Source organism: Martes martes (genome assembly GCF_963455335.1).
Source record: "Martes martes genome assembly, chromosome: 12".
NCBI classification, from domain to species: Eukaryota; Metazoa; Chordata; class Mammalia; order Carnivora; family Mustelidae; genus Martes; species Martes martes.
This window is the reverse complement of record NC_137900.1, coordinates 2,741,451-2,884,982: the sequence shown is the minus strand read 5'-3', so window position 1 is coordinate 2,884,982 and position 143,532 is coordinate 2,741,451. Positions and strand designations below refer to the sequence as shown.

General features: G+C 50.3%; 1 protein-coding gene and 1 pseudogene across 2 annotated transcripts; one reads left to right on the top strand and one right to left on the bottom strand.

Annotated features, from left to right (window-relative positions):
- Nucleotides 1-5,112: 5,112 nt before the first annotated feature.
- Nucleotides 5,113-12,416, top strand: NXNL2 (nucleoredoxin like 2; the record flags this gene model as incomplete). The annotated part of the gene is made up of 2 exons (XM_080819353.1): nucleotides 5,113-5,414; nucleotides 12,248-12,416. The coding sequence occupies 2 exons, from the start codon at nucleotides 5,113-5,115 to the stop codon at nucleotides 12,414-12,416; spliced, it is 471 nt and encodes a 156-aa protein (XP_080675479.1).
- Nucleotides 12,417-39,536: 27,120 nt separating this feature from the next.
- Nucleotides 39,537-93,553, bottom strand: LOC308352961 (non-selective voltage-gated ion channel VDAC1-like; annotated as a pseudogene). The gene is made up of 4 exons: nucleotides 93,470-93,553; nucleotides 78,653-78,851; nucleotides 78,372-78,449; nucleotides 39,537-40,162 (listed from the first exon to the last, which is right to left on the bottom strand). The product of its transcript is annotated as a non-selective voltage-gated ion channel VDAC1-like (transcript).
- Between the last annotated feature and the right edge of the window lie 49,979 nt (nucleotides 93,554-143,532).

Here is a 143,532-nt window from a genome sequence, read left to right as displayed (position 1 = left end):
CTGTTCCAGCAACTGTCCTTCAACACGTCTATTTTGAGTTGAATTGTGTCCCTCCAACAAAGATATGTTGGCATCCTGACCCCCAGAACCTCAGAATTATTTGGAAATAGGGTTGTTGCCGAGTTGGGAGCGAGGCCGTTTCGTGGGTGTGGACTCCTGCAGTCTGGGGGGCCCCACCTTGAGCTTGGGCCTCAGTGCTCTGCAGTCACCATTTTGAGGTTCTTCATAATTTTATCTTTGAACCTGTCTTTGGTATGTGAAGTCTTGACAGGCCCTTGGCTCATGCATGGTCCCACCTCCCACTGCCTGATGCCTCCTGGGGATGGGTTCCAGAATGCTCCATCCTCTTGGTGTCCCTCGTGTCCAGCTCCACCTGGCCTCCTGTCCCTACCACCAGGGTGTTTGGTGCAGAGGGTCACCTTGGAACGTGTGAAACTGGTGGTGTCTCAGGGTGGACGCGGTGGTGGGAGAACAGCTGGCAGGACAGGAACCCAGCAGTGGTGGGGCTGCTCATCGGCCAATTTACAGGGCAGGACCCCCCGGCCGGGGTCAAGGTCGATGTTCACCCTGTGCCCAGCACAACGGGACATTCAGCAGCCAACAAGATGCCATGACAGGCCAAGGCAAGAGAGCCGTGGAAAAAGGGAAAAAGCTTGTGTACTGTAGCACCTCCTCTAGCCCCAAGTTTTCATTTTGTGCAGCCCACGAGCTGCTGTGGCTGTCCCTGCTTGGGAGCCACGGAGAGCCACGGAGAGCCACGGAGAGATGCCTCAAATGCAGAACTGATGCGTGGGTCCGTCAGCTGCAGCCTGAGGCCATTTCTGGTGGCTTCGAGTGGGGGAGGCAACCTCAGGAAGACACAGGTGTCCGGGAGGTGGTCCTGCTCCCCGGGGGAGGGTGGTCCAGCCGCCAGACCTCACGCCCTGCATGCGGGGTCAACCGGGCTGCTCCTGCGGGGATGGGAGCAGGTGTGTGAACCTGGATTCCACAGCCCTTGGCATGGGCACCCCCCAGCCTGGCGCAGCCCGCGGCTCACCAGGAGCGTTTCTGAGGACAGTTTGGCGGGATGTGGGATATGGGGGGGTACGTTCAAGAGAGGAAGTGAGACTGTACCATGGGTAGCATGGAGCTTGGGTCTCCCATGATGACGTTCCTTTCAGTCCTGGCAAACAAGCTCTTCTGTCCTTGTTGACCCCCTGCCTCCACCGCCAGTACCATCACCCTGTCCTGGGCTTTACTGTTGGCCGGGATGCCCACAGGGCTGCTCTTTGCCCACACATCTTATTTCTCCTTCCGAGGGCCCTGGAGCCTGGGATCTCTCACACATGGGACCCTTAAACATTTAGGCTAAGGGATCTGTCGTGCTGTGCCTTCCCCCAAAGCACTGTGTGTGGGCTGAGCCTTGTCCCCAAATCCACATGCTGAAGCCCTAATGCCCGGTGGGACTGTCTCTGGAAATAGGGTTTCTAGGAGGTAATTATGCGTGAACAAGGTCCTGAGCTGGTAGGACGTAGCTTTATAAGAAGAGGAGGAGAGCTCTCTCTGCCATGTGGGGACACAGAGAGAAGGTGGCAGCCCAGAAGCCACCCAGAACTTCACTCTCAGACTTGCAGCATCCAGGGCTGTGAGATACAAGTTCTGCTGTCCCTGTCTGTGTGGCTTCGTTCTGGCAGCCGGAGGGGACTGCACACACTGCCACTTTCTCTCTGTGCTTCAGACCATCGGCGGGGGCAACACAGGTGCTTCTAGAATCATCTGAAGCATCCCTGGGAAGCCGCTGGTGGGGCCAGGGAGCACTTCCTCAGCCCGAAGCCACCGTTTTGACCAAGTCTAAACATGAAGGTATCCGTGGGAAGCCAGGCCCCGGGGGGTGACTTGACCATGGCCCCAGTGTGTCACTGAGAAAGCCAGACTTCTCTTCCTCACTTGGGCATCATCTCCCTGCAAGGGGCTCAACCACTATTTTGAAAGTGAGTCATGAAGACCTCATGATATCATTCCCTAGGAACAAATATTTAAATACGGGAAGATAAATAACTCCAGTGTGACTATTGAAAGCCAGGAAATTCAGGGTGTAATATTTGCACACCAGGATGTCTAATTTGTTTGCTATGCTGATCAGAACAGAAAAAGTTTCCATGAGAACATTTGTGCATTCATAAGCAGTGGTAGAAATACACGAACCGGGGTGCCTGGGTGGCTCAGTGGGTTGAAGCCTCTGCCTTCGGCTCAGGTCATGATCCCGGGGTCCTGGGATCGAGCCCCACATCGGGCTCTCTGCTCAGCGGGAAGCCTGCTTCCTCCTCTCTCTCTCTGTCTGCCTCTCTGCCTACTTGTGATCTCTGTCAAATAAATAAATAAAATCTAAAAAAAAAAAATACACGAACCATTATGTGTGCATCTTGTAGTGAAAAGAAAAAGTCCGTTTCATGTCAAGTGGGCTGGGGTCCTGTTTTCTTCCTGTGTCCCTCCGCGGTGTAGCATCCAAAGGCATGGTGGAGAAGAGGCGCTCTGGCTGGGCTTCCCACAGATGCTCGCTCAGAAAGAGGAAGTGAGACTATACCATGGGTAGCACGGACACATGTCTGTGGTGCAGAGCAGCCTCATTCAGAAGTGTGGGGAGCTTGCATGCTGACCACGGAAGGGCAGAGCCGTGGTCGTGCTATAGTGTCTCTCCGGGGAAGCTTTGAAGACACGTGTGCCAGCCAGCCAGTGTCAGTTGGCAGTGCTCTGGTTAAAGGCTCTGGGCAGATTTTATTCCGTACTGCTGTGGTGGGGGATGGAGCTGAGCTCAACTCTGAACACAGGCAGAGTTGGGGTTTACCACCAAGGGAGAGGGTGGGGTGGGGTCTGTGGATGGAAAGCCACTAAGAGGAGACCCCAAGGGCAGGGGATTGTTGCCGAAGGTAAGCCAGGGTGATCAGTTCAAGGATGCAGGACTGGCTTAACAGGTAGGGGACAGGGAGGGTCGGGGGACCCGCGAGGCAAGAGGAGGACTCAGGAGAGTCTGATCGTTGGACAGGAGGACATGTAGAAGAGACTGCTTCAGTTTGGGTGAGGACTGGATGATAGGGCAGAATAGAGGTCACAGACTGTTCAGAGTGGTGGCAGAGTGGAGGGAGAGGGCGCTGGCGGTGGGGGGGTGGGGCGAGCCAAGAAGGCCCTCATGCGGCTGTTCACAAGCATCAGGAGTGGGAGCAGTGCCCAGCATGGCCGTGGTTATCTAGGGCACATAAAGCTGATTAGCAGATGCCCGGAAGGAAGTCCAGTATGAACTGACCTGAAGCGTCCCAGCTGGGATTAGGGGTGCCTAATCCTGGTTCCGGGACTCCATGTGTGGCTGTTCCTGCGTTAGATGGGGGAAGGTGTGTAGGAGACTGGGTTCCAGCAGAGGTGGGGGTGGGGGGGGTGGGGCTGTGCCTCCTTCTGCCTCTCATGGCCCTGTAGCCCCCTCCCACCTTAAGGAGTGGCCAGTGGGATGGGGTGGTGGGTCAATGACACAGGTTCACGTGGCAGGAGGGGCCCTTGAAGACTGGTGGAGCCGGTGAATGAGCTGGACTGGACTGGTGTCCCTTGCTGGCCCCAGAACTTCTTGAGGGCAGGTCCTCTCCACACATACACACACATAGAGCAGCCACAGGAGGGTCCCCAGGGGAGAAAGGGTGTTCCCCCAGATCGCCCCTCCCTGGAAGAATGCCCAGGCTTCACCAGGGTCTCAGGAAGGGTTCCACAGCAGGACGCAGTCTTTATACAAATACCTGCAAATTTCCCCCGTAGGAGGGTGTCACTAAAAGAAAGGTCCTTTATTTTCACCACTGAGATAAAAGGAAAAAAGCCCAAACAGGTCAAAATAGTCTCGATGACATTTAGAATTTAGGGGCAGGGACGCCTGGGTGGCTCAGTCGGTTGGGCGGCTGCCTTCGGCTCGGGTCGTGATCCCAGCGTCCTGGGATTGAGTCCCGCATCTGGCTCCTTGCTTGGCGGGGAGCCTGCTTCACCTTCTGCCTCTGCTTGCCACTCTGTCTGCCTGTGCACTCTCTCACTCTGACTAATAAATAAATAAAATCTTAAAAAAAAAAAAAAGAATTTAGGGGCATTCCATTCTGCCTGAGTTTTGACAAAAGTCAGACCTCCACGAGCAAGGGCCCCCTCAACCATTTTTCTCCGGGTGGCCTCTAAGTTACCCAGGTGCGCTGCTTGGAGGGGCATGGGTCCGACAGAACCTCATCGGGCTGGGATCCCGCCCTTACTTACATGTTTGATGTTTTGTGCATCGTGAAGTTTTTGCATTGATAATTTTAAGTTTTAAAGTACCGTCGTAGACTGTGACTTATTTTGATCACTGAGTTTTTTTGGCACTAAATCCTTTCAATCTGCCGCCTGCCAGAGTGTCTTCACCTTCCGCTTCCCTGCCCTTGCCCAGGCAGGAGCTGAAATTACTTTGCTCCTGCCGGGATCCCCAGGGCCTCCAGCGTGCCTGGTACATTAATACTGTCACTTCTTGAGTCAACGGTGCTTGGGGCAGGAGCATGAGGTGTGGGGGGCGCAAGGAGTGGGGATCGGGGCGCAGGGGAGTGCAGGCCAGTCGCGGTGCAGAAGGGACAGTGGAGGAGGGGAGCAGAGATGGAGGGCTGGGGCCGTTCCGGGAGGGGGCGACTGTGAAGCCTTGTGGAGGCACTGTGTGAGGAGGGTCTGGGAGGAGAGCAAGCAGAGATCCCCCGAGGGTGTGGAGGGCGGAGGCGCCGGGGCGGGCCAGGCAGCTCCGCCTCCTGGAGGCAGGAGCCGCTGCAGACACCGCAGCCTCTGGGTTGCGGGCGTCTGTGAGTTTCCCTTCTTCCCCCAGCGCGCACACCCCTGCCCCAGCGAGAGGCTGAGGCCGAGGCCGGGTGGAAGAGCAGGTGGGTCCCCAGGTCCCCGCAGGGCACGGCTGCCCCGCCCCCCGCAGGGATCTTCCGGCCGCAGGTGTCCGCCCTCACAGGTGTCTGTCCCGTGCAGGTGTCCCTCCTGTGCAAACGTCCGTCCGGTGCAGGTGGCCGTCCCACGTAACAGTCTGTGCCTCGCGCTCACTGCCGCTCCCCACCTCCCGCAGGTGTCCCCCACCCCAACTCAGCCATGGTGGACGTCCTGGGCGGCCGGTGCCTGCTGACCCGCGACGGTGCGTGGGTGGAGGCCGAGGCTGCGCTGCAGAACAAGGTGGTGGCTCTGTACTTCGCCGCGGGCCGGTGCGCGTCCAGCCGCGACTTCGCGCCGCTGCTCCGCCGCTTCTACGCCGAGCTGGTGGCGGAGGCACGGCCTCCCGCCCCCTTGGAGGTGGTGTTCGTGTCCGCGGACCGCAGCGAGCAGGAGATGCTGGACTTCATGCGCGAGCAGCACGGGGCCTGGCTGGCGCTGCCCTTCTACGACCCCCTCCGGCAGTGAGTGGGTCGGGGCTGGGTAGCCCTGTGGGGCTCGTCCCCTACCGCGCGCGCAGGCCTCTCCCCTGTCCCGTCCCTAGTGCTCGCTGCTCCAGCCACCCAGCGGCTCCAGAGGGGCTGCCGCCTCTCCCGGGGCTTGGGGAACCTTGCCGTGTCCCCCTTGCGGGGCCAGGCTGCTGTGGCTGCTGCCGGATCGAGTCCTCCCTCAGAAGGGCTCGCGGCTTGGGGGGGAGTGTGGAAGCGGGAGAGGGAGCCTCAGGAGGCTTAGGTCAGAGCTGGGGACACTGTGGGTGCTGCCATGGTCAGTGGCCCTCGGGGGTGGGGGGCAGCAGGGTCGCCAAGGCTGAAGGAACGCTCTCCCTGCCGGCCTGGGTGCAGTCTGACTGTGATTTCCAAACTGTAGAAAGAACCAAGCCTCTGGACTCCAGCAGAGTTAATGACAGAGGCCAAGAAAATTCACCAAGGAGAGGAGGGAAACAGTGGGAGGGGGTGAGGAGGGGGGACCTGAGGTGAGGAGGGAGGATAGAGAAGGTGGGAGGACAGAGAAAGTCGGATGGAGGAGGTAGGGAGGAGGGGGTGGTAGGAGGAAGGACAGAGAAGGTGGAAGAGAGGAGGGAGGACAGAGAAAGTGGGAGGAAGGAGGTGGTGGGGGAGGACGAAGAAGGCAGGAGGGAGCACGGTGCGGCTCTCAGCGGGGCTGGCAGAGGGGAGTGAGTAGGACACTGATTGTCCGTTGAGGTCTGTGCTATGGCAACAGCCTCCAGACTTGGGTGTACATTGCTCCTCGCAACTGTGTTACCGCAGCATCCCTGTAACAGATGTGGAGTGAGTCTCTGGGTGTGTTTTCCAGGGCCACGCTGCTTTTCTCTGGGGGCTGTTAGTCAGTATGGTGTAACACCCACCTGCCTCCCGTCCCCCTTAACATACGGGGTGGGTGATTGTGAGGACGTGAGTCTCAAGCCTCCCAGGGGGATGCCTCACTCCGGGAAGGTCTGACTGATGGTTGGGGTACGTGACAGTGAAAGTAAGCCTGAGTGGGGTTGTAGCGAGGATGGGTCTCAGGGATTTACCTGGCAAAAGATGTGTTACTGGGTCTCTTCTAGTGGTAGTTGTGAAATGGCTCTGACCTGCGTAGCACTCAAGTCACTTGCAGCTTTTGAGCGAACACACTCAGTTTGGAAAGTGACAGTGTGACCATATGGGTAGTCGGGCAGAGCTGGGGGTCTGGGCAGAGCCTGCTCTGGGGTTTTTTGAGTGGTGATGGAGGCAAGGCATTCACTGCCCAGTGTAATGGTGTTCCTGTGTCTCATTTGTGAGTTTGGAGCTGTGGTGGTGGTCGTGTGCCCCATTTCACAGATGTGCTGCCAAGGCACCGAGGGGGCCTGTGCTCCTCGCTCTGGAACCTGACTTTATGCCCTGGTGCTTCCTTTCCTCTTTCTCTCCCCTCCAAGGGGTTCCAGGGGACCACGAGCCTCAGCCCCTCTGCTCAGCCTCGCCTGGGGAGGGCCTGGCCGGGTTCCTCCTGGTTCTCCTGGGATGTGGTCACAGCCCCCGAGATCCACTGCCTGCAGCCGAGCAGTTCAGGGCCCGGGCGGCCAGCCTGGTCTCTGGAAGAAGCCGGCCTCAGTTTTCCTTCTGTGAGGTTAGCTCCTTGTCCTTCCACTTCCCAGATGGGACCTCAGTAGCGCTCCTTGCAATTTCTGTGGTAGGAAGTGGGCTGTTCCATGGGAATGTTTGGAGCTGCACCCCGAGTTCTGCTCATTCCAGCCTGAATACACAGAATCAGATCACAAGCAACATGGAAGTAGCCCGCACAGGGACGTCTGCAGGCAGCCTTTGGGGAAGTTTCTGGAGGTGTGTGAACACGGCACACTGCGTGGTGCCTGGGGAGGTGGGACCAGGAAAGGAGTCACCTGGGCCCCATTCGGTTGGTCATGGTCAGGGACCCTGGGCTGTCTTCCCTAGTGGCCACCCACTGTGACTGCTGACCTATTGAGTCCAGGATGAGGAGGAGAACTCAGCAGAGAGCCCCCACGGGGGTTCCCTGGGCATGGCCAGTGGCCCGGATGGCTGCTGGGTGACCACAGCCCTCCTGCCTGGGCACACACTTGCTTACTGACATCCCCGCAGCTGGTGCCTCTGAGCAGCCTGAGTGTGGGGATGACGCCATGTCCCGTCTTCCTGCCCTTTGTTACCGGCCAAGGGCCCAAGCCTCAAATTCTGCGTCTGCCAGCAGGAAGTCCTGTCTTCCACCGTCACATGCAAAACCCACTCCATGGCGATTTTCATGGAAGTTATGATCGCTCTGGAACTTCAGCAGGCCCCCAGTCTGCTCTGGCCTCGACTGCCCCCACCATGGCCCCGGTGGATGGATGCATCGGCGTCCAGGCTGACAGGTCTGCGTTGGACGGAGAAGACAGTTGGCTGTGGCTTCGTGTCTTGGGTAGAGAATGGCCCCATTAGAGCTGTCCCCTTGGTGGGGTCCAGTGGGTGCCGCTGCTAAGCTTCTCAACAAGCTTTGTGTTCCAGCTCCCCCGGCCTCCTGACCCAGTACGTCCCTGTCAGGTGCTGATTCTGCTGAGTCTGGTTTTCTCCTCCTTGCTACTTCCCTCACTTAGGCCCTGGACCACTGGCATAGTCTCACTCATCCCCTCTGCCTCAGTGTCCACATCTGATGAACTCTTGTTGTGGAACCTGCCTCCTCTCGTCAAAGGCAGTCTGGTCCCACCGGGGCTACCCCTGCTCTCTGGGGCTCAGTCCATGTTTTGTCTGCCCCACACTCACCTGTTGCCCCCTTTGCACCTGTGTTCCCGCCAGACTGGACGGCTGGTGTTTCAGAACACCGCGTACCGTTCCCACGTCCAGAGCTTGCCCAGGTGCTGCAGCCACCTGACCCTGGAGCCCCCTTCCCCGCTGGCAGCCCCTCCCTGTGCCCCGGGGATGCTGCCCCCTGTGAGGAGTGCCTCCACAGTCTCTAAGCTTGGGGGAGACCCTGTTCAGTGCTTGCTGCCTGTGGGCTGTGTCTCCGGTGGGTGGCTGGAGCAACTGGAGAGATTTGCTGGCCCACAGTCTGCCGGGGGCCAAGATGGGAAGAGGCTGGACCTGGGGTTGCTATGGCAACCTGGAAGGGGTCGTGCCAGGGAGGAGGAGTTTGGTGTGTGTTTGGTGAAGGGAGGGATCCGGGACTGCAACAGCGCCCAGTGCCCAGGGCTGGGAGGAACTCGGATGCCCCCGGACAGTCACAGTGCTCCGAGTTCTCATACCTGCGATGTGCGCGGCTACGGGGCTCTCCTTTCCAAGGCACAGCCTGTTTGCTGGGACACAGTGGAGATGCTTATGAGCCTCTCCGGGCAGCTCCAAGGTTACGGTTGTCCCCAGGTGGAGGCTGCCAGGGCGGGGATTTGAGGGCCCAGAAGGCTGACTCTGAAGATATTCTGGAGCAAATGTCTATTCCAGACTCCACCTCACTCCCCTAAGCCCAGCTTGCCTTGTGCCCCCACCAGTGGTGTCAGAGCTGGTTTTATGTTGCGAGGGATGAGAACACAGCAACAGCTCAAACCTTAAACAGCGAAGGTTGTTGATCGGCTTAACTTCAACACTCCGAAGCCAGGAGCCAGTGTTGAAGAGTAGGGAGGCCAGTGAGGACAGTTTCCTCGGCTTTCTGCCATGTGTGCTCTGTGCTCAGGCTGCCCCCAGTGGCCACCGGGCAAATCCAGTCCCTCCTCGAGGGATCAGAAGGGCTGCTGCGTCTCAGGCTGCACACCCTCACACCTTCTCTTTCCTGGCACACACGCAAGTGCTCTGCGGACCCTCACGGGTTCTGAGTCTGCTAGGTACCCATCCCGGGGCTGGTGGGCAGAGCCATTGGACAGTAGACCAGCTACAACTGGCTGGGGCTCCCCATCAGTAACAGCTAGTGTTTTTTGAGCATTTATGTGCTGATCCCTTAGTGGTGCTGTATGTCTGTTTACCATCTCACCCTCCCAATAACCCAGGCAGGAGGGTTCTGTTTTTCCCATGGTGTAGGGGAGGACTCCGGGGTGTAGGGAGACTGGCTAGCTTGCCCCTGTGCCTCAGCTAGTTGATGCCAGGAAGTGCAGGGCTGCAGATGGCGGGCAGCAAGCCACAGGCTCTACCACCCAGACTGTCAAGGGCACGGTTCTCAGCTTCCCTCCTTGGGCTGACTGGATGGCGGGTGGTGGGGGGGATGCAGGAGACTGGCAGGCCTGAACCCCTGGAGGATTGCGGGCTCCACCCCCACCAGCAGGGGCAGGAGACTCTCCCTGCTGAGGCAGCTGCTGCTGGTCGGGGGACCCCATGCCCAGAGCCCCACTTTTGCCGACCAGCTCGTCCACGGTGGGGCCTGGATCAGGAGCAGCCGCCACACGGGGAACCTGGCAGGGTTGTGGGTGCAGAGTCAGGAATGTGTGTGGGCTCTGCCAGGAGAGGCCCTCACCACCCTCTAGGACACCCCAGGGACCCCTGGCCTTGGGGGTAAGCCCCATCGGGACCATAGTGAGACGGTGGGCATGCTGCCCACAGCAGAGGCCCAGACAGAACCTATCAGCTCCGGCAGCAGGACAGAGCCTCTCATGGGCCACTGCCATTTGCTGCAGCCGTTACAACAAGGGCTACCGGGAGGTTCCTCTTTTCTTCATGTTTGTTTTATGCTTTGGGGAAAGCTAATTTGTTAGGCATTTCAAATTTCTGGGGTTGTACAGGATTCTGAAAACACTGGGGGGGACTTCCCCCCCCTTTCCTGGGTCACACCCTGCACTCCCCCTCCACACCCGCCCCCCCCCCCCCCCCCACTGCCCCAAGTTGCCAGAATTGCCGGCTGGTGAGCAAGGCCTGGGCTTGTCCCCTGGTTGGTGTCTCTCCGCATCTGTGCCTTGCGTTTTTTAGGCCTGGTGTCTGTCAGTAATAACCACGCATGTGTGGTAGCGGACTTGTTTCTCTCAGACATTTGTGACTCCTCACGTGAGTAACTAGGGGACACCGTGCAAACCGGCTTCTAGAAGCTGCTGGAGGGGTAGCCAGGCCAGTGTGGGGTTTCTTGGGGAACCTGCAGTCTGGGCAGCGGTGGGATGTTGCAGGAGTGAGCGTGCCCACCCGCGGACCTCCACGGGCAGGTGGAGTCCACCGTGGGCCGGGACTGGCCACCACCAGACTCCCAGTGCTCCCCTGTCTTCCTTTCTCCGTCGGCTGGTCCTGGCAGAGCCCTGCCCCCTGCTTCTTCCCTGGAGCCAGGTCCGGTTTGTCTGTCTGTGACTTCTGTGCTGGGCGTGCCTTTCCCAGCATCTGCCGCGGTGGCACTGGGCGTGCTTCTCGGATCAAACACATGGTTCGTCTACACAGAGACTTGTTCAGAAAAGAGTGTTTAAGACTACAGCTTAACGTGTCTAATGGTGTCTGCAGCTGGGGGTCCAGAGAATATTCTGCATTGTTCTCTTCTACCGGGGTTGTGGTCTGAGCTGCTGTTTTATGGGTAGCATACCGTTATTTAGTTTTAAAACTCATTCTAAAAATTATTTCGTTTGGTTTCCAATTTCCAATTAGCACAATTTCTGTGTGCTATTGATTATTTGAAACTTATTTATTTTTTAACGATTTTTTAATACGTTTGAGAGAGGATGAGCATGAGCAGGTGGAGGGGCAGAGGGAGGAGCAGGTGGAGGGGCAGAGGGAGAAGCAGGCTCCCTGCTGAGCGGGGAGCCTGACGAGGGTCTTGATCCTGGGACCCTGAGATCATGACCTGAGCCGAAGGTGGATGCTCAGCCCGAGCCACCCAGGTGTCTCTGATTATTTGAAATGTGTTAAGATCCCTTTGTGGCTGAGAGCATGCTGGTTTTGTCACTGTCTTGTGGATGTTTGAAAATGAGGCCATCTCTTTTGGGTGGAGACGGATACATTTTTTCCTGCTTGATTTAGGCTTGTGTTTGTTTGATCTGGGAGCCGGAAGGCAGCAGAAAGGCCGTGGTGGAGGTTATCACCGGGAGATGTGGCACAGGAGGCTCTCATGTGCATCTTTCCTTCCACGCAGACCACAGTCCTGAGGGGGCAGATCAGGGAGATCAGTTACTGTTTGTGGGAGCCCTGAGCGGGCTGGCCTGGGAAGTGGGGAGTGATTTCTCTCAGCCGCCCTGTCTTGAGGATAGTAATCCTGGGGAAGGTTACAGGGAAGAATCAAGAAGGTGGACGCTCCTTCCCATAAATGAGCACAAATAATTTGTAAAAAGGTCTCACAGGGCTGCATTTACAGGAAACAGAGCCAAGAAATGTGTCATAACGTTGGTCAGCCTGTCCTCGAGTTTGCTGGGCAGAAAGTCTCACACGGCTTTGTGTTGGTCTAGAGCTCACGGAGTGTTCACTTGGACTGCCGTGTGCCCCCGATATTTTTCCGCTTCTTGAATGTAGGAGGGATATACATTGATTGGGGTGTCTGTGGTTTTAGAATTGCACTGTCCAGTATGGTTGACACCTGCCACGTGTGACTACTGAAATTTAAATTAGCCGAGATGAAAAAATTGTTTTCTCAGACCTGCAGCACCGTTCAGCTGCTCCGAGGTCCCACACAGCTGTGGGTTGGAGCAGCTCAGGTCTGGAGTCCCTCCTTCCCTTCCGATGCTCCTCTAGGATAGCACTGGCTTAGGACAGCCTGGCAGCAGGGAGAGCAGGTGCAGAGGGCACGGGGGAGGGCGCGCCTGCAGGCTGGGGCAGAGGCTTAGCAGCGTCCGCAGCCCTCGGGGAGGCCCTGGTCCCCTCACAGGTGCCCGTGGGAACCTGTGCGGCCCCTGCTGACCCTACCCTCCCCACCCTCTTCTCTCCCGCAGTGAGCTGAGGACCAGGTACCACATCTCAGTCACCCCCAGGCTGGTGGTTGTGAAACCAAGCGGGGAGGTCATCACCAACAAGGGGAGGAAGCAGGTCCGAGAGCGGGGGCTGGCCTGCTTCCAGAGCTGGGTGGCGGCCGCCAACATCTTTCAGAATTTCTCCGGATGATATGGGGGTCTCCAGGCCCGGGCAGGTGTGCAAGCACGGGAGAAGGGGAGCTGGCTGGTTTCCAGGCTCTGCCTACCCTGGGGGAACTCATGTCAGAGCAGGGGTGCAAACACTGCCCCGAAAGAGTGCTCTCCGGCAGCCTGTGAGGAGTTACTGTGATTATTAGCATAGCTTTCTCAGCGGGAGCTTGAGCTTGAACAGGCGCATGTGGAGCTCCTGGAAACGTGTATTTATACCCACTCTTCAGATGAGATGATATATTTATTGATACATCATCTGGAGCTCTGTTTATGTTGGTGACTTGCTCTCACCCCTGCATTTATTGCCGAAGTTTGCGGAAGCCACATGCTTTAATAAAGAAACCTATTTCCACCGGAGGCCCTGATCTCCTTCTTCCTCGCGGCAAACCAAGTGCGCTTGCAAGGAGGGAGGAGTGCTGTGGGAACACTGTTCTCAAATGCTTGGTTCTGTGTTTCCAAGTCCTTGAGCTTTTCCAGGCTATGTCTGCATCTTCAAGATCCGATGCGCATCTCTGAGAAGCTGCTGGTAGATCCGGGAAGCCGAGGCCCACACGCTATCTTTGCAAAGAAGAGGAGGAGGTGGTCTGTCTGGGGTTCCTCGCCAGCTCCTGCCTCCCCTTGTGCTCGTGCAGCTGGGATCCAGAAATACCGGGTCCCCTCTGACCCAGTTCCCCCCTGCTCCCTGGCCGGAACCCTCGGCTGAGGGTTTGCGGCATGGCTGTCCCTCAGAGGGCACCACACAGACACACCACACACTAAACACACACCACAGGACACACACACACACACACACTGCACAGATACACATGATACAAACAACACATGCACACAGCACACACGCTAAGTATGTTCTCTGAGTCCCTTTCCACCTCCCTCCTCCGTAGCCTTCTGCTCTGGGTCCATGGATACACAGAAAGTGTGTAGTGTGTCTGTCTGTCAGGATAGTTTTTTTTTTTTTTAAAGATTTTATTTATTGGAGAGACATAGACAGAGGGACAGGGAGCACAAACGGGGGAGGGGTGGTGGGAGAGGGAGAAGCAGACTCCCTGGTGGGCGAGGAGCCCAATGGGGGACTGGATCCCAGGACCTGAGATCATGACCTGAGCCGAAGGCAGATGCTGAACCCACTGAGCCACCCAGGCATCCCAGGACAGTAACAGGAGTTTAATATCTTTTTTCTGTGTCATTTCTATTAATCTGAGTTCTTTCCCTCCTTGTTTATTGAGGACTCCAGGGCACCCTGGTGGGTTTGGGGGATTAAGTAGAAGCCCATCGGTTTTCAAAGATTGAAGGGACCCTGTGGGGTTGGTGAGACCACAGTGGGGTTGGGCTCTGAACTCCCCTCTAGAGTGGTCTTGCTGGTTCATTTTGAAGGTGACCCCTCCTGCACTGGCCACCCCTTCCCCCCCCCCCCCCACGCCTTGGCCCACTGTAGGCAGAGGCCTGGCCACGGCTCCTCTGGGCGCCCTGGGTACAGTCCTCTGATTCACGTGGGCTCCCGTGCTCCAGTCCTGTCTTTGGCATGAGAGGCCTCACAGCCACCTCTGGATGCAGGTGTGGAGGGTGTCCCTGGGGCGGGTCTGATGACTCCGACTGTGGGCCGTGGTCCTTGGTGCTGGCACCAGCTCGCATGGCTGTGGTCCTTGGGGTCGGCACTACCTGCTCCCACTAGGCCTCCCAGCATGTCCTACTGTTGTTCGCTCTTGCGTTTCCCCAAATTTAAAACCCCTGTTCTGATTTCACTCTGTGAGGCTGTGCAGTTGCATGTGGTCAAATGGCGGGTTTGCTTGAGCGGCGAGAAGTTCATTTGCAGTGTGCAATACCACAGGGAAGTTTCCTTTTTTAAATTTTTATTTATTTATTTATTTATTTATTTATTTATTTATTTTATTTGTTTATTTGACAGGCAGAGATCACAAGTAGGCAGAGAGGCAGGCGGAGAGAGAGGTGGAAGCAGGCTCCCTGCTGAGCAGAGAGCCCAATGCGGGGCTCAATCCCAGGACCCTGGGATCATGACCTGAGCCGAAAGCAGAGGCTTTAACCCACTGAGCCACCCAGGTGCCCCTCAAATTTTTATTTACTTTAGTGAACCGACCAAGTGCTGTGTGAGCCTCCTTTTCTGTCTTGAATGGCATCTCTCATCTTGCCAAGGCCCCCAGTTGTGTCTGCATGTTTTCTGTGACCTCTGCGTCTGCCTGACATGGTTGTGGAGGAGGAATGTGGCTCAAGACTGTCCCTGCTCGCCGAGGGTGTGGTAGCAAGTCACCCTGGATAAATCTGGATGTGGGTTAGAATCCTGGACCACATCTCTCTGCCCCACAGGGAAGCTCCCTGCAGCCACGGGCTCAGTCCTGCCTTCAGAGAACAGCAGTGGGTAGATAGTAGGATTTCCACTGGTTACCTGCCTCCTGAGACTCCACCTGCTTCTCCCCAAATACAGCTCCAGAATCACTCTGTCTCTCGCAGTTCCTCACATCCGGCGTGTTTAGTGTCTGGGTTTAGTCTGCCAGGCTCCCTGGTCCTCCTGATGCTGCATCCCGGACATGGGGCCTGGCTTTCCTGGAAGAGTCACCCTAACCCACTGCCTGAAAGAAAGCCCCAGTGGGACAGGACCAGGGGATGGGGTGGACTTGTCCATGGAGCAGGTGCTTAGGGAAAGAAGTGTCGTGAGACTTATGGACGACAGGGGCCAGGAAGAACATTTTTCCCGGCTATGGCAAAGCTCTTTGCTGCTGCCGGGTTTTGTAAGACTCTCTGCGGGGTCCCTCTCTCCTCCTCCCCCTCCCAGCTTCAGAAGGAACCCGGTACCCGCAGGCGTGGGGGGCTCCCCTTCCAGTGGGCATGGGGGCGCTCCAGGGTTTCTGCTGCGGAGCTCTCGGCCGGAGGGCCTGCTGCCTCAGGCTTCGGGGGCTGCTCTAACAGCGCGGTTGGTTAAATGCACACACGAACACAAGCGGCCTGTGCAGTCGGAGCTCATCCCGAAGTGCAGAATCGATGGGTTGGAGAGGTTCTCTCCTGCATCCCTGCCCACCGTCCGCTGGGGCAGGAGCCTTCCCCGTGGCCATGAGCCTCCCGCACTCAGGTGCTCTCTGCACACTCTGCCTCTGGTTGCCCGCCTGCCTCCCCCAGGGCTTTAAAGGCCCAGAGGGTCAGTGCAGGACCCCGAGGGTTGGAAGGAACAGGCCATGGGGAGGAGGGACCGCTCTGGGGCTGTGTCAGGAAAGCCCGCCGAGTCTGGATGATCAATAGAACTTGTATGACTCGGGTTTACATAAGAAGTGGCTTTTTCTGTGACAGGACTAGTGGACAGGTGACTACCAGAGCAGACAGTTGACCCAGACACACAGGGACTCCTGCCCGTGTTGTCCACGGAGCGCCCATGGGGACGGGAAGGGGCAGCAGGGACCCACAGAAGCGCCAGCAGGCTGAGCAGGGCCCCCGGGCTTCCAGGCCGCCAGCCGACGCCCACCCCTTGGTCAGGGCAGCCACGTGGGCAGGCCTGTTCCCACAGAGCGCGTTCTGAGCGCTGAGAACATACAACACGCGCAGGCTGAGGGCTTCCTGTTTGGGGCAGCATGGGTTCGAACTGGCCCCCTGCCTGTCACTTGGATGGCCACCACGGTCCCTGTCTGGGCTCCAGGTGTCCACTCCTCACCTCCCAGAATGTGCAGTCCACACAGCAGCAAGGTCTGTCCTTCATGTGAAAATCTGGTCATGTTGTGTTCCTACTTCCCAGTGCCTCAGACTGCGGCCAGGTCTTCCTGGGACCGCCCTCCCATTTATCGGGGTCCGCTCGCTCCTCTCAGACAAACCCCCCGTCCTTCCTCCCCATGAGTGTCCTGGCCACCTTCTCACCATGCTCGCGCTGCCTACGTGGCTCCTCAGAGGCTCCTTCCCTGACCCTCCTATGCGGACGGCACCCCTCTCCTCCTGTGCATCACTGGCGTGGACAGCCGTCTCCGGGTTTCCATCTGTCTCTCTAGCTGTCTGTCAGTCATTCATCATGTCTATCATCTGTCACATTGTTCTAGTGTGTTTGTGTGATATCCATCATCCATCCAACTATCTATCCATCCATCCATCGTATCTATCTACATCTTTCTCCCTAACCAGCAAGTAACTACTTTGAGAGCAGAAACTGCATTCATATCTGGTTCATAGAACCGGTATGTACTCGATGCTGCATGACTACTTGTCGACTGAATTCCAAGATTCTATTTATTTATGTATTCATTTACTTGGCGAGAGAGAGTGCACAAGTATGAGCTGGGGAAGGGGAAGGAAAGGATCTCAAGCAGACTCATCACTGAGCGCAGAGCCGACCTGGGGCTCAATCCCATGACCCTGAGCCAAAATCAAGAGTCAGACACTCAACCAATGGAGCCCCCCAGGCGCCCCTGACTTCCTGGATTCTAAAGTCTCCTGAGCATGACTGTGGGTGGCCCCGTAGAGTACTGTGTCTGGCTGCAGATCAGTGGGCTCGATGCGGATCTTGAACCGTTGCTGTGTTGAGCGCCCGTGTCCAGGTGACTCCTAGCATCTCTGTTGGAACACAAGGAATTTGTGCATGAATTGGTTAAGAGTGAAGGAGATATAGGTCTCTCCCTTTCTGAGGTGCGTGTGGGGAATAACCTTTCTCTGCCAGTTGGTCAGGGCAGTGGCTGCGCTTCGACAGCTCAGGCATCTCTAGTCCGGGCGACAGCACAGTGGAGCCCTCTTGAGGCCAAGCGCACCTGCTGCTTCCCTGGGCATCTGCCGGCGTGAGTCTGGGGGGGGCGGTGCCCACGCTCCCTCTGGGCTCATGGCAGCCTTGCCTCCTGATCCTGAGCACTGAGCCTGCCTACAGGCTCCCTGTCTGAGTCCAGCCCCGCCTTAGGGGCCGCCACTTCCTGTGTGGCCACAGGTGGCCCCTGTCACGCCAGGCTAGGCCCCCCAGCCAGGGGAACCTAGGAAATGTCGGGAAGGTGCCAGGTGCATGGAAATGCACATCCAGCCCATGGTGACGCGGCTCCTGCCCGGAGGAGCTGAGTGTTTGGCGATGTTTCGTTGTAACTAATTTATATCCCATCAAGTGGCCACCTGTGGCTCACAGCTGCACCTGGGACTGTGTCAGTGACGGCACACTCAGCTGCCCAGACTCCGTCCCCTGGCTGGCCCTAGTGGACAGCTGGTACCATGATGCTGGCTCTGAGCGGTACTGTGGCTGGTCCGAGGACCCGGACAGCCTTCCGGCCCTGTTCTCTCTGTGTGCTTGCACGTACTCGGTCTTCCCGGCCTCACACGGCAAGCACTCTCGTTTAGCATGTTGGTAGCTAATCTTCCCTGGCTTTGTCTTAATTTTCAGAATTCTCTTGGGTATTCTCCAGTATGTAGTTTTTCCACAACAAGCTAGACATCGAGACCCCGTTTGGAGGAGAAGCTGCTGAGATCCGTGCGTTCTCGGTCTCTCCCCCAGCTGCCCTGTGGGGTTGTTCCTCTTCCCGTGTGTTTGGTGCTATTGCCTTTGTAAAGAGCATGCTTTCCTCGCTTTTTCTCCCTGTAACTGGTTTCTGTTTATAGAAAAGAGGCCCCTTCAGCACGTGGATCAGTCCTCAGCCAGTGTGTTGCTTTTCCCCCAGTGCTCAGTGCACACAGGGGCACCAGCTTCCAGCAATGGCCCCATTGCCTCCTTCGTTTGGATTTGCTTCTCTTGTGCTCTTCTCTCTCCTTAAATGGACTTGTAGCCACAGCGGGGACATGGTGAGAATGTGTCTGGTTTTTCACCGTCATGTTTGATGTTTTTTGGTTTAAGGTATCCTTTTTTATCGTAAGAAGAAAATATCCACTTATGGTAAGTGTTTTTAAAATTCAATCAGGAATGAATACTGAATTTTTTTTTTTTTTAAGTAGGCTCCACACCCAGCAGGGAGCCCATTGCAGGGCTTGAACTCAGGACTGTGAGATCGAGACCTGAACCGAGATCAAGTCAGACACCTAGCCTACTGAGCCACCCAGGCACCCCTGCGGAACTTTTTTTTAAAATGCCATTTTAGCTTCTCTGCAGACGATGATGTGGTTTTTCTTCTTGGACTTATTCACCCTGTGAATTTGGTGACTTAGATGTACACTTTGAACTATCCTTGCCTTCCTAAGGGATGGATCCTACTTCGCCGTTTCTTATTCTTATTTTAATGAGGTTTAGAATTAAGTTTGTTAATGTTTTTGGAGGCTGTTTGCAGAGATACTTGTCTGTAACACTGCTCATTTGGTGTTGTTTTCTCAGCGCTATCTGCTTTTGTAGACTTGGGTGCCCACCCAGGTCATTGTCCACTCGCTCGTCTGGTGTGTGCTGGGTGGTCTTACATAGGGTGGAACTCTGGGCTTTGCTTGTGCTTCTCAAGATGTGTTTTTCTTTTGGCAAATAGGGAATATGGAGCCATGCTCCCCAGGGTTCAGTCTTTTGTTTATAAATAAACTCCCGTGTGCGTCTTCACCTGTAAATGTGTAGAAATGCCATGCACTCATCTGTAAGCTAGATACTACACCTTTCTCGTCGGCCATTGGGAGAGCAGACAGATTACACACACACACACTCACAAATGTCTAAGACCAGCATCCAGCACACTGTAAACTGTATGTAAGTGCTCTTGTTACAATTAATACTCTTGCTCATTTGCTAATGACCCAGAATGCCAGGTTTAGCTGGCAGAGCCCAGTTGCAGCTTAATGGCCCCAGATGGTTGGAGCTCGAACTGCCGGTGTGTGGAGGGACCCCTGCGTGTGGGCAGGAGCACTAGGGCCTGCAGGTAGGACAGCCTTACACACTGATGAAGTAGCTGGCGGGCTCAGCACCTGCCTTCTCTTGGTTGGTTGAAGCCCTGTTTCCATGTGTGAAAGCTGTATGTTTTCTGGGAGTGGATATCACATCTGACTGGAGACCACGTCCCCTGCTGCTGGTGAGGTCCCACAGTGAGGAATGCAGGCACCCTCATGGGGGTGAGCATTCGGACAAATTGATGTGTCTGCACAGACTTTTCCCTGAGTGTGGGTAGGGGTGTCGTGAGACAGGAGACTGGTAAACCCGTCCTGCTGACAGTATGAACTGGACCTGTGGACGGGAACCATTAAGGCTGCCCGAGCCCTCACGGGTTGTTAATTCCAAATGGTATGGGTTAGACACTGGAGCACTGGTGTGGACAAATCCTCTGTATGGTACATAGCCTAATGTGGGGTGTAGACGAGCCTCATGATGGAAGCCTGTGAGTACCATCCACTGGCTTCTACTGGGACTCTGGACTGGAGAGTTTTCATCCAAGGGGCACTGACTAGCTTGCTGTCAGACTGTGATTGAAAATGCCATCACGACCGAAGGACATATAATAATCTTGAGTCTGAAATACCCACAACATCTGTGGTAAGGTCTGAGCCACACTCCCATGGAGAGGTCAGTGCCCGTGAGACTTGGAAGTGTTGTGTCTATAGACAGGTGGTTGTGTTTGGTTGTACAACCACTTGTTTGTAGACAACCACTTGTACATACACACTGAGGAGGACTGAAAATGTATGTCCACGGAAATACACGTGCACAAATGCCTATTGTGGCACTGTTCATAAATATTCATGATTCGTAAATAAATATTCATAAATGTTTGAAGCCTGGAAACATGCCAAAGGCTATCAACTGACAAACAGATGCACGAAATGTGGTCCATTAAAACTGTGCCGTCACCCACAGCAGAGGGATGGACGCACGGGCGCACGCCATAGCGTGGATCCTTGGAAAGACCCTTGCATTGACCCACATTGAGATGGGTCAGTAGCTTGTCTGTGAGGCTGTCATTGTCCCCATCCTCTGTGTAATGAGGGTGCGTACCAACACTCACCTCTGAACGTGCTACTTGGGACATCTGACACTGGGTCTCCCTGGCCTGCCGCAGCCTTGTCCTCATCCTTGTGAAGAAGCTTCCGTCCTCAGGCCCTGCCGGCAGGGAGGGGACACGTGCAGCTGAAGAGCAGGGGGGAAAGGAGGCTGATGCACGACTGGGCTCGCCACCAGTACCCGATTAACAAGCTCCAGGAGGGGGGAGCTCAGGCAATCAACGCAAATAGAACCACTCTTTTCTGGTCCTAAGAGTGAATGCAGATGATTTTTTCTTTTTTAAGATTTTTATTTATTTATTTGAGAGAGCACAAACCAGAGGGGCAGAGGGAGAGGGAGAGAGAAACTCAAGCTGAGTCTGCGCTGAGGGGAGAGGCCGACGTGGGGCTTGATCTTATGACCCAGAGATCATGACCTGGGCAGACACCAAGAGTCAGATGCCCAACCGACCGAGCCACCCGGTGCCCTGAGTGCAGGGATTTAAGGGAAGTGACCGTTTGTTTGTGGAGGCATTGTTGGAAGATCTGCAGAAACATATTTCAAGTGAACTTCCTTGAGCGCAGCACCTGGTGACTTAGAAGCTTTTCTCCATGGTTGGGAGGTAGCTGGCGCCAGGGAACGCTGGCCCGCGGGGAGCAGCGGTGTTTGACGAGTGTCCTTATGGGAGGCCCTGGCTGCTTCTGTTACCCTCTCCTCCCCAGGGCCCCTTGTGCGTGCTCACTCAGTGGTTTTCCGTCCCTCACCTGGGCTCTGGAAGGGTATTTGAGTTGAAGCTGGTTTTGCGCCTTGCTACCCCTGGCCACGTCTTTGTAAAGAGAAGCAAAATTTTGTGTGGGGAAGGGGAGGCTGTTCTTACGTGGGATCTGCACAGTTAGTGTTTGCTGCAAAGTTCAGAGGAGTAAAACACCACCTTGTTTTCTTCAGCTTACAAGTCCAAGAACTGGTTGGGCCAACATGGTGGCCTCTGCCAGGCTGTCCCATTGTGCCATGGCCAGTGGGCGGAAGGCAGCTGGGCATATGGCTTTTGTCCCCAGCAGGCACACCTGGCCTCTTTCTCATGGGGATTTGGGGATTCCAGGCAGGTGCAGCTCTGTTCAGGTCTCTGCTCAAGTCACGTTCGCTATCTTCCCTCCTGCAGTTCTGCCCAAAGTCCTGTGGGGGAAGCCACCTGAGGGTGTGAGCACGAGGAGGCCGTGTTTGCAAGCTGTCTGCCCTGGGGGAGAGACAAAAGCCACTGCTGATGTGGCTTTAAGCACCAAATTTTTAATAAAATAATGAGAAAGCCAGTCCTCTTCATTTTATCAGTCTGTGTTAAATAGCTCTATCCTTTCTCAGATAAGTCCACATCAGAAATACGTCCCAGTGCGCCAGCAAAGGTCCCATTGACAAGCTAGTTTCGGAAGCTTTTCTGAGCCAGACGTTCTACTTACAGTTTAGATGAAGCTGAGATTCTGTCATTGTTTTGGAAAACGGTCAGTTCTGTGCAATTATTCTATCACGGGGATTTTCTCCCCTGAGAAGCCGTGTTAACATTCTTTTGAACCCCGGCAGATCTTTCTGGTCACAGACAGTTTTCTGCAGTAAACGTGTTTATTCTCACTGCTGGGATTTCATTTCTCGGGCTCCTGAAGCACAAGTTCCCCAGGTATGTCCTGCTCACGTGCACGAGCACAGTCCACCCCGGCTACGTGTCTGGGAACAGTGGGAGAAGGCGTTTCCCAGCACCAGGGAGGAAAGTAAAAAACAGTGCTGCCCCTGACAGGGCTCCTCTGTGGGTCTGAGTAGGCCTGCCCTGCCCCTCCCTGCAGGGTTTAGCTCCAGCCTCCCTCTCTGTCTTCCCAACCCTACCTCTGCAATCCCCACAGGTACACGTTGGCTTGGTCGTTACTGGAAATATTTATTTATTAAAATGAATAAATATTAATGTAAAACATGCTCATAGTCAAAAGCGCTAAATATAACTGAAAGTCTCACAGTGACAATAATGGAAATGAATTTTTTTTTTAAAGATTTTATTTATTTATTTGACAGACGGAGATCACAAGTAGGCAGAGAGGCAGGCAGAGAGAGAGGAGGAAGCAGGCTCCCTGCTGAGCAGAGAGCCGGATGCGGGACTCGATCCCAGGACCCTGGGATCATGACCTGAGCCGTAAGCAGAGGCTTTAACCCACTAAGCCACCCAGGTTCCCTAATGGAAATGAATTCTAATTTTGGACAAAAAACCCCCATGCTCTGGTCCCTGGAACATGAGCCACCTTCAGAAATGCGCTTCACAAATGGGATTTAAAACTGCCCACAGGCAGGGAACAGCCCCCTTGGTTGCTAACAGAAACTGCAAGTTTATTTTCTCCCAAGACACTATTTCTGGTGTCTTTTGCTCATCCCAGGCAGACAGGCCTCTCTGTGCGCAGATGAGGGTGGCCAGCCCTGGTTCAGTCCGGGGTGTGGGTCGGGGTCCAGGCCTCCGCGTCCCCACGTGTGTGTGTGTGCTCACGCATGTGTATGTTGGGGGGAGGGGGCCCTGTCCCCAGATCTCCCGTGAGGGTGGGCGCTCTGGTCCCCCTGTCCTGGGTTGTGCATCTCTGGTCCCCGCCAGTAGGGGGGGCAGGTGCTCCAAGAAAGTTGGTGCACAGCGTCCCCAGGGACCCAGGGAAGGCCGGTCACACTTAACACAATGCTGTATGTCAGTTCTATCTCAATAGAACCGGAAAGAAAGGAAAGCTGTGCTCTACTGATGGGCGTTACTGGGGTTATTCACACAATGCTACTGCTGTCCCAACTAACCCACCAGCCAACCACCCTGCATTCTGACCCTGACGGTCTGCCAGGCACTTGCTAAGCATCTGTAAGCAGTAACGGGGTGGCAGTGTCCTCCAAGTGTGGGGAACTGAATGCATGGATGGGGACGTCATGGTTCCCGTGAGGACTGTGTCCCAAGGCCAGCATGGAGCTTGGGGCAGTCCTTGCCCCGGACCCAGCTTCTCCAAAGGGACCACACTGTTTCTACCACGGGTTAGGCGTCAGTGCCTGCTCCTGGGAGCTCGGGCTCCTCATGACTCACTGTCCCCTCCAGCTGCTGTGATCCCTGCTATTTCATTAAGAAAATGTTCAGACATAAAGAGACATTGGGGCGCCTGGGTGGTTCAGTCATTTGAGTGTCTGACTCTTGGTTTTGGCTCAGGTTGTGATTTCAGGGCTGTGAAACTGAGCTCCGTGTCAGGCTCTGCACTCAGGATGGAGTCTGCTTCTCTCTGTCCCTCTGTTCCTCTTCCCACTCGTACTCTCTCTCAAGTAAATAAATAAACAAATAAATAAATAAATAAAATCTTAAAAAACCCCAAACCATACAGAGACATTGAGAGTGGACACCCAGGTGCCTGCCCCTGGATTCTAGGAAAATGTCCAATTTTCATGTGTGTGTTGGGGGGGGTGGTTTGCCATCCGTCTTTGTCTTGATCTGTTTCACATTGTTATTAACTAAACTTCATACTTTTTTGGGTTCTTAAATTTCAATTGTTGTAAAATACCCATAGAATAAATTTACCATGTTAATCACTTCTGAGCGTACGACTCAGTGGTGTTGAGTACGTTCACTTTTTGGTGACATCATCGCCACCAGCGGTGCCCAGAACTTTTCCTCCTTCCTCCCCTGCAATTTTATGCCTGTGGAACAATGGCCAAATCCTCCCTCCCCTAAAGGCCACCGTTTCTGCTTACTTTCTCTACGACTCTGACAGCTCCCAGTGCCTCATCTGGGTGGAAAAATGTAGGATTTCTCCCCCCGTGGCTGGCGTCTTCCTATTAGCATCATGCCCGGCATCCACATTGTGGTGCGTGTCTGAACTTCCTTCCTTTCTGAGGCTGGGTAATTTTCTCTGGCATAGGTGTACCTGGTTTCATCTTTTGATGCACAGACCTCAGAGCGGTGAGGACACAGTTCCCTTCCTTATGGGCCATGTTTGGTTCTCTGTCACGGCTGCAATGGGAACCTGTACGATGACCGACTGTGATGTGTTGAAATTAACCCCAGAAAGGCCCCAAAGGGGCCTTCTTAGTTTGTTGTTGATGGGGCCAAGTTGTGACCTTTACATTAAAAAAAAAATTAGGAACCCGGTGAAGATCCCGCAGGTTGGGGACATCTAGTGGCAAGGCTGCAAATATGGTGGCCGGGCAGCAGGGTTCCGTCTCTGACCTCACCGGGGTTCACACGCCCCGGTCTACATCTCCCCAGTGTCCAGCCCCGTGAGAACTGCTGTCCAGATGCGAGGTCCTGCAGAAACTTGGAGTGTGTTGGTCACATGCCCATGGTCTGCTTTGTTCTTCTATTATTGGTAACCTTCTGAATGGCCCCCAATGTCCTCCTGCCTTGTCTTTCTGATCTGAACTAGAGCATACAAGTGAGCAAGGGAGGCCTGTGTTTGTCCAATCCACGGGGTCCTCCTGGAATGGGGAGATGACACATTGCCATACCCCCCTCTGCAGAAATTGGTGGACATGGTGCCCAGGACATCATACCAAGGAAGCGGTTGGATTTGGACCCATCCGTCCATCCAGCTGGGCTGTGGGACAGGTGCTGCTGGACCTCACATCCTACTCTGGGGTCACCCTAGGGAAATGGGCCTCAGGCTGTGGAGAGTACTGTGTATACCAGGTGTGTGTCTATACAGCGTCCCCTAGGGACATCGCTATGCTGCCCTCCGGGCTCCCAATGGAAACCGGGAGGGAAGCCAGGATTAGAGATTGACTCCCAGGTCTCATCTGTGTGGATGCTGCAGCCCCCTTGAGCCACCCTGCATCCTGTGGGGCTCCCTCAAGTCATAGGGTTTCTCTGGTGACTGTTAGGAATGAGCTAGACAGTCAAGGGGTCAGGGCGGGGGTCCCCAACGAGGAAACACAGAGTCAGGACAGCGAAGAGCAAACAGCACTGCCATCCTGTTCTGAAGCTAGACAGGACCGCACTGACTTTCTGTTTTGTGGCCTTTGCAGAAATGACTTCTGCCAAACATCCTAAAATAAGACAAATGCTACTGTGGTAGCATTTGTCAGTATCATGGGCAAGAGGCAATTAAGATCTGAGCCCCCAGATGTCAGCAAAAGAAAAAGACCATCAGCTCGTGGACAGGAACCTATCAGGTAGACAGATACATGATGAAATCCTTGACTGGCACAACTTAGCATACCCTGATGGCTTAAGAAAGTTCCTCAAAGGAGCTCCTAAAACCCCTTACACTTAGCAATTCTGTGGGCAATGCACTGGGGCCTCCCTCCCTCGCCTGGCTGCCCAGTCAACCTTGCCCTGATGCCCACCACTCTCCGTCTGGTCCACCACTTCCTTCTTGGCAGCAGCGGGACCAAGAACCACGGATGATTTTAACTCAGGCCATTGTCTTCTACAATGGCCGTTGCCATTGCCTCTTTCTCTAATTCCTATGAAACTACAAGGCCCTTCAGCCACCAGTGGGAGGAATGGGCACCACCCTCAGCCCCATGCAATCACAGTTGGCGAGGGGCCGTATGGAAGAGGGAGGGATGTCACTGTTGGGGTGTCCGCATGCTGATGAGTCTTCTGGAAGGACTGTCCGGAGTACGCCATGGGGCCGGGTGTGCTGGCTGGCGGCCCTGAGGCAGGGGTGCTAGGAAAAGCAGCCGTGCCCCCAAGCATGGGGTCATGTCCTGTGGCGGGTCTCGGGGTCATGGCAAGGGTGGCACGGGTGGGAACACCAGGACAGTGTGCATTCTACAGACTGGCTTACGCTGTGCATTCCGAATCTGGGCCGAGTCTGAGCTGTAGCAGCAAGACGGGCTTGCCTGGTGGCTGCCAGGGGCAGAATCATGATGCCTGTGAGGCTGTGGGCACACGTGTGGCTCCAGGGAGGGCTGTGTGGGGCCCGGTCAGGCAGTCAGGCAGAGCAGGGAGTGCGGGGCCAGGGAACAAACAGCAAGTACGGGGCATGCTTGTGTGGTGCTGAGGAGCCCTGGGAGCCTGGGACCTTCGTATTCAGCTCATTCAGTGGCTGATGCAACACAGCGCGGGGGCTTTGGGGGAGACACAGGTGGACACCTGGGCCCCGGCTCCACTCTGAGCAGTGGCGTGTGGAGGACGGTGCCCCACGTAACTTGGCACCTGGGGGGCTCTTCCCTGTGCCATGTGACTCCCCAGCATGGGGGACACACAGGGAGACTCAGCTCTGAAAGGTGTTCTGGGGCCGGAAGGAGACAGTCATGATAAAAATGACCACTGGGCATCTTGGCTGAGCCGGTGGTCTGGCACGGGGGCTGATGTCCCCCCAGAGAGGGCTGTGCTGGTCTGTCTGGGCTCCGCAGGGGCGGGGGCATCTACCCCCCTTCCTAGGGAGACACCCACACCCTCTGCCTCTGTCGTCCTGACAGTCACTGACCAAGAGCCCAAGACAACCGGATTGGTGACACCTTCTGTTCTAGAGAGTCTGGATTTCTCAGGCTCGGGGCTGGATGGACGTGTGGTGGGGATGTAGGGACACGTTCCACCTACCTCTCCTCACATCTCGTTCAGCAATGGGAGTGGCTGGGGAAGAACGCACACACAAAAATGCAGAAGGTACAGAATGAACCCCCCAATTGACAAGCGAGGCCCTCAAGTCAGGGGCCTCCCCGCCCAAGGGAAAGGGGCTTTTCCAGCCTCGCTCGGGGGCACTGAGCTCAGGGAATAGAATGCTTGGAGCCTCGCGTGCTTTGCTGTCTTGTGGTTGGAGCCAGGGCGGAAGTGTAGGATTTCATAATGGTGGGCGCTTATTTTGTAAATGGGAAAATAGCACAAACACGTACTGTTTTCCTGGACAATTCTGAAAATACTTAGAGGTCCCTCTACCAGCAGGGGGCCCAAAACTCCAGGTTAGGAAGTCCCTAGGACGTGCCGAGGGCAGGAAAGCAGAATGCAGGAAGGAAACCACTGCCCAGGTCCCTTGTAGCTGACATCTGGCTTCTCCTAGGTTTCCTCCGATGTTTGTGCTCCCGAGGCCGTCCCCAAAGACGCTCCTCACGGGCTGTCTCCAAGAGCTGCGGATGACGCCGTGGAGCATGGTCTGCGGTGGGTACTCAGACTGTTCCCACCCGCTCCCACCTGCTTCCATCCACGGATGCTGTGGTGACATCTTTGTGCACGCGGTTCTGTCTCTTTCTCACTTGATTTCCCTTGTGTATATTCCCAGAAGTGTAATTATGACGTCAGGGGATTTCGGGAATTTTTTGTGGTTTTGGCACACAATGTTAAGTTCTGATTTTCAGACACCTGTTCCATCTACAATTCCAGCAGCAGCGGAGGGAGGGGTGGGCCTCGCATCCCGTCCTCGCCACCGCAGGGAGTCGGCACCTGCTGTATTCGCAGAGCATGCGTCTCTGATCACCGATGACTCATTTGCATGTCAAATGTCTTAAAGGGTCTGCCCCTTGTCCATATTTGGTTTATGTTACTTTTCTAGTTTTATTGGGGCGTCGTGGACACACAGGCGCTGGGTAAGTTGAAGGCAGACAGGAGGACGGCAGCTTGTGAGACTGTCAGCACCCATCATCTCATACAGCTATGGACATGTGTCTGTCCTTGTTATGAGAACTTTTAGAATCTTAGCAAATGTTTATTTTAGAGTGTGAGAGAGAGAGTGAGCACATGGGGATAGGGAGGAACAGAGGGAGAGAGAGAATTCTCAAGCAGACTCCCCACTGAGCACAGACCCCCAATGTGGGACTCAATCTCATGAGCCAGAGAACATGCACTGAGATGAAATCGAGAGTCAGATGCTTAACCAACTGAGCCACCCAGGTACCCCAACAAGTGCATCCCATAAATACTCTTTACTGGGCCCACAATTACTGCCTCTTGGCACCTATGAAAATAGCCCAGTGTCTCTCAATTCATGATGACAACTGTGTGGAAGACCCTGGACAACACTTTGTGCATGAAGTACCCGCAGACTATTGACTCAGACTCTCTCAGGCACCTGCCCCCAGGTGCTGTTCTAGAACACTCCTTTTACATGGAAGTCTGTGACCCACTGAGTTAATTTTTGCATATGGTGTGGGGTATGGATGAAAGTGGATATTTTCTACATATCAGTATTTAAATATTTCAGCACTGTTTGTTGAAAAAGACTGTCCTTTCTTCACTGAATTGCCTTCACATCTTTGTAAAGAATCAGTTGCCCATATTCATGTGGGTGTGTTTCTTGGTTCTCCTGTGTGTTCACTGACCTATTTTTCTAACTTGACATTAATTCCATGCTGTCTTGATTACTACAAGTAATAGAAAACTTGAGATCAGGTAAGTCTTGACCCTCCAATTTCATCTTTTTTCAAGTGTTTTTGGCCATTCTAGGTACTTTGTATTTCCATATAAATTTTAGAATCAGCTTGTCAATTTTGGCAACAAAACAAGCCTGTTTGGAGTTTGGTTGGACTTCCGTTTTATCTACATAACAGCTGGGAGAGAATCGACATCTTAGTAGCATCGAACCTTCTGATCCATGAACAAGACGTATCTCCCCATTTATTTAGGTATTCTTTAGGTTCTTTCATCAGTATTTCATGGTCATCAGTGTACAGGTCTTGCACAGTTTTGTCAGATTTATCCCTACGCATTTTATATTTTTTGATGCTATTATAAATGGTATTATCTTAATAATTTCAATTTCTGACTCTTTGTTGCTAGCATATAAAGGTAGAAATGACAGTTGTAATTGACCTCAAACCCTGCACACTTACTAAACTCCATTAGTTCTAGCAGATTTTTTGTAGATTCCATCAAGTTTTATGTATAGGATTGTGTCATCTGTGGACAAAACGATTTTAGTTTTCCTTTCCAGTATGATTGTTTTTATCTCTATTTCTTGCCACTCATGTCAGACAGAACTTCCAATGCAGTGTTGACTGGGTGTCCTGAGAACAGGCATCTGTGTCTCTTGATCTTGGGGAAAATGCACCCAGTTATTTCCACTGAGTGTTATGTTCGCTATAAGTTTTCTGTAGATGTTCTTTATCACGCTGAGGTTGCTCCTTTCCAATCCTAATTCTCAAAAGACTTTTTTTTTAAAAATCAGAAATAGATGTGAGATTTTATTGAGGGCTTTTCCTATATCTATTGAAATAATTACATAGTTTTCTTATTTTTAATATTTTATATCTTAAAGCTTATTACTATGTCCAATTGCATTGATTTTCAAGTGTTAAACCAACCTTGCATTCCTGGTAAACCCAACTTGATGATAATGTACTTTCCCTTTTGTACAATATTAGCTTTGATTTGCTAAAATTGTTTTTAGAATTTTTGCATCTACATTTATGTGGAATATCGATCTTCAGTTTGGTATTCCCTTAACGTCCTTATCTGGTTTTGGTACCAGGGTGTCTGGCCTCATAGAATAGGTTGGGATATATTCCCTCCTCTTTAATTTTCTGGAGTTTTCCTTTGTGGGAACAGTTTTATCTACAAGTTAAATGTCCTCACATGGGAGTGCCTTGGCCAACTTCATGAAATGGGCTCGTTTTCAAGATTTAAATTAATTAGCAAGCTAATGCAGAAGCCAGTCATCACATTCAGACATTCTGGGCAAACTCCAAAGATTCTGAGTCTCTGAACCTGCTTAGATAGAACAGCAAGTTTTATGTATCTTAACTATATGGCTTTTATTTATTTTAGTTCTATTAGGTTCTTTCTTCTTTTCATCTGAGTCATCAAATCTATTAGAATAAAGTTGCGCATAGTTTTTCTGTATTATCTTTTTAATATATGTGGATTCTGTGATGATGGCACTTCTAATTCCGAATATTGATGATCTGTGTCTTCTCCATCAAGTAATTAGGGATAAAGCCTTGTTTTGTTATTCCAGTGGTTCATTTAGGGTTAGGGGCGTACATACGAGGGTTTACTTTCAAGTGATGTTGTACCACAGTCATATGCTCCCGCTTCTCCCTCCCACCCTCTCTGGGGTTGTCACCAGACATTTCTAATATGTATGTTAGATATTGAAAAATCTATAGTTCTTATTTTTGTTGAAACAATTATCTTTTTAAAAGTTGAAGTAATATGAAGAACTCATACCTATGCATTCATGTAGTTACCATTTCTGGTGCTTTATTCCCTTGTTAGATCCTGGTCTCCCTCTGGCATCATTATCCATCTGTCTAAAAGATGTCCTATAACATTTCTTGAAGTATGGGTCTGCTGGTGAAGAATTCTGTCAGCATTTGTGAATCTGAAGTAGTTTGAATTTTGCATTTTTAAAATTAAAGGTTTTTTTTTTTTTCTGGATATTGACTTCTAGATTATTAGGTTTTTTCTCTCCAATATTTTGTTGATGTTATTCCACTGTTCACCAGTTGCATAGTTTTTGATGTGAAATTTGCTATCGTATGTACCATCTTCCCTCTGTACATACTGTTTTTTTCCCTCTCACTTAAAAAAAAATCTTATCTTCATCAATGGTTTTTGAACAGTTTGATTATGATGTAAGTTGGTGTCATTTTCTTCTTGTTTCTTGTGCTTAGACTTAATTGAATCTCGTGCATCTGTGCATATTTGTGAAATTTGGAAAATTTTGTTCATCATTTCTTCAAATTTTTTTCTCCCTTTCTCTCACTCCCTTCTGCTTTAGGCATTACAACTAAATGTATATTAGGTCTTATGAAGCTGTCCTCTAACTTACTGATTCTTTCTGATTTCCTTCTTTTTAAAAAAATCACTTTCCCCCAGGTTCAACTTGGATAATTTCTATTGCTGTGCTTCCACGTCACTAATCTTTTCCTCAGAAGTGTCTAATCTGCTGGTAGATTCATCTATTTTATTTTTTCCCAGAGACATTATAGTTTTCGCATCTAAAATTTGACTGGGTGTCTTTAAAAATATATCTTCCATGTCTATACTTAATTTTTTTAAAACTTACAGAACACATTTACACTGTTTTAACATTCCTTTCTGCAAATTCTCCCATCTGTTTCTGTTCTGGGTTGGTTTAACTGATTGGATTTTTCTCCTCATTCTTGGGTTATCTCTATGAGCTTCGTACGTACCTAATATTTTTTGGTTGAATGTCAGGCATTGTGAATTCTACCTTGTTGGGTGCTGGATATTTTTGTATTCTCATGAATATTCTCGAGCTTTGTTCTGGGACAGTTATATTTCATGGACTCAGTTTGATTCGTTCTAGTCTTTTAAGATTTGTGGTCTTAGCAGTGTTGTCTAGGGTGACTTATCCCCCAGTTCTGTGGCAGGATTTATCTGAGTGCCCCTACCTGTGAATGTATGATCTGCGGAAGCTTCAGGCCTGGCTGGTGGAGTCACATGGCAGTTCTGGGCTTGTGGGAGCACTGAGCGTGGTTCTTGCTAGCCTTCAATCTGGAACCAACCTTGGGGAGTGCCCTGCACACATGATGGACACTCAGGGAAACCCTCTGCAGGTCTCTGGAATTGCCTGTTGCTCTTCTCTCTCTCTGGTACCCTGTCTTGTGAACTGGAGCCACCTTTGTCTCCCTGGACTCTCAGCAATGTCTCTAGGAAACCCATAAGCTTCTTCTTCCTGGGACCATCTTCCCTGCCGCATGTCTGATAAGTCCCTCATGTCAGTCTTTGGAGGACTCACCTTATTGGTTTTCCACTTCTCAGGTACACTGGTCTTCATTACCTCATGTCCAAGGGAGAGAGGCTGAGTAACCTTCCTGAGAACACAGAATGTGTAAAAGGTGGAGCAATGCCAGACTCAGTTCTGTTTCAAGGACCCACTCTTGTAACCTCCACACCACAAAGCCAGTGAAAGGGCAAGTTTTGTTTTTTTTTTAAATTAGAGAATGTGAGCAGGAGGGTGGGGCAGGGACAGAGAGAGAAGGAGAGAGAATTTTAAGCAGGCTCCATACTCAGTGCGGAGCCTGATGCAGGACTTGACCTCACAACCTTGAGATTATGACCTGAGCCGAAATCAAGAGATGCTTAACTGACGGAGCCACCCAGGTGCCCCAAAAGGTCATTTTTAAGAGACGGATATTACAAGCACATTTCTGTATAAATCCTTGCCCTTGACCATGATTTTCAGCCTACCTGTGCCAACATGGAGCTCACCTTGAATTCTCACATACGGAACAAGAAATTGGATGAAGCAACAACATGTTTCATTGATATGAGTGGCTCCCCCAGGCAGCAGGAGGAATATGGTGGTGGGTCTGTGTGGGGAGAGCAGAATCAACCATTGCTGTGAAATCTTGGCCGGCAAGAGGCATGACCTCCATTCCAAGCCTGGAAAAGAACACAGCCCCAGTCTCCAGCTGTGCTCTGGACTGGGGTCTGGCTCAGAAGTTCAAAAGGCCTCATCCCATTCCTGAGGCTTTCTAATTACAGCCATTTTCATCTGAGTTCCATGGGAGAATGAGGCTCCAGGGGAGTCATTTGGAGGACTGTTTTCTCAATTTTCCTGAGTGCTCCACAGCTAGTGCCACTGTAGGAGGAGAGGAGATCCATTAATTAATGACATATGTTGGTGGCCATAGGGCAGTAGGCTCTATTCTGCTGGAATCCTTGTTGAGAAGGGGCCATGGAGGTTTCCAAGCTAACCTGGCTTGTGGTGGGAACACGCAGAGTGGGCTGGGGTCTCAGATCTGTCTGGCAAGAAACATTGAGCTGCATTTGAATGGTCTCAGACCTTGGAACTCAGTGAAGCAGCCTGGCCTCAGTCAGTCCAGGTTCGACGTGTCCCTCTCTTATCCTGCCCTTCTGGAATCCTGGGGCAGGATGCTCATCCAGGCAGGCAGAGAGCCCAGCACTGTCCGGGGAAGGTACATCTTCACCCTGGGATAGGTCAGGCTATGCTCGCTGGAATGCATATGTCAACCTTGTTTCATCCGACATGTGCCCACATCCCTTACCAAGCTCAAATGCAGTTACCATAAATGGGCAGGGAGCTCATTTTCCCTGGCCTCATCCCAAGACCAGGGCACTGAGTTCCCAAAGTCTAACTTGGCTCAAATATCTTTACCTACTAGGGTTATTTTTCTGCTGCTGTGATGGAATTTGCCATTTTCAACAGCTGTGAAAAATTCAGGATTTATTTCTCTCAGTGGGAAACACCACAGTGAGGTAGATGGTTACTGGAAACTGTTATTTGTCCATTGTATGGATCCTTAAACAAATGAGCATAGTTAATATTTTAAGGGGATTGATCTTCTACAGGATGCAGTCCATGGAGCAGATAGGTTTATAGGAATAGATATCTCTTGTCCATTTTAGTTCTGTATTTTTATAGCTTTGAGGCATAATACAAATGGACAAGGAGCCATAGCGGCAACCAAATATAGTTCCAGCAGTGGGGTTCATTACTGCCTCTGGAAGTAAATCATGGCTGATGTTCTGGGTTGAGTTTGCTCTGGGCATGTGAACTCACTCCATCAGATCTTGCCAGATGGAGACTCAGAGAGGAGTCACGGCAGAACATCTATAGAAGCTACACCTGCTCTTAGGTGTTTGTGTCCTTTTCAAGAAAGTGATGAATTCATCCTGGCTGCCTCAAGACAAAGCAGAGGGTTCATCCCTTGTTGATTTCTGGAGGGAAGCTCAACTGCTATGAAAATACATCCCCAGTTGCATCCGGATTTATAGAATTTTAGGACTAAGTTCTACTCCCCTCCCCCCACAAAATGTACCCTCTTCCCTTACCCCATTACATGTCACTCTGTATGGGATTATCAGCCAGGATTATTTGATGGCAAGAAACATTCACAATGACTCATCTTACTGATTGTTCTCTGACCTATAATGTTTATCAAAATACCAGAAAGGTTCAGGATTAGGGAATCTGGCTCAACCCCCTGACCCCAACCCCAACCTCTCAGTGTCACCACCACCTCCAGAAGAAGATAACACATATCCTTCAGAATGACTGAAAACACCCTGCTAATCAGGCCCTCAGGAAATAACTCTCCAAGATCCAGTCAGGTTGTTCCACCCTAAACAGGTTCTGCTCCAGGGAAAGGCTTTCTTGCCTCTAACAGAGTCCCTTGTGCCGACATTTGTATATTTTTATTTAATCTATTTTTTGAAGTTGAGGTATGATTGGCATAGCATCATATTGCTTTTAGGTGTGCAATGCAATAGTCGATATTTGTATATATTACTCTTTGCCAAGTGTAGGTATAGAATCACAGAGCACTGATGCTGCAAGAGGGCTCAGTGCACGGCTTTGTGACGTAGCAGGAGCAGAAGTATGGACCCAGTGAGGGCAAGTTCCCACAGATGGTTGGGAGCAGAGAGGCCTGGTCTCCTGGGCTCAAAAAACATTTCTTTTCACCATATGGAATTCATTTGAAGATACATTTAAATCCCTCCCTAGACTCCATTTCTCAAGTTGAAGATGATCTTTTAGCCTTTCCCAAAACTTCAGATATTTTCTTCCTATTTTCTCTGAGTTTTTTGTACACAGATTAAATTGTGCTGTGGAGACCATGCTGTTCTCAGAACAAGTGGCAGGCTCTACTGTTAGTATCTGGGATAATATTTTTATCCTTACAATCCATTAATAAAGCAAAAATATCTTTTGGGTTCTTAGGCAGTACGTGTCAGACAGTAATGTATACCCTGAGCATACAGGAACGAACACAATAGCCCACTTCAAGGGCCTTGGAGTTTGAGGGAGATGTTGATAGCTTAGGAGTTGATGAAGTATGAAGGAGGAGATGTGTGGGGGGCAGTTTGGGAGTGGGTTAGGGCCCAAGAAAGGGTGTCATCATGTCTGTGCAGCGTTAAGGGAAATTTTTACAAAAAGCGGGGTTTTTGCTGGCTTTGGAAGAAGGCAGTACTCGGTGGCTAAGTGGAGCAACCCATTTTTAGCTTTCCCTACTTTGGTGTTTAAGCACCATTTTTAGCCTTCCAATATTCAGCAATGTTTAAGCACCAAGGCAATGTGTTTGGCATAGTGTGTTTACCAAAGTAATGTGTTATATATGTGTGTGTGCACCTGTGTGCAGGCACAGGTGTATATGTGTGTCTTCAGTAACATTATTTGGAGTAACAAGATCACATTAATTTTGGAAGAATCACTTTGGTTGCAATGTGGAGACTCAATTGAAGGGAGAATAAAGAGGAAATCCATTTAGGCGACTAAAATAATAGTCCAGAAAGAAATGATGAAGATTTGGGCGAGGTAAGGGCCATATCAGGAGAATAATCCACAAGATTCAGTGGCCCCTTGGATACTGGGTTAAGTATGAGGGAGAGGGCAGCTGAGGCTTCCAGGATTGTGCTTTGGATGATGGGGTTGGACGGCTTAATAATAGGTTTGTAGTTCTTCTGTTACATGTATCAGGGAATGTGGGCAGAATAGGAGGTTTGCAGTGGAAAACGAGGAATCCAACGTCAGCTGTGTTGAACTTGAACAGCTTGGGAGTGTCCAGTTTGCATCATCCTGTGGGCAGAGAGACACATGACTCAGGAGAGCAGTGGGAAGCCCCAGATAGATAGCACGAGGGGTGGAGTGGAACCAAGGAGTGGCCGACTGGATCCAAGGAGACATTAGGGGGTGAGAACACAACACTTCTCCAAGGGTGGGCAAAGGCACTCATGGAAGAGAAGGAGAAATGCCTAGACAGGCGGGAGAACAAGAAGCACGTATGTGCTCAGGTTCTGTCTGGTGAGAGGTCTCTCCCTGGCTTGAAAGCTGATGGCCAGGATCTCTCTGTGCTCACACAGCCTTTCCTTGGCCATGTGTGGAAGGAGAGAGTTGAGGGGAGAGGGAGGTGGGTGGGGGAAAGGGAGGGTAAAGAAGAGAAGGAGGGTGAGGGAGAGAGGGAGGGTGAGAGGAAGGGGGCTGGGGGGAGAGAAGGTGGGGAAGGGGGAGAGGTGGGGGAGAGAGGGGTAGAAGGGAGAGAGAGGGAAAGAGGAGGAAGGTGGAGAGGAGAGGGAGGGAGAGTGGGGGAGGGGAGGAAGGGGTATTGGGGAGAGATGCATGGGGGGAGAGGGAAGTGGAGGGGGGAGGGGAGAGAGGGATAGAGGGAGTAGAGGAAGATCTGTCTTCCTATTTGTTTAAATTGAGTTATAATTGCCATACAGCCCTCTGTGAGTCTAAGGTGTGGAGGACACTAACCTGATGTCATCAGACTGTAATATGACTGCCGCTATGGCGTTAGCCAACACCTCTACTGTGTCTCATGGTTTCCATTTCTTCTAGTGAGGGAAGCAATTAAGATCTAATTCCTTATCAAGTTTAATTTTTGTAATAGTATTTTTGGGAGAGCCTGTAAACCCCTGTACTGTGTATTAATTACATCTTCAGGACTTACTTATCCAGACACTGCAAGTGTGCATCCTTGGACAACCTCTAAACGTTTCTGCCATTCCCCACCCCCAGCCTTTGTAACCACTCTTCCACTCTTTAGTATTTTCAAGTTCAGGGTTTTTTCAGATTCTGCATACAAGGAATAGCATACAGGATTTGTTTTTCTTTGTGTGACTTATCTCACTTAACATGATGTCCTCAGGACTCATCCGTGTTGTTGCAAATGGCAGGTTGTGATTTTCTCATGACTGAGCAGTATTCCACTGTGTGTGTTTATTTTCTTTATTCACCCGCTGATGGACACTTGACGTTGTTTCTGTATCTTGGCCATTGTGAATGATGCTGCCATAAACATGCGGGTGCAGATGTCTCTTTCATAACCTGTTGCCATTTCCTTTGGGTACATACCCACAACTGGATTGCTGGTAATTCTATTTTTAATTTCTTGAGGAACTTTCATACTGTTCTCTAAAGTGGCCAGACTGGTTTACAATCCAGGCAACAGTGAACAGGGTTCTCCTTTTTCCACATCCACACCAACACTTGTTATCTCTTGTTTTCTTGATAGCCGTTCTGATATGATATCACAATATTTGAGTGATATTGTGTTTGTTTTTTTTTAAAAGATATTTATTTATTTATTTGCCAGAGAGAGAGAGAGCACAAGCAGGGAGAGAAGCAGGCTCCCTGCTGAGCGAGGAGCCCGATGTGGGACTCGATCCCAGGACCCTAAGATCATGACCTGAGCCAAAGGCAGCTGCTTAACCAACTGAGCCACCCAGGTGTCCCAATATTGTGGTTTTGATAAAGAGTTCCCTGATGATGAGGGATGTTGGGCACCTTTTCGTGTATCTGTTGGCTGTCTGGATGTCTTCTTTGGAAAAATGTCTATTTACCTCCTCTGCTCATTGTTTAATTGGATTGTTGTGTTTTCTTGTTATTGAGTTGTAGGAGTTCTTTGTAAATTTTGGATCTTAGCCTCTCATCTATCTATACATGGCTTGCAAATATTCTCTCCCACTGTTTAGGTTATCATTTTATTTTGCTGTTTCTTTTGTAGAGCAGAAGCTTTGAAGTTTGATGTAGCCCCACTTAATGATTTAGTCCCTTGTTGTTTGTGCTTTTGGAGTTATATCAAAGAAGTCACTGCCAAGACCAGTGTCGAGGGGCTTTTGTCTAGAAGTTTTATGGTATTAGGTCTTCTGCTTAAGTCTCTGGTCCATTGTAAGTTAATGTTTGTGAGTGTTGTAATACAGGAGTTCAGTTTCATTTTTTCCATATAGTTTACCAGTTTTCCCAGCACGGTTTGTGGAAGAGACTGATCTTTTCCCATTGGATGTTCTTGGCCCCCTTTTCAAATACTAGCTAACCAGACATGCGGGGGCTGAATTTTGGGCTCTCTGTTCTGCTTCATTGTTCTACAGGTCTGTTTTTTGTGCCAGTACCATACTGTCTTAATTACTATTGCTTTGTAGTAGCGTGAAATCGGTAAGTGTGATACCTCCACCTTTTTTCTTTCTGTGATTGCTTTGGTTATTTGGGGTCTTTTGTGGTTTCATACAAATTTTAAGATTGTTTATTCTATTCCTGTGAAAAATGCTGCTACAATTTTGATAGGGAGAGCAATTAATTTATAACTAGCTTTGGGTAGCTTGGGCTTTTAATAATATTAATCTTCCAATCCATGAATCATTTGTTTGTGTCTTCTTCGATTTTGGTCAACCAAGTCATGTAGTTTTCATTGTACCGAAATTTCACTTCCTTAGTTAAATTTATTTCTAGGTGTTTTGTTGTTTGTATTGCTATTGTAAATGGGATGGTTTTATTTTTTTCAGTTGTATAGAAATGCAACTTGTTTCTGTGTATTGATTTCAAAGCCTACAGCTTTACTGAATTCATTGCTTAGATCTTACAGTTTTTTAGATGAGTCTGGGATTTTCTTTTTTTTTAATCGAGTCTGGGCTTTTCGATATACAAGATCACATCATTTGAAAATAATGCCAAATTTCTAGTTGGAATACCTTTTATTTCTTTGTTTTGCTTGATTGCTCTAGGTGGGACCTCTAGTACCATGTTGAGTAGGAGTGGTGAGAGTGACCATCCTGAGGCTCTCCCCTAGTTTCAATATTTTATCCGAGTTTTATTTTAAGTGATGATAATTCAAGCATTTGAAGGGGGAGGGTCTAATTCCAAACAAAAGGGAAGACTAAAAGGAACTCACTAAACTTGTAAAAAGCCAGCTGAGTGGCGATCACGCAACAGAAATCTGCTTTAGATCCCAAGAGTTGTCACCATGTGACTACAGTGACAGATAGTCTTTCCACCTTGCAGCTGGAGCTCTTGGCAGCTATGTCAGACTCTGGTGCAAGGGCAGCAGATCAATAAGAGAGAGAATTAAGTCCTGAGTCATGGCTTTCATTACGTCCACCCTCTCTACCCCAAATGGCACAGAGGAAACAGCTACTTTCCCTTTTTTCCCACTTTGAGGAGGATGAAGTAGGAGGTGGTGATGTAGGGTAGAAAGAGGTCATGAAGATTCTGTCTAAAAATTCCTTTCAGATGAGTTCGTGCACAGCATCAGACGATGAGCCTCTCCTTTTTCTGGGCAAGAAACCCAGTTTGAGTCTCAGAAAGCCACAATTTCATTCATTAACTCAGTATGGGTTTACAAAGTGCCTACGCGTTAGCAGCTTCCACTGGCAGCCGCTTCTCTTAAAAAGAAACCTGAGCTCTTTGGAGCAGTCACCAAGTTCCCCCCAAGACTACATGTGAAAGGATGTTTTTGGAATCGGATTCCTTAGGTACCTTTGTAACCTGTAAGCTAAATCATCTTTAACCTGGCCCTCTAACATGATGTTCGGCAAAACTGCATGCCGGACATTCAATATTAAAAGGGACACTAAGTTCCAAAGTTAGCTATGCTGCATAATAGTTTTAAACTGAACAGCCATCTGGCATTCATTTATGTTTGAAATTCCAGTCCCAGACCAGGCTGGCGTCCACCTGCATTGATGTTTTTGCTCCCTGGCAGAGCCGATGGCATCAGTTTGATACCTGGCTTTGGGATCTGAATATACCCTAGACCTATCAGGAGTTGTTCCCTTTGGCCAAGAAGCAGGTATCAGGGTCAGTCTGATACTTGGCTGCTATTCCAAAGCGAGTGTTACCATTTCCTACTGTCCCGTTGAGACTGACAGAGGTTTTCAGCTTCCTGTTCACTGTCTGGCAGAAGGAGCTGCTGAGCTCTGTCCTGTCGTTAATATTGATGCGAGGCTGGAATTCATCAGTCCTGTAGCCAACGGCAAAGTTGCTCTGGGTCACCTGGGACTTGTGGTCTCAAAATTCATCTTCTTGCCAGCCAGCCAGCCCCAGGAACTCAGCACACAGCACCCTGAATTGAAGCCCTGGTGATGTGATACTCTAGGCTGATATGCTTCTGCCTGTATCCTGCCTCAAATTTAGCATCTCCCACCCCACCACCCCCAGGATTAGGTGAGCCAGATGAGTCAAAGGTCATCTTCAGTCCATGTACAAGCTGATCTAACACAGTAATCTCGGTGCCTAGGCATGTGGTCGGGTTCCATTTCTCTGTAATAGTGTACAGATTGGTTTCCTGACTGTGTGAATTTTGTGAATTGTGTCTTTTGAGGAATTTGGTCCATTTATATAAGATATTAAATTTAGGGCTGGAGGGACGCCTGGGTGGCTCAGTCGGTTAAGTTGCTGCCTTCGGCTCAGGTCATGATCCCAGGGTCCTGGGATCGAGTCCCACATCGGGCTCCTTGCTCGGCAGGGAGCCTGCTTCTCCCTCTGCCTCTGCCTGCTCGTGCTCGCTCGCGCTCTCTCTCTCTGACAAATAAATAAATAATAAATAAAATCTTAAAAAAATAAATTTAGGGCTGGAGAGTTCTTTATGGTATTTCTTTGTTATAGTTTTCATGTCCATGGGATCTGTAGTGATGGCCCTTCTTTTATTTCTGATAATAGTAATTTGTGTCTTTTTTTTTTTTTTTTTAGTGATTTGGCTAGAGGTTTGTCAATTTTATTGGCCTTTTTAAAGTATTAGCTTTTTGTTTTGTTGATTTTCTTTAGTGATTGCCTCTGTCCAGTTTTATAAATTTATGCTCTAATTTTGTAATTCCTTTCCTTCTTATTACTTTGGATTTAATTTTCTCTTTTCTTTCCAGTTTTCTAAAGTGGAAGCTTAGGTGATTGATTTAGATATTTCTTCTTTTCTAGTGTAGCTTTCAAAAATATGAATTTCCCTCCAAACACTGTTTTCTCTGCAACCTATTGTAAATTGTGTAAGTTGTATTTTATTTAGTTGAAAATATGAAAAAATTTCTCTTAAGACTTCTCTGACCCATTTGCCATTTAGTGTATTTTTTTTTTAAAGATTTTATTTATTTATTTGACAGAGATCACAAATGGGCAGAGAGGCAGGCAGAGAGAGAGGAGGGGAAGCAGGCTCCCTGCTGAGCAGAGAGCCCGATGCGGGGCTCGATCCCAGGACCCTGGGATCACGACCTGAGCCAAACACAGAGGCTTTAACCCACTGAGCCACCCAGGCACCCCTAGTGTATGTTTTTTAATCACTGAGAATTTGGAGATTTTCCAGCTACCTTCTGTTACTGATTTCTAATTCATCCCATGATGAATGGCTGTCATCCCATTTACTTGCTCTGACATCTGTTTTTTTTTTTTATTTTTTATTTTTTTAGATTTTATTTATTTATGTGACAGACAGAGATCACAAGTAGGCAGAGAGACAGGCAGAGAGAGAGAAGGAAGGGGGCTCCCTGCAGAGCAGAGAGCCCGATGTGGGACTCGATCCCAGGACCCTGGGATCACGACCCAAGCCGAATGCAGAGGCCTCAACCCACCGAGCCACCCAGGCGCCCCAACTCTGACATCTGTTTTGTCTGAAATTAATATCACTACTCTAACTTCTTTTTTTAAAAAAATATTTATTTATTTTTCAGAGAGAGAAAGAGAGCAAGAGAGAGCGTAAGCAGGGGAATGATGGGCAGAGGGAGAAGCAGGCTCTCCATTGAGAAGGGACCCTGATGTGGGACTTGATCCTGGGACCCTGGGATCATGACCTGAACTGAAGGCGGATGCTTCACCGACTTAGCCACCCAGGCGCCTGCTACTCCAACTTTCTTTTGCTGAATGTTAACATGGTTTATCTTTATCTACCCCCTCACTTTTATTTATTTGTTTATTTATTTTTTGAGAGAAAGAGAGCACTTGCGCCAGGATGGAGAGAAACAGAGGGAGAGGGAGAGAGAATCTTAAGCAGGCTCCATGTCCAGTGTGGTACCCCACATGGGGCTCACTCTCACAACCCGGAGATCATGAACTGAGCTGAAATCAAGAGTCTGGTGCTTAATGTACTGAGCCACCCAGTACCCCAGGCCCCTCACTTTTATTTGATCTGTATCTTTGTATTTAGAGTGGGTTTCTTATAGCCAACATGTAGTTGGATCTTATTTTTAAAATCTGTCTGACAGTACTTTATTTGGTATATTTTGATCATGGATGTTTCAAAAGGTAATTTATATAGTTTGATTAACATTGGCCATATTTGTTTCTGTTTTAATTTGCTGCTTTGTTCTTTGTTCCTTTGTCTTCCACTCTTTTTCTGCATTCTGTGCTTTCTTTAAAGATTAATTTATTTTAGAGAGAGAGAGAAAGCACACAAGAAGGGGGAGGGGCGGAGAGAGAGAGAGAGAGAGAGAGAAAGAATCCTCAAGCAGACTCCCTGCTAAGCGTGGAGCCTCCTGTGGGGCTCAATCCCAGGATCCTGAGATCATGACCTGAGTGGAAATCAAGAGCCTGCCGCTCAACCAACTGAGCCACCCAGGTGCCCTTGCATTCTTTTTATTTATTTATTTATTTATTTATTTATTTATTTGTCAGAGAGAGAGAGAGGGAGAGAGAGGGAGCGAGCATAGGCAGAGGCAGAGGGAGAAGCAGGCTCCCTGCCAAGCAAGGAGCCTGATGTGGGACTTGATCCCAGGACGCTGGGATCATGACTTGAGCTGAAGGCAGCTGCTTAACCAACTGAGCCACCCAGGCATCCTGCATTCTTTGGTTTTAATCGAACATTTACTTATAGTAATTGCCTCTCTTTTAGAATATCAATTATACTTCTTTTATTACTTTTCTTAGTGGTTGCCCTTGAGTTTTCAATGCACATTTATAACTAATCCAAGTCTGCTCTTGAGGAACACTGTGCCATTTCATGAGTACTGCAAGTACCTTATGCAGAGTACTCCTACTTCCCCTCTTACCCTTTTCAACATCACTGGCACTCATTTCACTGAGTGGTAAACTACAGTCACCAAATTTATCATTGCTATTATTATTTTGAACAAACTGTTCTTTCTTTCATATCAAGAATAAGAAAAAGAAAAGATTTTATTTTTACCTTCATTTATTCTTTCTCTAACACTCTTCCTTACTTTATTTAAACCTGAGCTTCTGGCCTGTATTTTCCTTTTTGATGATCATCTTTTTTTTTTTTTTAAGATTTTTTATTTATTTGACACAGAGAGAGAGAGAGAGCATAAGCAGGCAGACAGGCAGGCAGAGAGAGAGGGGGAAGCAGGCTCCCACTGAGCAGAGAGCCCGATGTGGGGCTCCATCCCAGGACCCTGAGATCATGACCTGAGCCGAAGGCAGAGGCTTAACCCACTAAGCCACCCAGGCACCCCAATGATGATCATCTTTTAATGCCTCTTCAAGGCAGGTCTCTTGGTGCCAAATTCCCTTCAGTTTTGTTTATCTGAGGAGATTCTTATTTCTCCTTCAATTTTGAAGGATAAATTTGCTGAATACAGAATTCTAGGTTGGTGGTTTTGTTTTTTTTTTTAACATCCTAAATATTTTACTCTGCTCTCATACTTGCGTGGTTTCTGAAGAGAAGTCCTATGTAATGCTTTTTCTTTTTCTTTTCTTTTCTTTTTTAGATTTTATTTATTTATTTGGCAGAGAGAGAGATCACAAGTAGGCGGAGAGGCCGGCAGAGAGAGGGCGGGGAGCAGGCTTCCTGCCGAGCAGAGAGCCGGATGCGGGGCTTGATCCCAGGACCCTGAGATCATGACCTGAGCCGAAGGCAGAGGCTTTAACCCACTGAGCCACCCAGGCGACCCAACTTTTTCTTGTTTTTCTATGTTTAAGGTGTTCCCTCTACCTCCTCCTCTTTTTCCAATACTTCTTCTTTGTCTTTGATTTTCTACAGTTTGAATATGATATGCCCAGGCATAGATTTTTTTAAAGGTATATATCCTGCTTGTTGCTCTCTTAGCTGTCTGGATTTGTGTTTTGGTGTCTATGCTTAATTTTGCAAAATTCCCAGTCACCATGGCTTCTGTATTTTTTCTGTTCTTCATTTCTTTCTCTGTTTCTTCTCTTCTGACATTCCCACCATTGGCATGGTATACCTTTTGTAATTATCCCACAGATCTTGGATGGCTTGTCGCATCCTTGTTGTTATTTTTTTTGTCTGTTTGTGTCTCAGTTCTGGAATTTTCGATTGGCATTTATTCAAGTTTATTACTGTCTCTTCCTTTGTTAGCTACTCTGGTCTATTGATCACTAGTGAAAGACTTTAACTTTTGTTACAGTGTTATTTTGATTTCTGCTATTTAAAATAATTCTTTCTTACCGTTTTCATCTCTCTACTTTCATTGCCATCTGTTCTTGCATGTCATTCACCTTTTCCATGAGAGTGTTACACATATTAATCATGGTTTTAAACTCTTGGTCTGATAATTCCAACATCTCTTCCACATCTGAGTCTGGTTCTGATGCTTGCTCTGTCTCCTTAAACTATGTTTTGTCCCTTCACATGCCTTGTGATTTTTCTTTGCTGAAAGCTGGACACGTTGTACTGGGTGAAAGGAACTGAGGTAAATGGGTGTTTAGTGCAGCTTTATGTTTATCTGGCTAGGAGTCAGGCTGAGCCTACTGGCTCTGTTGGCCTTAGCTGTCAGAGGCTGATATTTCCTCTGGGATCCCTGTTGTCTCTCCCGTTTGTTTGGGTTTCCATAGAGACTTTTAAGAAAATGAAACCTGAAAGATGTAGTTCTTTCCCTTGTATTCCTCAGTTACTATGTAAGAGAAATATTTTATAATCCTATGATTAGAGCTCAGTCTTTTAGTGAGCTCCCCCATCCCCAAGGGCTTTGACCTTTCCAAGTGTTCCTTGGGTTTTTACCCCTTTAGATGAGACAGGCTAGAAGGAGCTGGATTGGGGTATTCCCCTTCCTCTGTGGAAGGCTAGAGCTAGCTGTGGTGGTGTGTTTTCATCCCACAGGGGATAGGCTTTGGAAAATCCCGTCAGTTAGACTCTAGTGAAATAATTTTTCTTGAGAGCTGGATGTGTAAATAATAGGTGCCCTGGTGTCCACAATAACCAAAATACAGAAAGAGCCCATATATCTATTGACAGATGAATGGAAAGGAAGATGTGGTGTATATGCAATGGAATATTACTCAGTCATCAAGAGAATGAAGTCTTGCCATTTGCAACGATGTGGGTGGAACTAAAGGGTATTATGCTAAGTGAAATAAGTCAGTCAGAGAAAGACAAATACCATATGATTTCACTCATATATGGAATTTAAGAAACAAAAAAGAGGAGCATATGAAGGAGAGGAAAAATGAAATAAGATAAAAACAAAGAGGAAGTGAAGAGACTCTTGACTCTAGGTAAAACTGAGGGATGCTAAAGGGGTGGTGGAGGAATGGGGTAACTGGGTGATGGACGTTAAGGAGGACACTTGATGTAATGAGCACTGGGTGTTAAATGCAACTGATGAATCACTAAATTCTGTCCCTGAAACTAATAATACAGTACATGTTAACTAAATTGAATTTAAGTAAAAACTTTTAAAAAAAGAACAGGTGGTTTGGGTGTATTTCAGAATTGCTATTTTCCCTTCACCCTGCCATAAGTATGAGATGATTTTTCTTCCTGTACTGTGAGAACCTGGCATGACTCCTGCCTGTTTCCAATTTTTTGAGCAGTGCTTTGGCCCATGACCTCAATGCTCTGATGGGCCTAAGAACAGCTGTTGATTTTCAGTTTCTTCTTGTGAGGATAGGAATGATAGCTTTCAGGTTTCTTCTATGCTGGATCAGAAACTGGAACTCTCCTCCAGTTCTGAAGGATAGTGTTGCTGGATACAGAATTCTTGCTTTTCGGTTTTTAAATTTTAGTACTTTGAGTACGTCATCTCACTATCTTCTGGCCTTTCTGTTTTCTGATTATATATCAGCTGTTGACCTTATTGAAGATGGTTTACATGTGATGAGTCAGTTTTCTCATGCTTCTGGATTCTCTGTCTCTGGCTTTCAGTTGTTGGATTATGATATATCTGGTGTGGTTGTCTTTTAATTTATCCTCTTAAGATTTTCTTGTGCTCCTTGGTCACCAGATCCATGTCTTTCATCAAATTTGGGAAATTTGCAGCCATTGTTTCTCTCAATAAATGTTCTACCTCTCTCTTTCTCCTCTCCTAGGAATCTCAGTAGACATATGTTGGTGTGTCTGATGGTGTCCCCAAATCCAAATATCTGAGGTTTTGTTAATTTGTATTCATTCTTCTATCTTTTCTCTTCCTCAGATTGGATAACCTTGATTGTCTGATCTTCAAATTCATGGATTATTTCTTTTGCCTGTTCAAATCTGCTATTGAACAATTTTATTGAATCTCCCATTTTAGTTATTGTATCAATTTTAGCTTCAGAATTTCCTGTTGGTTTCTTTTTATAATCTCTTTCTCTTTATTGATAGTCTCTATTTGATGGGCCATCCTTCCCATGCTCTAGTTTTTTCACACAGTGTTTCCTTTATCTCTTCAAGCATATTTAAAATCATTGATTTTATGCTATTAATAGTAAGTCCAATATCTGGACTTTTCAGTGAGTTCTTACTCATTGATTCTTGTCCCTCTGTGTACGGGCTGTACTTTCTTGTTCTTTGGCATGCCTTGTAACTTCTGTTGAAACCTTTACACTTTGTGTATTATCATGGGACAACATTGGATTCTTCCCCTTCCCCAGGATTTGTTGTTTTGCTTTTTGTTGTAGTAGTGGTTGTTTGTTTAGTGACTTTTCTTTTTTTTTTTTTTTTTAAGATTTATTTATTTATTTATTTGACAGACAGAGATCACAAGCAGGCAGAGAGGCAGGCAGAGAGAGAGGAAGGGAAGCAGGCTCCCCGCCAAGCAGAGAGCCCAACGCAGGGCTCAATCCCAGGACCCCGAGACTACGACCAGTGCTGAAGGCAGAGGCTTTAACCCACTGAGCCACCGAGGCACCCCTGTTTAGTGACTTTTCTGAACCAGTTTTGTAAAGTCTGTGTTCTTTGTCAGGTACGGCTGCTGAAGTCTCTCTGTTCCCTTAGCTCGGTGGTCCACTGATCATTCAGCAGGGATTCTTTAAATGACTGGGACCAAAAACCCTCGCAGTCTCTCCTGAGGGGCTCTGGGTTGGGGCATAGCTCCAACAATCAATGAGACGGTCCACAACTGTCCCTTAGCTTAACTTAGCTTTCAGAGAACCTCAAGGTCAGCCACAGATGAGACCTTAGGGTCTCTCCTGAGCCTTTACATAGCCCTGGGCATGCACGTGGCCTTCTAGATTCCCAGAAATATGTGGGATTTTTTCAAAGCCCTATTCCCCAGAGCTCCTCATTCCCAAGTCTTTCCACCCTCACCTTTTGGCCACTTTATTGTGATCTGTTTTCCACTACCTCATGTATCAGTGACTAAAACATTTGCCTGGAAAGGTTTTCAACAAATGGCCCCCAGATAGCAGTTTTATCATGAGGCCAAAAATCCAAACCTTTCGAGCCTGTCTTCCAGGGACCCTCCAGACAGATCAAATAATGGCAGTTCTTTGCAAATAAGGCCTAGTCTTTCCCCTTGGTGCGTGACCCAGGGATGTGGACTGTTACTTTAAAGGCTAACCCTCCTGAGGCCATGGGGGATGGTCTAGGGTAAGTTGAAATGCTGCTTATGGAGATTCCAGCATTTTTCTGGAACAAGTGCCCCCAGGTTACTGCATGGACTTGCATAGATTCCAGTGTTCCAAGGAGCTTTTTCTGCCTGGTTTTGTTGTTGTTGTTTCATTGTTTTTTTATGCAGATGTGGATTTTTGGAGGTCCTTACACTGACAGTTGTTCTCATCACTTATGAGTGAGTTTCTTAAGATCAAGTTCTGTATTTCATTTATCTAACTGCCGAGCAAACTTTTGGTCACAGGATAGATGTTTGCTACATATTTGTTGCATGTAATGCATGGATCAGTAGGAATTGAAAATGGAGACATTTGAGAAGCTTGGCCATGACTGGAAGTAGGTATGTGGTGCCTGGAGGGGGGATAGTTTGAGGGAGTCTGTTTTTTTTTTTTTTTTTTAATTGAACACATTTTTAGGATGTGGTGAGGAAACCGCTGGAGTGGGAAAAAATCTCTATTGCTACTTGATGTGTTCACCATCTTTGTTTTGGACAATGGTATGACTCTGGCCCTAAGTCAGTCCATGGTTCCCTTCATCCTGAGTGCTTGCTTTTCACATCTGTCTGCTCAGTGTCTCTACAGTAGATGTTTATGGGTAAATAGATTCTTTTTTACAGTGCTTTTTTTTTTTTTTTTTTTTTGACAGACAGAGATCACAAGTAGGCAGAGAGGCAGGCAGAGAGAGAGGAGGAAGCAGGCTCCCTGGTAGAGAGCCCGATGCGGAGTTCGATCCCAGGACCCTGGGATCATGACCTGAGCCAAAGGCAGAGGGTTAACCCACTGAGCCACCCAGGCGCCCCCCTTTTTTTAATTTATTTTTTTTAATGGTGCTTTTTTTTTTTTAAATTATTTATTTATTTATTTGAGAAAGAATGAGTGAGAGAGAGCATGAGAGAGGAGAAGATCAGAGGGAGAAGCAGACTCCCCAAAGAGCTGGGAGCCTGATGCGGGACTTGATCCCGGAAGTCTGGGATCATGACCTGAGCCGAAGGCAGTCGCTCAACCAACTGAGCCACCCAGGTGCCCTACAGTGCTTTTTTGAGACAAAATTCACATACCACAGAATTTTACTTGTTCTAAGTATATAGCCCCAGCGATTTCTAGTGTATTTATAGAGTTTTGCAACTGTCACCACTGTTACCCAATTTTAGAACATTTCCAGTACCTTAGAAGGGTCTCTTATGGCCGTGTACAGTCTTCCTCACCCCTCACCCCTAGTGTCTGGCAAGCATGGGTTCACTTTCTGTGCTCATGGACTTTAGGTTTTGTGCTCACTGAGGGAGTGTGGATCCATGTTCCCTCTCAGGCAGAGCTGAGACCCCCCGACCCACCCTGTGTGCTCCCACCACAAGCCAGGTTAGCTGGGAAACCTCAGTGGGCTCTTTTTTTTTTTTTTAAGATTTTATTTATTTATTTGACAGAGATCACAAGTAGGCAGAAAGGCAGGCAGGGTGCGGGGGGGCAGCAGGATCCCTGCTGAACAGAGAGCCCGATGCGGGGCTCGATCCCAGGACCCTGGGATCATGACCTGAGCTGAAGGCAGAGGCTTTAACCCACTGAGCCACCCAGGCATGCCCCCCCTCAGTGGGCTCTTCTTGACAAGGATACCTTCTAGAATAAAGCCCACTGACCTAAGGCAACTAACATATGCCATAAATTAGCTTATCTCAGGGTGCCTGGGTGACTCAGTTAAGTGTCCAACTCATCATTTCAGCTCAGGTCATGATGTCGGTGTTGTGAGATTGAGCCCAGCATTGGCTGTTTTGGGTGTGGAACCTGCTTAAGATTCTTTCTCTCCCTCTGCCCCCTCCCTGCTTCCCACCCCTCTCCCCCTGCTTGCACTCTCTCTCTCTCTCTAAAAAAAAAGAAAAAATTATATTATCTTGTCTCCTCCTACAGAGGCACTAGCTATGGAGCATTCTTGGAAAAACTGAAAAACAGCCCTTCAGATTACTTGTCTGTAGGCTAATTTCTTGTGGAATCCTGATTGAGAGAGCTTTAATGAGAAAGCATGGGGGACAGGATCAGGCCTTTGGAGACTTCTGAACCAGTCATTATTTTAACAGTTGATTACAAGCCACCTCTCCACGCCCAGGTACTCTGCGTCAGGTACCGTGTGGCGCTAAGGGTGCAGGATTCCTACCCTGGAGGAGCCCATAGCCTCTCAGGGTTGCCGATGACGGGCTTGCCCATGACGTTGTCCGACAGGAAAGTAGCAGATCCGCAGGTGGCAGGAGAGCTCTCCTTGGATGGCTCACTGGGAGGAGAGCTCTGTGGTCCTAGAAGATTAAGCAAGCTGGGAGGTAGCAGGCAGACATTGTCCCAATCTGTGCTCTTCTGGGGAAGAATGTTTTAAATTTCTCCCAACATATTTATTCGTGAAAGCCAAGGATCGGCATTTTATTAGGTGGGATATGTAGTGAGCTGGAAGGAGTCTGCTCTTCAGTGGTGTGGTCTTGCTCAGGAAGTGCACCTCCAGATGGTCTTGGACTCCTTGGTGAACCACCAGAAATACCAATTCATTTAATGAAACATACAAGTTAGGAATGTGTATTTGCATACCGTGAAGTAATCTCAAGCACATGTGAGAACACATTATGAAATACCAACAGTGCGTCCCATGGAACGTCCTGCTGTGTCTGGTTTTTCTAACCGTCATTTGCTATTCATTCATTCATTTTCTACCAGCTCTTGTTGGATAATTGGTACCAGGTTGCAGACTTTAGGAAGAACCTAGGGTAAAAGCCCCAAATTGGGAAAATTCTATCCAGTATTTGTGTATGCATACCAAGGGACAAAAAATTGTCACCATTTGGTTTTAGCAGTGGGATACCTCATTCAGGGCAGGGAGGGGGCAGGGTTTGAGAGCCACTCACTACAGGTCACTGCGGAGGACAGTGCGGGAGTTCTCAAATGGCAGAAGCCCTTCTTTATCAACACTGCCTGCTGGCCATTCCTGATCCTTTTCCGTGGGGAGCTGCATCCCAGCCCCTCGCTGCCTCACTCTGTGATGGGGAAACGGGGGGAACCCAGTCAGCTAAGAGTTCTAGACGCAGCTGGTGCACTGTTACCGGTGCCAGAGATAGATCTCTTTTGCTTTATTTTCCTTATCTGTAAGATAGAAATGATAATATTCCCTTGCTGATGTCTCAGTTTTTTTCCCCATGAAAATCAAGAAGTAAATATGGTAAATATAAAGAATAATTAATTGTTTTGCTTGGGAACTGTGTATTCATGATTCACTTTCTCCCTGGATGGATTCCCGCCGGCTGCCTCCAGGAGGGTCCCCGTGGCCCCACCTTGTGGGATTCACGCCCCGTGTGTCAGCCTCTCACCGTTGGACTGTCCTGTGTGTCTGGAGTGTGGAAGGGTGGTGCCATGCTACCCGAGATGAGGCTGTACGAGACACCAGCATGGCTCTGTCCTGCTGGCTCGCTCTGAGAAGCCGGCTGGCATGTCGCTGTCAGCCGTCCTGTGGAGCTTCCTACCTGCTGAGGCCTCTGGCCAGCAGCCATCTGACTGACGTCGAAGTGGCTGCTCCCAAGGAGCGGATGGTGCCGCCCTTCATGGCTTCAGAGGGCCGCAGCCCTGGTCACTGCTTTGCTGGAATCTACAGAGATCCGAAGCCAGAGAGACCCGGCTGCGTCGTTCCAAGCCTCCTGACTCTCAGAGACCACCTCACGAGTGGTCACCATCCTTGCTGGTCTCCTGCTCCGTTCTGGGGTAACTGTCATGCGGCATTAGGTAACGAATACCTTCCTCAAATAGAAAAGTGTATGGATTTGCCCACAGAACCCGTGCTGGTCACGCGGAGGGTACTCAGCTCAACCAACACTAGAAAACAAAAGTGAAAGCGAATGATGGAATGGCCGGAAGGTAGAACATAGACGTGCTCATGAAGGTTTATTCCCCACGGAGGCCATCTGTCCCGCACAAGTGCCCAGAACGATGCCATTGGTACCTCTTCACCAGCTTCCGTGACCCGCCAGCGATGTGTTTCCAGGTCTGACGGCCAGGGCTGTGGTTTCAGAGCAGCCTGCCGGAGGCTCTCCTGCACAGCGCGGCCCTGCAGGCGACCCTCTGGTCATGGCAGCCTTTGGGGGATAGGGGACACCAGGCGCCCAAACGTGTCCTGTCTTCCCAGACAGCCTCCCTCCACGCCTTCCTGTGTCTGTGCAGGCTCTTTGTCCCGCCGTCAGCCGGCGCTGGTGGCTGCCCTGCCGACCCCGAGGGGCTGACAAACAGGTGGCTATCCCGGGACTTGCAGCTGTTGCCGCTGGCCCAGGCAGCTGGCTCCATGTTGCTGTGGGACATGCGGCCGGCACAAAGCAGATACAAAGGCAGGACGGCAGAAGGGACACATGCTGAGCCCATGAGAGCAGATGAGGATGCTTGTCTGTCCTTGTCGCCTCTGGCCTCCTGGCGTGCCCATCCCACAGACTTCAGAGCCTCCCATCCGGGAGCTACACATGGAAGGTGGGCGGTAGCCAGCGTCCATGATGGGAGTTGGCGGGTGAGGGCCCCATGTGAGCTGCTGCCACCGGGGGTCCTGTGGGGCCATGACCAGAACCGTGCTGCACATGGGGCTTGCGGAGAGGTAGTCCAGGCTGGCTGTCGCCACCCTGCAAAGCCACCACACCTGCCCCCAAACGTGCACCACTCAGGCCTGGATGGATCGAACCCACTAAAGAACCACTTCGTTGTTACTTGTACTATAAGACCAGTAGTGGAAGGTTTGGTGTCAGCCCTCTTCTCTGTCAGTAAAAATTATGGAGGATCCCACAGATTTTTGTTTTTGCAGCTTATGGTTATAGATATTCATCATCCTAAAGATTAAGGAAATTGAAAACTATTAATTTATTTATAAATAAGACTAATAAACCATTACATGCTAGTATCAGTCACATCTTTTAAAAAAATAACTATATTTTCCAAAATTAAAAATATTTGATGAGAAGAGGGACACTGCTTTACATTCTCAGATATCTCTAATGCCTACCTATTAAGGTTCTTTAATAACTATTAAGATTCCCATTCTGCCTTCAGTCTGCTATGATACCACCCTGGGACCTCGGGAGAGCTCTACTGCACACAAAAAAGAAGAGAGAAAAAGGCAAATAGTCTCTCAGTGTTAATATGAGGAAAGCTTTGATTTCATGGAGTCTTTGGAAGGGGGCACCACAGGATCTGTGCGTAGAACTCGGCCCTGGAGCTGTGAGGACGGATTCAGAGCGGGCCAGCTCAACAAGGAACCTCACCAGGTTCTAAGGCCGGTTTCAACACATTCCCCAGATTGTCCACGTGGCCAGAGGAGTCCCAGGTGGGCAAAGTGACCTTGTTGTGGGCACTTAGAGATTTCGACAATTTCCACGCCCCAGCCGTCCCCTGCCGTGTTGCTGGGAGGACCCCAAATCCCATCACTGCACCGGCTGCCTGACTATCACGGAGGTTTCCACGTGCCTCCGCATATTTCACAGGCTATTTCTTTTTGAATTGATTATAAAGCAACACTTTTCTCCCAGGAAATATGAACGTATTTATCAAGAAGCGTACTGCTGCTCAAAATGATGATGTAAATTCCTATAACATCCTTTTTACAAAACAAAACCTTTATTTGGGAAAAGAATTCTCCAAAAGAGCCACATTTTCTTTTCACTCTGGTCCCCAGCCCAGTTTTTAGAAATATTTTGGAAAGGTGCTAATTTGTGATACCAACTGCTCAGACATTATCTGGACATAGGCACATTGTCACAGTCATTGCTCTGAAACTTTGTGGAATGAAGATAATAGCATGGCTAGTTTTTCTTAAAGTCAAGTGTCCAAATGGAACATGATTTTCTTTGCCACATGAGTCTTTTAAGTTATAAACACATTCTGTATCATGTCTTTTTGTGATTCTAAAACTGATGCCTATTTCTTGTACCCAAACTGGATAATGCAGGATATGAAAAGTTACCTGTAAGCTTACTACCCAAACACAGCATTGTAGTGAATGTCCTCTCCATCATTTTTTCTAAGCCTTTATATGCTTACAGTATCATGCATGCATTTACATCTGTAGGGCTTTCAAGCAAAATGGAGTGTTAATTCAATGTCTTGATAAACCTCAGGCATCCGTTCTGAGTGTCGCAGTGAGCTGAAATGTCCCCTTGCCCACCAGGTCTTCCCAGCAGGGAGCAGGAGGCACCTGGACACAAAATAGCTTTGAGTCCCCATAGTTAGTGAAGGGCACGGGGTGAGGAGAGGTGTGGGACATTAGGCGTTGTGGATTCTCAGTGCAGGGAGGAAAGACCCGTGCCCACTTCAGCTGTTCACAGAGGGGATGGCAGGGCTGGTCACCCAGCCTTGGAGAGGTGGTGGGTCTCGGAGGGCAGGAGTGGACAGGAAGGAGGGTTAGACAGAGGGAGCAGCCTGGCATGCATATGCATGGTGTGTGTAGTATGTATGTGTGTTATGTGGTATGCAGTGTATAGTGTGTGTGTGTGTGTGTGTGTGTGGTGTTTACTGTGTATAAATAGTGTATGTGTGTGTTTGTGGTATGTAGTATGTGTGTGCACGTGTGTGGTATGGCATGTAGTGTATGCATGTAGTACGTGCATGCATGTGGTATGTAGTATGTGTAGTGTGCTGTGTAGTGTGTGTAGTGTGTCATGTGTGGTGTGTGGTATGTAGTGTGTATGTGGTGTGTAGTGTGTGTGCATTCGTGTGGTGTGGTATGTAGCGTATGCATGTAGTGTGTGTATGCATGTGGTATGTAGTGTGTGTAGTGTGTTGGGTGTGGTTTTGTGGTGTCATATGTAGAGTGGGGGGGTATGTAGTGTGTGTAGTGTGTCAGATGGGGTATGTAATATGTAGTGTGCATGTATGTGTGCATGTATGTGGTATGTAGTGCACATGCACATGTGTGGCCTGTCATGTAGTGTATGCATGTAGCACGCGCATGCATATGATATGTAGTGTGTGTAGTGTGTTGGGTGTGTAGTGTGTGATGTGTATATAGTGTGTGTGCATGTATGCGGTGTGTAGTATGTCAGGTGTGGTATATGGTGTGCATGTATGTGTGCATGTATGTGGTATGCAGTGCATTGTGTGGCGTGTGGTGTGTGGTATGTAGTGTGTGTGTATAGTGTGTGTGTATGTGGTGTGTGCGTGTGGTGGGTGTACTGTGGGAATGGCTCGCGTGACCGTGGAGGAGGTTGGGAAGTCCCCTGACCTGCAGTGGGCATGCTGGAGACCCGGGAGCTGGGGCTGTGGGTCTGAGCCTGGAGCTCCAAGAGCCGGAGCCCAGAGATGCACATGCTGGTCCGGTGGCAGGAGAAGACTGTCCCCGCTCAGCAGCCAGCACAGGGGAGTTACTCCCCTTTCTGCCCTACCCAGGCCTCCATGGAAGTTGTTTTACTCAGGGTTCAGATTCAGGTGTGAATTGCCCAGAATTCTGTTTAACCACATATTGGGCCCATGAGATCCAGGCCAGTTGACATATAAGACTAGCCATCACACCCTAACAGTGAGACAGAGCCACTAGCCTGGAAACCAGAGCTTGTCCTTGTCTGCAGCTCCTGCAGACCCCCTGTCCTGGTCTAGAACTGGTATAAGGGACCCTGAGCCCATGTGGGGGCAGGAGGAGCACCACATGGGGGTAGGAGGAGCACCACCTGGAGAAGCACCACGAGGAGGAGGAGCACCAGGTGGGGGCAGGAGGAGGAGAACCACGAGGAGGAGGAGCATCATCTGGAGGAGGACCACCGTGTGGACTGGCACCTGGAGTGGAGACAGGCTGAGGAGGACAGTCCCAGCTCCCTGTGCCTCCAGATCAAATCCAAACTTCTTCCTGGGGCTCCCCCCACTCAGCAACTCCACTGGCCACACCTTTTCTTTTCATTTGTCAGTGGACAAACAAATTTGGTTTCTGTGTCTTGGATTGTGAATAATGCGGCAATGACCATGGGAATGCAAATATCTCTTCTAGGTCCTATTTTCATTTCCTGTGGATATGTATGCAGCATGGCATTTCTGGATCCTATCCTAGTTCTATTTTTCACTTTTTGAGAAGCCTCCATACTGTTTTCCAGAGTGGCTGGACCATTTTGCATTCCCTCCAACAGCATATGAGGATTCCCCTTTCTCCGCATCCTCACCAACACCTGTTGTTTCTTGTCTTTTTGATGATGGCTGTTCTGATAGGTGTGATATCTCACTGTGGCTTTGATTTGCATTTCTGTGAAGCTGAGTGATGGTGAACATCACTTCATGTGTCGTTGACCATCTGTACATCTTCTGTGGAAAAAATGACTATTCAGTACCTATTTTAAATGGGAGATTATATATGTACGTAGATTATATGAGATTATATATATATTATATATGGATATACACACACATATAGCAAAAGATATATATTTTGGTATTGAGTTATATTAATTTTTAAAATATTTCAGATATTAACCCCTTATTGGATATATGATTTGCAAATATCTTCTCCCATTCAGTGAGTTGCCTTTTCATTTTGTTGAGAGTTTCTTTTGCTGTGCAGAGCTTTTAAGTTTTGCATATTTTTATGTTCCTTTTGTATTTGGTGTCAAATCCAAAAAGCCATTGTCAAGAAATTTACCCCCTATATTTTCTTCTAGGACTTTTTATGGTGTTAGGTCTTATGTTCAAATATTTAGTCCATTTTACTGGATTTTTTTTTTACATATGATATAAATAGGGGTCTCATTCATTTGCATGTGGCTGTCCAGTTTCCCAAATACTATTTGCTGAAGAGACTGTCTTCCCCTCCTGTATATTTTGTCTCCTGTGTCATAGATTATTTGGCTGGATAGCATGGGTGTGTTTCTGGGCTCTCGATTCTGTTCCATTGGTCGGTGTTTGTTTTTATGCCAATACTAAACTGTTTCGATGACTTCAGTTGACTTCAGGCAGTGTGATGTGTTGCTCTTCTTTCTCAAGATGGCTTTGGCTGTTTGGGGGCTTTTGTGCTTCCATCTGTAGGCATTGCAGTCCTTATCCTGTGAGAAATAGTAATCCTTAAAGCAAGGATTGTTTTAAGCAACTCAGATTTTCAGGAAAAATCACTCTGGCTTCAAGGTGAAGAGCCCAGTGGGGCTTCAGAAGGGGAGTCAGGACACTGGGGTACGTTTCTGTGTGAGAGGTGAGCCTGGTTTGTGCTGGGGTCAGAGAGCATGGGGGAGAGGTGGCTTCCCTGAGCTGCTTGATATACACAGAGTCTGCACCCTGTTAGACCAATCACCAAGTTCATGTACGTCTGTCTCTCAGGGGAGTATTGTTTTCACAGACTGCATACATTTCTTATTGATGTGTTCATAAATAGAGTTTCTTCTCGGAATTCTGAGCGTTGCACACAGTGCCCTAGAAGGGAGGTTATTTATTAACTTGCTCCTGGCAAGGGTGTTAGCCGCTCTCTCCTGCCCAAGAATTCCCCTGAAACATGCAGGAATGAGAGCCCTAGCTCTGAGGCTCTGTTCAGTAGCTCTGGAATCAGCCCGAGGAGCTTTTCAAACAGGCCCCTCTGGACACAACCCCTAGCATTTCTGATTCAGCAAGTGTCGGGGAGAGCCTGAGCTTTCTCCTCTGTCGAGTCCCAGGGGCCACAGTGGGAGAAGCACGAGTCGGAGGGCATGGAGCCAAGAGGTGGACTTGGGGATGTGGTGCAAAGCACGGCCCACCCTGGTGCTGTGAGTCGGGCGCGTGTCTCACGGGGCCGTGCCCTGCTCTCCTCACCTGGATCTCGATGAGGAGCAGAATGAAGAATGTCCATGAAGCACCAGGACAGGCACACAGTGAATGTAGATGTGTTTCCGTGAGCAGGGAACTGCATCTTCCATTCCTGGAATGCACCACAGTTCCCAGGGTGGAGTGGGACAGATAGCACTTCTAGTTCATTCCTGGAAAACGCTAGTCAGATGCACAGCGGAGCTCTCCTGTCAAAGCCCGGGAGGGACCCCCAGCTCTGCTCCTCCTCCACCTCCTCAGTTTGGGTAAATTCCTGGAGGGACAGTGCACTAGGTAGTTGTCTCCCTCTCCCTGCCCTGCTGTTCCCCACCACCTTGGCACCATGCCTGTCCCCAGCCAGGGCGGCGTGCTGGGGACCTGCGGTTATAGGGGGCAGAGTGCCCACAAACCCGTGTCCGTCACTGACTGCTCTGGGGTTGCACAAGGCATGGGATTTCCGAAACGGATGGAAGATCCATGTCCGCTGGCAGCTGGTGACCTCAGAGAGAGTCATGATGTGTCAGGAGAAGGTGTGGGGAGGAGACAACCCGTGGGCGAGCCCGCCATCCGAGTGTTGGGTCCCCCCAGATTCTTTAGCAATAAACAATGCGTAGCTCATCCACACGTTCCACTTCTGAAATGTCCACGGATGAAGGTACGAGTGCTCTTTACCTGGAGCTTGCACATGGGAGTCCAGTAGTTTCCCAGAGTAACCCAAGGGATTGGAAGGCAGAGAAAATGGAAGCAGAAGGCACGTCTGCTTCTACTCGAGCCACACATCGGTCAACCTGCGGGAGCGGGTTGAGTCTGAGGAGGCAAGACACAGTCAGTCCAGGCCCCCAAAGAATGCTGAAACCCAGGCTGGAGGCCACGGGAGAGAAAGTGGGTTTAATAATCAGGAGGTCTTCTTGACCCTGAGCTTGAGCCTGGGGTAGGGCAAACATGCACCTTGACCCTGTCCTCTCTTTGGGTGATGTCGAAACATCACAGATCCTCTCTGGAGTGACCCTCAGCACACAATGGCCAACATTTGCCGAATTCACACGGCAGCAGCATCTTTAAAGCGTGACTGGGGTCTGACCTGGAGGAGTTGTGAGTCTTGCGTTTGGGGGTGTGCTGAGGCCGGTCCAGCAACAATTCGCCTCAACCCCAGAAGAGAAGCCCCTGGGAATTCGCACGTTGTTTGTTCATGTCTCCGTGTCGTGAGCCGGTCTGGGGGATGTCCCAGCCCGGGAGATGAATATGTTGTGTGCACAGATAAATGGGGTTCGTGGTCACTGTTGGACCCACAGACTGGAGCTTCTGGGTGGGGGGACTGACCCGGGATTTCCCTGGGAGCACAGGGCTGCAGCATGAGCACCCATGGGACTGCAGGTGGTCACAGGGCGTCCTGGACATTGATGCCCGGCCAGCGGACAGTCCCTCTTCTGGTCATCTCTGGCTATGGTTCATTTGTGTCCCAAAGGGCCATTCAGCTAGCAAACATTCACTGAACAGCCACTCTGAGCCAGAAGTGTGTAAATGCACAGAACATCTCTGTGAGCAAAAAAGCAAAAATGCCTACCCTCTCACGGGGACACGGGTAGTTATGATAAATGCAAGAATACAGATCACCATCACGTGCCATCAGGTTGTTCTGGATGCCAAGGTGGGAAAGAGTGGGGCGGGACTCTCTGGGTAGAACGTGCTGGGCAGGACGCACCACCAGGGGGCAGCCTCCTCCCAGCTAGACCATGCTCCTCCTCTGGGTGCTGGTTCCTAGTGCTGGGCTGGGGCATTTTGCCAAGGCTGGAGCCCAAGCTTGGTGTCTGTCCTGATATGTGTGTGTGTGTGGGGACAGCAGAGGGCCCTAGAAAGGGGAGTAGGAAGTGCAGACTCCTGCTTGACCGCCTGCCCCAGCCCTCAACAAGCAGCTCCCCGGCCTGGGAACCTGGATCTGAGGGCGACCCTGGGTGGGGCAGGCAAACCCACCTTCAAGGCCTAGCCTGTCCTTGGAAAGTGGGAGCCAGAAATAAACAACCGTTCTCTTACAAGTTTTTAAAACCATATCATCAGCTGCTCTTTCAAACTCCCCAAAGTTTGGGTAGTTAATAACAGAAACGTTAAGCATATTTAAACACATTTGGATACAGTTGAAGATCTGGAATCAAACTTTAAAAGTAAAGTAACTTTGAAATGAAGTTAAAGTCGGAACAATCAGAGAGGATCTTGTTGAGAAAAGTAGGTCCCCTGGCTGGGATGATGCTGGACATGTTGCCACCAAGAACGTTTCAAAGGAGGCGATTCGCAATGAGTTCCATTGATGGGCATTTAAGTAAGACACAGGCAAGGTTAATTGTTCCCATTCAAACAATGTCATTTCTCGTGCACGCCTGGCAAATGCTTTCCCTCGAAGTCTTCTTTTTCTGGTGGTGGTTGCCTTTGCTCTGCATGGCCTGGGCACCTCAACAGGACAGAGTTGCTTCTCCGTCCTATCAGTCCTCAGAGGGTGTTGATTGTTAACTTCCCTGGAGTCGGCTCTCTGTGCAACCCTATTTTCTTTAGCACACAAAGCAGTGCTAATTTTAAACGTTTGCAGAGTTGTTTCTCTAAGGAGAAACATGCTGGAAAGAAAATGAAAGTTTCGTGGAGTGAGATCACAGCAGCAACTGGGGGCTCGCGCAGCAGAAGTGTTATCTTATCCAGAACAGTCCCCAGACGTCCCGCTACGCAGAGGTGTCTTCACAAGTTTGGTGTGCTCTGGGGAGAGGGGCGTTTCTGAGGAATCAGCACAATGGGAACTTGCTGTTGTCTCATAAACCCAATGGGAAGTTACGTGTGCGTGCACAAACACACACACGTATTTAAATCCATGCATTAATGGATCACATCATAATGCTGCTTTTCAAACTTTCCCTTTTTGTTCTTTGCTTGTCGTTTCTGCTCGTCCCTTCTGAGACCCATCCCTGCGTCCTGCATGGGTGTGGCAACTGCGCGTGGCTGGCGGCTCTCAGCGCATGCATGCTGGTGCTCTCTGTTCTTCTTAGTCTTCTGTGAACCTGAATTTATTGGGTCCCCCCCTTTAAAAAGCATTTAATTGAGCTCCACCTTTGGTCACTGTGAATAATGCTTCAGTAAGTACTGGTGTCCTTGCATTTTAAAAAACACTGTTTTGGTTTTTTTTTTTTTTTTTTTAGAGCAGTTTTAAGTTTACAGCAAAACGAAGGAGAAGGTGCAGGGATTTCCCACTTACCTCCTGCCCACTCACAGCACCTACCACCAACATCCCCACCAGGTGGTGCATTTGTCACACTGAATGGATCTGTGTGGAGGCATTGTCATCTCCCAGGTACATGGCTCACATCAGGGTCATGCTTGCTAGTGTGCGTTCTGTGGGTTGGGACACACGTATGGTAACATGTACCTGGCCCTACAGCGCCATACAGCATAGATTCAGTGCCCCACCTGCTCGTCCCTCCCTCTCCCCAGCTCCTGGCCACCGCCGAGCTGTCTGCTGGCTCCAGGGTTTTGCCTGTTCCCGAATGTCAGAGCACTGAAATCATAGACGTCCTGTGTTTTTATTTCTATGGAGTTAATGAAAGGGGGATGTAGAAGTTTCAGTTTTCAATTTTCAGTTGCTCTTTGCTCATCTTTATCTGCTATAGATGTTGGAGAGGTAAAAACCTACCCAGGAAAGCTTCGCGGCTGGAATGGCCAATAGACTGAGTTGACGGAGGGGAAGGAGCCTTTGCTGAGGCTCTTCTGATATTACCTTCCTCCTGCCTGAAATGCAGCTGGTGCTGAGCCCGGCACAGAGTCAGGAGAGAGCCGGCTCTGTAAGTCAGCTGTTAGCTCAGCAAGTGTTAGTTGGGCACCTGCTGTGTTCTGTAGGTGCCCGAAGGACACAGAGACACAGACACAGATGGAGATGCTTGAGAACGAAGGGGCATGTGTGAGTGGTTTGGAGGACGGTGCCAGGTGCCACGAGGCTGTGATACAGCAGAGTGACCGTGGTCTCCGTCCAGCAGTGCTCACACAGGCCTACCGAGGACCTGGAATGGGAAGGGTGAAGCTTTCCAGGCACAAAGAGCACTGTGGGAGTTGGACAGGAGCTGGGCCTGTTTCTGGGGACGGAGAGAAGCCAGCACGGCTGACGGCCCCCGCTGGAGGCACGGGAGGGGCTGGGTCAGATGCGGCCTTGCTGCTCCTTCAAGGCTTTTGAACTTGGGGGTGAGGAATGGATGTTCGAGTTGATAGTTTCCTGATGTAGCTTCCCCCATCTTTAAGTTTATCGTAAAACAATGCAGAGATGACGATCACTTCACCTACTTTTTTCCAGATTTGCCTGATAATCGTTTTATTTATTTATTTATTTATTTATTATTTTTTTTTTTTAGATTTTATTTCTTTATTTGACAGACATAGATCACAAGTAGGCAGAGAGGCAGGCAGAGAGAGAGAGGGGAGGAAGCAGGCTCCCCGCTGAGCAGAGAGCCCGATGCGGGGCTCGATCCCAGGACCCTGGGATCATGACCTGAGCCGAAGGCAGAGGCTTTAACCCACTGAGCCACCCAGGCGCCCCTGATAATCGTTTTAGAATAAATTCTGGGAACGACTCAAAACAGATGCCTATTAAAGTTTCGCCATGTGTTCCCAAGCTGCCACCTCCAGCTGCGGTGGGGCAGACACGCCCCCAGTGGCGGGGCATTGCCTGGACCCCGTCGACCCCACGCGGCTGGTCTCTCAAGCACCCCCAGTCCAACGGGTGGCAAATAAGTTTTCATGATTTCTTGCACTCCTTTTACTGGGTGTGTGGCTCAATCTCTGTGATGCTACAACATCACGAAACCCCTGTTTCTCTTTAGAAGTTTATACTTTCCTAAAATGAGCTGTGGGATTGAATAATAGGGATAGAGAATGGATTTAGGCTTTCTGTCTTTTAAAAACACTGCTTCCTCTGGTCACCGCATGAATCGCTCCTCTCTGCAGATGTAAGATCCCCTTGGAGTGCTCTAGTCCTGCATTCAATGGGGACCTGGTGATGACACTGAAGAAGGCCAGTCGGGAAGGTGTCTTTAGACATGAGCCACGTGGTCGTTGGTCTCCTCGTAGGGGTACAGTGAGGAGCAGAGGACATGTGGAGAAACCCTGGCATGACACTCTCACTTTAAGAATGTTTCCACCAAAAGCTGCTGTTTCTTTCCTACTATTTGTTCTTGAGATATTTCTATGGGATCTATAAGCCAATGAGCCAGTAGGCCTCAATACACATTGTATTGTAGCACTGTGTTTTGAAAAGACAGTCACGTCATCAGCACAGGCAAGATGAAATAACAGGTGTGGGAAAATATGGTAACTCATAATAAATTCCGTGCATCTTTGCATGGTGTGGGGGAAGGTGAAGGCAGAATCACATCGTCCACCGTACTGTGGGCGCTTCCCCGGTGCCGCGCGCTGTGGGGTTGGCACCCGAGCGCACGTTCCCTCCCTGCAGGAATTCCCTATCACCCGCTGAGGTGGACCACACACTTTACCCTGTGGAAACCGGTCATAAACCTGGAAACTGGGAAACACTAATACGAATGCCCGGACAAGCCGGAGCTCTGATGCCTTGTGTATTCCTGATTCCCCTGTCTAGTTGCTCACAGCCATCCGAAGTACCAAGTGGTCAGTACAAACCCAAACCTTCGGGGTTTGCATATACCAACAAACAGCAGCAGGAGAAATAAGCAAGGTTTTTGAGAAGAATTCATTCCTTTTTCTCAAGAAGAGTGCTTCTGTTCTTTTGAGGGTTTCCAGAAAAACCATTGCCCCCGAAACAGTGTTCTTCAAATATTGAAATGAATGCTGACTGGATTGCATGGGATTTCCACGTGGGAGGAACTTGGGACCCATAAGGCATGTTTGTGCATGGCGAGTCCCACAGGCTCATGACCAAGGGCTCAGGAAACACTTCACCCTCCATGCTCTGAGCACCGAGAGGCGTGTGTAGGAGGACCACATCTGCACATGGGAGCTACTCACTGCGTTGATTTCTCCTGGGCCTGTCAGTTTGCCCATGGACCCAGGGAACTGATGAGGTTGTAGACGGATGAGTCTGGAAATATCTTCCGTGAAGCAGTTTCCTTTGGTTCCTTCGTTTTTGTTGTGCCTTGAAGGTGAATGAGGAAGTAGTCTGGCCACTGTGTTAGCCACACAAGGACCAGATATTCTTATTGTGGGGACCACGAGCAAGTGCAATTACATTTCCAAATACTTACCATGTCTTCACAGAAGCTACTTGTTCATTGGTGATCTTGGAAATACTTCTAATGCCTAGGGATAATAAGCTATCTCACCATGTGCTCCAGAAACTTAATTTTGCTGAAAATATGGGTTTTCAAAGACAAAAATACAGCGTACAAATTAAAAAATCATTTCTGGCCGGCTCCCAGTGCCCATTCACTGAAAAGGAGAGTTCAGATTCTCTTGGTTCCATTTCATGGATATGGCAGCAAGTTAACCATGCAAATCAATCCAAAGTAGTAGCTTTGTTTTGTTTCATTTGTAGCAAAGAGGAGAATGTAAATCAGAATTCTCCTGAGAAGCAGAACTGATAGAGTATATATAAATATTCCTTCCTTCTTTCTTTCCTCCCTTCTTTCCTTCATTTATTGTTTATGAAGAATTGACTTGTGTGATTATGGAAACTAAGTCCAAATCTACAGTAGGGGCCCAGCAGGCTGGAGACCCAGGGAAGCCAACGGTATAGATAAAATCTAAAGGCCATCTGTCTGCTGGAGACTTCCAACTTACTCAGGGGAATTTTTGGTTCTATTCATGCCCTCAACTGATTGGATGAGGCCCACCCACACTCAGGAGGGCAGAGTTAATGTCATCCAAAAGCACCAGTCCAGAAACACCTAGAATAATGATTAGCTAAGTATCTGGGCACCCCATGGCCTGGTCAGATTGACACATAAAATTAAACATCATGGAAAGGATGCCATATAAGCCTGGAAATGGGGGAGCAAAGGAAGATAGATTAAGTCTGAAGAAACCTCCATGTCTTTCTTGCATGAAACCCTCATGCCGTCAGAACCTCACACATGAGGGGGGCTGGCCAGTTGGAGGCAGTTCAGTTTGGGGCATTAAAGGAAATCTCTCAGGTGGATTGGAGAGCACGGGAGGTCAACCTTCTCCAGTTAATGCAGTTACTCAATTCTTTATTCTAGATTAAGGCATCGCTTTGGTTTGTCTTATCAATTCTGGAGAAAAAAGAGAAATCAGTAACTTTGGATTCCTTTTTCACTAATTTTGCTTTTCTCATTATTGTGTTAATATAGAAGTGATGGGAGTTTTTAGGAAAATATTCCATATAGCAGGTCCTGTAAAGAAATTAGTGATTATTACTAAACACCCTGAAGCCTGCATATCCCAGTGGGTGCCTTTCCTTCACATGGGTTCTCCAAGGGACACAGCACTTTCGCCAGAGCTGCTGGCAAGGCTCCCAGAGTACCTGGACCCTTTCAGGAATTACTTTCAGAATGTGCACGGATGGTCTGAGTGCTTCCCTGTTCCCCTTCATCCTGTAATATGAGTTTGAAGTTAGAAATAGTCGAGGCTTGGGTGCTTGGGTGGCTCAGTCAGTTAAGCCTCTGCCTTAGGCTCAGGTCATGATCTCAGGGTCCTGGGATCGAGTCCCACGGTCCTGGGATACTTCTCCCTCTGTCTGCTGCTCCCCCTGCTTGCGCTTTCTCTTTCTGTCAAGTAAATAAATAATCTTAAAAAAAAAAAAAAAAGAAACAGTCAAGACTTCATAATACCAAGCCTTATTAAGAAGGGTAGTCCTGAAGCTGGGTAAACACGTCGAAGTAAAACAAATAGACTAATGTTTCATCCTTGACCTATAAACTGGTCACAGAGTTAGACCCACGTGAGGACACTCTGCTTGGGGGGCGAGGAGCTCTGGAAGGTACGCAGCAGCTTCCATTTTATTGTGAGAACCTAGCAGAACATTTAAGGTCTGTGCTTCATCTAATGCGTCTGATGCCCAGTTTGAAAAACAGTTCTACCTGCTGAGCTCCGGGGGGGCGGGCGTAGTGTTTAGCGGCGGCCGCTTGTAACATCTCTGGGTGGAGACGGAACACCAAGGCCAGCCGTGGCGGAGTCCGGTGCGCGAGCCTTGAGTTCCCTGCGGCTCTGTTCCTGCTGAGTCTCTCCTTGGCTCCTGGAAGGGAGGGCTGGTCTGTGGGGAGACCTTTGTAGCCACCTGCAGATGAGGGGGGCCGGTGGGTCTCTAAATGTCCCAACCCACCTTCAACCCAAACAGCTTTCCTTTCATTTGTTTGATGTGTTTTGTATCGGAGGTCCGCATACAACTTTATTTGGGAAGAAAAAGCATATGCCAAATAAGAAGCAAAAATCCTAATTAAAAAGAAAACATAAAGCTTTGAAACCACTTGTGTAGTAGAAAAAGCTTGTGGTTTGAATCTGAAACCTGGGGCTGACTGATAAATTTTGAGATTTCGATCGAGAATAACAATTCTGAACCTGTTTCTGTAAAAATGGGCACATAGCATATAATTGCTATGAAAAGGAAAAATTGATGTGCATAAAATTCTTAGCATCATATGTGGTAGGAAAAGGTTGTACTAGTTAGGGCTCAGGCACAACTGCTGTAAAAATGAGACCCCAAAATGCAGTGCTTCACAAACCGCAGAATGGTGTTTCTCTCCAAGGGCAGAGCCCCCAGATGGGAAGGTTCCCAGTGGGTGTCCTTTCCCATTGAGGCCCCAGGATGCAGGCCCTGCTTCACTGCTGCCGCCAGCTCCCCTCAGGCCCTCCTGCGGTGGTTGGAGGCGGAGGCAGGAGGGGAGCAGGCCTGGAGCAGCTTCCTTCGTGGAGGACGTGTTGTGGGAGATTTGCCCCCTAACTCTTCTGCTCCAACTCTGTCCCGGGACCCCGCTCAGCTGCAAGGGAGGCAAATCCAGTCCCTGCTGAGACTGGGCCCACCGAGCACTGTGCTGGGAGGAGGGCTCTCCTACCAAGGGGAAGAAGCAGGAAAAGGTACAATCTCTGTATTTAGCAGCTGCTCTTCCCCCTCCGCAGAAGCATTCCAACATGGACACCTCTGAGTCCTTTTTAATATTTCATGGGAAAAGTGAAAACCAGACTACAAAGTACCAAAATGTTTTTTTTCCAAACCAGCAATAACCAATGACGAATGTAAAGACTCCACTATCTTCCTGGGGGAGGAACGTAAGAAACTCTAACTCAGGAAAAAGGCTGACAATGAAATGCAGAAATCATTGAGATCCCTGAAGAAGCATTTTGAGAAGGAATGTCTCCAAATTGCCAATAAACATATAAAATTGCTCAGCTTTGTTGGTCAGAGGGAAATGAAATTGTGATACCAGGGCTCACCTGCCACAGTGTCTCCACTGAAGGTCGCAGACGACTCGAAATGGGAGCACTTGCAGCTGGCAGGTATGTGGGCTCGTTCAAGGGCTCTGCAGGGCCGTTCAGTGGACTCTCTGGAGCGGGCACATTCGGAACTTATGACCCAGTTACTTGACTCCTCGATACACGTGTGTGTGTGTGTGTGTGTGTGTGTGTGTGTGTGTGTGTGTGTGTGTGTTTGCCGAGAGGCATGCGCAAAATGGTTCAAAGGAGCACTGTTCGTAACAGCCAGACTGGGAGCACCGAAAAGCCCAATGACAGTAAGATTTACCCATTTCCTACTGTGGAGTGACATCGGCAGTGAGACGAATGGGGGAGTCTTCCAGACTATTCTGAGTGGAAGAAATACAAAAGAGAGCAAACTATATGATTCTATGTCTGTGGAGTTTAAAAAGTCAAGACTGACTGGGGGGATTGGAAGGCAGGACAGCCGCCCCCCACCCAGGAGGGTGTGAGTGGGGAGGGGGCAGACAGGTGCTCTGGGATGCTGGTCACATGGGTGTGCTTCATTTGGACATCTGTGGAGCTGCACGCTCGGGACTCCTGGACTGTTTGGATGCATGCTGTGCTGGAGTGAAATGCATATTTTGGAAAGCGAATGAAATACATCCTGTCCATTAAAAGTGCTACGTGAAGCAACAGTAGGAGGGGAAGTCCTCTTGGAAACAGAATAAGCAAAATGAAAAGTTTGATAGGGGTTTTGGAAGGTAAGCCTGACGGAGCTCACAGAAAATACGACAGAAGACAGACTCAGAAATAAAAAAAAAAAGGGTAAGGAAACTAGGTAAGTAGATCAGGATGGGACATTTGGGATTGGCTGTTCAAGCAAGACAAAATGAATAACTTGAAAGGGGAGAAACTCCCAGAGAAGCAAGAGACACTCCAGGTTTGGGGGATGGCTGCCGGGTTGTTCAGATAACCATCTTGCTAAACACAACAAAAACGACATTTAGTTTAAAAAACAACAACAAAAAAACTCCTTAAGATATGGAAGAACAAAAGGGAGAGTGGAAGCCCACAGGCTAGTCCTTGGGAGGACTCGTCCTGGTAGCAGCATGGGCTTAGGCTCTGGGCGCACCTGCTGGGAGCAGTCAGGGTGTGGTCACGCCCAGCAGGTGCAGAGGACAGCCCTGCCCACAATAGCTGGGCCCTCACAGGGTTACCTGATGCTCTCACTCCATTCTCCGCAGATTGTTCTGTAAGTTTAGTGCAATTCCTATCAAAATCCCCAGAAAGACTGATTTTGCTAAATACAAACAAACTCACTCAAAATTTATATGGCTAACACTCTTTAGAAGAGTAAAAAGCTGCAGGGCCTAGGCTGGTCAGTATCAAGTACACTGTGTGGTGCCAGTGAGTGGCACAGTGTGGCACCGGCAGAGGAACAGAAACAGGGCTCCGTGGAACAGTGTAGAACACCCAGATACAGGCCTCCACAAGCATGCTGAATCGAGTCTGGACAAATGTGCAAAAGGAAGTCCATGGAGGAAAGGTAACCTTTCCAGCAAAGGTGTGAAGCAACTGGCTAACCCTGGTAAAGAAAAGCAGAAGAGCATCGATCAAAACCTCACATCTTATATAAAGATTAACTCAGATTGGATGTCAGATCTAAATATAAAATGTAAAACTAGAAAAACTTAGAAAAAGATACAAGGAAACTTTCAGGATCTAGGGCTAGGCAGAGAGCTCTTAGATTTGATGCCAAAGCATCACCCATAAAAAGAGAATTATTACATTGGATGTCACCAAAATTTTAAAATTTTGCTGTTACAAGGGTAAACAATCTATAGACTGGGAGAAAAGATTTGCAAACCACACAGTACCTAGATCTAGGGTTCTAGGACCTAGAAACTGTAAGGAACTTGCAAACATGATGGCAATAAACCAGTCTGATTAGAAAGTGAGTAAAAGACGTAAAGAGACAGCTCCCCGAGGAGGACATGCAGATCTGCCACCCAGGAAATGCACATCAAAGCCACAGATGAGACAGCGCTAGACGTCTATCGGAATGAGTAGTAAAACCAATGACAAGAATTCCAAGTCCCAGCAGGGAGACTGGATGGATGCTGACACACTGACGTATGCTGGGACAGCCACGGTGGCAGCCGGCGTGGCAGGTCCCTGTACATGCATAAAACTACCACGTGGTTAGCAACTGCACTTCTGGATCTTTTTCTCAGAGAAAGGATGTTTTTGCAAACACCTGTGTTTCAGTGTTCATGGCAACTTTATTGGTAGTCACCCGAAACTGGAAACAATGAAGGGAACCAGGCTGAGTGAAAAAGAGCCACTCCCAAAGGGTACATGCTGAGAGAGTCCATTTGATAAGGTTCTCGGAATGACACAATTATAGAAAGGGAGCACACGGTGGTAGTTGTGAGATTTAGGGACAGGTGGGAACAGAAGGTATGGTTATGGCGGGCAATGGGAGGGATCCTTGTGGTGATGGGAATGTGTCATTGTCTTGACTGTGGGGGTGAAGACAGGAGCCTGCACACATGGGAACATTACCCCTGCACCTGTTACCACACAGAGGGAGAATCTCCCCACAGTTCCTTTCTTTGATCCCACATAACCATTCTGGGCAGTTCATTGTGTTCCGTCCAGAATTCATATGCAAATATCCACATATCCACATATGCATATGCAAATGAGTCCTCATGCAGTCTGAAACATGTGTCCTATGTGTATTTTACAACATGGAAGCTCTGTGTGTTGGTTTCCAACTCATTTTTTTTTTTTTTAAAGAAAGAACCCCAACCATCTGTATGAGCGTTCTTCCAGGTCCTTATGTGTATTCCTCTCGTTTTTCTTAGAGCTGTGCAACCTTGCGTGGAGCGGCTGAGCCATTAGGGTCCCACCAGCTGGGCATCTAAGTCACATGGATTGGCTGAGCCAAGACCTGTTAGAGTCCCACTGGGTGGGCATCTAGGTCACACAGAGTGGCTGAGCCATGACCGGTTAGGGTCCCCCAGGTGGGCTTCTAAGTTGCGCAGAGTGGCTGAGCCTTTACCTGTTGGAGTCCTGCTAGGTAGGCATCTAAGTGGTGCAGAGTGGCTGAGCCATGACCCGTTAGGGTCCCCTGGGTAGCATCTAAGTCATACAGAGGGGCTGAGCCATGATTGGTTAGGATTCCGCTGGATGGGCAGCTAAGTCGTGCAGAGGGACTGAGCCATGACCGGTTAGGGTCCCCCGGGTGGGCTTCTAAGTCTCGCAGAGCGACTCAGCCTTGACCTGTTGGAGTCCTGCTGGGTGGGCATCTAAGTCATATAGAGCAGCTGAGCCATGACTGGTAAGGGTCCTGCTGGGTGGGCATCTAAATCCTGTATAGGGGCTGAGCCATGACCTGTTAGAGTCCTGCCAGGTGGGTATTTAAGTTGTGCAGAGGGTCTAGGCTGTGACCAGTTAGTGTCCTGCCAGGTGGGCATTTAAGTCGTGCAGAGTAGCTGAGCCTTGACCTGTTAGGGTCCCGCCGGTGGTCATCTAAGTCGCCTCCACACTTTTGCCTTTATAAGCACTGAAAAGTGTTGTAGCCACAGCCTTGAGAAGGTGTGCAAATATTTGTGAACTGTGGATTCCTTTGCAGTTCTTCCATGAACTGCCGCTAGCTCTTTGGATTGTTTTTGACAACACTCACCCCTCAGAGCTTTCTTGGGAAGACTAAGACTTGGGGAATGTGGGCGACTTTCTATTTCGTGTTCAATGGAGTCGATCCTTTTCCCAGGTGACTGAGCACATGCTGCATCAGGCGGGACACCAGGATTCTTAAGTGTGATTTACCTGTGGTTCACGATGAGAATCTGGGACCTGCAGGGGCGAACTCGCATTTCCAAGGTTAATACACCAAATGGCATTAACCGCTAGATTTATTAGTTTTAACCGAAGGTGTGTACTCATGCAAGGAGGAAGTCTGCAACGTTAATGAGAAAGAATGACTCCTCGCCTAGCTGGATAGTTTACTAATGTATAAAACCCCCAAGCTTTGGACTCACATTTCCTCTTCTGTCCCCCAAAAGGACTTACCTCGGGGCCGTTCTCAGGGTGGAAATGAGTTGCAAAGTTATTCCACGTTCCTGGTGTGATGTATGTGTTTTACACCAGACCGTGTGTGTCACTGTTGGCCAGGCTTCCCTAGGAAGAAGGGGCTGCAGGCATGGAGGGAAGGCTCTTGGGACAAAGCGGGAGGCGGTGACCCCCTCAGGAAGAGTCGTTTCCCAGCCCAGGAAAGCCCAGTGCGTGGTGAGAAGCTGAGCGGGGAGGGCCCAGTGTCCTTACACACCTGCAGGAGGTGGGCGGTTTCCACCCCAGGAGGCGATGTGAACGGAGGAACAGACGGCCTTTCAAATAGGCTCCTCTGTGCTAGGTCCTCAGGACCACCATGGGGCCCCATGAAGAGCCGGGGGCAGGTTCCCATGAAGACAGAGATTGAATTTTCCTCCAGCTGAGTGGGATGGAGATTTTGACTCAGATTTCATTTGATTTGGGGGAAAACATGAGACATTTCTAGCATTCCCACATTAATGTTTGCAAGTTCATTTTACTACACAGAAAAAATGTATCTAAGGTATTAATCAACAAAAGATGCAAATGAATCAAATATTTTTAGCTTAGTGAGCACATGGATAAATGGGTACCAGACCACTAGACAATGAGGGTTTGATTGAAACTTTGCATCTGGTTCCTATTAACTGAATTGGAGACAAAATCCTCATTCAAGGTTTCCTGCCAGTTAATTTAAAAAGCAATTTGGATTTCATGGGCCTCAGCTGAAGTTTGGTTTCAGGGATCCCAAAGGCTGTAACGAGCCAGCCAGGCTCCTAATTTCTTTTCCGTATTGTAAGAACAATAACAGTCACCTCTCAAATACGACACGGAGCATTCCACGGCACATCTGCTGGATGGAGACCTTCATCTCCGTAACTGTTCCCCGTGGTGGGTCCCTGGGATGCTGTCGACTTCTTGCTGCTAGAAATAATGACAGCTACGCCGGGCTCTGCCGTGGCTAGAAATCACGACTGCCTTCTGAGGGGCTGCGCCCTCTGCCCCCAGCAGGCCCGCCCCCGCCCAGCCCCAGAGGGCTGGCCGCCTTGCTTCACGTGGCTTGGCAAACAGATATATCCTTGTTCTAATTTATACTTTGCAATCACTAATGATCCTGAACATTTCCCCATATGCTTATTAACTAGCTGCTTGGCTGGTGTTATGAATCCATTCAGTGGCAGCTGGCTTGTGCCTTTCGATCACTTCCGCCTGATGTACAAGGAAAACGCAGAGGCCCATTTCCCCGACCTGATCTGGTGTGCTCATGTGATGGGAAAGGAAACTGAAGATTTTTAAATCAGTGGCACCTGCAGCTCGGAGCAGCCCCTTCCGGGGGCATGCTCAGCTGCTCTGAGGACCCATGAGCCTCCCTACGCTCCTCTGCTGGTGTCCATGGAGCCTGTGAGCTCCTGGCCTGCTTCTGGCTCCTACCACCCCACCCCCACGCCGCCCCTCTCCACCCTCGGGTCATCTTAGAAACCATATTCCCACACAAAAGAAGGGGCTTATGTGGGGTGGCTTTTAGAGACTCATTTTTAACTTTTTTTTTTTTTTAAGATTTTATTCATTTATTTGAAAGAGAGAGAGTGAGAGTAGGAACACAAGCAGGGGGAGTGGGAGAGGGAGAAGCAGGCTTCCTGACAAGCAGGAAGCCTGATGCCGGGCTTGGTCCCTAGGACCCTGGGATCATGACCTGAGCCAAAGGCAGATACTTAACAACTAAGCCACCCAGGCGTCTCTCAATTTTTAACAATGTAACTAGCCTACCTAAGCTGTTTAGAAGGCTGGTTAAGTTGAGATTTCTACAGTCTGTTCAGAATGGAGGGCTGGATGAGGCTGCTGCTCTATCTTGAGTGTGAGACCATCACCTGCAGTCTCATTGGGGACAAATCCCCCTGACTCAACTTCCCTGAGGTGGTCAGTTTTTATTATCAACTGGACTGATCTACAGTCCCTGATTAGTCAATAAAACACTCATCTTGGTGAATCTCTGAAGGTATGTTGCAGATGTCATTGAAGACCTTCACCAGCTGACTAAGTAAGGAGGATTAGCCTAGATGACCTGGGTGGGCCGTATCTGATCAGCTAAAGGGGCCCCATGAGGAGAGCAGAGGCTTCCCTGAGGGAGACAGAATGCTGCCATGGACAGCCAGCAGCCCCAGCCTGTGCACAGGAACTCCTGCGCTTCCACACAGCTGGCCCAACAGACTTCAATTTTTTAAAATTAATTAATTAATTAATTAGACACAGAGAGATCACAAGTAGGCAGAGAGAGAGGAGGAAGCAGGCTCCCTGCTGAGCAGAGAGCCCGATGCGGGGCCCGATCCCAGGACCCTGAGATCATGACCTGAGCCGAAGGCAGAGGCTTTAACCCACTGAGCCACCCAGGTGCTCCCAGACTTCAGACTTGCCTAGTGTGACTCCAAATTCATGTAAATCAATTCCTTGTTACAATCCTCTTCATGTGTACTTCCTAGTGGCACCGTGTCTGTGGTTGAGTCCTGGCTGACAGCTGCCCCCCATCACCCTTGTCACCTGCCTCTGCTCCTCCCCCTGCCCCAACTCTGCGAGCGCTCTCCTCACACCCCGTCCTCTAGTTTCCCTGGAGCCACATGGACACGGAGAGAGAATGGTCAGTTATAAGAAACCATAAATCAGAGGCATCTTGAAGTTTTCTACCTGTCCCCTCCCATCCAGGATTTCATTATGAGAATTTTCAAACTGCAGAAAATGTGAAAAAAATTATAGCAAACTTCTGTTCAGCACAGATTCTACCATTGACATTTTTTTACACTTATTCTCATCTGTTATAAATTCACCCGTGTATTCCTCTACTTGTCCATCAACTGTCTTATTTCCTGATGCCATTCAGAGCAGTTTGCAGACATTAATCCTTTTCTTCCTCAGTACCTCAGCGTGTACATCATTAATTAGAATTTAATATTTGTGTACAGCTCTTTTTTTTTTTCAAGGAAAATTTTATACGACTCAATGCACAAATTATAAGCATGCCCTTCACTGTGTGTTTGTTTTCTTTTTAAGATTTTATTTATTTGACAGAGTGAAAGCATGGGGGGAGGGCCAGGCAGAGGGAGAGGGAGAAGCAGCCTCCCCACTGAGCAGGAACCTGAAGCAAGACTCAGGATCCCAGGACCCTGGGACCATGACCTGAGTCAAAGACATTTAGCTGACTAAGTCACCCAGGCATCCCATAAAGAGGCTTTAGAAAATATTTTTTAATAGATTTTATTTACTTGAGAGAGAGAGAAAGAGAGAGAATACATGTACTCATGAGCAGGAGAGCAGGGAGCCCAATGTGAGACTCGATCCCAGAACCCCAGGATCATGACCTAAGCCGAAGCAGACACTTAACTGGTTGAGCCACCCAGGTGCCCCTTCATTGTGTTTTGACACGTGCATCCACCCATGTGGCCTGAACACCAGCAGGACATTCACATCACCCCAGAGTGCTCCCTGTTCCCTACCCGTAAATCCCTGGCTCACCCCAGAAGCAACCAATGGGCTGATTCTCTTTTTTTTCTAGAGATTAGGTTTCCTGGTTCAAGAAATGAATGACTGTGATCATAAGGTGTGTGGTCTTCTGTGTCTGGTTTTTTTCACTCCCCATAATATTTTGAGACCATCTGTGTTATTGGATGTATTAGTTGTTTGCTGCACTTTGCAGCTGAGAAACATTTCATTGTATGGCTAGATCACTGTTTGTACCTTCTCTTGATGGACAGCTGGGTTGTTCTGGGTTAATATGAGTAAAGCTGCTGTGAACGTTCCGTTATAGTCCTTTCTGTCGACATAGGTTTTTCATCTCCTTGATCCTATGTATTAGTCTAGGATGGAAGAGGCTGTGTCACCTGGTAGGTTTATATTGAGTTTTATGTGAAGCTGCCAGACCATTTCCCAGGGTGTTTGCACAGTTCGACACTTGCTCCAGCTGCGTTTGGGGCTTCCGATGGTTCTGTGTCCTCGTCAGCATTTGATATTGTCAGCCTGTCATTTTTAGCCATTCTGGTGGGTGTGTAGCAATAGCCCTTTTTGGCTTTAATTTATACTTCCCTGATGACAAATGATGGTGAGTCATTTTTCATGGTAACACTGTCTTGATCATGAGTTTACAAATCCCTGAATCCACCCCAGCTCTGTGTGGGCATCCTGGAGAGCTTGTCAAGAGTTACACTCTGAAATTCTGTTTTGAGAAGTGTCTTCATGAAGTGTAGGTGGGATTCTTTTTTTTTTTTTTAAAGACTATTTATTTATTTATTTGTCAGAGAGATAGAGAGAGTACAGGCAGCCAGAGGCAGAGGGAGAGGCAGGCTCCCTGCAGAGCAAGGAGCCCGATGTGGGACTCGATCCCAGGACGCTGGGATTGTGACCTGAGGTGAAGGTAGCCGCCTAAGCGACTGAGCCACCCAGGCATCCCTGTGGGTGGGATTCTTGATTCCAGTGAGGAATCTGGAGACAAAGAGCCTCCCACACATTCCAAGTACCTGGCAGAAGGGGCATCCTAATAGGGCAACAGAGCCCAGGTCTGGAGTTGGGTAAGAGGAAGCTGAGTAAGGGGGTCAGTAGGACTATGGGGCCAATGGGATCATGGGGGCCCCTGGGATCATGGAGGGCAGTGGAATCATGGAGCCAGTAGGACCATGGAGCCAATAGGATCATGAGGCCAATGGGATTAAGGGAGGCAACAGAATCATGGGACCAATGGGATAATAAAGGGCAATAGGATCAAGGGGCCAACAGGGTCATGGGGTCAGTGAGGATCATGGGGGCCAGTGAGGACTATGGTGGGCAGTGAGGACCTTGGGGACTAATGATGGCATTAGTCCTGAGATTTCTGGGTCTTTTGTCCACCTATGTGTATCAGCAGTGGGCTGTGGAGGGACGTTTGGGTTGGACTAACTATACAGGGATATTTTTCCAATTATGGCAATGATTTTTTCTTATGAATTAATATGGTATTTATGTAACAAAAATTATCAACCTTTTCCTGTTGTACTTACTGTAATGACTCCCGCATTCTGAGGCTTAAGATTCCAGCTTCTCACGTAGTGACTCCTCCATGTGGGGGCGGAATTATGATGGTTTTCAGATGTTGACGTATAGGTTAATGCATAACTTCTCTTGCATCTATCACTCTGCCATTACTCACACCCGTGACTGAGCAAAGACTTTAACTCAGATACTCGGTCACCCGGGAAGACCGAGGCTTGATGGTCAGCAGCCCGCAAAGCAGGGCTTCAGGCTCCGTGAGCACCTGTGTGGAAGTGAATAGCCTTGCTAACGACCCTAGATTCCTTGCCTGCAGAGGATCCAAGCCCCCTGCTCCAAGCAACACACATTATGTAAAGCTCGGCTTTCACAAAGTTACAAAATGAGGGGTGATTTTTATATATATATATGTTTATATATATAAACATATACAAATATATTTTCAAAGAATATATTTATTTAGAATAGAAGAATATATTTATTTAAATATATTTAAAGAATATATTTAGAATATATTTAAGGAAATATATATATATATTTAAAGAATTTATTTATTTATTTATTTATTTGAGAGAGAGAGAGAGAGAGAGAGATTCTCAAGCAGACTCACAACTGAGCTTGGGGCCCCATGTGGGTCTTGATCCCACGACCCTGAGACCATAGCCTAAGTCAGCTTATCAAGAGTCAGATATCTAGCTGACTGAGCCACCCAGACACCCCTGATTTTTATATTTTAAATGGATTTTGTTCGGTGAGAGTTCACTCGAGTGTTCATTCAAATTTCAAGTTCTTCCCCAGTCAAACGTAATTTGACTGTCAAAAATTGCCCAGGTGACTCATTCCCCCAGGCAGGCACAGACTCGGTGAGGTCAGGGCCTCTCCAGACACTGGGGTCTTCCTTCCCCAGGAGACGAGACGGAGTCAGCCAGCACGTGAGCTGGGGATGCCCTGGTGCATGTTGGGCCTGTGTGGCTGGCAGAGCCGTGCAGGGCTGAGGGAGAACAGATGCTTGTGTCCCCCCAGAATTCACATGTGAAAACCCAGCCCCCAGGGTGATGGGGTGAGGAGGTGAGGCCTTTGCGAGGTGAGCAGGTGCTGAGAGTGGAGCTCCACGAATGTGATTAGTGTCCTGATTGGAAGCTCCTCCCACACCACCAGGTGTCCTTCCAATGCACACTGCATGGGTTCGACAACACAAATTTACTTCTCTCTGTTCTGGAGGCTAGAGGTCCAAGATCGGCAGCCCCCCCAATCCAGTTCCCTAGTGAGGGCTCCTCCTGGCTGTAGGTGGCCACCTTGCTGGGTCCCTGCATGGCAGGAAGAAAGAGAAGCTCTCTGGTCTCTTCTGGCAAGGGCACTAATCCATCATGGGCCCCATCCTCATCACCTCATCTAAACCCAATCGCCTCCCAAAGGTCCCCTCCAAATACCATCACACCAAGGACTATAGATAGCTTCAACATATGAGTTTCCAGAGGACATAATTCAGTCTATAGTATCCTGTCCCCAAATCCCTGTCCTTCTCGCACGCAAGATACCTTCATTCTATACCACCGGCCCCCAGTGTCTTAATTCATTCTGGCACCGACTCCCGACGCTGATGTCTGCAGCCCCATCTCAGTCAGAGGTAGGTCGAACTTGAGGTGTGATTCCTCCTGAGGAGAAATTCCCCTCCAGCTGTGAACCCATGACACCGGACAAGTTGTGTGAGATAACGCCTAGAATGGCCGTTCCCGTTCCAAAAAGGGAGCACTTGGAGAGAAGGAAGGGGTGATGGGTCCCAACCAGGCACAAAAAAAAACCCAAGGCAGATTCTAGTATATGATAAGGTTGGAGAACAGTCCTCTTTGGTTTGACGTTCTGCCTTCTGGACCCACAGGGGAGACTGATTCCATGAGATCTATTATCGGGAATTGGCTTCTGTGGTCACGGAGGCTGAGAAGTCCAAGATTTGCAGGCAGCAAGCTGGAGACAGGGCAGCCAGTGGCGTGGCTCCAGTCCAAGTCCCAGTGAGAAGGCAGAAAGAGCAAACTCGCCTTGAGTCCGCCATGTGTGTCATTCAGTCCCTCAGCTGACTGGTCAAGGCCCACCCACTGGGGGTGACAGTTTGCCTTCTGTTACTGTGGGGTTGTCCTCCTTCCACCCTACCCGTCCCACCTCCAGCCCAGATTCCCATGCGCACCGTCGGCAGACAAACTGGGGACTTGCCTGACTTGTGGGTGCGATCAACTTTGGGAGGAAGATTTTCTTTGAAAGAAACAGTCTTTTGTTAGACAAGGCACGGGAATGAGAGAGAAATCACAACTTAGTGAGCAAGTCCAGACCGCGCCTGTAGTGGTGAATGGATTGCTATAAAGGACACAGGGGAAGGCGTGAGTTGGCTCCCACGGCTGCTTCCGGGAGCACCACGCTTTCTCTCTCTTTCAGCTCAGTGGAGTGTCGGTTCCTGGGGAAAAGCAGGCTCTCTCTGTCTGTCCCGAGACTTCCTTTGCTTGGGTGGGAGAGCTGAGCTGCCCTAAAGGCCTCCTGATGTTTTGATAAGTGGAAGACACAAGCTCCGCACCTGCCTCATTCTCCAGATGGTGAAAGAGAACGTGGACCCGGGCGTACCTGCTGGCTGCGGGGCCTGGGTGCAGGGAGCCTGTGGGACATGAGACGTGTCCTCTGTGAGAGCCACCGAGGCCGCCGGGGGAGCAGACCAGATGCTTCTCTCTTATTTCCACTAGAAACCAGGCAGAAAGAGAGCGGGGGCAATGGTCTCCTCTTCACAGTTGGGGAAACTGAGGCCAAGGCCTTATGGATGGGGACCGATTTGGTTGTGGTGCTGGGGGCTGTGCAACTTACCAGCTTCTGAAACAGGCACCCGGTGGCTTGTGAACGTCGCCTGCCACAGCCGCGCTGCCCGAGGGGAGGGCTGGTGGCCTGTCAATGGAGGGCCCTGTGCGGTGGTGGGTGGCTCGTAGCCTCCGCGAACTTTGGGGCATTCCGCCCTGGGCCTCGTGTGCATTGGATTCGCGATAGGGGCCTCTCTGCAGAGCTGCCCCTGGAGGGGGGACAGCTGAATGAGGGCCTGTGTGTTCGCTTCACCGTGTTTATGAGCCTTTGTTCACACATCGTCATGACTGCAGCATGGTGTGGGAAGGCCTCAAAACAGGGGTTGGGACAAGGCATAGCGGGCGTCAGTGCCGGCAGCTGGCAATCAGGGGAGCTGACCCAGTGACAGAGGCCACCGTGGGGACCCTCCTTGCCTGAGGCCTGGTGGGTGTCCAGGATGACAGGGGCTGCAGGTGGTGGCAAGGCTGGCAGTGCTCCAGGGCAGCGGGGAAAGTTCCAGACTACCCGGTAGGAGAGCCTTGTCCAAAGCTTCTGGGGTCCCGTGGCGGAAGCAGTGAGGTTGTCCCTTGGCTTCTAACAGCGTATTCAAGCACATGTTTGTGGCAGGTAGACTACCAGCTGGAAAACATCCCGTGGGGGCGTGGATCTCTAACCTGATGCCTGGGAGATCTCTGGAGGGCTGGTTACAGCACAGGCCCCGGGCTCCTGCCCAGGGCTTCCACTCAGAAGGAGAGGGGCGGGCTGGGTCACCTGGGTCCTGGTGGTGATTCTGCTCTTCTGGGGAGGATGCATGGGCGTGGCTGGTCTGAGGTTCCCCCTCAAGGCTCACACACCCTCTCCAGCCTCCCGACGTGGGCAGGTGGGTGGACCCAGGGGGGACGGTGCTCCCTGCTGCCCTCCCTGTGGGCCCCTCTGCACCCAACACAAGCCTACCCGAGAAACAGTTCCTACTAAACTTCAGAAAGGTTTGTAGAGTGGAGAATTTGATTGTGAAGACGGGAAAACAGACTGAGCCCTGGCTGAGGGTCTGTTCCTGGAGAGCAGAGTTGTCATCAGTGAGTGGAAGTTGTCTGCGGCAAGGAGACCCAGGCTGCCATCCCAGAGCGAGTCCCAGCATCACGGAGGATGAGGGGCAGGAGCATCTGGGTAGGGGGCCCTGCCCCGTGGTGTATAGCGGAGATGGGGGAGTCTGCCATGCGCTGCCTGGGCAGGGCTGGCTCTCATTCCACAGGACCGAAGGCTCGTCTGTACATCTGTCCCCAAATCCCGCCTTGGTCTGCATAATCTGCCATCTTTATTCCCCAGCACAGACGAGACAGCCTCATGAGAAGGCCAGGCCTGCTTTATTCCTGGAATTTAGCTGAGTTGGGAGCACTGGTGTTGGTGTATCTGGGGCAGCATCTCCAGTGGCCTCCCATCTGACCCATGACACCAGCCTTTTCCTTCCCCCGGGATGAGCCATGTCCACCCTACGCTCTACCCCTCTCTCCATCCGTGGAGGATGAGTTTCTTGGGTCCCTCAGAGCCACAGGGAATGAGTCCCTGAATGCTGAATGGGGAGTGGGGGCTGGGGGACGGGGAAGGTCAGGTGAGGGTGGGGGACGTGTGCACAGAAAGGAGACCCTCATTTCAAGGTGCACCTGCTGAGCCCGGATGAGGGGGCTCTGGGCTCCCGGGCTGTCGAGCAATGAGTGTGGCTCTGGTGCCTTGTCATGGGGGGAGGGAGACTCTGACGTAGCCACCTGCTTCACTTGGCGCAGATCCTTGGTAACGGCCCTTCCTCCCCATGCAGCCAGTGGTCGCCACAAACATCCGCATCCTTTGGACCCCACGTGGCTGGAGTGGAGTGGAGAGGAATTCCACATGGGAATGGCTTCTAAGGGTGGAATAGAATGAAATTCCCTTAAACTCCCCTGTGACTCAGATTTTAACCCTTAAATCTGCAAGTACTTACACATACAAATACAAAAACCCCATCGAAACAATTACTTTAATAATAAGAAAACGGAGACCTCCAGCATGAGAAAACTTACAGGAGAACAAAGACCTTAAAATATGCTTGGGAAACATTGAAAAGGACACGTTCAAAAGATAGACCCTTGTAAGAGAAAGAGCTAGAAGTTTAGTGCATCCAAACACAGAGGATCCTGCGTCCTCCTGTGGGCCTTGGGTGAGTAAAAGTGACTTCTGACGGCACCTAGCCGTTTAACACAGAGTGTGTGCTTTGTGATTTATTTTTAGTCGGTTTCCTGGGAAAACTGTAATTTTCATTTTAAAGCAGCACATTTTAAAGTATAATGTTTTATTACAACTCATGGATAACACTGTTTTCTGTGGGGAAGAATTTCTGATTTTTATCGTGGAAATCAATGTAGAAATATGAGTGAGTTTCCCGAAACTCACTTTGCAGACGTTTCAGGAACTGTTAACCCCACAGACAGTGGGAGGACTCCAGCATTGGCCCCTGGAAACCACCTGCCAGATGTGGGGTCCTAGTCCTGCATCTCAGGGGTGCAGCTTCGCGGTCCCTCTGCCTCCGCAGCCACCGCACCGCCGCCTGCAGACACATGTGTGTCACCCAGGATGCGTGGTACCTCGGGGAGGCAAATCCCACCCAGATCCTTCCAGATGGAATGAAGGAGCCTGGCAGAGCAGAGCCATGCCTGCAGGACATGGGGGCATGCAGCATTCCTGGGCAAGCAGCCCCCGGGCCCGGGACCAGGGTTTCCCTGGTGACAGTCACGAGAACTGTGTGACATATTTGGAACACAAAGGGGAGGTTAAGGGAGCCCACGCAAATGACATTCAGATGCCGGGAGCAGTTTCACAGCTGAGACCTCACTGGCATTTCCCACGGCCCACATTCCCGCAGAGGCTCAGGGCACAGCCCTCAGGAGACGGGAGCAAGGGGGTCCGGGGCAGCCAGGTTGGGGTCCTTTGGCTCCCGGTCTGTGGGTGACAGCACCTCCCTCTGCGGGTATCTGGCAGCCATCACCCTCACTCCCCACCTCACCCTCAGCCTGCTTCTGGCTCCTGCGAATGAAGAAATCCTCAAGGGCGATTTGAGCTGTGATGTTGTGTGTAGCTGCTGTCATGGTAAAAAAGAAAATAGTTATAAAACTACAACTATGACAAAACGGGTCTGCACTGTTTTGGTGGACTCTCTCTCAGCAGTCGGTCCCCTTCGAAAGGGACCGACTGTCCTCCCCTGCTTGTGGCTCTCCGTGCTCTCAGAATAAACTCACCTTCATCCGCCTGCCTGACCTGGTGTCTTCCCTCCACACCCTCACCTGAGTGTGGTCTTGCTTCTTCCTCTCCTGCGCTCTGGCCTCAGGCCCCGTTCCTGTCCCTCAGAAGTGGGCATCAGTCTCCCCAACACGATACATCGTATCAACAAAATGAAGGATAAAAATCATATGATCATCTCAAAAAGCATTTGACAAGCTTTTGGTTTTTCCCCACTGAGTATTCAGCTGTGGGTTTTCCGTTGCTGGCCTATTATTTGTTCAGGTATGTTCCCTCTAGCCCCAATCATGATACAAACCATGAACAAAATGGGGCTAGAGGGAACATACCTGAACAAATATAGGCCAGCGATGAAAAACCCACAGCTAAATACTCAGTGGGGAAAAACCAAGAGCTTCTCCCCTAAGGTCAGGAACAAGAAAAGGATGTTCTTCCTCTCCACTTTTATTCAACATAGTTCTGGAAGCCCTAGCCTCAGCAATCAGACAGCAAAAAGAAATAAAAGGCATCCGTATTCATGGAGAAGTTAAACCATCCCTACTTGCATGGACATGATATTATCCATCAGAAATCCCAAAGATGCCCCCCAAAAACCACTAAAACAATAAGTGAATTCAGTAAAGTGGCAGGATGCGAAATTAATACCCAGAAATTGGTAACATTTCCATACACTAAGAACAAAGCCACAGAAAGAGAAATTAAAAAACAACACCTTTACTGTGGCACCAAAAAGAATAAAATACCTGGGAATAAACCTAACCAAAGAGGTGAAGGACCTGTACTCTGAAAACTAGAAAACACTGATGAAAGAAATTGAAGGGGACACAAACAAATGGAAAGATATACCATGCTCATGGATTGGAAGAGTCAATATTGTCAAAGTGTCCATGGTACCTGAAGCGATTTACAGGTGCGAAGCAATCTCTGTCTAAATACCAGCAGCATTTACCACAAAACTGGAAGCAGTAATGCTCACATTCGTATGGAACCACAGAAGACCCCGAACAGTCAAAGCAACCTTGTCCAGCGACGGAAGCAAACCTTCCATGTAATTAACCCCAGGCCAGCTGGCTGCCCACATACCTGAATGGCACATGGTCAGCCTGCACGTCTATGTTTTCTGGTTTCATCTACATAGTAATGGAGCGAGAAAGTTACTACATTTCCTATTTTGCAGGTGGGAAATCTTACACTCAAGCCCATAGCCACTAGGTAAGTGAACCAGTACTTGAAGGCACTGCTCCCTGCACATTTATTTCCTCCTTCTGTGGCTGAGTATTTCAGTCCTGACACACGGGAAGTACTGTGATAAACGCTGAGAATGCGGGTGTGAACAAGACGGTTGGATCCTGTTTTCACAGAGTGCATGATTGTACAAACAGGCGTTCCACACAGAATTGCACGGGGAACATTGAGTTGCAATTGTTAGACATGCAACAAAGGAGAGCTACAGAAGGCTGTTAGAATGTGAAGCGGGGCTGGAGCTCTTCGGGAGGCCCTAGGAAGGCCTGAGACAGAGGCCACAGGGAGGAGGCCGAGCCACCCCTTACATCCATCAGCACTGGTCCCTGGCCTCTCCCACCCAGTCCCTCCACCAGCTGGAGGTGGCAACACGAGGGACCCAAGGCCAGCAGAAGTCAACCCGCCATGAGGAACATGAAGTGACATTTTGAGCCACTAAGTTTTGGGGTGGTTTTGTATACCAGGACAGAAAACTGAAATAGAGCCCTGTGGCTGAACAGGAAATCACGTCTCCCAGTTTTCCCCGTGATTGCTTGGACCCAAGTGCTCAGCACAGTCCGGGTTTGTCTGGCTGCTGACTTGCAGCCAGGATGAGACAGAACACAGACGTCAGCTGTTCCAGGCCTCGGGGCCTCCGGCTCAGAGTGACTGTGCTGGGCAGATGGGAAGAAGAGGAAGTTCAAGTCCCAACATGCGTCCCTGGTCCAGAGCCTTCCTAAATGTGTTGATAGCATCACTCATCTCTGGTCCCCCAGGGTGACAGTAGCTAAAAATCAAAAACAGAGTTAGAGCGGTTTCCCAAGCGGCAGTGGCAGTGGAACAGTGACAGCTGAGCATCATTCGGGAAGCGGAGGCCTGGGATGCTGGGACGGGATGTGGGGGAGGAGGGGCCGGCCCCTGGCATGGCCTCCGTGGCTGCTGTTGAGGATACTATAATTTCCTTGCCTGAGGGAATCGCCCTGTGGGAGGCAGACGTACAATTACGCCCGGATCCCAGGGATGACTTCCAGAGTCAGATCACAGAGCAGAAGCTTCCTGCGGCGGTTTGAACACATGTCCTCAGATTCCATGTGGCCTCCCCTTGAACCTGGGTGGGCCTCTGGTGCCCGGAGAGGAGAGGCCCTACGGCCTGACTGCCCCCTCCCCGGGACGCTTGCTCTGGGAGCCTCGGGCTGTCCTTTATTTTTGTTTTCCCTGCTTCATGACTTATGCTGTGTCGATATAAGGGCCCGAGGTGATGATCTGATACCCGCGGGACTTGTGAGACGATCACCCCTCACTGGGGGTTAGCTCCTCACCACCTCACGTCGTCACCTTCGGTGTGCATGTGCGTCGAGAACGTCTGCCATGCACGCTTAGCACCCCCATGGTCTCCGAAGGAGTCCAGATACCCTGGGGCATGTCGTGAGGAGACCATGCAGGGAAATGGCCAGGGGCCCCAGCCTTTACATGCCCGGCTGAGTTTGCCCGCCTGGGCTCAGACGCATGACGGCAGCAGCCTGGAGGACGGAGCCGCCCACTGGTCTCGGGGAGACCCTGCAGAGAGCCGTCTAGCTCCTCTTGCTTGGCACACACCTGAGGATGGGAAGGAGATATGATTGATTTGCTTGAAGCTGCTATTTGGCGATGATGGTTTTGCACTGATGGAAAACTGGCACACGTGCCCACAAGTGAATGGCAAAGCGATCCTGCTTTGACGGGGAGGGAATGTGTGCAAGCAGGAGCTGAGTGTACACACAGCAGGTGCTCTGAGGAGGAGGAGGGACATCTCACCAGGACAGTGGGACGGGTCATTTTATGGGTCAGCCTGGCTAGACCATGGTGCCGGTTTGGGGAGACACCAGTCCCGATGTTGCTGTGAAGAGTTTTTCCAGAGGCGGTGAACATTTACAATCAGTTGGCTTTCATTAGATCAAGTTACCCTCTGCAACGGGTCTCATGCAATCAGCTGTAGGCCCTCAATGCAAAAGACGGAGCTTTTCTCAAAAAATGAACTGTGCCACCAGTCAGCACCATAGAAATCCAGTCTAGCTTCTAGCCTTTGCATCCAGAACTACATTATCAGCTTTCAGCTGAATTTCCAATCATGTGGTTTTGCCAGCCAGCCCCCAGAGTCACACACCATGGGGGCCCTGACTGGAGTCGGGTGCTGACCCCAGGAGACTTTGGGCATCTTCCTGGGGGACGAATGTGCCTTTTGGTTGTATAAGTGAGAGCCATGTGGCAAGAGCTGATGTCTGATGATGTCTGGTGCGGATGCTTATCTTTCTACACAGGAACAGTATGGTCAGAAACGCCCATGACGGTGACCGGGACAAAGGGATGGGCTGCCGTTGGTCATCGCGGTGTATTACGTTGGGGGCCAATTCCTAAATCTCCCTCCCGTTTGGAGGGATCTGACACCGTGTGGGTTTGGCGGAAGGCAGGCCCAGCCCCTCTGCAAGCTCGGGGACCCCGTTGCTCTCCTCCTCCTGCGTGGAATCTAGGACAGGCCCACCGGAAGCTCCCGTCCGGGGCTCATAGGTGCTGGGTCATGGGGGAGCTCACTCGTGGTAGAATCACTGGTGCCAGGAGCCTGGTGGAGGAGGGGTGTCGGGAGCTGGGGTGGGGGCAACAATGTCCCCGGGAGATGGGATACTGCTCCCCTGAGGGGCTCTGGCTGTGCTCTGGGCTCCCGGCCTCAGCTTCTGCGTGCTCTGGGATGGCTCTCAGATCTCGCTGGATCCCGGGAGTGTCTGATGATCCTGCAAGGATGGGCTCTGGTTAGCCGGCATCTGTTTGCACCCAAGAACCCTCACCAGATCAGTTAACAAGGGCTGGTTCCCTGTCTGACCCCACCTTTTCTTCCCGGGTCTCCTGCTCTGTTAAACTCGGGTTCATCAGATTTTGTTGGGACCTTGCTACGGGCATACCCAGTTCACGTGGCCCCGTATGAACACATCTGAGTAGGAACCGCGGGCTTCCATGCGGGCAGAGACGGGCAGTTCTCTCCCTGCCTTCTCTGCCTCTGCTTGTGTTGTGGGGCGCCACGGCGAGGCCTGACCCAGGGCAGCCTGCTTTGATCCTATGTATGAAAGGGCTTGCATTCTGCTTTGCTGTGATCGCCTCTTCTGTGTCTGCGTCTCTGGGGCTTTGTCTGAGGAGCGAGCACTTGGGTAGCTGGGGGGTAGCAATGACTTCAGGGACCAGCGCCATCCCCTTGTAGAAAGAAATTGCCAGTCGGTGAGGGTGCAAGTTGACAGAGGACAGGGACATGTCACCCCACAGCAGCTCGGGGACAAAGCTGAAAGGTGTGGTGTGTGTGTGAAATGGGCATCTCCTCCCCGGGGCCACACAGCAGGCCCGGACCTCCGCAGGCCTGAAAGGCAGGGGACTGAGGGACGCGAAGGGGAGGCCCTGACTTGTGACTTATTTCCATCAGCGCTTCAGTAAGCCCTAAGTCGCCCACAGAGGTACTGGCCAGGTCCAGGGTCGACACACATTTTCCGAAAGGGGCAGGCAGCAAACGTGTAAGACCCAAAACATCTTTTGGGAGGTGTATCTCATCACGACTTTGCTTAGTCGTTGGGGCATGGTGATGATGGAAAGGAGAATCGTACGAGGTCACCATCCTGCAGAGGGGCGTGGGCGGGCGGCAAGCCATAGGAAATGTTCGTGTCTGCCACTGGGAAGTAGCCAGTGGAGGTGAGCAGGCTCCAGGTGGAGTGGTTTCCCAGCAAGGCAGAGTTGGGCAGGTCCCAGCCGGGATGGTGCTACCAGGGGGCATCAGAGCCATGGCAGGCGAGCCCCCAAGTGAGGGACGCAAGCGTGCCAATCTCAATAGGTAGGCTGGCAGCGGGGGCCAGAGGACCCACCTCTTGGGGTCTGCTAGACCCCCCAGAGGCAAGGCGCCAACAGGCCCAGGCCAGGCCGGATGGACACCATCACTATTGGACTGGCGACACTTTCTTAACTGTGTCCAGGAGCTCTGGGTTCGGAGCAAGTCTTCAAGCAAAGATTTGATTCTAACGGCTCGGAAGTGCTCTTATTCAGTGAGCACAGTAATGGGTGTTAGAACAAAGCGGGAAGCGCCATCTGACAGCCATTTCCTCACGTGAGCATCATGGAACACCAGATTCGTGTCTGAATCTGAGCAGGCTGCATGTGGGCTGGAAGGAAGGGTCACAAGTGGCTCGTGCCAGGCTGGGGACCGAGGCCCTCCGAGCCAGGGACAGTGTCATGTCCTCAGTGACTTTTGAGGCCTGACCACCGCACTCACACACACTGGAAGTGACCCAGTGTGTGGGATAGAACGTGAGATGTGCTGGGTTGGGTGGTTGGGGTGATAAATGTAATTTTAGCTTCTGCAGAGATGGAGGGATTGGGACATATCGGTAGTTTTCAAAAATCACCCTCGGGGGCTCAGTCCGTTAAGTGTCTGCCTCCAGCTCTGATCGTGATCTCAGGGTCCTGGGATTGAGTTCCCCATTGGGCTCCCTGCTCAACGGGGAGCCTGCGTCTCCCTCTGGTGCTCCCTCTGCTCGTGATCTCTCTCTGTCAAATAAATAAATAAACCTTAAAAAAATCATATTTGGAGAGTAGATGGGGACAAAATCACAGAATCTCCGAGTCGAAACCTTTTCAGTTCTGGGTCTGGGTCCCACCTAGTGCCTATTTGGTCTATTTCTTAGTAACTCCTAACTGGAGACAAAACCCCTCTTCCTGCAGTGACTCCCTTGGAAACCTCTCCAGTGCTTGGGATGCTGTAGGTGGGAAGGTCAGTAAACAGCCGGGCTCTGAAATTGCGTCTCCCAGTGTCTCCCTGGAGGCCTCCTCTCCGGCCTCAGATTGGGACCCACTGTGGCCTCCTGGCCATGGCTGGCTGGTCTCTGCCCCCAGGGGAAGTGCGTCATAGAGTGGAAGGCCTGTCACCCGAGCTCTGACTGCACCAGGCAGAGAGGGGTGCCTCCCCTGTGGCCACTGTGGCTGCCATCAGAAGGCACTGGGAGAGCCAAGGCCCCCCAGGTTCCCGGCAGACCCTCACCGCGCCCGCACACACGGCCTCAGCAGCTGTACCCCCCTCATGGCTCCTCTGGGTTTACTGTCGATGAGGAACCCCTCAAGCCAGTTTTTCAGGTGGAGCTGCAGTTTCTACCTCTTTCCTGGTATTTCTGCAACTGACTCATCCGACTGCGGGAGGTATTTTGGGGCTGTCTTCCCAGAGCTGCTGTCACCACCCACCCCCCGAAGGGACCATGGATTTGGGCGCACCGCGGACGGTCTGTGAGCTGGTGGGAGGCCCGAGGGGTGGGCGGTGGGCTCTGACCCCTGCCCTTCAGCTTTGGAGCAGGGTCCTTGATCACAGTCTCGGACGTGCACATGGACCCTGAGGTGTTTGCGCCCTGCACAAATGAATAAACAGAGTGGGTCATTTTAGTGATGGGCATCAGGACAAATGTCATGGGTATGCGTGAATATTGTCCAAAATAGTGAAAATTCATCATCCAGCGTGTGTTCTTCGAGCTTTGTCTTGACTGTGACAGACTTGCCTCCCCCAAGTCCCTGTCCTGCTCTCTGCATTTCTTGTGAGGCTCATGGATGCACTGGGATCCGAAAGTGTTCACCTCAAGCGCAGGCAGTGCCACACCAACGATCGGGGCTGTCTCGTTTGGGTGACACCAGATGGCCTCATGAGCTCTGCTCCTGATCAGCGGGGTGTGCTCATGGGATTTACTCTGTGATCAGGCATCGGCCTTGACCAGTCCTTCTGATGGTCCTTCCCAGGTGTTAACAATACAAGAAAGGTTGTGGGGTCCTAGCCTCCCTCGTTTTGTTATGTGTCTTCTGGCAGAGCCAAACTTTTGGCTGTGAAGGTTGTTCTTTCCCTCACCCCCCTGAGCCCTCCAGGCACGCCCAGTCCGTGCGTGAGGAACGGGGAACATTCCGGCTCCTGTCTTCCCTCCTGCCGGGCCCCAGGCGGGGCGTCCCCATGCTCTGGGCCCTTTCACCTCTCCAAGTGTGTCTGACTCCCTGGGCCTCCGGGGCATAAAGGGGCTTTGTCAGAGCCGGGCCTCATTTGCCACTTCAGAGCATCATGTCTGTTGACATTGCAAAATAGCAGAAGAATTCGACAACGGGCCTTTTCAGAGTGTTCGTGGTGAATGCACAAAGGACGGCCCCAAGTGGGTCAGCAGCTGGCTCGGAGATCTTTCCGGGTGAGAAATCACATGTGGGCATTCAGCCTTCACAGGCCCTGTCCTGATCACCCAGTGACTCAGATGGGCAAAGGCAGCGGGTGGCTCCCTTCCCGAGGACAGGCACCGTGTGTGCGGCTTCCTGGAAGGACATCTGACACCCCCTTGCCCTGTGGCATTTTGTAGGAAGAATCCCCAGACCCATCTGCGATCACAGAGGTGCCCTAACCCTCGGCCACCTCACACTTAGGGGGGCCTTGAGCCAGAGGTTCAAGCATCAAGGCAGCAGAACCTTCCGGGGCTTGTTGAGTCCCCCGCCCCGGTGTGCGAAGCAGCCAGACAGCCAGGCTGGCAGCTTCTGAGGGACAGGATGGGGGGCAGATGCTGGCCATAGACGTGTGTTGTGCAGGGGAGGATGGGGACAGGTCCCTGCTCCCTGGTCAGTGTGTGCCGCATGGGGTGACAGTTCACACCCAAGGATGAAGGGACCCCATCCAGAGAGCCACCTGAAGGTCCGCCCTAGGTGCGCGTTGTCTGTGTGACCTTCAGGCTTCAGGTAGCAAAACGTGCCCCAATTAATGTTACATGTTCCTGGAGGCTGGAGTGCTTCATGAGCTCCCACGTTGGTGATTCAGACAGCAGTCTGCACGGAGCTGTTGGGCAGAGCCGTTGCTCCTGGCAATGAGCTGCAGAGCTACACTGGGCTGCTTTCCTCATGGCAAGTTAGTTATAATTTTTTTAAAAGATTTTATTTATTCATTTGACAGAGATCACAAGTAGGCAGAGAGGCAGAGAGATGGGGGGAAGCAGGCTCCCCGCTGAGCAGAGAGCCCGATGTGGGACTCGATCCCAGGACCCTGAGATCATGACCTGAGCCGAAGGTAGAGGCTCAACCCACTGAGCCACCCAGGCACCCCGCAAGTTAGTTATAATTAATGGCCTTTTGCAGTAAGGACATAAATAACGATTCATGCCAGACATGAAAACATCTAGTAATACGAATCTCACCTTACTTGCATTCAAATGAATTCACACTAGAAGAAAATGTTCATTAGATTAAATATTTTTTTAAAGATTGTCACACTCAGAGCTGCCAATCATGTGGAGAAAGAGCACTATCATATATTTGCTGGTGGGAACACATTTGGTAGAACCACATTGGAGGGCAACTTTGTAGCACACCCCAGCGCGCATAAGTGTGTTCCTGTTTTTTTTAAAAGATTTTATTTATTTATTTGACAGATGGAGATCACAAGTAAGCAGAGAGGCAGGCAGAGAGAGAGGAGGGAGCAGGCTCCCTGCCGAGCAGAGAGCCCGATGTGGGGCTCAATCCCAGGACCAGAATCATGACCCAAGCCAAAGGCAGAGGCTTTAACCCACGGAGCCACCCGGGCGCCCCAGTGTGTTCCTATTTTTTAAGCCAGCAGTTTTATTTCTGGAAATCACCCTGAGGAGACAAATGTGAATGTGAACAGAGCAAACAGTCCATAAATGAACAATATAGCAAACTGAAAATGCAGTTTGAGTAAGAGGTGAATCGGTGCCAGGGTCCAGTGACAAGATGACTCCGTCCTGGGATGGGAGGTGCAGCACACTGACTGTAGCTAATAGCACTCTCTTCTGTATTTGAAAGTTGCTAGAAGAATATCTTAAATTTTTTTTTTGGAATGTTATATGGTGGTGGATGTTAGGCTAGACTTACTGTGACCATTTCACAATATACACAAATAAGGAATTGTTATGTTGTAGGCTACCGTGAACGAATACAATGTTACATGTCAACTGTATCTCAATAAATCTGGGGGAAAGGTGTATCAGAATAGTGGGGAGAGGACTAGTCCATCAGAGGTTTTGAGATACATGGCTATCCAAGGAGAATTTTGTATATTAGCAAAAATAAGCTCCTGATGGATTTAAGAGGGGAATGCTGCCTGGAAACATAGTGGAAGGGAATAGAGAAGAAACATTTCAGCCCTTTGAAGGTGGGGAAGGATTTGTGAAGCAAGAAACAAAGCCAGAGCTGTAGCAGAGATGGGCTGTGTGTTCACCAAGTTGTGCCCTGGTTCTCCTGGGTGCATAGGACGCCCACCTCCCCACCCCCGAGCAGGGGAGTGAGTTCTGGCTGCTGGTGTGCAGGGACAGTGATGTGTGTCTGCCCACCTCTGTGCGTTGGGGCCGCGCTCCATCTGCCATTCACAGTGGGAGGGGGGGCAGTGAAGAACTTTGGGATGGCGGGGACACAACGAAGGGACCTCAGATCGCTGAGGCGCTGCCTGGTGGAGAGTTGCCAGGATGGGTTGCTGGACCAGAAACATCTGCATTAGAAATAAAATCCTGTGTGTGTGTGTGTGTGTGTGTGTGTGTGTAGACACTGGGGTTTTAAAGCCACGACTGATAATGAAATCATCAGTGGAAACCCTGTCAGCTTTACTCACATGAATGTCTAGGTCTTGTGTGTGGTGGACCAGATGCAAAGTAAAGTTAAACACAAGCAGAATAGAAAGCATTTGCAACACATTCAAAAATGACAGATGATAGAAAAAGACACTCCCCTAAGTCAATAATGAAAGGTAAAAATAATTCATTCAAAAGATAGACGAAGGTTAAGAGAGGATATTTGCAGAAAACTGTAAATATGAAAAGATACTCGACCTCATTTCTGATCATAGAATACAAATGAGAACCACAGTATACCCATTATTTGCTTACCGGAGTGGGAAATTTAAAAAATTTAATTATATTCAAGGGTTTGCAAGTATGTGGGAAGAAGGCATCAATACACTTCTTGTAAACTGTTTTAGAAGCATGTTATAAAATGTGCTTCCCTTGAAGCTGTCAGTCCCATGTCCCAGTGCCTCCAGCAGAGGAGAAGCCTAAACAAATTATGGGGACAGAGTGATGAATATTTGGAACATGAAGCCGTGCTCTAAAGGACTTGACCACATACAGAAAGTGGAGTTCACTGACCCATATTGTGAGATAAAATGCCTTGCGATATTGTTAATATAGGATGGTTCCATGTATGTAAACATTCCCCAAAATATCTTTGGTTTATGTCAATACGTGTGTGAGGATGTGGGAAGCGAGTGGAGGAAAGCCCGTGGATGCAGGTGGCCATGACCAGCATGGAGGCGGTGGTGAGTTTCTGCACTTCTGGGGTGTTTGAATCTTTTACAAGAGTCTGATAAGTATTACGTGTGATATTTTAAAAAAGAGGAATGCTATAAGCTATAAAACGTTCATGGGAATGAAAAATGACCAAGCAGAGGAATTGTTGTAAGTGACAATTATGAGAGTGGATAGTGGATGGAAAATGTGTATGATGTGGCCTCCAAAAGAAATCAAAATTACAAAAGCACCGTGATGGTTAGGAGGGAGACATAAGTTTCTTTGGGGATGAAAACTGGAAGGAAATATGGCTCCCATTTGCTGTGGGTAAGAACATCCTGCCTTAGCAGTTGAACTCAAAACCCTACACTCACCTGTCACTTGCCGTCCATGCAAACTGTGATTTGAACATTGGGCATCATAAAATCCAGGTTCAGAATTCTTTTACAAACAATAATCGAGCTATTGACTGGACACGCCTTCCGTTTACCTGGCTGCGCACAGGCTCTTCTTTATCTCGCTGCGGCAGAACTGTCTGCAAGCGCAGTGATAGTGAGATCCTCAGCATTTTAAGTATCAGATATGGCACCCATGAATATATTACACAAATACGGCGACTTTGCAGAGAACTTATTTTGGTATGACGCATCTCTTAAACAGTGGACACTCGTGTACTAGCTATCCAGACCTCATAAATTGTGCCACACTTGCTTCCCAGCTTTTGCAGCTGAAGCGCCACTTGCGCTGGCTTATTCATCTGCATCTTTTCTCACAGTGCACTGGGAGATGGCAGGGACTTTTCTGCTCCCTATTTTTTGTAGTTGGAACCCCCTCTTCAGAGACTTTATTGTTTATTCCATAAGTTTATCTTGATATGTTCAGTTATTTTAGAAAACCCTTTCCTTCTCAAAAATAGGTAGTTCCATCCAAGCCTATTATCTGGATATGAGCTCAAAATCACCACCATCATCATTATCACTGTCATCACCACTGTCTCTATTATCATCATCATCGTTATCACCTGCATGATCACCATCACCACCATCACCACCGTTACCACCATCACCACTACCATCACCATCGTCACCACTGTCACCACCGTCATCTCTGTCGTCTCTGTCATCACCACCATCACTGCCATCACCGCCACCACTGCCACCATCATCACCATCATCATCACTATCACCACCATCATCACAATCATCATCACTGTCATCACCGTCACCATCATCATTGCCACCGTCGTCACCACCGTCCCCACCATCACCACCATCGTTACCATCACTGCCATCATCACCATCACCGCCATCATCACCATCACCACCATCATCACCATCATCACTGTCATCACCACCATGACCATCATCACCATCACTGCCACCATCATCACTGTCATCACCACCATCCCTGTTATCATCATCACCATAACATCATCACTGTCACCATCATCACCATCATCACTCATCACCTCACTTATCACACGTTTACCAGCACACTTCTGCCCCACTTCAAGAAGAAACAAGGTGTGGAAAGAGGGGAAATATATAAAAGTTTAGGAAACAGATTTAAAAAGTCTGCCATGACCTCAAAGTATGCAGTTTGGGAAGTGTTTTGTGCATTATAACTATACCCTATTTGTGGGATTCTCGATAGTATACAGTGAAATGTTGAACTACTTCTTCTAGGGACTGAATTCACTGTTCCAATGCAACCTAGTGCCAAGGTGGGCCATGAGACGGCTGGAATGTGGTTTCCTTTGAACCGTCAGTGTTTGCTGAGCACTGTCCACACAGCAAGAGGACCTGGCTGTCCCGTCAACAATGGCTGTAGTAGCCCGTTAGCAGTCATCCCCAAGATCTGCCTCTCCCTTACCCTCGCATCAGAATCGCCTCTCAAGCCCGCCTGGGCTCCTTTGACCTGCCTGCATTTCTGGGCCCCTCTGTTCTCACTGTGACTCCCCAAGAGCTGGTCCGCATCAACCCCGGCCTGGGCTAGCACTCCGCCACTCCCCGTCAGGTCCCTGCCGATGCAGATGCAGGTACAAGTCTTCCTTGAGCATCTCACTCTGCTTTTATCCACACTCCCCATGAGCCCCTCTAGCGCCTGGCTCTACGGAATAACGGGCACCAGCAGCGCTGGTCCCTGTAGTGGTCCCTCCTGAGGGCCAGGCATGGCTCTCCCACCCACCCTCGTCCTAAGGCTCTCATACTGGATTCCTTTACTTCATCTGGTGCATCTCCCACTTAAGCTGTCTGCCTTTCTTACTAGGCCGCAAACACACACAACGTTCTTTCTCATGGTGGTGTATTCACACCCTTTCTTTCTACCTTTCCCCCAATTTTCCTGGGGCTGTCTTCAAGTCCACCCAACCCCAGCCTTCTCCGGAGACTCCTGTTGCCTCTGCTCGGGAAACATTCTCTCTCTGAGACACCTGCCTTTGGCGTAAACCCCCTTGTAGACATCTCTCCATCCCCTGCGTCTCTTCTTCCCCCTCTGAGGCGCACAGTCGCAGCCCGGCACCCCATCTGATCTCCAGCGTCTCCTGCAGGACAGATCCCAGAACTGCACTCTCACAAGGCTCTGGTTTCCCAGGGGGCTGCCCCCGGCCCCGTAGTCTCCGCCACTCTCTGCCAAGCTTTCACGTTGGCTACGTATCTCCATTTTACTGGCAGTATTGTATAAAGAGTTCACGTCCAATACGACTGCCACCACCAACTCTCTTCCGAGTCGCAGGTCTGGAGCTGTCACTAAATAGCAGGTGCTTATCAGACCCCCAAGTTCTACCCTGACTGCCTCTATCCTTGCACTCACCCGTGCGTGGGTCAGGTGCACAGGAAGTCCTCAGCACTCACTGCGCTACCCCCAGGGGGCGGTATGAGCAGAGTCAGCCTGCGAGATGGGCCTGCCCTCGGCCGTCCACTCTAGCGGACGAGACAGAGACGGGACGCAGGATGCGCGGTGCCCACGGCCAGGAGCGCAGGGCGCAGGCATCCCTGCACGCGGGCGTGAGGGAGACACTTTGGCAGAGGCAATAGCTATGCTGAGTCCCCGAGCCTGAGGAGGAGGTTTCCCCACCGACAGCTGGGAGCACTCAGTCCATTCCAGGAGAGAGCAGCATGAGCTACACCCAGGGGGCGTGTCTGGGGACAGTTTGTAAGTCCACGAACTGTGGCCTCTGGTGTGGTGTCCTTGGAGCAGACAAGGCAGTGTCAGAGGGCCGTCCCCAGGCCAGGATTCATTCCAGGAAGCTCGGGGTCGGTGGGGGGCAGAAGTGAGGCAGGTCGGAAGTGTTGTTCTGGGCAAACGCAGCCGCCCTTTCAGTGGCTGTGCGGACAAAGCCTGCGGACTGTCCCCCGAGGGGCGGGTAGCTGGGTGCTGCCTCCGCATACCTTCTGGTTCCCGGGCACGTGGGCTGAGCTCCTAGAGCCGAGAACGCCCCTGGCAGAGAGTCGCAGACCTGGGATCACGTACGAAGCTGTTCCGGGCCACCGGCAGGACGAGGAGAGGGAGGGCTGGGCTGGGCTGGGCTCCTGCCTCCTGCAGCCGGTTCCCGTTTCCGCCCCCGGCTCACCCCCTGTCTAGTGCTTATCACCAGCTCTTAAGGATGCTTTCTTTATTTATCATTATTCATCTTGCTCATTGTGAAAGCCCAGCGCTCACACAGAACCTGGGAGAATTCCATGTGGCACGGATGTGGGCAGTGGCCTGCTGTACTGCTGACTCCCTGAGACCCGCCAGGGCACAGCCCCGTCGGGGCCCTGGGCACGCTTTTCCAGGGGAGCCCACAGTTGCCTGAGTGTACGTGGCTTGCAATAATTTCTGCTTTCATCTTCTTACCTCTCCCTGAGCTGCCAGAGAGGTCTGTTGTGAGAAATCTGGGTCCCAGGCCCCAGGTGATTCCTGAAACCCTTCAGCAGCCACACCTGAGCCCTCTGTCTGTCTGTCCCCACCTCCGGCAGCTGGTGCAGCCCCGGACCCACCCAAAGTCTTAGCCCAGTGAAATCCTTCCAACTAAAGTCCGTATCTCTCTGGTTCTTTGGGTCCTGTCAGCACGTCTGCGGCTGTGATGACGCCATTTACACACTGTTCTAGCTCTGCTTACCCAGAGTTCTGCTTGATGGTATCCTGACCTCTGCAGGAAGGTGGTCTGGCAGCAGCCAAACCCCCTTAGGCTGCAGATGGAAGGTCCTGTCCTCCTCGGAGGAAGGTGTGTTGAGTTGCATCACTGTCATGTGTTGGGGGAGTCTCCCTGTGGCCTGCAGCTGACAGCACCCCACCCGCAGGGACTCTCTGTTGGCCGGGGGGAGGGGGAGCTTGATCCCTGGTGCACTTGCTGACAAGCAGAGGCGCCCTTCCTCCTTGCTCTCCACCGGACTGTCTACAAGAGCGCTCATTTCCAGGCCTCTGGGAGGCCTCTGGTGAGATCCGCCAGTCAGCGCGCTCCTTATGGAGGTGAGCCTGACTTGGCAAGCGTTTTCTTGTATCTGTTTTTCTTTTCCTGACTCACCGCATCCCCGCCCCTCCCCACCCCTGCTTCCTTGGGATCCCATTCTGGACCCAAGGGTTGGGCTCCTCTCCCTGGAAGTCGGGGTGGCACCTTGCTGCTGACTGTGGTATTGAGGAGCTTATGAGTCAGGGAGGTCTCTGGGCCCTGCCCTACACAGACCCTGAGATTCCACACACCCCCGTGCCCCCCCACCCCCATCCTCCGTGTTCTCCTGGGAAGCAGAAGCGGTCATCCCATTGAAGTTGTGGTTGAGTATTGCTGAACAAGGGAGTTGCAAACCTTTCCAACAAGGTGGGTTGCAGATCTGCTGTGAGTCAGGAGGAGAGAGGCCAACTATAGTTCCCCAGAAAACTCACTTGTTTTCTCTCTTGATATGTACATTTCACTAAATAATTATGGAGAAGTCTATCATAGCAGTTCCCAAGCAGATGGAGGGAAGGTTGTGCAGGCCATTGTGCGGAGCTCTGGGAAGGTGATGAAAGTGCTCACGTTCAGCCGCCAACAAACACGCGCGCGCACACTCACACACACACACACACACACACACACTGATGCTTCGTTACTCTCGCAGGGTGGGGGTTGGGTTGAAGGCAAAATCACTCCTACCTGCCCTGGACACACACCTGCCCTGGACACACAGCTGCCCTGCTCAATGGCCAGACTTTGCGTGTGACTAGAAGTGGTCCTTGTACTTGCCCAGAGCTCAGCATTGCATTTGATGGGAAAGGAAGGGGAGTCAGAGCCTTTGACTCTAGCTGCTTCTAGGGGAAGTCAGCCCCTAAGCCTTTAATGTCCCCATAAGCACGAAGTTGGGGGGCCGCCCAGGGAGAGGGTCCCCGTGATGGTCAACAGGATGGATTCAGACTCAGCTCTCCTCCTGGATCTGGTAGTGGATCAAGAAAATGGACCATTTTGGTCCTGTTTTGATAGTATGTAAAAACCAGCACAGACCTCCAGAAAAAACTTGGTGTCCCTATTGCTTTCATTCTGTTATTCTAGCCCCTTTTAGATGAATTGATGTCATTTGTATAAAAATATCACAGTTGAAAATAAACATTTCCCTGCCCTGAGCATTGTGTTTCCTGGGGACCGATTTGCTGGCAGAGAATAAAAGGGCCTATTCTTTCTATTGATCTGAGGCCCAGTGGGGAGGATGGAGAGAACTTAAGTATTGGCAGAAGACAGGCTTCGTCAGCCTCAGTACCCCTGACATTTTGGCCCAAATAATTATTTATTGTGGACAGCTGCCCTGGGCCCTGTAGGATGTTGAGGGCATCCCTGATCTCTGCCCACTTGGCCTCTGGCTATACAGTTGGTCAGGACGTCAGAAATGTCACTGGGTGGTAAAGTCTCCCCAGGTGAGAATCATTCACATAATATCACCCTGTGAATGGTTGGCATACACTGTAGTTTGACAACCCAGAAAAGCAATGGCCATAATCTAATAATCCATCCATGGCTGTCTTACTCATTATACATCTTGTTTATAGGTGTTTTTGAGAATTCGTATTTCTTTTTAGGGGGCAAGGGTAGTCCGTTTCTCTGACATACCCTACTGACTTGGCGTTTATATTTCAAACAAAACAGCAGTGAACGAAATTTCCACATAGGAGGGAAGGTCTATAAGTCTATTCATAAAATGGTGTTTTAGGCCTTTTTGAAGGCTCTGAGGGCCGCGTGCTGTCCTGCCTGCCGGGGAGGCTTCCGAGACTGCTCACACTGTCGATGGCTCTTCCAGGAGCACGTCCTGGGAAGCTTCCTCCAGCGACCGGGCTCCGTGGGAGTGAGGTCACTCTTTCGCTGGGGGACCGTTTTTGTATTATAGCTTTAAAGACTCACAGTTTTTTGTTTTTTGTTTTTTTATGCAGTCATGTCCATGAATAGTAAGTAAAGAAATAGAGATAAACAAAAATGTTTCCTTCATTTCCCCTTGTTCTGGTTCTTGATTTAGTTCCTTTCGGGTTTGCAGAAACAATAGCTGCTGTGGGGAAACTCGCCCCTCCTGACTCGCCGAATGTACATCTTCTGAGATGTGTCTAGTGGACTTCACATTTTTCAAGACAGACACAGGGATGACAGAGTGTCGTGGGCTCCCGCATCACGTGGGCTGGAGCTCGGTCCTCAATTCCCGTCTATACAGTGGGGCAACACCATCTTCCTCCCAGTGCTTCAGCTGGGACTCAGTGGAGGCCCAGCCTCCGGAGATCTCTGACCTTGCCCACCCCCCCCCCCCCACCAAAAGGCGTGGTAAAAACCACATAATAAATCTACTGTCCTAACCATCATTGAGTGGATAGTGAGCAGGTATCCAGGGCTCACTCATTCTGCATGGCTGGATCTCTGTCCCTGGCAATGGCCATGCTGCTGTCTCTGTGAGCTGGACTCTTCTGGGTCCCTCATGCAAGTGGGATGGTGTTTGATATTTTGTGACTGGCTTATTTCCCTCTGCACAATGTCCTTGGGGTTTTCGAGGCAGGTGTCATGTGGCGGGTGTCAGAATTTCCCTCCTTTAAGGCTGAAAGATAGCCCACCATGTGCACACAGCATATTTTCTTTATCCTCCCATCCACGACAGACATTTCATCTTGTCCCGAATCTTGTCTGTGGTGAATGACCCCACAGTGAACACAGGGGTGCAGATGCGTCCTCAAGATCCCGGTTTCAGTTCCTTTGGATAAATACCCACTTTGGTCTTTTTGACTCCTTAGTCCTGTGATCATAATTTTATATAAAATTCAGAGACTCTAATCTTTTTCTTTAGCCTGGTCTGAGAGTGACTCACGGTCAGCAACTGTCTTCCTCGTCTCTGTGTCCCCAGCACCTGACTGGTGCTCGGTAGAGCTTGCTGCGTGCCTGGCAAGTTGGGCCAACAAATTACTCAGTTGTCAAATGGAAATGGTGACTTGCACGTGGAGGCCTCCAGTAAATACAGCATCTCCTTCTGCATCATAGGGCCATGGAGATAGGGTTGTACTAGGCACAATGCATACACTTCACTTAATAACGTGTTCTCCGCTACATCTGGGCTACAGACAACCTCCTGGGTCTGAATACAGGGTTTTGAGACAGCAATACCTATTCTGACTATTTCTGTTAGGATGTGTGACGGTTGCCTTGTTGGTAGGTGCGTCAGTAGGATAGGAAACATGAGGACCAGTTCAATACAAGTATTTACGGGAAGACAGACCACTGCTGACCCGGGTATACCTGACCAACACAGGAAGGAATTTCTGGCCACACCTTTGGCCAGAGCGCAGTGCTGGGCCCCGCACAGAGCCTGGTGGCCGTGAAATCAGGGAAGGTTGGTGTCTGCACACTGAGGTACTCGTGCACCCACGTATTATAAGAACTTTCATCCAGCACCACCCATATGTTTTTTCCCCAGCCTCGGTGCCTTCGTAAGGTTAACTATCAGTGGGCTGTGAGCGAAACAGATGGCTTCCAGGTCTTGTGAGAAGGGAATTGGTTTCTTCTTGGGGTGGAATCCACACAGGCATGACCTGGTCCAGTCTCTGAGGGAAGGCAGGCATCACTTACACACTCGGCTCTGCTCTGGCCCATTTTCTCTGGTTCTGACATGGAACATGGCACCTTCTGGGACACCGTTGGGTGCCCTCCCACTCTGGGATTGACTTCCAGTGTTTCTGCTGGTCTTGAATTAGCTGTGGCTTCTATCATGCAATGTCAAGACAGCAGTGCCCGTCTCTGCCTGACCAGAAGCATGGCACAGACGAGCAACCCTTTCCGCATTACAGCCCGAACCAGGGAACCTGCTGGCTTTGTGGCTCTCCTTGCTGCCGGCATGAGGTCAGCACACAAGTTTGCCTACAGAACTTCAAGGGGAACCGATGCTGATGACTTCCGGGGCAAAGATGATATAATTATGATGAAAGCCCTTTACAAAGTGGCTGTCCTGTTTCATCTGACACTCATAGTGTCCTCAGCGGGATGGCCCTCAGACCTTGGGAGAGTTAGTGGCCACCGTGCACTCTTCCCATACCTGCCGGTGTGCAGAGTTTGGCTCCCGAGAGGAGGAGCACATGGGGGAGCAAGGGGACTGGTCGGGAGGCAGAGGCTGGGAGAAAAGGTGGGCAGGAGCCTTTATTACCATCTCCTTGGCAAGGAATGGGTGACTCAGGGTGGGCAGCCTTAGGATTGGCAAGTTTGAATGACTCCAGCACGCTCTGGGGTGGAGGGATGTGCTGGGTGTCCAGCACCTGGCCCTGGGTGACCAGGGAAAGTGATACTGGCCCAGAGCGTGAGTGCAGAGGAGGAGGTAGTGGGGTGGGCTCTGGATGGGTTGGCTTGCCTCTGAGTGGTGTGTCTACACACAAGTCCAGTCTTCTGTCTCTAGAATTGCTTGGCTCTGGGAGAGGCAGCCCGTCCAGGGTCAGCAGGGCCCCAGATGTCACAGGCACAGCTGGGACTCAGTGGCAGGTTCTGGCTTTTTAGATCTAAGTGGGTTCAGGATCAATGCAGTGAACTGCATGAAACATGTTACATGCAGTCCAATTCCGGCGCATCTGTACATCTGTTTAAAAAAAAGATTAGATCATTTTTTTTTTTTGAAACTCAGATTTTTTATCTGGAAGCCTCTCCAGAGCTGACTTTTGGGACCGTGGGTGGCTCAGTCAGTTAAGCATCTGCCTCCAGCTCAGGTCATGATCTCAGGGTCCTGGGATGGAGCCCGCATCAGTCTCCCTGTTCAGTGGGGAGGGTCAGTGGCAGGCAAGTATGTTGTACAGTGGAAATCCTTGGGGGCCATCTGCTGTGGACTTTGGGGACCCAGGTTTTTGGTTATCATTGGTACTTCTATTGGAGGGAAGCCTTAGAGTATTCGAGAAGAGAGATTGAATCACTGGGCATGATAGGGAAGTGTGCCCTGGTTTGCCGGCACAATCCGACTGCCATGAAGGGAACTGGCCACGTGATGAACATCTTCTGCAGAAGGCAAATGAGAGCCTGCACTTACCCTTGACAAAAGCCAACCCTCATTTGAACAGTTTGGCTAACAGGCGTGAATACATGTCCTCCAACTTAAGTTGCTTTTGACAGCATCCCAACAGACTCATCAGAAGGGGTGTTGGAAGGGAGAGAACATTCTAGAGATAGGTAACCAAATGTGACAAGGGCATGTGAGGAGCTTGGCTTGGCGTGGAGCTTAGAGAGGGAGGGATAAGTAAAGACGTCAGCTGGAGGACCACGAGGCCCCTGCGTGCTGACTTCCCCTTGAGCAGTGGGACACACTCAGGGGCTTCCTGGGGGAGATGGTAATGGCCTCATTTTGCTTACACTCTGGCCAGCAAGACTCAGATCGGAGAGAAGGAAGTTGGTTACGTTCTCAAACACTCTGGTTTCAGGTCCCCCCTTATACTCAAAAATAAAAAGTTTTTGTTTTTGTGGCTTGTATCTACCAATATTTGTTAAATTAGAAATCAAGACAGAAATCTAAAAAATTTATTTAATCTAGTAAAAATAGCAATGATTAGTTATTCATTAGATATGAATATAGCAGATTTTAATGAAACATAATTACATTTTCAAAAACCAAAAAAGCTTCAGAAAAAAAGAGGGTCTCTTTTTGCCCCTTTGCAAATATCTCTAAGGTCTGGCCCAAAGGGAGAAGCAGATGGTTTCCTCTGCTTCCACAGTCAGTCTGTGGAGAGTTTTTGGCTGATGCACGCAGTCTGATTCACACAGATAGGCAGTTGGAAAAGAGATGGATATTTTAATAGTCTTCTCAGATCATTATGCATCTTTTTCTTTGATACTACACCAAAATTCCACAAGCGGTAGTTCCTTGAAGGCTAGCTGCTAAGTGAAATCCGAAACCATATCCGCACACTTGCATTCTATTACGTTAAAATCGATTGCTCTCTCTGGTGCTTTGAATGCCTTTTGCTCATACTTGTTTGCGACCTTGCAGAACCCTGAATGCGTGTTGGGGATCCCCAGGGATCACCCCTTGAGAATTGTTTCAGTAAATCGAAGCAGCTCTGCCAGGAGCCTGGACAAGGGAAGTGGTGGAAAGAAGGTGAAAGGGAAAGTGGAGGTGTGCGGAGGGGCAGCGTCAGGGCCCCGTGGGGAGGGGCATCTGGGGTCTGGTATGATTTATGGGAAGAGGGAGGGCCTCCAGGTTCTCACCCTGGTGATGTTGTGGGCTTCACTGACGTTAGAACACAGGGAGAGGATTACGTTTGGACAAAACGAGATGGGTTCTTCTGAGTAGGTTAGGACTGGGTGCTTATCAGACGTCCGGGATGTCACAGACGTGGGGGTCAAAAGCTCATGAGTGGTCATGGATTGGAAGTCATCAGCATATGTGCTGTAATCAAAGCCAGAGACAGGTGAGTTGTCCTGAGCAGAGTCTGTGGAGCGTGAGAGGAACACTGAGAGCAGAAACCTGTAAAGTATTGACATCTGGGGGACATAAAAGAGGGAGATGCCCTCCAAAGAAGACAGGGGGGAAAACCCCAGGAAGATGCCACGTGATGGAAGCAAGGAAGGAAAGAATGCTTCCAGAAGGAGGTGGCCAATGGGGATGCATGTTGCAGGGGGTTAAGGAAGGCAGGAACCAACGTGGCCACCATGTTGAGAGCATGGGCCCGCTGGTGCTGTTGGCAGAGCCTAGTGGAGCAACGCGTAGCGGTCAGAAGTTCCTCCCACTTTTCCCCCCACTTGTCTTCATTAAGCACCTGCTGTGTGCCAGGCACATCACACTGAACATGGTCCTCACTTTCATGGTGATTATCGTTAATATTATGGGGAAGGGAGAACATCGCTGGGTAAAACCACATACGTGCTTATGAGTCTGTGGCTGTCCTCAAATGAACTCTAGGATAAAGACAAATTCACACTCTTATGTTCAATGCTAAGCTCCAAAATACTCTGAAGACTGAAAGTTTTTTACAACTCATTTGGTGGTAAAGAAGTATAGTAATATACCATATGACCCTCTTATGGAAACTTCTGAATTCCTGATAAATTCACAAAGATTTCAGGTATGACATCATGGACCTACACTGGCTCCATTTTATAGATAAGGAAACAAGACGCAGAAAGGTTAAGTTACTCCTTCATGTAGACACAGCCACACTGGGCTGCCGCAACTGGCTGACTCCCTACTGGGATGCCCAACGTCAAAAAAAGTGGTACATCTATCTATCCATCCGTCCACCCATCCATCCATCCATCCGTGCACCCGTTCACCTGCCCACCCACACTTACGTTCATCTGTCCCTACAGCCGCCCATCTAGGCAGCTAGCCAGCCACGCACCCATCCAGCCATGCATCCGTCTGTGCATCTGTTCACCCATCCACCCACCCATCCGTGCATGCAGGTGTCCATCTATCACCCATTCTTCTTCTCTTTACAGAAAGTACTGTTTCCACAGATGTTACTCAGCGCCTTTCGGAACTTGAGGGCTGGTTCAAACGCTGAGCTGAGTGTTGGCCGTGTAAGGTATTAATCCGCAGGGTCCTTCTAGCCCCCTCACCCAAGGTCAGGGACCACTCCTCATTCCTTCTAGCCTTTGTATTATCCCCAGGAGGCCTTTTTCAGTGTTTGGATACTGTGATCTCTCAAAAAAGTTGACAGGGAGGAATTTAATGACGGATTTGCTTTGTGCTTAGGAAGCGGCAGAATAAGAACCAAGTGGTGCGAATGCGTATCGTATAGCAGCCTGCAAAGGAATCGTAGAAATATTTCTGGAAAACAGAATAAGAGAATCCATGGGAAAGACTGCCTTCCAAAGGAGAGGCCAGGCTGTGGGAAAGAACAGTACAAAAACGGTACAACCAAGTGCGAGGGGGCCCATGAGGAAAGGGCGCAGCATCAGGAGGGAGTGTGGGCTCTGTGCCACGGAGCGCCGCTGCGCGCGTGAAGGAACAGTCCACGAGGACCTTTAATGTGCAGAAATGGGGGCCTGGAGCTCTTGACAAGAGGTGCCCCAACACCTGTCTCTGGGTCAGGCCATGGTTCCGTGTCAGGGCTCCTCGCTCGTGTGGGATTCTGGACTCACCTTGTCCACAAGGTCATGGCGCCTCCCGGTCCCAGCTCAGCACCTCTACCTTGTCACAATGGCGCACCCCCACGTGAGCCGTGGGCAGGAGGGGTCCTGAACATTGGGGTTCTCGTCTGCTGAATTTTTTTATGAAGGATGAGATTGTTACTTAAAAACTTGGGTGTTTTTGGTGTATTTTGTTTTGTTTTTGACTTTCCAGCTGCAGAACCCTTCCCCCACCCCCCACAAACAAAATCTAGTGCCCCGCCACTGTCCTTAAAACAGAGGAGGAGCCTTTGTGGTAGAGGGTGGAACGCCACCCCCCCCCCCAATGCCTGGCGGGTGGGGACGTGGCCACCTGCTACGTTACTCTCTTCTTGATTTCCTTGCAAGCTTGCATTTTGTGAATATATCAGAGGTTGACTTTCACGATGTGTGTGCAAGCTTAGGATATGTGTCCACATTTGTATGTCTGTTTTTCTATACCTTAGGTTATATGTGCACAAAAGATAGACATATTTCATTGGTTAAAAGAGAAAAAGGATAGGTAGAGATCATAAGTATGCATTGTCTCATTGAAAAAAAAAATAGAATCTGGGCTTTCAGCAGTATGGTTTGGATGACACTCTACTTGAAGGCATTTGAATTACAAAACTGAATCCAAGCAGGGCATGTGTTGCTTATCAGTTCTTGAAAAAAATTATTTAAAAAGTCATGCTGCATTTTGGTTACTTTTGTAACTGTTCTAATGAAACTAAAATGAACTCTAGTGAGTTTACCCCACTTTAGGACACTTTACTTGAACCTTGAACAACATGGGCGTTAGGGGCGCTGTTCCCCACACAGCCAAAAATCTGCATATGATTTTTGATTCCCCCACACTTAACCACTTGCAGCCGAATGTTGACTGGAAGTCTTATCATAACATAAACAGTCGATTAACACATACTTTGTATGTTATGTGTATTATATATTACATTCTTACAATTAGTAAGCTAGAGAAAAGAAAATGTTAAGAAAATCATGAGGGAGAGAAAATACATTTTCAGTATGCCCTGTATTAATTGAAAATAATAATATTAATTGAAAATAATTGAAAATTGAAAATTGTGCAGGTCAAAACATTAGGTTCAAGGGTCAACCATAATTGTTGGAGCGATTTTTTAAGAATTCATCCCATCTGGCCTCCCCTTCTCTGCTCGTACCACTATTCCTGGCTGAGGGCGAGAAGTAGAGTTTATGGTCAGAAGCAAGGGATCAAAGGAAGACTCCAGTGACCAGAAACCCAAGTCCAGAAGTTATAAAGCCTCACTTTCACAGTGCTGCCCTGCATCAGGCAGGGGGCAGAAGCAGGCACGCCACCAGCAGACACACACACACTCACCAGAAGCTCCGTGCTTCTGGGTGTCGTTGGTGTCAGGGCCCCCAGTGTCCCGCAGAGGGTGGGAATGTTTTACAAAGTGGCTGCTCTCCTGCTGTTAGAAACAATTTGTTGCTAACGGGGACACATGGACCCTGCTCTGCTGTGAGACGATCCCAGGGAAACATGCCTCATGGAGGGTGTGTGTGCCGTGTCCCTGGTTCCATTGGTGAGTGTTGACAGTGCTCATTGCCCCAAGAACTTGCCTTTTTTGTTAGCATTTCCAAGTTATTGGAAACTTGGATTCCCTGCCTGTCAGAAAAAAACAAAATCTCTACTGCGCTAAGACTGCTATGTGGATAATCTCGTTTCTCTCTCAGAAACTCTGAGGATATGGACATTTTTGTCATATGTAGCCAGGCTTTGGAGATATTATATAAATTGTCTAAAATCACACAGTGGATAGGATGTGGAGTCTGAATTCCTACTCAGGCAGGCTTACTGAAAAGCCTGGGGCTCTCAATGACCTCACTAGCCTTACTAGACCTCACTAGTCAGTGAAATATTGCAGTGTTTAGAAACTATATACCATTCTAATTAGTCACTACAATGTGCGGCTCGAGTTGGCAATGACCTCATTGGCTTGTAAGCCTTTGATGAGAGGAAAGTTCCACTAATACAGTTTTCAAAGATGAGATTCAGGATCTCATCAGTAGTATATTAACTTTTTTCCCTCAGAATTAGGATTCATGTAATTCTGTGCTTTGGTTGTGTAAGGAACACAAAAGATTAACTGGCAGTAAAGAGCCAAAGAAGTGAAAATAAAATAGTAAAAACTCTACTCAAAGCTGAATGCATCATCAAGAGACAGATTGGAATTCATTTTTCATTTGTAGAAATGTAGAGCACGGCCTCTGACCTCTCCCTTACCTGCTTGCCACAGGCAACCCCCCCCCGCCCAGCGCCGAGAAGATGCTTCCACCGTCTTCTCTTCTTACGGTTTCTGCTGAGAAGTCATCTGTGTGCCTCCCCGATGCCCCTTTGAAGTGAGCGTGCCGTAACCTTTTTTCTGGTGGCTCTGAAGATCCTTCTCTTTGTTGTTGGTTTTCTGCAGGTGACCATGATGCTCCCTAGGTAGGGTCTTCTTTGTATGTAACCTGGGTGGGTTTCACCGAAACTCTCACATCTGCGGGTTTCCTGAGTTTTGAGAAATTCCCTTCGAATTCTGCTTCCGTCATAATCTCTGTCTCCTCAGTAACACTTCAGTGATGTGACATTAGGCCATTCCATTGTGCCACTTGTTTCCTAAATGGTTTTTGTCCTTTATGTTCTTTTTTTAAAAAAAGATTTTATCATTGAACATTATATCAAAAATTAATGATGTACTGTATCTTGGCTAATTGGATTTAAATAAAAAAATTAAAAAAGTAAAATAAAATTTTATTTATTTGAGAGGGAGAGAGAGCACAAGCAGAGGGCAGAGGTAGGGGGAGAAGCAGAAGCAGACTCCTTGATAAGCAGGGAGCCAGCCCCATGTGGGAATCGATCCCAGGACCCTGGGATCATGACCTGAGCCAAAGGCAGATGCTTAACTGACTGAGCCACCAAGATGCCAGCATCCTTGTTGCTCTTATATTCTCTCTGTTTGTTTCATTCTGGGTATTTCTATTGACCTCTCTTTCAGCTTCCTGATCCTTTCTTAAACTGTAACCGATCTAATAGCAACCCCATCTATTGAGTTTCTGATTTTGGTCACTGTGTTCTTTCAGTCCTAGAATTTCCATTTGATTTCTTTCTTATCTATTTGAGTTTTTTTGCTAAGTCCTCATTTTGTCATTTGATTTCTTGAACATATGACTCATAGTTATTTTAAAGTCTGATCACTTGCCTATCTGGATTTGTTTTATATATTTTTTTCCTCTTGGCTCTATCTTTTGGTATATCTGGAAACTTTTCATTGCATGGTAGACATTGCATATAAGAAACTGTGGAGGGCATCTGGATGGCTCAGTGGGTTAAGCCTCTGCATTCGGCTCAGGTCATGATCTCAGGGTTCTGAGATCGAGCCCTACATCGGGTTCTCTGCTCAGCAGGGAGCCTGCTTCTGCCTGCCTCTCTGCCTACTTGTGATTTTTCTCTCTCTGTCAAATGAATAAATAAAATCTTAAAAAAAAAAAAAAGAAACTGCGGAAGCTCTGTCTATGCTGTTCATAGGGTGGCCACTGGGTGCCTGCTGAACCCTTGAATGTGGTTAGTTTTGTGTAAAATACTGGGTTTCAAACATTTGGTACAAAAAAATATGAAATAACTCAAATTTTATATTGGTTACATCTTGAAATAATGATATTTTGAAGATGTTGGTTAAGAAAAGTACTTTATTAACATTAATCTCAGCAGTTTGTTTTTACTTTTTAATTATGGCTGCCAGAACATTTAAAATGACTTATGTGTCTCAAGCTCTATTTCTTCTGCACCATGCTCCTCCAGAGGGTAACATCCCCGACGGGAAGGATTTATGGTAGCTAGTTTCTGGCCCCCTGGTAGAAGGGTGCAGATCACATGCATTCAATTATAGATTGAGCTGATTCGGAGCCTGGTGGAGTCCTGGCATGATGCCGTATCTTGGGGCCCTAACAAAGCCGAGGAAGTTTGCAGGGGCCCTGCTCAGAGACAGGCACAGAACTCCAATACCTCAGCACGTGCGTTTGCCGAAGTTCTGTTTGGTTTGCTCTCTTGGTCTGCTCGGCGGCCACAATAAAACACTACTGGCGGGCTGACTTAGACAGCAGACATTGTTTCTCACAGTTTGGGGGCTGGATATTGGGGATCAGGGTGCTGGTGTAGTCGGGTTCTGGTGAGGACTCTCCTCTGAGCTTGCAGACAGCCCCTTCCCTTTGTGTCCTCACATGGAGGAGAGAGAGTCAAGATCTCTGGTGTCTCTTCCTTTTTTTTTTTTTTAAATTAAAGATTTTATTTATTTATTTGACAGAGATCACAAGTAGGCAGAGAGGCAGGCAGAGAGAGAGGAAGGGAAGCAGGCTCCCTGCTGAGCAGAGAGCCCGATGCCGGGCTCCACCCCAGGACCCCGGGATCATGACCTGAGCCAAAGGCAGAGGCTTTAACCCACTGAGCCACCCAGGCGCCCTCTCTGGTGTCTCTTCTTATAAGGACATTAACCCATCATGAGGGCCCCACCTTCCTGATTTCATCCCCCCACCCCAAAGGCTGTCACGTTGGGGAGTAGGGCTTCTGTGCATGACTTTCAGTCCACCACACCAACAAGTATTTAAAGTCTGCAAATGTCCCAGTTTAGAACTTGGACCAGAAGGTCAGACTAATGTCTCTGCATTTTCTGCTCATTAGATGACTAGTCTCTCTGGCTGTGGTTCCTCCACCCCACAGCTGTGTCCTACTGCTGAGTCCTTAGCATTTGCACATCTGCACATCCCTGCAGAGGTGAAGCCGTGTAGGGTGCTTGGCTCACCACAGTGTCCCCTGCTCTGTGGGACCTTGGTTAAGTCCCAGCAGCCCGTCTCCTGCATCTTCAGACAGATGCTGTGGTGCTTTCTCCAGCTTCCCCTGGAGGCATGGGCAGGAAGTGGCTGCCATCACAGACCGTGAGAGCCTGGAGTGGGTGTGGCAGGTCACCTCCTCACACTGCTTCCTCCCAACAAATGCGAGCCCGCTTTCCTCCCTTCACGTCTATCCCTTTCTGAAATTCACAGCATGAGTCTTTCCAAAGCCGCTGCTCTCCTGAAGCTAAACCTTTCTGTCCAGGTCCTACCCAGCCTGTACAGGGCTAGTGCCATGGACAGGAACAGCTTTGGGGCCTGCTGGTCACAGACATGGGAGTCTGACGGTGGCAGTGACCTTCATGACTTTTGTTATGCTTGCTTTGAAGATTCTTGGCTAACCTTGAGCTTATCTCCATGTTGTAGAACATTGGGAGTTAAGTGAGCCCCAGATTACTTGTTCATTGTTTCTAGGATGTTCTTTCCCTTTGAATAACCCCCTCCCCCCCACCGTGTGACAGTTTGTGGCCATTTTCTTTGCCTGGGTTGACACTTCATTGTTCATAGGCAAGCAGTTCCCTCCAGCTGCCACCAGAGAGTGTGGCCTTGAACTCTGTGCTGCTGGACATCTGACAAAAGCTAAGTGGGGAATGGGCAAGGAGTCCAAGTCTCCTGGGTGGCCAAGAGTCTGCACCCGGATCCATCAGCAGTGCCCCCTGGTTGCCCTCTAGTAAGGACTAGGAAGCCTTGACTGAATTTTGCGTGGGATTAATGCCGTCACCTGCCATGGAAGGTAGAGGACATGCTTTCCATATGAAGCCACGCCTTTTTTGGAATCTGGAACAAAACTTCTCTCTGATGTTAGGATGAGGAATAACTAGACTGGTCCTTGGAAAATTGTTTGTTTTTATATTGCTAACTATGAATTATGTAACCAGTGGTATTTTCCTCTTGCGTTGGCCACTCAGTTGCTCAGAGTCATGCTTACAGCTTTCTTCTAACAAGCATATGGGCCCCACCGCATGTCTCTGCTATGCTCATCCCAAGTCTGCCTTTGCACTCTTCTCTGACCTTGACGTTCTCCGTCCACCTCTCGCCCCATCACCGACACTGCCCTAGATCAGACCCTCCTCTCCCCTTGCCCCACTACTGTGGCCGCCAATTTATTGTGTTTCCTTCACGCCGTCTTACCCCAATGTATTACCTACACTAGCCGGAATCGTTATCTGTATTAACTGTCTACTGCTGCATAGCAAATTAGCCCCTAATTCGGTGGTTTAAAATAACACATATTTATTCACTCACCATTTCTGTGGGTGAGTAATCCGGACAAGGCTTAATGGAGTGTCTCTAACCCAGGGTCTCTCAAAGGCTGCGGTAGGAGCTGATGGGATCTACATCATCTGGTCTTCTCAGGGCAGCTCACACCACCGCTGCTGGCTTCCCTCTGCGGGAGCAAGGGGAAACTACGAGAGGCATTCCGGATAGGATCCGCTGCTCTATTCTGTGAATCAGAAGTGAGCCACTAGGTCCAGTCCCTACTGAGGGAGTGGGTCACAGGGCCAGAACACCAGGATGCATGGATCCTTGGGGCTATCACGGGTGCTGTCCACCCCATCTCCTGATGCGCAGAGTGTGCTCTGCTGACATTCCTCACATCCCTTCAATGAAGCCCAAACTCCTTGACTCGATGGGCAGGGCAACCTGGCCACAGCTGCCCTTGGCCTTAGTTAGAGAACCTCCCTTGCTCTCCCCATTAATCCTTTTTTTCTAGAAAGAAGAAAATGGGATCCATTTGGCTTCCTCTTTTCTCCGTCCCAGATGACATTTTCATAAAGTAGCAAACTTCTCCAAAAAGCATGAAGCAGATGGTTAAACATGTCGCCAGAGTGGTGTGCCTTCCAGGAGCTGATCCCTGTGTAATTGGCAGTTGTCTGTCACGGGACTGAAATGAGCAAAGACACTCAGGAAGGCAAGGGTGCGAGACTGCCGGAGGCGCTGCTCAGACGGTGTGCATTAATTTACTCATCCCCCACACTGCCTGCACACACGCCCTTTCCAGTCCACTAGGGTTGGGTCCCAGAGGCAGGCATGGAGTCCCATCTGCATGTGCTAAGGCACTGTGGCGGTTCACGTTTGCAGATGTGACCTGGCAGGGGGCAGCTGGAACCATGTTTGCCATCCGCCTTCCACAACACCCAGCACCAGGCTCCGGGGCAGTTTGGTTCCTGCAAACAGCTTTCATTGGCTACTTTGGAGCATACATAACATTTTAAGAGAAAGGACGGAAACAACAATTTTGCACTATTTTTAACGTGTTTTGGGATTTAAGAATTTGATACTACGAAGAGATTTTTTGCTCTTGTTTATTTTACTTAGTCCTTTTGAAACAAGGACATTTAGAGAAAAAATTAAGTTCCTTTGGAATGCACAATTTAGTGTAGGAGGATTTTTTCCAGAAAGTTTTCACCCTGGTTCTTTCTTCTAGAAAATATAAATAACCACAAGAAAAGTTGGTAGAGACAGATTTGTGTTGGAAAGCTCTGCCATCGGGAGCCCTCAGGTGACTTTAACTTTTTCTTAACCTGTTTCTTCTTTATTCATCTTTTAGCAAATATGGTTTTTTTTTTTTTATTTTTTTTTTGAGCAAGAGAGTGAGAGCGAGCAAGCGAGCGCGTGAGTGGTGTTGGGGAGCGGCAGAGGGGGAGAGAGAGAGAATTGACTCAGGGCTCATCTCACGACCCTGGGATCATGACCTGAGCCGAGATCATGAGTCAGACACTTAGCCAACTGAGCTACCCAGACGCCCCAGCAAATGGGGATTTATTTTGGAGATCACATCAGGTGATTTCCAGCCAAAAAAGTGACACCGAGACGGGTGGATTTGGGCTGAGGTCAGGAAGCCTCTTACAGCCAGTGACAAGGTGAGGTGCTGGCGGCTGGGGCGTGTGGAGAGAAGGCAGCCGTCCTTGGGGACCCTCAGGACGGTGTGTCGCTCTGGGCAGGAGGTAGGCGATGAGCAAATGTGTGCTGCTGACTGGCGATTCCCACCGTCCAATGGCCTTGACGCCTTTCCAGCCCAATGTCTGAACCAGTTACGGTTAACGTTATCTGGAAAGATAATGCAAACCGAACAGCCATGCCCCCTTTGCGAGTATTAGCCTGCACGTCTGCACGTGTTGTAGAAAAGAATGTCTCTGGAAGATCTAGGTCTCTGATAGCAGCACCATGCGGGCCCATCCTTCCAGAATCAGTTGTATCCTGCTAGACTGGGAGCCCTGGGGACTTCCCTGCATTTTTCTCTGCCCAGGCTCTCAGCTCCTACTCATGCCATTCTCCCGTAAAGTATGACTTTTTCACTTGTCCCACCTACCCCACCCCCAAACCAAACCCATATGTCTTAATGCATGCCTAATTAATGGTGAGCGATTTCTGCTAATTACCCTCCTCTTGCAAACGTGAGCAGCACGTGGAGGAAAATAAAATGTGTCCGTCTCTAACCAGTTCAAACTGGCTGAGTCCAAGGGATCCATGTGCCATTTAAAAGTCTGGTTTCCTGTCTCCCCTTCCTAGGAGTTTATTTTCTGCTGAACACAGGTTTAGAGGAGCTTTTAAGAAACCAGTAAAATCAGGGCCCAGACCAATTCCTCCTGCCTGAGGCCCATCAGGTGGCCCAGCCTCTGTCCTGTGCTGGCGAGACCCCATTTGGAGCGTCCTGTCTTGAATCTTTCTGATGCCGGCCCTCTGGGGATGCGCGAGGGCCATCCCTCCCGGCCTCCTTTTTCCTCTCCCACGTCTGAGTGTTGCTCCATGCAGAAAGGAAGCTGCTAAAACTCAGTTTAAAAACAAAACAAAACACAGAAAGTGTGAGAACACACTGTGTTCTCACACACACACACCTCATTACACTTGGAAAAGGAGCCCCGTCTGCAAAGGACAGCCAGGTGACTATCTCGCTCAAACCTCCCACCCAACTCGTGACGTGAGGGCCAGTCACACCCACTCTTTAAAGGAGGAGACAGAGGCTCACAGGTGCAAGGAGACTTGCTCGGGGCCGTGGCGTTTGGGAGTCAAGCCTGTGACTAGATGCGAGCCTTCTCGGTTGATCTCGGAGGATATCGCTTGCTTGGTTCAGGGTCGGGCCACACTGGCAGAGTCCTCCATGCTCCCTACCTGTAGACCTCACTTCTGTGCCCTCACCCCCTCTCCTGTTCCCACAGTTGCCACTGCCCTGGCCACATTCCCACCCCCAACCCTTGACATGGGGCGGTCACTGCATGGCCACTGTGCAGGAGGGCCGTAGGAACGGGAGGTCGGGGCACAACCAGGGCACAGAGCTACAGACACAAGCTTAGTAAGACAGTGTTCTTAGGAAATAAGTCACCATAAGTCATGCATTTCCAGAAGCTGACAAATACCATGTATGTCACAATGTCATAAAAATGACATGTTTTCATACATCCCCTGTGGAGCACATGGGAACTATTACTGCCCTGGTGGCAATCTGCATGTTTCCTCCGAAACACGGATAGGGTGTGCGTTCACGGCCTGGCTGTTTGGCCCAAGAAATAGGTCCTGATATGTTGGATTACACGTGATTCTCATCAAAACAGGGAAAATGTATGCTATGTTTACAACTAAGTGTACTGCATATGGAGCTTTTCTGTGACATGAGAACACTGCTTCTGACCAGCCATCAGTGGGAATGGCCCGCAGTTTATGAGTGTCATGATGGGGACACTCTGTGCCTTTCAGACCATGCGTCCCCTCTGCCCCTCCCCTGCCCCCCCAGTGCTGTAGGGAATGATCCTGGGTCTTGGCACAGTGGGCAGGAGCACATCTCAGGAGGTCATTCCTGGCCTGCAGTGGTCAGCACTAGGTTAACCATCCACAGAAGTGATTAATGCCACAAAAAATACTGCCAGTCGGTGAAGCATCTGACTCTTGATTTCAGCTCAGGTCATGATCTTGGGGTGGGATTGAGCCCCGTGTCAGCTTTGTGCTCAGTGTGGGGTTCTGCTTCTCTCCCTCTCCCTCTCACTTTGCCCCTTCCCCTGCTTGGGCTCTCCCTCTCAAAAATGAATAAATAAATGGTGCTGGGAAAATTGGACAGCTATGTGTAGAAGAATAAAACTCGACCATTCTCTTACACCATACACAAAGATAAACTCGAAATGGATAAAAGACCTCAACGTGAGGCGGGAATCTATCAGATCCTAGAGGAGAACATAGGCAGTAACCTTTTAGACATCGGCCACAGCAATTTCTTTCAAGATATGTCTCCAAAGGCAAAGGAAACAAAAGCAAAAATGAGCTTTTGGGACTTCATCAAGATCAAAAACTTCTGCACAGCAAAGGAAACAGTCAACAAAACAAAGAGGCAACCCACGGAATGGGAGAAGACATTCGCAAATGACAATACAAAAGGCTGATATCCAAGATCTATAAAGAACTCCCCAAACTCAACACACACAAAAGAGATAATCACGTCAAAAAATGGGCAGGAGACATGAACAGACACTTCTCCAAAGAAGACATACAAATGGCTAACAGACACATGAAAAAATGTTCATCATCACTGGCCATCAGGCAAATTCAAATCAAAACCACACTGAGTTACACCAGTGAATGACCAAAATTAACAAGACAGTAAACAACAAGTGTTGGAGAGGATGTGGAGAAAGGGGAACCCTCTTAACACTGTTGGTGGGAATGCAAGTTGGTGCAGCCACTTTGGAGAACAGTGTGGAGATTCCTTAAGAAATTAAAAATAGAGCTTCCCTATGATCCTGAAATTGCACCACTGGCTATTTACCCAGTAAATACTGGATATTTACCCCAAAGATACAGAGAAGAAGGGCCATCTGTACCCCAATGTTCATAGCAGCAATGGCCACGGTCGCCAAACTGTGGAAAGAACCAAGATGCCCTTCAACAGACGAATGGATAAGGAAGATGCGGTCCATATACACTATGGAGTATTATGCCTCCATCAGAAAGGATGAATACCCAACTTTTGTATCAACATGGATGGGACTGGAGGAGATTATGCTGAGTGAAATAAGTCAAGCAGAGAGAGTCAATTATCATATGGTTTCACTTATTTGTGGAGTATAAGAAATAACATGGAGGACATGGGGAGATGGAGAGGAGAAGGGAGTTGGGGGATATTGGAGGGGGAGTTGAACCATGAGAGACTGCGGACTCTGAAAAACAATCTGAGGGTTTTGGAGGGTCGGGAGGTGGGAGATTGGGGGAGCCTGGTGGTGGGTATTATGGAGGGCATGTATTGCATGGAGCACTAGGTGTGGTACATAAACAATGAATTCTGGAACACTGAAAAGAAATTAAAAAAAATAAAAATAAAAAAATGAATAAGTAAATCTTTTTTTTTTTTTTGAATAAGTAAATCTTAAAAAAACAAAAAAGAAAAAGAAAAAGAAAATGCTGCATGTTAATTAAAAAAACAAAAACCAAAGCAAAACAGAGATCAAATGAAGCGTGCTCCCATGTTCCCAAATCAGCTTTCCATTGTCTGGGTCCCAAGTGCTCAGAGGCACATGGATGGCCTCCAGCCTGAGGGGCCGTGTGAGTGAGGGACGGTGGAAGGGAGCGGCCGTGACCCGGTTCTGCTGTGGGTAAACCTCTCTCCAAACCCTGTGGAAGCAGGACCTTGTGAAGGGGTTGCTTGGGGCCCCATCGCCATATCGTGGTCCTCAGTTCCACCCAGTCCTGCCTGCATGGGCTCTCTGGACGCTGGGCGGGTGCTGTGGATTGTCCCATACCTCTAATGCGCTCAAGCCCTGATGCTCGGGACCTCAGATTGAGACTTTACAGAGGTGATGAAAGTAACATGAGGTCATATAGGGGCCCCGATTCAGCCTGCCTGGGGTCCTCATAGGGGACACATGGGGAGGACGGTCGCCTGCCCACCAGGTAGAGAGTCCTGGGGAGAAACCAGCCCTGTCCACGCCTGATCTCAGTTTTCTGGCCTCCAGGGCTGGGAGACGGGGATTCCTGGGTAAGCAGTACAGGCTGTGGTCCTTGGGGCAGTTGCTCAAGGCACGAATACCGTGGGGTTCCTGGGATGTGGCTGCAGTGTTCCAGAGCACAGTAATGTTTTAAGGTTGACTTGCAGTTGAATTTACTACACCGTACTGTCCTAACTGCTGGCAAGAGTAGCGTGTACATGACAGAAAAATCCTTGCCTCTTCCCCATTGACTTAGAAGCGAGCATGAGAACGTAGAAACCCATAAAACTTAATTTCAAGTAAAATGCATTGCGACAATGCGGCTACGTTCTGGCGCGGGACTAGAGAGAGCCTGGTGATGAGGCCTGTCTGTGTGGGGGTCACAGAGACTCTCTGAAGTCCCGACCCCCCGAGGGAGGCCTCGAGGATGCACAGATCACGGGGAACGCCAGTGCACAGGGAGCGGACTGAGGGCAGATGTCCTTGGGTGGAAGCCAGTTGCGTGGGCTAGCCAGGCACACACAGTGGGAAAAGAGTGGAGGCCCGGGACGGTGGTCTGTGATGGTAGCAGGGCAAGCCAGGATGAGCTTACAGGGTCAGCACACAGAGGCTGGGCTGCGTCTCATGACTTGGGTCACCATGGAGGGCTGGATGCAGGGGCAACACTGTCAGACTCCCCCCAGAGGAAACAGCTCTGTTTGGTGTGGAGCCTGTGCCGGAGGGCACAGGGATGGAGGAGGGAGACCAGCTGGGAGGCTGTGGGGTCATCTACCTGGGACAGTGGGAAGAGGAAAAGGGGCTTGTTTGGGATCCATTTTGGAAGCGTAGCCCATCGAGGGAGAAAGCTGACATTCTGTGGGACTCTCACTGACATGCGGGAGGTGGGCAGGGCCTGTGGGCCGTGGAGGACACAATCCTTCGGGACTATGAAGTTAGGGTTGGCGTTGGGGAGATGGAGAGGCCCGGCAGTGGCCACCTGATTGGCTGAGTTGGGAGACAGCGGTGTAAGCAAGTGACCGTGATGGAACAAGCAAGAGGGATGAGAGCGAGGTCAGAGAGATTATTCCCACCAGAGGGAGGCCACTGCTGGGCCTCCCTGGGGACGGGAGAAGGACTGTGGGAGCGGAGGTCCTGGTGTGCTCCTGCTCAGACGGACCTATGAGGGGCTGCACGTGTGCTGTAAGGCCTGAGGGATTCTGTGACTCAGGGTGGAGGACGAGACAGACAGGTTCTCAGTGAGAAGCGATTGGGGGACACTGAGCAAGGGCGGGGAGGGATTAGTGGGTTGACCTGGGAGTGACCAAGAAGGCCGAGGGGCCTGGGAGGGCAGGTTCAGCAGGGGCCCCCCCCATCTTGTCCCGAACGGCTGACAAGGAGGTGGACTCGAAGATGCTCTGTGATCGTCTGGTTGTCTCTGGTGTAGACCAAGGGGATAAGAGCCGTGCTGAGATGAAGTCCCAGGTGGTACAGGAGCCAGTGGCTTGACTCCTGCAAGAGGTCGGAGATGGAACCCCTCCCGCACCAGTGGGGGTCCAGCAAGAGACAGACGGCATGTGAAGTTAGGCTATTCTGAGGGGTCGTTCATGGAAAGGGTGCTAAGGAGGTGTTGCAGGAACCACGGAGACAGCGAGGGACCCAGGGCGAGCAGCAGGGAGGGGAGACAGTTGCTGGCCCCGAAGGACAGAGGCAGCTAGAGAAAGCACCTGGAGTCAGTCCAAGGCGGCCTTTGGGAGGAATCGGTGGGAATAAGCTCTCTGATCTCGCTCTCATCCCTCTTGCTGGTTCCTGTTGGGACTTCCCAACCACAGCCAGGGACGAGGAGCTGCTGGCTTAGCCCACGCACAAGGGCTTTCTCAGGCAGGACAGAGGGCGGTGATGGGTGGAGGGACCAGTGTAAGATACTGGGCACCTGTGAGGTTGAATCACCCTGGCTGACCCTGAGCCAACAGCCCGACCTGAGTGAGGGGCCATCTAGGTCATCCGGCCCCCTGTCCCGCCATCTGACCTCCGACAGATGTGGGGGTGCAGCAGGGCCCCCACCCATCCGCCTTGCCTGGGAGGATGGTCTCCCCAACCCACAGCACTCTGAGAAGTGACATCTGTCCTTTGAAGCTTTGGGGGTGGTTTGTTGTACGGCAGACGCTGGCCGATTCAAACTCACAAGGGAACGTGCAGAGTGACAAGAGGAGTGGAGCGTTGGAGCAGAACAAGGGTTCGGTAAACGTTAGTCACTCCTGACACTGGGCTCCGTGTTCTGTCGCTTTTCCCTGTGAGCACTTCCTTGCAGGGAGGGTTCCTTTCTCTGCGGGAGCTCGGAGAGTCTGGCATCCATGGGGGGCCTTGTGGGAGGCTGGTGTTGCTTCTGCCAGGGGACCATGGCTCTTCTCTCTCAGTTTCTCAGCTGGCAATGCCCGTCTCATATGGCTCACGTAGAGGTGTGCACAGCGCGGGTCTGGGTATTTGATTTCCCACTCCATACTTCTGCCCATCCAGGTCTCAGACCATGGCAAGTTTCTGTGGTGCTTCCCTGAACCAGCAGTGGGGTTTTGCGTGTGCCTCCGTGAGAAACGGCAAGGAGTGCTCTGTGGCTTCCAGCCTGGTCTGGGCACCCCTGTCCCACCGCCGGTTACCCCCGCAGGATCTGGGGTCGGGGGTCCACACCAGTCCTGCCCTGTGCCAGTTTCTGCTCTAAGCTCCGTCGTGGTTCTGAGACTACTCCTTTTTGTTCTCGTGAGCTCGGCTAGGCGTTGCGCATTTCTAGGCCATCGTGTCTTCGCCTTTGTCATGGTGGGAAACTCAGATCGGCTCAGCCTGCCATTTTGGGGGATGTCGCCAGCAATTGCCTTCTTGGCAGATCTAGTGGGTCTTCCTTTTCTCTGGATAATGTGGAAAATGCCTTCCAAACCTTGACTTTTGAGCCGAAGGATATTGCCCCTCAGAGCTGTCTTCAGGAGGCTGGTTCAGATTTTCCTCATAGTATTTTCCCTGGGAAGGCTCTTTACTAGTAATTTAAGTAATTCTCTTCAGTGTTGAAATGAGGCAAGGTCCCTTCATGCTGCAAAGCTCATGTCTAGCAGCTCCCCTCCCTCCTCAGGACTGTTCCTCTCCTTCTTGTCCACATGTTTTGACACCTTCTGGTGCTCATCTCCCGCCTTGTAAATGACACGCTCCCATGTCCTGCTTGTTTTTGAATTTCACGTGTTCCTTCCTGACTATGCACTGGGAATTCCAGGCATTTTCTCCCTAGTCCTATCCGCCACTCACTCCACCACCTCCCCTCCCTCCTTCCAAATATGATAATTACATCACATTTTGTGATTTGATTGATTGATTTAAATGACCCACTTAAACTCTGTTCTCCATCCCAGCCCCTTCCCAGGGCATCTTAACTCTACCTAATTTGAATACAGACATTAGCATCTAAAGTTCCCCCAGCTACTCGCTCTGTTATCCATCAAATCCGTCGGCTGTATTTTATGGTAACCCTTACATTCTGTTTTGCTCAAATTTCTATATTCTGGCCATAGACTGACACTAAGCATTGGGGAAAAAAGCACAGCCTTGACATTGTGTTTTACGTCACTATTCATTCCCAGTGTTTGCAAGGACCACGCATTGTCTGCAGGAGTCTGTCCGCCGCTAGGACAGAAACGCTCCTGCTCAAAAAATCAAAAGCCTTCTCTTGTGTCTCCCACCGGGTGCTTCCCATGTGGACCGTCACTACCTTCTGCTTCTCCCCTTGAGCTTCTATGGCCTGTTATTTCCTTTCCAAAAGAATAATGTGCTTCACTTATTCATGTTTCTATCCTCAAACATTTGTTTGACCCTCGTTTTGCCAGGCAGCATTCTGAGAACAAAGAGGCAGATAAAAGAGACCCCGTCCCTGCCCTACCATTCTCGCTCCCGGGAGAGAAGGACGCCCATAACCACTTCAGGAGGCAAAGTGTGTTGTGGACACGGAGGCCGACGCTGTGGAGATGGGGCGGACAGCCCCTGGGGAGTGCCGTGCTGGGGTGTCTGCCCGGCGACGTTCTCCCTGGGACTACGTGCGGCCCCTTCCTCTGTGGGGTCAGGAGCATACGCTGAGTCTGCCATGTGGCCCTGGGAGTCCTTGTCCTGGCTGATTATAGGCCGTCCATCCCTCTCATCCTGGCCCTCAGTGCCCTTGCCGGCTCTGGTCGCAGGACACGGTGTTTGGTGTCCTGGCCCCAGGGCCGGGCAGAAACCCAGTGTCTCACCCGTCAGGCGGGTGATGAGGTCCCGCTAGTCTCAGGTTTTGACCTTCCAACTATGGGATAAGGAGGGGGTGCAGCTTTTTGTGTCCCGCATTGGGATAACTGAAGCTTTTGCTAAAACGGGTTTAGCTACCCAAAACTGCTAGTTTTCTGAGATATGGTAGAGTGAGGGTAGCAATCTTGGTAAGGTATCAAATTCATATGAAACTGTCCAGTTTTCCTCTTTTATGATAAGAAATACAGTTTTAGTGTCCCAAAGCATTTAGAGGGCCAGCCTTGCAGATGTGGCCAAGGACATGGGTCACAAGCTCACAGTGCCTCGACTTCTTAAGACCATCAGGATTTCTTGTTGAGAGACAATGATAGGGTGGGGTGGTCACGAGTCATTTTTATTCTTTTATTTGGTACTTTCTGTATTTTCCACATCTTCCTTAATAAACACGGCTGATCTTTACAATCAGAGTAAAACAAAAAAGTTTAAACAAAAGGTTCATCAGATCTGCGTGAAAGGGCCTTTCTTATTTTCAAAATTCTATCTGACGGAGTTTGAATTTATGCTTAATACAATAAAGTGACTTTTACATGATGTCATGGCAAGAAAGCAAGGAAAAGCAGACTCTTAACTGCTGTGGAACATTTTATATCACTTCCATCTGGGCACAGCAACGTTTTGTGTGTTTGGGTTTGGACAGCTAGAAAGCCAGGGCGAGTGGACGCGTGGACGGTTGCAGACCCTCCCCCACAAGTCGGGGCGGAGTGCTGGGCTGTGCGCCGCGGGCGCATCAGTTAGGGTTTGCTGGTCTGGGCTGAGCTCCCATTACATGTGCTCAGAAGACGGCAGTTCCCTCCCTTGAAATGGTTTTGTGTTTCAGAAGGGCCAAAGGGCCCTCGGCTCTTGGTTTCCGCGTTCACGCGTCTTAGGTGGGGGCTGGAATCACACAGTCTGCCGGTCCCTGCTGTATCAGCAGACCCCACAGGCTTTGATGCAGACTACGTGGCCATCTTTTGCCCCTTATGGGCATGGACAGCGTGCTACCTTGCGGAGAATGTCACCCTGGGGGGCGGTCTCACTGACTCCGAGTTGGGGGGTATCTCTGGGCTCTGAAGGACGCACTGTGTACGGGCTGGCCCACAGCCCCATGGCCCTTTGGCAGGTGAGACAGGTCGGAAGCAGGGCCTCTCGTCCTGCTTGGCCGTGGTAGACCGCTCGCCCAGTTCAGTGTGGCCTGATGGATTTGGGCTCCGCTATGGGCTCCTTCCTGCAGCCCAGTCTCGTCAGGGGAGGTGTCCTGCCATGGAGGGAGACAGAGTCTCAACAGCCTGCTCCAGGCACGCCATGTGTGACCAAAACCCGGCACTGACTCTCACCCCAGAGTGTGCACACCGGAGGAAAGCTGGGGTGGCAGCTGGAGTGGACATCAGGGCTGGTTTTGCAGAGTGATTGGAATGTCTGCAACCCAATGTTTCTTAAAAACTTGCTGCAAAACCCTAATTGTCATGTTTGGTACATTTTTTCCCCCTGTTCCTTGGATAAATTGCACAGGGCAAATGCCACTTCAGAATCTAGTGTTTACAGTACAGAAAGTCCCTCTGTAGTGAGCATGCATGTGTAGAGAGAGAGAAGCTTTCTGGAAACCCAGGGCAGGCGTACAACAGGAGGGCAACGTGGGACGGCAGCTTTATGACGACGGAAGCCCCCCGAGCACAGTGGCCAAGGCCAGGGGGTCGGCATGGGCTAGGTCATCGGCAGGTGTTTGGGTGGGAAATTCTATTGATGTACTTCAGGACACTAATGGGAGTTTCAGAGGGCACAGGTTTGGGGAGGACGGTTAGCTTGGGGAACACTGGGTTGCACAGCAAGCAGGGTTCTTGCTTGTAGCCCTCTGAGTGTCTGTACTAAAGCCCCAGGTGGGGGAAGTGTGTGCACCCTCCGCAGGGTCCGTGGCCACGCTCTCTTTGGAAGACAAGACAGAGAACTTCCTAGTAATGGAAAGGTGTTTTAGACTTGGGATGCCTAGACTCACATGTGCTCCTTGCCGACTGTTGTGGTATTGGTAAGCCATGCCCTGTGTCCATGTGCCTGTGTAAGTAAGAGATGAGATGGTGAGATGCCACTGTTACTCGGCCCTTGTGCCCAGAACAAAGAAGTTGTTCAAAAAACAGGAACTCTTGAAATTATCATCGGAAAACTGGGTTCCAGAGAGTACCGACCAGCTCCAGGCCACTCAGTTGTGTCCCTGGATGGCTCCTCTCCCCCTACATCCCTCCTGCCCTTGGGTGACTGATAATAGAAATTCTACGTGAATGTGCTCTTCTCACAAGCATAGCAGATGAAACAGGGAATGCCGGATGCTTCCATTTTATAAAAGAATGACGTTTGTGAATGTGTATCAGGGCTCAGACCTAAGACTTCTAGAGAGATTGCTGAATACCAACAGCCATAAAAGGTGTCTGGTTTGGCATCCCAGGGCAGCACACACCACCATTTGGTCACATCTGGTCTCCATTAGGCCTGAAGTGTTACATAAATACACATGGTTTATAGGGTGAGGAGGCCTACAGAGACGGCCCAGGCTTTGTTCTGAACTCTGCAGATGTGTCCAGGGGACAGCCTCACAGCCCAGGCAGTGCTGTCCCAAGGGACAGAGCTCTCTGCTCCCATCCATGTGGCCCAGCAGAGATACCACACTTGTGTGCCCATCCACCCAGCTACCCTCACTGCTGTCAAACACACCGGGAAATCCAGTCTTCCAGTAGAAACCTCTGGTTACAGAGAGCTGATGGAGTTCACTTGGTTAGACAAGAACAAAATACTTTATGACCCTATGGGCTCCACCCATCCACCTACCCACCCATCCACCCATCCATTCCCCATCCATCCATCTACCCACCAGCCAGCCAGCCAGCCATCCACTCATCCATCTATCTACCTACCCATCCACCCACCACCCACCACCCATCCATCCATCCATCCATCCTCCATCCATCCATCCACCTACCACCCACTCATCCACCCATTCATCCATCCACCCACCCATCCATCCACCCACCCATCCATTCATCCCCCATCCATCCATCCACTGACCCACCACCCACCATCCATCCATCCATCCATCCACTTATCCACCCATCCACCCATCCATCTACCCACCCATCCACCCATTCATTCACTCATCCATCCATCCACCCACCCATCCATCCATCGACCCACCACCCACCATCCATCTATCCATCCATCTACTTATCCACCCACCCACCCACCCATTCATCCATCCACCCACCCATCCATCCACCCACCCATCCATTCATCCCCCATCCATCCATCCACTGACCCACCACCCACCATCCATCCATCCATCCATCCACTTATCCACCCATCCACCCATCCATCTACCCACCCATCCACCCATTCATTCACTCATCCATCCATCCACCCACCCATCCATCCATCGACCCACCACCCACCATCCATCTATCCATCCATCTACTTATCCACCCACCCACCCACCCATCCATCCATCCATCCACCTATCCAACCACTCATCCATCCATCCACCCACCCACCACCCACCCATCCATCCATCCATCCACTTATCCACCCACCCATCCACCCATCTATCCACCCACCTACCACTCACCCATCCCTCCCTCTATCCACCCATCTATCCACTTATCTACCCAATCATCCACCCATCCATCCATTCACCCACCCACCCATTCATCCACCCACACACTCATCCACATATTCATCCATCCACCCACCCACCCAGCTACCTATCCAGCCACCCACCCACTCAACCACCCATCCATCCACCCACCTACCACTCACCCATCCCTCCCTCTATCCATCCATCCACCCACTTATCTACCTATCCACCCACCCACCCATCCACCCAACCATCCATCCATCCATTCACCCACCCACCCACCCACCTACCACTCACCCATCCCTCCCTCCATCTACCCATCCATCCACTTATCTACCCATCCACCCACCCATCCACCCACCCATCATCCATCCACCCACACACCCATAGACATATTCATCCATCCACCCACCCACCCAACTACCCATCCATCTACCCATCCACCCAACCACCCATCCACCCACCCCACCATCCACCCATCCCACCATCCACCCATCCACCCACCTACTATCCATCCACCCACCGAACCGTCCATCTGTCCACCCATCCAACCATCCATCCATCCACCCCTCCATCTACCCATCCACCCATCTACCATCCATCCATCTATCCATCCATCCACCCATCCATTCATACATACATACATCAACTCATCCATGCATCCCTGTTCCATCTACCTATGTAATGAATATGAATTCTTTGCATGTGTAAAGTGCTATTCTAGGCACAGGGAATGCAGCAGCGAAGAAGGCAGGTAGGGAATTGATCCTTGTTCCACATTCCAGAGTGAGGGACTGACATTAAATAATTGCACAGTTATTCATTGGCCGGGGTGATAAATGCTCAGAAGGAGAATTTCAGAGTGCTTGGAGAACATGGAACGGGAGATGCCTCATAACTGGGAGGCCAAACAGACTTCCCTGCTCTCAGAGATGTGCAACGGGACAGCCTCAGAGCACTGGCTGCAGACTCTGGCGCAACTCTGGACTCTGGGTTGCTGTAAGGTTGAGTCCTGCTGGTTTGACTGCTAATTCCTTTCCTGACAGATGCCTCCCAAACAAAGCTCTCCTTTGCGCAAAACCATTCAAGTATCCCTAGAGTCCGTTCCCTCGAGCAATCTAACTGAAGCGTTGAATCCCATAAAAGCAAAGAGGAGGAAGGGGGGACACAAGGCAGAAGTCCCTTGTCCTGATGCCCCCCAGGCTCTGCTGGAGGCTGTCCAACCACAGCCATGGAGCTGCGGACCACCACGTGTGCGCGTGGAGGGGCCCAGGCCCGTGGCAGGGTGGTGTATCCCCTCAGGGTCTCATCTCTGTATTATGCCCCTGCTTGGTGACCCAGACCCTAACAAACCAGAGGAGAAGAAGTCTCCCCGCTCCTTGCCACGGGGGAGGCAGAGCGCTCTCCCCTCCGTGAATGCCCGAGGTCGGGGCAGCAGCCAGGCAGGGCTGGGCCTCTCGGAAGATGGCTGGTAATTGCACCGGGAGGTGGTGACGCTGGCCTTGTTCCTGCTCCCTGTGGCTTTGCCTGGATCTTTAAGAAAGCGAACAAACCCTCTGCTTTGCGCTACGGTGTAATTTCTATGTAGGGACAGGACTTTTCGGTTACTCCCAAACTGGCTACCTGTTAGCTGTGGCTGCTCATTTCCTTGCACGCAGAGTAGCAATTACACAGCCAGAGGGCATCCACCCTGGGTCTGTTCTCCTCCGTGACAGGCCCTCTGTGAGATGCAGGGGACGTCTCTGCCTTCTGGAAGCCGCTCTTAAAATAAACACACAGACTCCTCCCTGGGTTATGTGCCTGGGAGTAGGACGGAGGCCACCACCTGGAGCTGCTCTAGAGCCATGGGCAGCGGCGGCACCCGGAGACTGTGCGGGACAGAAGGTGGAGGGCCGGGAGGGGTGTTGTGGGCGCAGGTGAGCGCGCTCAGGGCACACTCCCCGCACACGGAGCCCGGGCATGCTGTGTCCCCAACTGTCTTTTTAAGCTTACCAAGAAGTGATGTCCACCCAAGCATCACGATGGTAAGACGCCGGTGGGCATCAAGCTCCTTGCTGGACAGAGAACCACGTGGCTCGCCCCGGGCCAGGTAGCAAGATACCGCACAAGTGAGGAGAAAGTGAGTGTCCTTGAGAATCAGAGCCGGAAGGCGCCTTGGACACCCCTCCCTAAACTAACTGGAGGAAGCCGAAGGCCACGAGGTCGGCTGGATAGTCGAACAGAGTGGTCCCCAGCCTCCTCATGCCCGACTCCCATTTTGCCCGAGACAGGCCGATTCTGCCGCTCAGCCCTGGCATCTGGGAGGCCCCGGAACAAGGAGACCTTGATGGAAGTGGAAGAACAAAGGGCGGGGACACGTTGGTTCCTTCCTATGGATCTCGAGAAATTTGACCATGCTTTCCAGGGGGCTCGCTTCTGCCCAGCCCTCCGGGGGCTGGCGTGGGCTTCCCATGCAGTCCGGGAACAGGGGAGCCACAGCTCCGGCCGCTCGCCAACACCCTCCACAGAGAAGTTTGTCCACAGCAACAGTGTCAGCCGCCTACGGGGTTCGTGCCTCGAAAGTCCAGCCTGAATGAAATCCTGAGAATTTCAGAATTCAGGAGACAGGGGCCCTCCATCCAACACCGAAGTATGCACTCCTTTCAGACACGCCTGATGGCCCTTCCCTGGGGTCCAGCAGCGTGTTAGAAATTCCCTGTCTGCAGGGACCCGCACCGACGAGCACGGAGTGCGCCGTGCTGGATGTGATGGTCCCTGCGTGTGCGCCCGTTTGTGGACGAACCAGCACCCAAGCTCTGTGCTCAGGGTGTAAAGACGACCCAGATGGGGACCCATCCTTTGAGGGCTCGGACGACAGTCAGATAGACTCCATATTTTAGCACAGGGTGGGGAAAACAGGTGGTGGCCAGTCAGCATTCTGGGGGCACATGTCCTCCAAGCTCCTTTCTTTCCCATGAGCTCAGTGAGCCGGATGGGGGGCACCGGGAGAGTGGGGATTCTGGCTGGGGTCCCGCAGGCTGTACCTTTGCAAGCAGGGGCCACGTGGGGAGGGAAAGGGTCAGGAGGCTCCCGGGGGGCCCGGAACTGCTTGGTGTGGACAGACGGTGGCTGCAGGATAAGGCTGCCAGGCTGGTTGGGGTGCGCTCACTGGGTTTAGGGCCATCCTGGCTTTCCCCGCTGCAGCCCCCTTCCATCTAGGAGTTTCTAAAGCAAAGCAGGGTTGACTGGCTGCAAAAGGAAGACCCCAAACCCACAAGGTGTTGTGTTCTGGATAGGTGATGAGTCCTCCCAGTCCAGCTTCCAGAATTCTGCGTCCCCCTCACCACCCCAGCTTGCCCCTGAGGCCCACCTCGGCCTCGCGGCCCCTCACCCACCCCAGCACCATCCAAGAATGTGGAGAGGTGCTGTTCCTCTGGGAATGGATGCCAAGGGCAGCCAAGGGGGCAGGACTGGCTGGATTCCTCCCTGCACTTGTCGCTTATCCTGTCTTGCTGATGCTGGCACCCCACACTGTGTCCTCCCGCACCTCGTCCCCCTCATGCTTGGGCCGAGGCCAGAGGACCCCCTCTGTATGCACACAGCAGCTTGTGCCTGGGGCGCATCTCCACTCCGTGACAGTCATAGGGCACGTGTCTCCTGTCATTCACTATGCACAGGGCAGCCCGTGCAGACGGCCTGATGGCTCCATGCATGAGGTCCTTCAGAGCACTGACACCCACCCCCGAGAGGCAGCCACCTGTGTCCTGTTGTCGCTGGGTCCCCAACATCCACACAGAGTGGCCTGCAAGCTACCAGCAGATGCCCACTGAGGACTGCTTCCGTGGGGGTCACACAGCAGACCCCAGAGAAGGCTCGTGTCTGGAGACGACCATGTCCTTGTGCCCACGGACCTGCCCTCTGGGCTCGACAGGGTGGGGGAAGGCTGAGGTCAGCTCCTCAGCGGCCTGGCCTCCTCCAGCGGGAGATGCCTGGTGCAGTCGGAGCAACCGTGTGCTTCCTCGCACCATGGCCGCTGGGCTCCAAGTGAGCCGGAGGAGAGAGGGAGGGAGGGAGTGGGAGAGGGAGGAGAGGGAGAGAAGGGGAGAGAGAGGAGACAAATGAGGGAGGGTCCTACGGTGGGAGGAGGCGCCTCCTGAAATTGTATTACTTTGAAAACTGTGGGCTGAAGTTTCTGTGGACTGTGCTGGAAAGGGAAAATACGATTTTCCTTAAGAATTTATCATTCTCTGTACTCAGCCCTCGTCCCCATGACCCAGCATCCTGTTCTGCATTTATTTTTCTAAAGTGAGACCTCGGCGCGGGTGGGAATTCCAGCAGAACCGACGGCCGAGCCAGGAGGGAGGCTGGCTGTGTGATTGCTGTTGCACTGGGGGGTCAGACAGGGGGAGGGGAGTAAAGAGATGGGGGTGGGGAGGGGGGAGGCACAAGCTTTCCAGGTGAGGGAAGGGGGCCCGGGGGACCTCATTCTGGGACCGGAGCCCCTGTCCCACCACCTGCTGTGGATGGTGCAAGGTAAAGACACACTTGTCTTGCAGAGCGGGGCCCAGACTCGAGATTCTGGGACTCTGCAGGGAGACTGGACAGCAAGCAAACCAGACCAGACCTCAGGTGGTCACGGTCACTGATGTAAATCCCACTGCCTGCCAGCCCACGCACGCGCAGCTCTCTGTGGACTTGACTAGGGTCTGTGAGTTGGGGTGAGGCCCCCTTGAGTTCCCAGCACCCACGTCTCCAGCCTTGTACGGCTAGTAAAAGGTCGATGTTCGAAAGGCCCTCCGGATCCTGAAACATAAACACTGCATAATAAGAATGTTAAAAAAAAAAAAAAAAAGATGGTTTCCATCATTTTCCCAGCTATCTGAGTTAATGGGCTGCTCCTCTGAGAACCGGGGAGATTAGCCTTAAGAGGAGATGCAGATGGCCAAGTGTGACCCCCGGGGGACCCAGCCCAGGGCCTGTCACACAGCTGTTTCCTGATCCCCTCCCCCTCCAGTAAACACTCGATGAGCTTCAGGCCTGGACTGTCCCAAATCCTTTGATGTATGGGGAGGATGAGCGGGGCACAGATTTCAGTGAACTCGAAAACCAGGCAGGAACCTCTGTGACCCCAGGGGCTCGGGAAGGCAGGCTGGGCTGCGAGCGGACTGGGGGCCCTGTGGAGGACCAGGGGCAGCCCTCCCCACTCCCGCCCCGGCCTCGTCAGATCCTGTCTTTCTGGAAGGGTAGGTGGCATACGGAGGCCCATATGAATGAAAACATTCCATGAAATGAAATGAAACATTTCCATTCTCAGTTTCTATAATTACAGGCCTAGGCCTAGGCTCCCTGCAAACGGGAGAAGTGTTCCCACGCAGGGACTGAACGTTAGGCACGAGGAAGGGTCTCGGGAGTGCCTGGGAATGAGGACTGTGTGTGGAATGGGTGTGTCTGTGCACAGGCCACCGCTAGGGAAGGAGTGTGAGTCCCGTGGGTGACCAGCCACACCAGCGCACGCTGGGCGTCCGCGCTCGAGATCACGACTAGCTCATGGGGGCCTGGCTCTACAGGTCTGATCAGGGTGCTGTCAGGAAGCATCTCAAGGCCAGGCTGGGAGCAGGAGGGCTAGCTGCCCGTGTGTTCTAGTGCTGTGGGTGTCTGAATCATGCTGGGGGGAAACTCCCCTTGGGACAGCTGTCTGGAGGGTTGCAGGCGGGCACGCAGGGTGTCCCATGGGCGAGTGCCACTCAGAGTGGACACCGGTCCATGAGGCCCCTTCCTGCAGTTTGTCTCCCGTGTCTGACTCACATGTCAGGTGTAATAGCACAAACACGCAGGAAGCAGAACACGATTTCCTGCTCTCCACTTCGCCTTCTTGCTGAACAGTCTCAGAGCATTCTCTTTTCCCTCAATCTGCCATAAAAGATCAACAAACCGTCCTCAAGTCCGGGGAAACCAGCACCTCTGCCCACCCAGAGGAATGGAGATTTATTCTGCTTTCCCGAGTCAGGGCTGGAGACTTGTGCAGCAGGCGCCCAGTGGCTTAGTGCCGGAGCGAGCGTGGGCAGACGCTGGCGTGCTCTACCTCCCCCCGGCCGTGACGCAGAGCTCTCCCAAGCCTGAGGACCTGCTGGGCTGGAAAGGCCTTACCTGCTGATTCCAACACCTGCCTTTCCTTCATGTCGTAGGTGAGGTCGAAAGACTTCATTGGCCTCTTGGAAGAAGCAGCGCCAAGGCCCTTCCCAAATGCTCACACCATCTCTCACCTGAACCCCCACTCCAGCTTGGGTGTTTGTGTGGAAGGTTCCGAGAGCAGCCCTACTCACCCTGTCCTTTGCCCCAGTGAGTGGGCCCGGAAGCCAGGAAGATGCTCTGGTTCTTCCCTCAAAGAAATAATGGAGGTTGTTTTAGTAGAAGGTGAGGGAGAGGAGAGCATTTGCCCAGACGTCCTCACCCAAAGCATGGTCTGTCGTCTTAACTCCCCATCCCCTGTCCGCATGTGATGCCAACGGAGGACCTGGGCTTCTTGGCGACGCGGGCCCCAACCCTATACCTGCCCAGACCAGCCAACGGGAGATGGGGAGTAGGACCCTCTAAGGGGCAGCCCCGAGGTCTGTGGTAATGATCAACCAGATTCATATGGAAAACTCTTTACCTACACAAACCCAACAATGATTCATAACATTAATTCTGCCAAAATAACTCTGATGAATGAACCAAGGGGGAAGACTAGGTGCTACCAAAGATACAGGCTTCCAGGGATGGAGAGAATAATCATGGGGATGGAGGGCACAGCTTGGGGAGTAGAGTCAGGGGTACCGTAATCGGCGTGGATGGTGACACATGGCGGCTCCCCTTGTGGGGAGCACAGGGTAGCATATAGACTTGTTGAATCACTTGTGCTATATGCCTAAAGCTAGTGTAACATTGTGTGTCAACTATACCAATAAAAAATTTTTAATAATATATTCTATCTAGCCCAATATATCCAAAATAGCATTTCAACAGGTTATAGTATAAAAATTATTGATGAGATATTTGACTCTATTACTCTAAGTCTTAGAAATCTGGTATATGGATAACTTAACGTAGAGCACCTGTCTGTCTCCGTGCTAAATTTTCATTGCTTAAGGGGAAATGTAGATCTGCCAAAACAATAAAGTCATATTTAATGAAAAAAACAAAAACAAAAACAAAAACTAGGTGCTACTACCCTCCACCCAACCTTCTTGTTTTTGATTAGTTATCAAACACCAAAAGAAGCCTAATTCAACAATTTATAATCATTTTTAGAACAGATACAACTCCATTTCAATGAACCTCATGGGATGTAAGTTTCTTAGAAGACTTTTAATTTTGAAATAATTCTGGCTTCACAGGAAGTTGCAAAAACAATAGAGAGATGCCCCAGGTACCCTTCACCCTCTTCCCCTCGAGGGTTACACCTCCTGAAACTAGAGTCTGTTATCGAAGCCAGAAAGCGGACATTGGCCCAGCATGTGTGTGGAGTGCCACATCATTTTATCACCTGTGTAGATGATTCCCACAACCATGGGATGTCCCATCACCATGGAGGTCTCCCTGTCACGCCCGTCTCCACCCTGGCCACTCACTATCCTAACAGCTGACGTTGCTGGTCTGCTCTTTGTATCCACAGTCTTATCATTTTGAAGTGTTTTATAAGTGGCACAATCTTTGGCTCAGCATGTTGCCCTGAGATCTCTCCACACTGGGCATCGACAGTTCACTTCATTTTGCTGCCAAGTCATATTCCATGATATCCACAAACCTTCACTGTTTGAACATTACCTCTTGAGGTGGTTTCTAGTTTGGGGTTATGAACATTTGTATGGAGATTTCCATATGGAGATTTTTATTTCCCTGAGATCAGTGCCCAAAGTGGCGTTGCCAGGTTTCATGGGAAGTGTATGTTTAGGTTTTTAAGAAACTGCCAGACTGATTTCCAGGGTGGCTGCACCTCCTTACACTCACACCAGCGATGGATGCGAGACCTAGTTTCTCCCCACCTCGCCAGCACTTGGTTGTAACTATTTCAGCTGTTGGAATATGTCATAGAGAGACAGATAATAGACAATATAATGTTATCTTATATGCATTCAATATATTACATATGTAAACTTTTTTGCTCATTGGCCATCTGTGACTTCCTCCGTGAAATACCTGTTCATGTCTTTTGCCCATTTTTCCAGTAGGGTTGGCTTTGTTTTTACTCTTGAGTTTTAAGAACTGTGCAGATGTTCTGTGTGCAAGTCCTGGGTCCTCCATCCCAGTCCATGGCTCGTCTTTTCACCCTCTTCACCTTGGCGTTCTGAGACCAAGCGTCTCTAATGTGGCTGAGGTCCAGCTCTACTGATTTTGTCCTCTGATGGATCCTTGTTTGGGTGCCAGGTTTCTTCATCACTCTCGGCCCCAAAGATTTTCTCCTGAAAGCTTAATAGCTTGATGTTTCACATCTAAACCTGTTACCCACTTTCAGCTAATTTTGTACAATGTGTGAGGTTTAGCTCAAGCTGCATTTACCTGATGCATGTTCAATTGCACCTGCACTGTTGAAAGACTGGGATATAAGACTAAAACATTGTTTTCATTTGTCATTTTATTTATGAATATATAGGTAAAATCACATTTCTTTGAGATGTGTTTTTTTTTAAGATTTTATTTATTTTTTTTGACACAGAGAGAGCACAAGCAGAAGTGGCAAGCAGAGGCAGAGGGAGAAGCAGGCTCCCCACAGAGCAGCGGGAACCCGACATGGGACTTGATCCCAGGACCCTGGGATTATGAATTGAACTGAAGGCGGTCACTTAACTGACTGAGCCACCCAGGCGCCATTTGAGGTAGGTTTTGACAGTGAAACTCTTTGTCAAGAAGGCGTTGGATCCAACTTGCGTGCATAGGGTCTGATGTCTATGTCTTCTCAAGGGCAGAGGGATCTTACCCTGGGGCCTCTGTTTGGTGTGTGGGTCAGTTTCCTGTGATGGACAACATGTCAGCGGAATGGCTATCTGCCACTGGTTGATGGCAAAATGAAATCTCTGCCTATGCTTCATGCCATCAGCACTTAGCCAGCTTCTCAAACTAACACAGGGCTCACAACCTGCTTTTCAGACATGTGGGTGCACATGGGGCTTGTCTGAGGCATGGGGCCAGATGGCTGCCATTGGGAGCTCGGGGTCTAGTCCCCAGAGAGTAAGAATCTGTTTTAGGAAACACACAGAAGGGATGACTAAATGGCCAGGAGTTAAATCTAGTAAACTTTGTCCGTATGAATCTTCTTCTAGCACATGGCTTAAGTTTATAAGGCAGCAACCTTCTCTGCATTCTTTATAAGGAGATTTAATGTAAATTCAGTTTTTTTTCCTTCACCACCAAAACAAGAATGATTTTCTGCTTCTGTTCTGAAGAACTGATGTCTGGGTGTGCATATGGTGTTTGGACTTGGTGTTGATAGAAAGTACTGAGAGTGAGGGCTTTTGTTCTATTGTCCTATCAGCTCTCTGGGTCCTTCCCTGTGAGGGCAAGTTTCTATTTACTTGTCAGCCATCTAATTAGTTTATTTTCACATTTCTTCTCTTTAGGGGGTGAGTCTCCTTTTGGGAACGGCGGGGGCGGGGGATGAGCATCAAGGCAGAACTCCAGTGATAGGACAGTCCCTGTGACTGTGGTCCACCCAGGTCCACCCCTGGATCTGGGGACTCTGGTCCCCACATCTGGCCTCCACTGTAGGCCATAGTAGGACATTTAGGCAGGTAAGATGTGCAGCACCGGACTTGTCCTGGAGCCCAGGCAGAGATCCAAGACACCCAGATAAGGTCCTGATAGGATCAAGAGGACATTGATGCTGGCTGGTTGTCAGTGAATCAGACCTCCAGTCTGCATGACTCTGTCATGGGGACTGTCATGGGGACACTGGGATGTTGTTAGATGAGTAGCATGAACCCTCATTCCACTCTAGCCATCACCCCAGTGCCAGCCAGAGCTGTTGAATAGACTGGGTGCCTGTTTTTTGTCTGGACTGCAGGGAACACAAGGACAGTGCCCACAGCCTTTTCCACCTTACCCCTCTACTTATCCTTTACTTGGGCAATAAGAAGCCAGAGGACCTTCTGTGGATACTTCTTGACTTTTTAAATTCCAAATAAGTGGTATAAATGAATACAGCAAGACCTCGGGGATAGGAGACATGGTCTTGCTGTGATCTGGGCAGGAAGGCCTTCATAGATCATGGGCACTTAACTGGGGCCTTGAAAGGAGCATGTGAATTAGGTGGCGAGTCCCTCTTTCCCTTGGTACACTCACAAGTCTCCTTCACAGAACCCTGGACAGATTGTATGTGTCAACCAGCACTCAAGGGTTAAACAGCAGAGAGTCTAGTTGTAGACAGTGAGATCCAGATTTAGGCAGAAATTTGCATTGAAACAACCCAGGCTCCATTCCCTGGGAAAATAAAGAGGAAAAGGTGAACCTCATCTGGTGGTGCTGGAGAATGTCCCCTCAGAGAGAGACCATCACACAGGGAGGGGCTGGGAGCTGGGCAAGGAAGTCATTACCATGATGTTTCAAGCTTGCAGCTCCAAATCCAGAGCAGATGGAGAGTGTTAGGTTGCATTTCTGAGCTGGATTATAAATCAGCTCAAGGTAGCCTTGGCATTTCCTGAAAACCGCTGCAACCTCAGTGGGGGACATTCAACATTCCCCTGCAGAGAGCTGTAGCAGACCATGCTGTTTAGGACAATTATAATTGAAAAGAAAGATTGACAGAGTTGATATAAAAAAAAATGACCCGACTGTGTGCTGTTTATGAAAAACTCACTTTAAGTTTGTCAGCATAGGTATGTTGAAAATGAAAGATATCCCATGAGACTGTATCGATGAAAAAAAAAAGCATAAGAGCCCATATTAATTTCCAAAAATGCGGATTCCAGACCAAAGAAAGTATCTAAAGACAAAGAAGGACAATACATAAAGGTAAAAAGATCGACTCTCCCAGGAAGACATTACAATTCTAAATGTGAACACAAAAAACAACAAACACTGAAAATACATGAAGCCCAAACTGGTGGAGCTGAAGGAGGAATAAATAAATCCACAGTATGGTTGGGAACTTCGGTGCCCATATCTCATCGCCTGGAGAGAAAATCAGCCTGGGTAGAATAAGAGCAACACAATCTACCACCAGCATCTAATTGGCACATGAGTCATCCTTGACCCCACAGCAGCACAACACACCTTGTTTTTCAAGAGCCCCACGAACAGCCACAAAAACAGACCATATCCTGCACCAAAAACAAGTATCGAAGAATGTAAAGGATTTGAAGTCATACAGAGAACAATATGTGAGCATAACAGGATTAAGCTTGAAATCAGTAACACAGAGACCCCAAAAAAAAAATCTCTAAAGAAGCTGAAGGTAAACAGCATGCTTCTGAGAAACCCAGGGATTCAAGCGGAGGTGTCACAGGAAATCAAAAAAGCACGTAGAACCGAATGATGAAAGAAGATGAAAACAAAGTGTATTAAGGAATGTGGGATGTGGCTAAGGCAGTTTAGAGAGGAAAATTCATAGTAGGAAATGCTTACATTAGAACAGAGGAGTCTTGCTTCATAAATCTAAGTCCACACCTCCGGAAACAGAAAGAGAACAGCAAACGAATGGAAAGGAGCCGAAAGAAGGAAGTCATCAAGTTCAGAGCAGAAATCAGTGAAATAGAAAATAGGCAAAGAGAGAAAACGAATAAAACTACGAGTTGGTTCTTCAAAGGAAAAAAAAATCAGTAAAATTGATCAGTGTGCTGCCGGTCTCAGCAGCACCAGGATGGAAACCAGAGTCCGGCAGGCATCCCTCAACCGTTAATGGGATTTCAAGGGAAACAGGGAAATGCCATGGATCACTTTATGCTCGTACATTTGAATATTTAGAAGAAAAGGGTCTTCTTTGAAAACCTAACACTGCTGAAGCTCAGCCAGGGTGAGATAGTCTGCATAGTCTGAGAATGATGAAATAAATTGAGTTCATAATTGAGGATCTCCTGAAAAAGGAGTCTCCAGGCCAAGGCACCTCCACTGGAGGATTCGACCATATACTTTGGCTTTTGGGTTGGGACATTGTTCTTATTATAATGGTGCAGAAAGGCACCAGCAGCCTCAGGAGGTGGTCGTATGAGGCTAACGTGGGGGCAGGGTGCCCCTCTCTGAATTTCCAGAGCATTCACCATGCTCGAGGGTTCTGGCTCTCGGAGCCACATGGGGTCTCGGGCTGCTTGCTGCTCGAGGCTCTGCCCCCAGCTGTGTGACATCGTGGCACCCACGCCATCTCCTGTGGCCCCCCACCCTCGTCTCCCCACCCTCGTCTCGGTCTCAGTGAGTGGATCCAGAGTGCTGACAGTGCCTTCGGCAGGCTTTCTGACCTCCCCCCACAGAAGCGCTCCTGCTTACAGAGCAGGTGCACACGTGACAAGAGAGTGCTGTCCTCCCCCTGTGTGAATAGCTTACACTGCCTCAAGTTTGAAGCTTTTAAAAGCAGAAAATTCTTTTTACAATGCCATTGACTTATCGTGATCCCTTTTTATAAGGGCTGGGGAGATGGCACTGCAGGTGACAGAGCCAAAGAGAAGCAGCCCGGGCACCATGGCGGACAGAGCGGGAGTGGGTTGATGGCCGTGGGCGCCCACTTCCCCCGCCCGGCCCCCCGGCCTTCCTGATGCCCCAAGGCCGCAGCAGGTGGGGGTTTGTCCGCCGGGGCCAATGCAGAACACAGCTCTGTCATGCAAGGTGTCCTTAACAATGTGAAGAGTCACCCTATGCAGAACAATAGATGAGAAGATAGCCTCTTTGTGCCGTTGGAACGGGAGGAGGGAGGCACGCGCGCACATGTGTGTGTGTATGTGTGTGTCAGAGGGGCGGGGAGGAGCCCTGGGGTCACCTCCTGGAGAAACTGCTCTCTGAGGACAAAGACGGAAAGAGTGGTAGGGGCTGCATCAGCCCGGAAAGCTCTCCAAGCCCAGCGATTGGGGGCGGCCAGGGGAGACCAGGCAAGGACTCAACAGTAACCCACCCAAGGACAGGATAAGCGCTCGCTGAGGGAAGCACGTAGGCTGGCTGTGGGCTCCATGGAGGCATCAGACGCAGTGAGTGTTTCAGAATTTACAGTTTAGAAAGTATTTCATGCAGGCCATGAAGCCAAACTCCACCAGTTTAAACCTGCCACCCAGAAATAAAGAATGACAGATACTGGTTGCAGGGCGTAACTGCGCAGAGAAATGCTAGTTCAGAAAGAGAAACATTATGTTTAGAGACCTAGAGTGTGATCGGTGTGGGGTTCCCGTGTTGGGAAACGAGGGCCCCTGAATGGGCTGGTCCTTGGGCGGCAGGACCGGGTTGCATCTCGGATTTGCGTGGAGAGCCGGCATCTAGACCGGATCCGCGTCAGCTAGGACAGGAGCAGGAGGTCAGTGTTGGTGACGTTCAACCACAGACATGTTCGACCTGCCTGTGCGACCGCCCACTGCCCGTGCCCACGTCCCTGGAGCAGCTCACTGTGCGCTCGGAGCTCCGTGCTGGGGCAGGCGAGCACTCTCCTCTGAGGTCCGCGGCATTGCCTTAGTTTTGGGGGGCAGGACACCCCACACCTGAGCCTGGACCCAGGGAAACTCGTGTTGGTAAAACTGATGCCCATGACATTTGGGAGGCTCGTCCCGTGGCTGCCTGAGTGGACAGAGGCGTGAACGGAGCTGCAGGTGTGTGGGGGACGAGCTTGGGGACGCTGGGCCATTTGCAAGGACAGGGGAGCTGGGGCCATTTGCAAGGACAGGGGAGCTGGGGCCATTTGCAAGGACAGGGGAGCTGGGGCAGCTCATGGTCACAGGGCTGGAAAGCCAAGTCTCAGGCAATGAGAGGTGGACTTAGAGGAGCAGAGGCCAGCGGGAGGGCAGCGCACCTTCTCCAGTGAACAGAGAGAAGAGACCCATGTGCACCTGAGGGCCTCCTGCAGGTCGGGATGCGGAAAGAGCAGTTTCGGGAGAGCTCTGGACGTGGTCACTGGAGCTCCGTCCTGAATGGAAACGAGCAGACCAGGAATCCCATCCAGGTTCAGAGGGAATCGCATCTACACCACGAACAGAGACAGCACGGTGACACGAACACCCTGTGACCCACAGATGACTCATGGGCGCCACGGCAGATGGCATCAGCGGCCGCACCACCACGGACGGGTCTGTTCTCTCTCCCAACTCTGGGCGTGCTCGGGGCCACGGCGGAGCCACCATCGTGGGACGGCCACGGCCAGGCTCCGATGGGACGTCGGCGCTGGGAACCGGGTCACCGTGCTGAGAGGAGGCCGGGCATCTGGGGACTCAGGTGGTGCAGGGACAGGATGGCTGTTTGTGCAGTCTCCCTGGGGAGGGTGGTGCATATGAGAACATTCGATGAGTGCGTCCCAGGAGGGACCCGATGGCCTGTGACCACCAGGTCAGAGGTCAGGGAGACTCCTAGCATCTAGCGTTCATCCAGACCCATCTGCACTCCCACATTCCCAGACTCTTGACGTTAGGCTGGTCATGTGACGAGTTCTGGCCAGTGGGAGGCGGGCAGCTCCTTGCAGACCTAGCTCCTGAAATGTCCCACGCCATCAGCCACGTCTGCACTGTTTGTCCCTGCGGTGGAAAGCAAAGGGTCCTGAGATGCCCAAGTCACTCTGTGGAAACAGCCCAAATTCACATCAGACATGCAGGGAGCAAGATTAACCCCCCTTTCTGGGGGGGATGGTAAGCCACTAAGATTTGGGGTTATCTATTACAGTATTTAGGGTTAATTAGTCTGTCGACGATGATAAGCAAAGACTATGAACAGATACATTAAAGTGGAAAAGACCCAAATGGTCTATAAAAATGAAAAGATTTTCATCACGATGAAAGGCAAAGCAGCACTTAAATACCATTTCCCTGCCCTATCAGATTGGCAAAAAGCCGTCCACAGACAGTGAGGAAAAATAGAAGCTTTCAACATCGATGGTGGCAGCGCGTGGAGTCAGAGTTCAGGGCAGGAAACAGAAATGGATACAAGCACTTTGAGTGGAAAGATTTCCCGCAGATAACAGTGCGCTGACGGGATCAGAGGAGGGCTGGGAGGACGGGAGGAAGGGGCTGCAGGCGGCATGTCCCGGGAACAGAGCCCCTGCCCACGCCCCGGAGCCCACAGAGCCCCACCTGTGACAGGGGCGTGGGGGCCTGGACAGTGCCATTGGAACCCCTCCATTCAGGGCCAGAGTCCTCCTCGTGTCCCCGAGGCAGGAGAGCTGGGATGCTGGCCACGAGCACCCACACACAGACAGACCTCACAGGGCGGGAGGCAGCGGGGGCGGCAGACGAGGCTCCTGTAACTCTGTGGACACCCAGAAAGCAGAGCACGTCACCAGCACGACGTCCCCCGGAGACACACGCCCTCGGGGACAGAGGCCTTGCTTCCTGATACACATGGGGCTGTACAGCCAAGGGGGTTGTCAGTGTTCAGTGTTGGAAACAGTGAACTGTCGCTCAGCAGAAGTTGACTGCATGATTCGTTCTGCTACAGTTAACACTGGGAAACTGCACCGAAGCTGACTCAGGGGGCTGGAGGGGCGGCTAGAGGGGAGGCTGGAAAGGGAGGCTGGAGGGGCGGCTGGTGGGGGAGCAGCACGGCTCAATGCCAGTCACAAGAAGGACTGGGGATTCCAGGCCCCACCCCCAGAGGAAGCGATCTTCAACTGCGGCCCCTAACCGGGAGAGAGGGGCGCAGCGTCTCCCACAAGAGACCCGCCAGCCCTGCGGCTCAGCCAGGGAGAAGCCGTCACCCCCTGCACTCCCGCTTGCCTCCAGTGGACTGCCGCTCAGAACAGCCCCCTCCACCCAAACACCCTCTTCCTTCTCCATAGAATCACCTTCCTCTCCTTTGTTTGCGGGACTCGCCTTGTCTCTCCTCGGTTGCAGCCCTCCGCGGAGCCTGCAGAAGCCCCTCGTGCCGGTAGAATGGTTGGCCATTTTATATTTCAGCTTAATAATTCATACAACGGAATATTACAGAGCAGCAAAAATAAATGGACCGGATCTACATGTGTTAACAAAAGTAAACAGCAGAAAACATTGTAATTTAAGGAGAAGGCATGTGACAGGAAGATACATGGCAGTGGGCGTGCAAATGTCTAGCGCATCATTACCTACTGGGTGGGTTAAAAATGTTTCCTAATTAGAATGAATTAGAAAGTGACGTTAGGGGAGAGGGCTGAAGGGGTGCCCTGCTGTGATGAGCACAGGTGACGTACGGAAATATGACTGGAGTGTGACTTCCTGTGTCAGAAACAGAGCAGCCATGGGACTGCAAACCAAGCTTCCGGTCCTTAAAACCATCAGAAATAGATGAATGGCAGGGAAAGCGGGAATCCGGAAGCTCGACGCATGTTTCTTTGTAATCAGCCGAAGAGTAAATTCACTGGACAAAAGCTGGACTGGTCAGAAAATGAGATCAACTTAATTTGCTGTCTATATGGTTTAGATTCCTAATCCACACCACTGTGTCTTTCCATCGTCATTTAAATTGGTTTTTAATTTACTAAAAAATGAATTTCAGTTGGATTTGAGAGCTAAATGTAAAATCAAAATTATGCAAATAATACAATTGAGGAGATATGAATGACAGAAAATAATCTTTCAGCTTTATTGTTACTTCCGTGGTTGAAGAGAAATCAATGTGATACGTGTCACAGAGAATGTCAAAGGAGATAAAAAGGAAAAACCTGGGGGCTCCTGGGTGGTTCAGTTGGTTAAGCGTCTGGCTCTTGATTTCAGCTCAGGTCAAGGTCTCAGGGTCCCGGCTCTGCACTCAGCAGGGAGTCTGCTTTGGGGTTCTCTCCCTCTCCCCCTCCCCCGTATGTGTGCTCTCGTTTGCATGCGCTCTTTCTCTCAAATAAATAAATCTTAAAAAGAACGGAAATTAGAAAGTATATTCAGCAGAATCATATACAAATAGAAAACACTGAAAATAGCTCAGATTGTTTGTCCCTGGGGGGGAAGAAAAGATGACATGTGATTCTTATTTTGTTTTCATACGGTCTTATGTTTCCCTGAGATGCACGTGTAGTCTTTGCGATCTGTGCCCACACCCCCAGCAAAGGAGCAGGAGGGCGCTCCCGCGGGTGACAGTGAGATTTCCTGCATGCACACATCAGGAGGTGCACACTGTGGCTGGCGGTTGGCGTGTGGGGTATATGCCCTCCAGTGACATGGGAGACATGGACCCTGGGGACAGCCGCAGGGTAGTCTGGGCAGGGAATGGCCGAGTCCTGTAAATGAGGGCCTCTCCAGCAGAGTCCGTGATCCGATCTCAAGGACATTGGCTTTCATGTGCAGCTATGTTAGGTGGGTTTGTGTGCTGTTAGAGAATGTTCTAGAGAACAGCTGTGGGTCACACGGGGGCCGGTGCCACGCTCTGCTCCAGATCGCAAGTAAGACCTTGGAGAAGGTGAACTCTTAGCTGGTCTGGTTTCCTCGTGCGGACTGTGGGGCTGTGCGGATGGTCTCCGGGACAGAGAGGCATGTTTACACTTCCTCCTCCCCCCTCCATAGCCTGACTCCTGCGAGACTCACCTGCTGCGTAGTTTGAAAACAGTCATTAGCTTATAGGAGCTTTTGCTTAGAGTCTATTCCTGATTTTTCTGTTCAAAGAGAAGGATAGCAGAGTGGGAAAGGAAGCTGGATTTCTTCTCCCTTCATCCTGCTGCGGGCAAGGCACGGCTGACCGTGTGGTGCCCACAGGTCCTTGGGAGAGGCACAGAACCAGCGGCGTTATCAGAGCTGGCCTGGAGCGCAAGGCCCGTAGAGCGACAGCTGCCGAGCACAACTAGTCTCCGTGGGGCAGACGCTGGATTCCAGCCAGCGCTGGGCCCACGAGCAGCTCCACCGGGAGCTCCGCCCCGTCTCGGAGAGTCTGCCCTGGGGACACCAAGCCCTAAGCGGGCAGGCGAGGGGTGGGGGCTTTGTTTTACTTCATTGATTTTATCTTTTTATGGCAAAAGAGTATGTTTTGAAAAGATTGCCCCTCACCAGGTCATTTCAGGCACCTTCTCTAGCAAGTGCCCCTTTTTCCTGGTGGCGGCTCCCCTGTGCAGCGCTGGGTTTTCCTGGGGACTCCAACTCCTCGCCAGAGGCCAGGGAGAAGCTGCCTTCTTGTGCAAATGGAACATGGTGGGGGGTGAGGAGGGGCGTGCCCAGCAGGTCGGCCGAGTGCAGGCACCCTGTGATCCCAGGGTCAGCGGGTCCGTGGGCTCAGCGTCCTCCCAATGCCCCTGAGTTCTCTTGGATGAGTTCTGTTACGTCACAGCTCCCGGGGGATCAAATGTGGAAGTTGAGGAACTCCCTAACCCCGCATGCGGTTCAGGTTCAGGAGGAGGACAGTGGCCGCGCCCTTCTGCTCCCCGCAGAGCCTCCTCCTTCCTGGGCATTGGCCCTGCCCCCACCCTCCCCCCCCCCCCCAAGGACAAAACCCACCCTGATAGGCTCAGGGGCCTCTCAGGGCCTGCGCCCGGCTCTTTGGTTTCAATGGCACCCAAGTGTGGGACGTTTTGTTGCTAAGGAGGTAGATTCTGTCCCAGGTTGGAAGTGGGCAGCAGGAAGCCACTGCTGCCGGCGTCTTGGAGGCAAGGAGAGAGAGGAGCACCAGCACTGGGAGAGCGTGGTGAGAAGTGGAGTGGGGGAAACAGGTCCTGGCCTCCAGTCTGAGCACCTGGGTCTGTGAGTGCCTGAAGCCAGCCCTGATCTGCGTCCTTGAGTTCTGAAGCCAGGAGATTCCCGCTGTGTTTAGCGGGAAGATACAAGTGGGCTCGATGGTCCTGATCTTGGATGTGGCTCTGGACCAGAGCC